A 144,179-nucleotide genomic window follows, 5' to 3' on the forward strand; every position below is an offset into this window, starting at 1 on the left:
TGATGGGACAAGGAAACGTGTGTGAGCAGAGTAGATAGGTATAATATGAGTGTCTACTCTCTCTTGCTGTCCTATTTGCATATAACATTCTGGATGTCCTATGAGCAGAGAACTCCCACAGATTCCATGATGCCTGGGAGCTCAGTAAATCTCAAGGCAAGCAACATGTACCATAATGTTCATTGCAGCACTATTTACAATAGCCAGGACATGGAAGCAACCTAAATGCCCATCAACAGATGAATGGATAAAGAAGATGTGGCTCATATATACAATGGAATACTACTCAGCCATAAAAAGGAATGAAATGGAGCTATACGTAATGAGGTGGATAGACCTAGAGTCTGTCATACCGAGTGAAGTAAGCCAGAAAGAGAAAAACAAATACTGTATGCTAATTCATACATACAGAATCGAAAAAAAAAAAAATGGTACTGATGAACCCAGTGACAGGGCAAGAATAAGGATGCAGATGCAGAGAATGGACTGGAGGATATGGGGTTGGGGGGGCGAGGGGCGAAGGGGAAGCTGGGACGAAGTGAGAGAGTAGCATAGACATACATACACTACCAACTGTAAAATAGCTAGCTAGTGGGAAGTTGCTGTATAAGAAAGGGAGATCAACTCGATGATGGGTGATGCCTTAGAGGGCCAGGACAGGGAGAGTGGGAGGGAGTCGCGGGAAGGAGGGGATATGGGGATATATGTATAAATACAGCTGATTCACTTTGGTGTACCTCAAAAGCTGGTACAAAAGTGTAAAGCAATAATATTCCAATAAAGAGCTTAAAAAAAGAAAAGACTCAAGGCAAGGACAAGTTAAGTTGCATCTATGGGGTGGGGGGGGTGGTAGGGGTTAGGTCAGGTGAGGGCAGGACGAGGCAGGGCACCCACAGCCTTGAGAGGCCCTGCTTTGTGAGCCAGAACTTGATTTAAATGCAGGAAGAAAGTAAAGGTGCTCTAAATGTAAATGTTATTTAAACGTTGACTAAAGAATCCTATTAGATCCTCTCTTATTCACATTACTTGCCTAAATTAGCCAACCACTAATGTCGAAAATAATGACATAGAAGGAAAAGGCAAGATGGCAACCCACAGTTTCTTTTCCTTTCAAGGGCTTGCTTACTCACCAGTAAACCAAAGGCAGAGTGTTGGGAGAATGTGTGTGTAGCAATACGTGAAATAAAGACAGTTGAGTTAGTTTGTCCAGCATTCCCACTGTTTTAGTCAGAACAAAATCTGTATGCATGTTTGAGCTACGAGATACAAATTGTATAATTTCACTCTTCTACATACACATTTAATGCTCTTATATTTGCATTTAAAATGGACATTGCATAATATAAAGATGAATGGTAAAATTTATGCTAATAATCTAAAACTTTCATTTTTCTTTACTTAGAATGATATTACATAGCAAATTTAAAACACCATGACAAGTCAAAAGAAAGAATGAGGCAGAGAGCATACAACTTCCTATTTTAAAAATGACTTCTTTCACCTCTAACTTGCTTCCAGCTCCACTCAGCAAACAGTCTCTCAAGGGGCTTTTCTGAAAGCGGACAAGGCTTCCTTGCCACCCCCTAGAAGCATCACAGCACATTTTGAAGGTACAGAGTTGTGTACTTGCTCCATATGGTACCATTTCCCTGTGATATTAAAAGATATGCTTATTAACCAAGCCTTTCCTGAGTGGAATAGCTGCTCAGTGCTTGAGAGATTGTTTTCTTCTCCCTACAGGCTCAAACCAAGGCTTATCCAGATCAGAACTGCCTGGCAACCATGGGTTGGACACGTGGCTTTAAAGTTTAACTTTACACAAACAGTTCATGCAGTCCAGGGCAAGGTCCGTAAAGATAGACCCCGATACCCTTCCCTTTTAGTGTCTTCATGGCTCTGGATCATCAAGACCTTTAAGCTTTGATTTCTGTAGGAGAGATTTCAGAGAGGTAGTGCTGCTCCTCTTGGCCCCATGGCTGGTAGCCAGCTGGGTAACAAAATTACTTACTCTACAGAGCTCTCCAAGCACGAAGGGGAGGGTACTAGGCAGAAGGTACATTTCACCTGGAAGGTTGCGTGATGGCTGGTGGAGAGCCTGGGACATGACATCAGAAGCTCTCTTCAACTCTGTGAACTTGGGCGAGGCTCTCTTCCTGTTTAGGCCTCAGTTTCCTCATCTTTAAAGTGGGAGCAATGATACTTGTCCTGCCTGCTTCATGAGGTCGCTGTGAAAAGTAGAATGGGATGATTTTATGGGAAAGTGCTTTTTAACAGTAAAAGCATGACCAAAGTTATAAAAGGATGAAAGGTGAAGGGTTCTAGTTACTTAACAAGTATTTATTAAGCACCCACCATTCTAGGTTCTATTTGAGGTGATGGAGATACATCAGCGAACACTTTTTGTGTAGAATTTGTAGCTTGTTATCCAAGGATAATAACTATCCCCAAAAGTAAAAGTGGAGTTGCGATTATAAATAGGGTCACGTAGCAGACTGTTACAATTATGCCCCCTGACAAATCATGCGTGCTGGGTCCACATCCCCCTGCAATGCACCCTGCTGCTCCTGACTTGCTCATCAGGGTCCCAGCCCCTGGGGAGTCTTGAAACTTCCACTCTTGCCTTTTTGAAAAACTCATGCTGTTGTGTGAGGAAGCCTGGACTAGAGTGTAAAAGAATAAGACACCCCATGAAGAGAGAGACCTTGCCTTCAGCAGCACCAAGGCTGTGTGGGTGAGGCAATTTACATGCTTTGGCCCCAGCTGAGCTGCCAGATGATTGCAGCTCTGGGTGACACTAGTGAGCCCAGCTGGCCTGCAGAACTGAGAGAAATAATAAATCAGTGTTTTTAAGAGGAGGCCAGAGAAAGCCTCTCTGAGAAGGTGATATGTAAATAAGAAAAGAAGGAAGAAGCTGTTATGGCCTGAATGTTTGTATCCTCCCAAAATTTATATGTTGAAGCCCTAACCCCCATGCGGCTGTATTTGAAGATGGGGCCTCTAAGGAAGTAACTGAGGTTAAATGAGGTCATGAGGTTGTACTGAGGAAAGGCCATGTGAGGACATAGCAAGAAGGCGGTTGTCTGCAAGCCAAGAAGAGAGTTCTCACCAGAAGCCAAATTGGTTAGAACCTTGATGTGCACTTCTATCCTCCAGAACCGTGAGAAAATAAATGTCTGTTGTTGAAGCCACCCCGTCTGTGGTATTTTGTTATGGCAGTCTGAGCTGACTAAGACAGAAGCCATGTGGATATCTGCGGGAGAGCACGGCCGCAGAAGGAACAGCTGGTGCAAAGGCCCTGAAGCGCAGGCCGGCTGGAGTATTGATGCTGAGCACAGGATATGGGGGCAAAACTGGAGGACGTGTGATCCGAGAGGTAAGGCGTGCAAATCAGCAGACCGTTTAAAGCTCTGCCTTTTACTCTCGGTTAAAAGGAAAGTCCGTGCAGTTTTGAAGGGTGGAGTGATATGTTTTTAAAGGACACTCATGTCTGTAATATTTGACTTTTATGTAATGATGAACATGTGTTACTTTTGTAATCAGAAAAAAAGACATCAGAACACTTTCAAAGACTACATAAGAATAAGCTGTGTCCTTCAATGCCAACACACGGGTACAGAGCAAAGAAGGGAGGGGGAGAGAGGAATAAAAGGGTAGGGGGCAGAGACTGCAGCTCATTAGAAGCTCACCTCTTGCTCCGCCACGGCCCCTGGGATTCTCTGAAGACCTGTCATGGTCTCCGACTGTCCTCTCACCGGTCATTGCGCCCCTGTGGAACAGTGCTTGGCAAGATATCGGGGCCAAGAGCAGAGGATGGGGCAATAAGAGAAAACAAAGCCTGGGTTGAATTTTTCTTGAGGGGAATCAAGGACATCTGCCTACCCCAGACCGTGGCATGTTGACCAGCGTATACGGGGTAGGAGCTAGGTCATTTCTTGAAGCAATGAACAGGCCCGAGCAGCCACCCTAAATTATCCGGCACCCCACTCTTCCCCCACGCTTCGTTGGCACAACTGAATCCTAAGGGGGATCTTTAAAACAAAGAGTGGGTGCTGTGGAGGGTTGATCTTTGACATAATAACATAGTATTTAAGTCCTATATCCCACATGACCGTTTCCAGGTTTTAAAATGTAATAAATTGAGCTGAACCTTCAAGTGAGGTTGAGATGTCACAGAGTCTCAGATAACCCTTTATATCAAATCCTTTATATCGGAGTGTGGATTGGGACTGGCAGCATTACACACGTGCGGAGGAAACATTGTATGAGTTCTCTTATCTTGCAAAAGCTCTGTTAACTTTTTCTCTTCTTTGGTCAGCAAAGGAATGGATGGATAACTGAAGATGTTCAGTGTAAGTCTGGATGGCAAGTCCTTTTTAAATGAGTGTTCTGATTAAAGTGTACGTGTGCTTTGCTATAACTAATGCATTTCCTAAACATTGTGTATAACCCTCTTTTTTTCTGAGAGGAGCAAACCCTGATGAACAGAAGGATTCTTTGTGTTTTTCTAGTGATCACCCCCTTCGTCATCAGGCATTAAAAACCAGGTACACACATAGATATTGAAATGAATTCTTTAAAGGAAGCAATGACCGGCTATTTGTGATCACAGAGATGACTTTTCACTCCCTTGAATAGATGAGAAAAGGCTGAATACTTTCAGCCTCAGTGACCCGTCTTAGGTACAGGTTTTAAGTTAACCAAAAAGAAATACAATATACTGGTCAGCTCAGTGAAGGGTAACAGGATATGCCATCCCCAAATATGCCACTCTGGCCTAAGGATTATTTTGAGCTAAGGGAAATTGAGAAGAAGCACAAGAAAAGCTCTCTACCCATCCCTATTTGCCTAAAAGCAAGACACACACCTGCAAAGATTTCCTGTCTCTCCTCTCTACTAGCAAAGACAGAAGTTAATCACTGGAGACAACTCTAGTCCCTTACCAGCTCAGAGGCTGCACCAGAAGATCTTGGCTGAACACTAGCCCTTGGCTAAACACAACAAACTTGGCTAAAACTAGCCCTTGTTTACCATTAGTTTCCCCATATATTTGCCTTCCCACAGTTTGCCACCCTTAGAAGCTCAAAGTCTTTTTCCTTTGTCTTGTCACCGTTCTAAAAATTTACTGTTCTTTTGTTAAAATGCTATACAAGCCCAAGTTCTAACCACTGCTTTGAGTTACTCATCTCTGGGTGTATGCGTGATGAACTTATTAATAAACTTCTGCTTGATTTTCTCCTGTTAATATCTTTTCTCAGTCTAATTTACAGGGCCCTGCCAATGAACCTCAGATAGGTAGAGGGAAAATAAATTGTTTTTCCTCCCCTCTACCAGCAACCAATTCCATAACCCCTGTACAACTACAATAGTCAACATGCCTTGTGAGGACCCAATAAATGAGCCCAAGACAGAGTTCCCTGCAGCTGTTCTTTGGACATGTGTCTTCAGGCCTTTGGCCAGATGGGTCATTGGGTCTGACCCAAGTTTAGAGAACTACTTAGAAACATTCATAACCAACCAAAGAGGATTCTTAATAATACAAAGTCTGGATCCTCTGATTTGCTAAGCAAAATAAACAGATTAATAAATGTATGAAAAGCTGCTTGTGAGACATTAAGTCCCCAGTGACTTGTCTTTGTTGGCTTTTGAAAGGAGAGAAAGGCACGATTAGTTCCTACTTGGGCAGTATCCACTTCCTGAACTCTACCATAATATTACATTCAAATAGCTTTATTTTCCAGATTTTTTTTTCTTATGAACAGATATTCCAAATATTTTAGGGACATTATTAAAGAAAACCACTAAACTATATTAAGTACTCAACATGCTAGGTGTTGTCCTAAGTGTTTCATGTGTGTTAACACATTGATTCCACACAACTATGCTATGAGGTAAATACTATCATTAACCCCATCTCACAGATGAGGAAGCAAAAGCACACCCATGTCAACTAACTTGCCTGTCAGACAGTTCCAGCAGCTTGAACCCTGGCCACCAGACTGCAGCGTCTCTGTTCCAATGACAAGGAGTAGGTAATTGAACGGTTGGCACGAGGCTCTGTTCATACACAGGAAATTAAGTCTGAGGCCACGAAAATTAACTTCATACAATTAGGAGATTTTAGCAACTAAGAACTCAGTATGAATAGGGTTAACTTACTCTGTAAGCTTCCCCAAACAACTGCAACAGGTCTGATTCACTGCAACTGAGCACACATGTTATTTACTATATCTTTAGCTCTGGCTGGTGGAAGAACGGAGGCCATACTTAGAATGTGTCATTGGGCTAATTTTATTCTGTAAATAATAGAATAACTGTTTACAATATTTTAAAACATCTCCACCTTTTCCCAGGCCCACAGACTTATTGCTCCAGCCACAGACTTCCTTGGTTACTACTGACTTGAAATTTGAATAAGATTCTTCTGCTTATATTCGTTGCCTATGAGTTGCATTAGCTCGTAAAAGCTCTACTCACTTTTTACAAGGGATCAAAGATATAAAACACACATAAATGTTTTTCAAGTGGCAGTTGATGTTTTGGTGAAAATTTCCTCCACCAAACTGAGCTCACTTCAGGTAAGCTATCAGAACAAATTGAAATGAATAAGGAAGGAGGGTAAAAAAAAGATCAAAATACAAATCTGGAGGTGGGGGGGGTATGGATACAGAGAAATCAGCGGGGGTGGGGGGGTAGATGTTAGTTTCCTCAACTTTCATTTTTTCTTTCTTCTAATCAGTTTCTTCCATGTAAAACCGGGTTCTTTCTCTCCATGGACCACAAATATCTGATTCTTGTCCTAGTCCAGATGCTGGAGGACAGTGACCGTCAACAGGAGAAGAGATCCAGTGAAAATAAAGGTCAGGATGATGCAGGCACCAGGTGCCGCTTGGGTTGGTAACAGCTTGAGAATCTGTGTCTGAAATGCCAGGCTGGAGGGCCCGACAAATGTTACCGTGTTTTTGTGCACCCATCTTTCTGGACCTGTTGAATGTCTCTCTCTACCACATTTGCTCTGCATCACATAGCCAAGACAGAGCTTTCTCATTTCTGAGTAAATGACCATGAGTAAAGACGGTCATGCTTTGAACATTTAGTAAAGGAAAATAACTCCATTACCTTGGGTGGATTGCCCTTTCACGACTGTCAGGCAGCCTAACAGAGGAAACAAGTTGTAACGCTAAGGGCAGATGCTGAGACACATCAAAAACTTTTCTCTAATATGAAAGAATGAAGGAAAATCCTAGCTTGGGGCAGGTTTATGTAACCGGACGTCAACACAGATTTCAAAACCTCTTCTGGAATTGCTGGCAGAGGCCCAGACATCTGCCGTGTAGTTTGGTGGAAGAGAAGAGCTCTGGTTTTAGGCCCATCTGAGTTTGTGAGTAGTTTCTGCTATTTATGAGGTGGGACCAGAGACAAGTTAGCCTCTCTGACTCACAGTTTCTTCATCTCTTAAATGGGGATAATTCCTTTCTCTTGGTGGTCTTGTGAGAAGTAAATGAGATCAGACATGAACACTGTCTGACCTAGCAATGTTCCTGCCACCTGCTAGCTCGGTTACCACGGGCAGATTGCCTAACTTCACAGCTTCTTCATCTCTAAAATGGGAACAATTCACACCTCCCAGGTCTGCTGTGACAAGTAAGAGTAAGTCATGTTCATCTAGCACAGAATCTGAGCTATTATTATTGCTACTTATATCGTCCAATCCACTTCCTAATGTCTTCTTCCACCTTCAGAAATGGAAACTTGAAACACATAATCCCCTGAAGAATAGCAGTTACTTAGAATTGATAAGAGGAAGGTGTAGACCTGATTATGCCTCAGCTACTTCTTAGGCAGAGATGAAAATGCTGTCTTCAACTGCATTTCCTGCCTACTGTGATGATAAATTAACAGCAAACTGCATTTAGGCACCGTTTATCTCTAGGGAGCTCTAGGCACAGTGCTGACATAATCTTCAAAACATCCTGGGGAAGAGGAGATGAGTGATTCAATCACCGTCTTCAAGAAGATGGAGGGTTATCATCTGGCTGGTAACCAGCTGTTTCCACCACAACCAAAGCCAGATAAAAGAGCCAGCAGGCGTAAGTTGCAGGAAAGATTTGAGTTAAACCCTTCGAGATACGATTTCCATTCAGGCAGTATTTCATTTCAAAGTACTGAATTATGTGGCTACTATTTACAGTTTTCCAGTGCCAAAGTGAAAAATATATTTCTTTACAGTATCTACACAGTTTGGCTTAACACCTGGGTGATTCCTTTGGGCAGGTCTTCCCCTGAAACTATTCCAGCCAATTTTCATGGCAGGCTATTTGGCAGTTTCCCAGGGACATTCGGAAAAGGCTCTGAGCAGGTTATCCCATGGTTGAGTGAGTTTCAAGCAGCTAACCCAGACCCAGTGTGAAGGTTAAACAATGGAATGGGTTTGTTTAGCTACCTGAGCTTGTGAAGGGTGTCCATGGGCTGAGCATGAGTGCGTGTGTCATTAGAACAGTTGTAGGTCCTTCCAAACCTCAGACTCCTGGGAGGATGATATATAATTATTTACAATCATAAGCAGTTGGCTATCACCCTTGCTTCCTGTGGGTGCTATGGTGAACAAATGGTAAAGTTGCCAGCAGGAGCAAATGGGGGGCATGGAAGTTGGTATAAACCAGAAGTGCCAGCAAAACCCCAACTAGAGCTCCTCCCAACTAGAGCTCCTCCCAACTAGAGCTCAGCAAGAGGCTGATGGGAGATGCAGGTCACCAGCACTATCCTCTCCCCAGCTCCTGATGAGGACCAGTTGACTTGTTCTTGATAGGTGTGTTATTTCGGATAATGCTACTCCAATTTTTATATGCCTATTAAGTCACCTGGATATTATTTTGTTAAAATACAGATTTTGATTCAATAGGTCCTTAGGTCTTGCTGCATGTATCAGAGCCCTTTATCCATAGAGGCTTAGACGAGACAGAGTTTTTTTCCTTCCTTATGTACCCCTGCTCCTTGAAGTTGCAGGGCCCAGGCTTCTTCTGCCCTGTTGCTAGGCCACGCTGGGTTTGTTGTGCTGGTCTGCACAGTCTTCATTTCTGTATCTCGTTTTAACCAGCAGGCCTGGGGAAGGGAAGGGCATGTCCATCTCCTTAAGGGCCCAACCCAGAAATTGCATGTTCCACGTTCCACCTTTTCAGCTAGAATTTAGTCACTTGGCCACACCTAGCCCCAAATAAGGTTGGGAAATATTTTATTTTATACATATTTTATTTTATGTTCCCAGGTATCCACTAAAAACTCCATGACCAAGGAAGGAGAGAATGAGTATTAGGGAAGGCTAACAGTCTCCATCACAGCTAGGGATAAAAATAATGATAGCTGAATGTTATCGCGTATTGACTCTCTGCCAGGCACAGTCCCTTAGATCATTCAATCTTCACAAAAAATGCTATTGGTGGGCATTATTCTTCTTCTCATTTACAGATAAAGAAACTGAGGCTTAGAGGGGTTAAGTCTCTTACTATGGTCATACAGCTGAGGCCGAGGCACGATTCAAATCCAGACACTCTCACTCCAGAGCCTGAGATCTTGGGAGTAAAGAAAGAGCTGATCATAGAGACAGCAGGCAGTTCAGGGTCAGTTTCTAGCAGAGGTCCTGCCGCAGTGGGAGGGTGGCGGGTCACGAGTCAGAGATGAAACCCTGCAGGACGGACCGAGAAAAAACATCTTGCTCATTTCCATCAGCAAGTTGTGGCTTACTTGGGGCAATTTATACATCGCATTTCCAGAGGCAGAAGGATAAAGACAGCACAGCTATTCTTAGGAGTTGTAAGACTGGTGAGTTAAGGGGCTCATTCCCCCGATGTTAGCAGCATGGCCCGGACTGTCCCCCCAGGCTGGGACAGACTTGAGGGGTGAGGGCTTGTGGCCTGCTGGTTTTCTGCCCCCTTCCTCACAGCAGACACCACTCTGAAACACCTGGTGCACTTGTCCCAGAAGAGCCACAGCTGGCCAGGGCCAGACAGAGCCACTTCTTTGTGTTGCAGTCACAAGTTAGAGGACATTTGAAAACTGTTTTCTGGGTTTTTTTTTTTCCCTTCTTTTCATGAAAGGCGTTTTTTGTTAGTACTGCCTTTGTTTAGGGATGATAAAGGGACCATTTTATTGGAATGAATTACTGACGCAAGTGCTGCCAGAGGTCTTAGCGAGAGGACAGCCCTCAGGCTTCACTTCAGCAGGTGAATGGAAACAAGCAGTGGGCGTTGGTCTCAAGGGCACTCTGGAGTTTGCTCCATCAGCAATTCTGAATTTAGTTGCTGGCTGAAGTCGAGTCCAGGGCAGGCAGTGAGAGAAAGTACTAGCAATAATATTGATAAAATACAAGACCTTTTCCTTTGCATATAAAAAATGTCAGACAATCAGGACTGTTGTCCAGGACTTATAGAGAATGAACTCTTTCTACCTACTATTATATTGCTAAGTCTCCACTAGGAATGTGGTCCCAGTAACAATCTCAGCTCATCTTTCTGAACCCCTGAAAGAGCCAATCCTCTCTGCTGCGCCAACTGAATGTTGGTGGGGAAAAAAAAAAAAAAGTCAAACAGCCAAAAATAAACCAGATTCTCTCAGACTCTGTGGGACTCACATAGACATGAAACATTTAAAGATACTTTAAAATAATTTTCTTCAAATGGTGCTCAAGGGACTTTAGAAAAAGATATGAAAATACTAGTAAGCCAAACTTGTACATTTTAACTTGTGTTTCCCCCATGTCTAAAGCATGTGGTGCCAACACAAATTTGTGAAGACATATGGGCTGACAGTATATTTGGGCCCATAATCTCATCTGTTGTTAGTTACTGAGACTCCAAGACCCATTTAAAGTCTGTTAGATGTATTTAAAGTCTGTTAGGTGAATCAGCATTTCTTAGGAAGCCTCTTTTAAAAGATGGCTATTTGCAAACAGTGGCAAGGAATGTGGCGTTTAAATCAATTGACCGTGAACTCTTCAGAGTTCAAGGAAATTATTAAGGGCTGATAAAGTCAATAGAAGTTTGGGTAAAAGCAAAGATACCCCTTGATATTGTTTGAAGGCATGTAATATCAATCAGTTCTAAGTGACTGAATCCCAAGTATTGATAAGGAAACAGGTGCCCAAGGGCAGCTGCCAGTGGTCAAGCTGTGGGAGGGTCAGACTGGCTCCTACAGCCCTCTCCTGTGACAAGCAAGGTGAGTTGTGGGTAGGCTGCCACTTGTGCCCCTCAAAAACAACAGGCACTTGTTTTAAGAAAGGAAGACAAGCGTCTTAGTCCATAAAGCAAGGATCGTAAGATCTGGCCTGTTTATCTCACAAGCAAGAGAGTGCGGCATCCTTCTAAAGATGCTGGTATCAGGACTTCCCTGGTGGTCCAGTGGTTAAAAATCTGCCTTCCAATGCAGGGGACACAGTTCGATTCCTGGTCAGGGAACTAAGGTCCCACATGCCGCAGGGTAACTAAGCCCGTGTGCTCTAGAGCCTGTGCTCCACAGCTAGAGAGAAGCCTGCACACCTTGATGAAGATCCCACGTGCCACAACTAAGACCCGATGCAGTCAAATAAATAAACACATAAATATTAAAAATAAATAAATAAAGATGCTGGTACCAATTTCTGGTGGTGGTGTTACTATTCAGGGAGAACAGTGCCCTACGTGGCTGGTGGGAAGGAAATGTCCAGGAGCATTTACAGGGAGAGTTTCTAAGTGCAAAGCTTCCCCAAAGCGCCTCTTTAACCAAATGTGCCCCCTCCCAGCCGTTATTCATGCACAGATTTTGCACACCTTCTGTATTACAACCCTAATCAATCATTTGTATTATTTGCCTAATCGATATGATCTCCCAGACTTTGTTTTAAACATCCACGTAGCCAGGGGCTGTGACTTATCCCAACAGTGAAGTCCCAGTTCCTTGCGAGGCACAAAGTAGGTACATAATCAATACCAGTGAGTATATCAGTGAATGCTGAGAGATATGGAAGATGCGTACCTGGGAGAGAACTTGCTTACTCCAAACATCTGCCACTGTCCTCCGATTTTCTAAACTTGGGCTTTTATAAGCTAATCTTTTATCTCAAGTCTTCTAGGAGGAGAGGAGTGGCCAGGATGCTGGAGCTGGGGTCAGTTGCTAATTCAGCCACAGGGGCTGCAGCCTTTCCTATTAGCGATAATAACTCTCACGGTACTTAGAAGCCCTACGGCAGGCAAAGATCACCACCACCTACAACAGGCCAGTAGCCCCAGAGATCAATTTTGGGGAGGAAAAGCAAGAATGTGAGTCTATCTTTTCACATTCTCTGCAAAATCCTTCAAGCCACGCTAAGGTGTGGTGAAAGACTATCCAGTATTTCATTAAGTGGGCCCAGTCTCATATGGGGAGGATACTACTTTGTCATCCAGAGTGCCAGACGGTTCTCTTCTCTTGAAAAAACACTCCTACAGAAAGGCCTATGAAATAGCTGTCAACCAATACCCAAATGGATGACAGGGAATTTTTTGATTTTCTGAGATGGATTTAGCCACTTTGTAAGTTAGATAAAGAAGGAAAAATCATCATCCAAGAAGTACATTCTGCCAGCATTTCCCTGGACATGACCCCTGCTAGCTGCAGACAAACACAGGAAGTACAGCTTGTCACTAAAATGAACAGAGATAGTCAGTTTTCCAACTCAGTGAACTACAAATCCTATTTTTCCCCCACAACGGTGGAAAGGGCAAGTAATTTAATGATACTTGCTTTGAATTTGTGTTATCTTCCAAATGGTGATATACTAGAAGGATGTTAGTCATTAAGCCATTAAAAATTTTACTTTGGTTGTAATTAAATTTATTTTAAAATAACATTTTCTGTTTATTGGCAGCTCTATAGTAGTGATAGAAAAATGTATCATATAACCAGAACTCTAGACTATGGAAAAACAGCTAGTAGTAAGGAGAGCATTCTTTTATTTTTCTTATTTATTCTTAACAAACAAACAAACAAAACTCCCTCAACAATCTACACACTTTTACTGCATTCCAGGCCTTCAAGAGTGTAAAATCTATAAAATGGAGTTCTCAGAAGCGGTAGCACCAGTTAAATATTATAAGAAGTGCTTTAAATTAAAACAAAAAAGAAATCAGTATTTTCAGCAAATCTAAATTTACAAGATTGGACCTGATGTGCCTTCAGTGGTCTAGTTAAACCAATATTGCACCAATTAAGCAAAGTAAATCAAGACACCTCAAAAAAAGGTGGTATAGTAAGAAAATGTCAATTTAATCATTTACTTTAGCAGGCAAGCAATTTGTAAACATTCAGTAGCGGCAGCATCCAAGTTACAAACAATTTAAAAAGAAACCAAGATTAGTGATTATAATTTTTCCTTCCCTTTCCCCAAAAGGAAAAAAAGAGAGAGAGAGAGAGAAAAGATTTGGAAGTGAATGACTTAAAACACTACCAACGTTGAACATTCAGTTACGTCTTCTATTGGCCTTCTATGCATCCTCTCTGTGTTGTATTTTTAAAGGTGTATCTACTCCTATAATGCATTATCTTGCAATAACTGGTACGTGAGCATCTGCAACCTAGGAAGTTGTTCCTGCACACGGATGTGCACGTATGATCTCAGTTTAAATCCCATTTGCAAAGGGAATATTTATGTCTTGATTCAACGCTTCTTTGACTTCAAGTGGCAGGGTGTCAAAAAGGTGATCTTCCACGACAAGCCCGCTCTTCTTGAGCAGGCGACACTGGCCCAGCTGGGCTGGCAGGCGGTCCAAGCAGTTCCCCTTCAGCTCCAACTGGGTGAGCTGGGAGAGCTGACCGATTTTCTCTGGGAGGGAGGTGATGCAGTTTTGCCCCAGATTCAAAGTCCTCAACTTAACGCATTTAAACAACTGTTTTGGCAGAATGTCCACTTTGTTCCCTGTGATATGCAAATGCTGCAGATTCTGAAGCAATCCTATTTCTATTGGGATCATGGAAATGTTGTTGTAGCTTACATCTAAGCATCTGAGTTTCTGTAAACTGAACACTGCCACTGGTAGGGATTCGAGCTTGTTGTTAGAGAAATAAAGTGATTCCAAGTTTTTGACATGGGTGATAGAGGGCGGAATGGTAACAATTTTATTATGCCATAATTTTAAACAAGTCAGTCGTTTTAAATGCTGGAAACTGATGATTTCTTCAATTGTGCGTATGTTATTTGACTTTAAATCTAGTTCCTGTAAATTAGAGAGGCTGAAAATAGCATGTGGAATTCTCTCTAGCTCACAGTTCTGGAGTTCAAGCTCAGCGACATTCATCATTTTCTTAAGGCTGTTCAGTACCAAGAGTTTAGTGCCGTCATTATGAATGACTAACTTCGTAAGATGTGGGGCCACATCTGTAATGTTGGAGGGGACTTTGGTCAAATTGCTCTTCACGTGGAGAATCTTAAGGTGCCGCAACTCTCGGAGAGATTCAAGTCCTATCATCTTATTGTTTTCAGAGTTCAAATTGCCTATCAAGTACAGTTCTCGAAGGTTTTTGAGCAGATACACCCAGGCGGGAATTTCCGCCACATCAGTGAACTTCACGTGAAGGCATCTCAAGTGATCGCGGAGAAAGCTAAAAGCAGTCTGTTCTACTTTTGCAGGGCAGTGGCAGAGGTGAAGCTCTTGGAGATTAGTCATCTGAGAAATCTTAGCGGGAATCTTAGCTTCTGGAATCAGCTCAAGTTTTAGCACATCCAGGTCTGTGAGGTCAAAGACAGCATCGGGCACACCTGACAGCATAAAGAGATGTAGCTCCTGCTTGTCCTGGGCATTGCGTGACACGTGCTGCCGCAGTTTTTCAAATGTCCACTCATGGTTCAAACTAATTTCCCTAAGTTTATTTTCACTGACTTCTGACAAGAACACCCCGAAACGTTTGGAATAGAGCTGGTCATACTGGTCTACCATGTGTAAGAGGAACGCAAAATCATTTTTGACATCTGGAATGTCACTGAAACTGCTCTCTTCTCTGACTTTTTCAAAAGAATATTCCTTCAAAGGTATCCTGAATAACCAGAAGAGAGTGTAGAGGCAGATAAAACCATAAACACAAATAATGGATATGTAACTGATGAGCAGCTTTTTCAGCATGTATGCCATGTTGTGGGTGCACTCGAACACCTCGTAGCCAGTCAGGTGCTCAACTTTGGGCTTGCAGACGTGTTCAAAGCTGATTGCATTGACAAAGTTTGCAGTGTAGCAGAGAATAAAAATGAACTTGGCTGTTTTGATAACTGTTTGGACCACATAGAGCTTATAGATCAAGTCACTGTCTTCTACATGAGCGCGGAACTTCCTCACTTTCTCAAACAGAGCTTTGGCCTGTTCCCCATCCTTTTTGTCCAAGATGGTCATGCTGGGGACTTCGATCACGGGCTTTTCGGCTGAAAATTTGAAGCCAGTTTTGTTGATCATTGGGGTGCTGGCGCTGGGGCTGCCTTCATCACTGCTGGTAGATACATGCTTTGGTAGAGTCTGGGCACCTGTCATTCTCTGCTTGTTTTCCTCCGAGTCTTCGCAGGCTGTCTCAGACAACGCTTTAGTAGTCCAAGGAGATTCAAAGCACTTTCCCAATATTGAAACGAAATGTTCTACTTTTGAGCATGTTTTGGGATATTTGAACCAAAAGTTGCTACTGACCATGAGAATAATAGTATGTATAAGAGCAAGGTATGGAAAGTACTTAGAATACCACGGAAGGGCCAGATGGTAACACATCTGATTAATAAACACATATTGCTGAAAATCCAAGTTTGTTTTTCGGCCTGTTGGGTCTTTCTTTTCTTTCTTTGCCTCCTGATTTGGAACCGTGGAATCTGTGTGAGGAGATGTGGTTCTGAGAGGTATGTCAGGTGTCACAGCAGATGCGCCAAAGGAAATCTCATTTGTCATCTGCCCATCTTGGTCTTGGTCTGTGGCTGATTCCATCTTCGGGATGTTGGTGGTAACGTCGGCATTTCCTGGTGCTGTGTGTGCCTTTGAATTTACAGGAGATGGCAATACTGGCAAGCAGACCACCTGATCTTTGGTAAGTTGCATGGTTCCTGCAAAGATGGCTACCATCAACATAACGACAGCCAGGTAATCCATAAACACGTCCCACCATGGTTTCAGGATTCGGTACGTTGGCTGAATGTCATTAAGTGAAGCAACTTCCGCAAGGGTAAACATTCCTAGAAAACAGGCAAACAGAAGACATTATGACACAGATGCAAGTGAAAACATTAAATGAGAAAATGCTTTCTTCTTCTAGTTTCTTCTTGCGATTTCTCCATCCATCCTCCTTTGTGTTCTGCGACTCCTATGCACTGTTTCCTCTACCTGGAATACTTCATCTGCACTTCTCTTCATGAGGCTATTAGGTTTCTGTTGCCTTTCCTGGGAAGCCCTCCCTGATCCCTAGTCTGGGTGCCTCTCTGATGTGCTCCCACAGGACTCTGTACCTCTATCCATCACAGTCCTTATCACACTAGCAGAACCAACTGTTTACTTGTCTGATCCCCCATAAGATTATAAGTTCCATGGGGACAGGGATCATGTCCATTTTCCTTATTGCTATACAGCCAATGCCTGACACATAGCTGATACTCAGTGAAACACTGTATGGGTTCTTGATGATCACCTTTGTCACCACCATCATAATCATCATCAAAATTCCTCAAGAACATTTATTCATGGTCTACAAATGGCATTGGGCAGAAAAACATTTTATTAAACTTAATTGCCACCACAAGCAACTTGGACCCACACAAGAATAAAAACTCTAAGCCAGTCCTCAACGTAAAAATAGTTAACAGACCACACAGCAAAGAAACTGTGGGATCCTTGTAACCAGTGACATTTTGCAGCTGTCAAAGCATCAATGGTAGTTTTCAAGCACATTGTACTTGGAACAGGTTTTGATCCCAGGAGAGATAAGAGGAGGCTGATTACTTTCCAAGAAATGGAAGAAAAGGTAAAAGGTGGGGGGCAGAGAACACAGCAGTAGAGTACTGTAACATCACACTGACCCTGAATGGTCACCAGCTTGGCCCCTCACATCCCTACAAGGGTGACAACACCTGAACAACTGACACCAGCATGCAACAACTCCAGCCTGAGATGGCTCTTCTCTTCCAGCATGCTGTCCACGCTGCCACTCCCCACCAGGGGTTTGATGCCCTTGCCATTTCCTCCAGCCCATTTCCTGTTTTTTCTCTCTGTTAACTCTGACTTATTCTTCAAGACCCAGCTCAAGCACTACCTCTTTCTCAAGCTCCTATCATACTATCTATTTCCAGTGTTGGTCTCTTCAACTAGCTCTTGAGCTCCTCCTGGGTAGCAACTATGTCTTATTCACCTTTGTATCTACCGTGTTCTACTCTCTCCCCTTAGGAACAGAGAAGGCACTGAGTAGTGATGAGGATGAAGATGAGGATGAGGATAAGGATGACAGCAGCTATCATTTGTCATCTTCCTTCCATATACCAAGCACCGTACCAGAAGCTTTCCATCTGATACAATCCCCTGCTTTTGAACACAGCGCACTCCTGAAAATGAATGTATTAAAGTTGAGGTTTTGGGGGCTGAGGGAATGGTTCTATTTCCAAAATGCTACACAATCTTATAAAATCCACCAGAACTCCTAAAAATTAAAAAAGATAGATAATACTGAGGATGTGAGGATGTGGCGCAATTAGAACACGTAAACACTGCTGGTGGGAGTGTGAATTCATGTAACTATGTTGGGAACTTCTGTTTTAACATCTACCAAAACTGAATACATGCATACTCTATGGCCTAGCAATACCACTGCTAAGTATATACCCAAGAGAAATACGTACACTCATCAAAAGACATGAACAAGAACATTCACAGCAGCACTCTTCGCAACAGCCCTACACCGGAAGCTATCCAAACGTGCATCAGTACTAGAACAGAAAAATGAAATGTGGTGTATTTACAAAGCGGAACATCAGGCAGCAACAAGAATGAAGGATCTGGTCACATGGGTGTGTTCAGTTCATAAAACGTGATTTGTACACTTTAGGCTATGTGCCTTTTTCGTATGCATGCTTCAACCTCAATATGGAGTTTCAAAAAGAAATGGTAAAAGAAGCTGCAGCAGAAACAGCTGCCCTTGGAATGTGCTGGGACACGAGACTGAGGCTTTGCCTCACCCTTGTCTCAAGGCACACCCAGGCTGGCTGGGATCACAGGCTGGGAGAGCCCATAACTTTCTCCGCCAGCCTCCCCTTGCTGTCCATCTTCCCGGCCCGAGAGAAAGGGCCTGCTTTCCCTGCAGTACAATCTGCCACAGAAAAGAGGGTGCAGAGGTACGAATATGCAATGTGCAAAAGCTCTGGCTGGTAACAGTTGAACGTGCATAGATAGAACACAAGTGGAACACTGCCTGAATTCCATCTAACCTTCACAACATTACTCTAAGCTGCCAAAGTGTTATTACTTTCCTTTGACAAGTAAAGAAATAGGCTCGCAGGAGTTAAGTTGTGGAAGTCAAATAATTAGTGGTAGACTCTAGATTTAAAATCTGATGTAAGGCCAAACCACCTGTTCTTTCTACCAGATTCTATTGTCTCTTTACTTCTCATGTTTGCAGTGCTTTCCAGTTTGCAAGCTATTTTTCCATAAAATATCTCAATTGATTCTCACAATAACCCAGTGAACTAGGCACTTCTATTGCCCAAGGATATGAGGAAACCTGAGGCACAAAAATCTTAAATGACCTTCCTGAGCCAATTAAGTGACAGAGTTAACAGAATCTTTCATCTTCAAACCTCCTTCTCTATCACGTTGTCATCCAATGACTGTGCTGCTGGCTGAGGCTTGGCTGTTGAAGGAAAGACATTCTCACTGTTGTCCTTGGCTTTGAGGAGACAGAAGAATGAAATTATGTAATCGTCACCTTCCCTAAAACAACCTTTCATGACATTCACTCAGCATTCAAGAAAACCAAGAGTCAGGCACCATGGAGGAGAAGATAGAAATGGTCCCTCAAGGAGCTCCTGGTATAATAGGGGATGACAAGCAAGAAGTGTGTTATTACAGCATGGTAAGAAAATTGCTCTGACCTGGTTAATACAAAGTATAGGAGAGGCACAGGATAGGGAAAACTCACAATTGCATTTGGTAAGTGGGAGGACTTCACAGAGATCTGGTTTTTCAGATGAGACTAGAAGCATGGGGCTTCCATGGGGTCATGGAGAGGGGAGGGAATATAATTTTGGCAGAAGAAATATCAAGTCAATGGCATAGACAGATGGGAGACATTATGTTATAGAAACTACAGGTAATTCTACTGTCATTCTATTATTAGTCTAGTATGCCCCTGAATAGATACACACAATGGATAAGTCAAGAGATGGAAATCAAGGCATGGATGGTTTAAATGCAGTTATAGGGAAGTGCCTGGGCCATAAGATAGGAAACCAGTACTTTCCTGTAATGTCAGCCACTAACTAACTCTTATCTTGAACACAGGGCTGCAATTAATGTATCTGTTCCTCCTATTTCACCTATCAAAAACTGGGTGCAAAATGGGGAGTGTTTCAACCATTAACTGAATTAAAGATGCAGTGGCACTTTGAAAAGTCACTTTTCATATATTGTGTATGTGTGTGTATACAAAGTATGTGAAATATATTTTCATATAATATAGTGTATTAAGTCTATTATGATCCTCAGGTGACTTTCTAATCTAAAAGTCAAGTCAATGAGAGAGGAGATTGTACCTAGATATCTTGAGGCTTGATCTCCTTGGTGACCTCAGGACTTAGGATGGCTATAAATGGTTATTAGGGTTTTTTCTTTTTTTAACCTGAGGAAGGCACATTTTCTTTTTTTAACCTGAGGAAGGCATACATGCTTTGGGTTCTCCTTTATAATATGTCTGTTGCAAAGAACTTAAAGAATTACATTATAAGGAAGTGGATGTCACATTTCAAGACTTCTCCATGGCACATATGAAAATCAGCTTGATATTCCTGTAAACAAACATTTCTCATGGAAGCTGAGGAAGCTTTCTGTACTAGAACTGCAAGGGGCAAGTTCTTGGACTTTGGCTGGACAAAGATGAATCAGAAAATAACAGAGAATGGAGCTATATTACTTTATGATATATGATTCTGTTTCTTATCTATGGCCAATAATGATGGAATAAACCAATGACCAACAGTCAGGTTCAGAAATGAGAAGTTATGATGGTTGGACAACCCTGTGAATATACTAAAAAAACGCTGAATTGTACACAATAAATGGGTGAATTGTATGGTATATGAACTATATCTCGGTAAAAGTATTAAAATCTAGAAGCTAGACCTCAATCTTTATTAATTTTGTTGCCTAAACTGACTTTCAACAGAAATAGGAAAGTGAAAGTAGATAGGATTATATCCTACTTGTAGGTACTCATGCTAGACTATGTACATTCTAATTCAAATGTTTTTAAATGACTGCTAAGTTACTATGATTGAATTGAACTGGTTCCGGAGAAGATTCTTTAGCATTTTATTTATCCTCTCTGAGCATCCAAGACTCACCTATAAAATCTTGGTATCAGCATCTCTCAGGGTGATGTGGGTCATGTATTGGAAACACCTAGTTCACGGTCTGACACAAAGTAAGCCCCCAAAGACGTTTGCTAAATCTGAATGCAGAAGAAGAATCATGAAGCAGAAAGCAAGCCCATCTTAATCAGTTTTTAACAGAAAATGATTAGGCCAATTTCTTGAATTTTGAACTAGCATGTAGCACTATGTACATAGAATTCATTCTGAAACAACTGACTGGCAAAAAAATTTTGCATTCAATTTCATTTATTCGTTCAAAAACATTTCAGTTAAAATTTTTATATTAGGAGGTGGCAAGTTATACGAGAAAGAGCACAACTTTGATGCTAGAGACCAGGATTCAAATCTTGCTCTTTGCTCCTGTTTATTAGCAGTATAAATGTGGTAGTGTTTGCTGGAAAACTTACATTAATGAGGTTATGATTAGCATACAGAAAAAGCCTAGCATTAAAACAAAAAAAAAAAGATCACCCAGTTAAAAACTTAAAAAATTTGTCCCATCTGCACTAGGTCTTCATACCCCTATTAAAAGGGAGTCAAATGGCTTTGAAAGTCATTTAATGAAAAGAGTTTAATGTACAAAGAAGCAAATAGCTTGATTAATCAACCTTATACATACACTTTCCACCTAGGTATGAGTTCCCTACCCAATCAAATACCAATACCAATAATCAACTATCAATATTTTCATTCTCTTTCTACCATGTTCTCTGAAAAAAAACAATCAGCTTTTTTGGTCAAACTGGGCAAATGGGAGAATATCCAAGAGCCTGGTGAGGATCAAATTCTCAAATCCGTCACTGAAATAAGTCAAACGAGAACAAATTAAAGTTCATATAGATGTAATAAACTACACCCTCTCTACAAAATAACCCTCCCTCAACACCCAATATGCACGAGTGCAGGGATGCACACACACTAGACCCAATTCAGATACCTAAAATTCACATGGTTAAAGAAAATAAATGCTTCAGATACAAAATGAGAACGAATGATTCAGTTTCTTCCAAAAGAGCTCTGTATTACTGATATTGTATGTGTTACCAGTTATGGATTACAATTACACAAGATACTCTACAGCTGATATGATTCTATATACAAATAAAACAATTCACTACTTACTCCCTCTTAAAGATTATAAGACATTATACTTTAAAAAATAGTTTTCTTCTAACACTACTTTGGTTTAGATACCTCAAAAATAACTGAAAAAATATTTAAAGAAAAAAATTCCAGATTTTACAAAAAACTTCTTACATAAAACCTATCAAAATCAGATTCCGTGTCGGGCAAAACCCATCCAGTTAATGCCTGAAAGTAGAGGACTAGAGAAAGTTTAGAACTTGTAAACTATAAAAATAACTTTATACACAGTATATTTTAGTACTATTGGGGGTTTTCTCTAGAGTACTGCTATTCACAGAGAAAATTTACTTCAAAGCTAAGAAATCTAACTCTAAATACATTTTAGTAGATATAAGGCAAAATATCTTAGGAAATATATAAAATGTGTTAATACACTGTTGTGAATTTTTTTGCTTTTTCTTTTAGCTTTTAATTCTGGAAGTCAAAGCCCACACTGAGAGCCAGAAATGAGATCTTACTCATGGAACAATTAAAAAAAGCCTCTAAATCAATGGCTTCCACATTTTACTCCACACACCACCAGGGCCTCTTCTACAAGTTATCACTAGCATTCCCTTAACCACAAACTCAGGCCAAGAGAATTTCAGATATGCCTCAGGACCTACAGGACTCCCTCAATGTGCTCTCTACTAGAAACTTCATTTCATTCAACAAATATTTATGAGTATACTCTGTTTGTTTGATATAGGCTCTAGAGATATAAAGGGGAATAAAAAAGAAAATAAACAAAACCCCAACAACAAAAAACAAAACAAACAAAAACCAGTAGCTCTCCTGATTGAGAAAGCAGCCTGGAGTAAACACAAACAGAAAAAGAGATAATGGGCAAATGGTCTGATTAATCTCTAAAAAGAGAGCCAGCAGCTAACAGACCTTACTAAAGGATCCAGAGAAAGCCAGCCCAGGCTCAGAACTAAGTGTTTGGTCAAATCTTTATAGTCATAACTTCATCCAGTTTACCAGGCAGCCAGTGGGATTTCTAAAGGGAGCTTTATTTGCATTTCTAAATTCCCTGCTTCTTTCCACCTGTAAGATAGAAACAGACCCAAAGTGACCATTTAGGATGAACTCCCTGAAACCCTAGCAGCTTTCCATGGTCCCAGGAAGTCTGCCACATTCTCTTCCACCTGTCTTTGGGACAGAAAGGCCCTCTGATGACAAACCGATCCAGATATCTGCTGTGCATATGGACAGCTGGGAGCCTAGCGGTTTTTATTTCTGGTTCAGTAAAGATTGCTAGGAAGCATTTGAGTACCTTGCCCTGGTGCTCTTACTAACTCTCAAAATTCTCGGAGTTAGGAAAAGAAACTCAGATATTGATACAGTATACCTTGGATAGGTAGCTTATTTAGTTAAAAAAGGCCACTTGGCATTTTATTAGGCGACCTTAGCCATTAGTACTAAAAACGTATGCAGAGTTAGACACTGGCTGCTCATGACCCTTCTGAACTGTGAGCTCCATCCGTCTGGCCAGTTCCCTTTCTTCCTCCACCCGGGTTTGAATCCCTAACCTAAAGGGAGGAGAGTTTCTTTTATCTGCATGTCCCCAGGCCATGGCACAGGACAGGCACTTAATAAAGGTCTGTAACTGAATGAATCACGCAGCCCTACACAGCATTCTAGGAGAGGGCTCAGAAGGCACTGAACTTGGGAGTCAAATGCTGTCACTGTTAATTAAAGTGACATATAAGGTCACTATTAATTATGCCAAAGCCAACATGATCAGCTCTGACAGGCATTTTTCAATATCCAGATGGACGGCACTACACAATTCTTTGGAACAGGTTATTCTGAAGGTAACTCATTCTGATAGACCATCTGCATGCAGTTCAGCTCCTAATTAAACATTTTACAGGAAAACAAAAAGAGAAAGATAAGTTTGGGCACACCTTGACCAGGACAGAAGACTGAGATCTGATTCCTGGTGGAGAGCAGGTGGTAAGCCAGTGTGAACATCAGGGCAGAGGCAAGTGAACACCAGTTAAACACACAGCCAGGTGATATAAAAGGCCAGGGAGGAAGGCGCGCCAGAGAGGCAGACTCCCTGAGACAGTGAAGCTGCCACAGCCTCAGGTCTTCCTTCTCCTGTCCACACGGGGTTTGCTGCCCTTCCCCATGGGCAATGGATGCAGAAGTTCTGGCTGTATCTAACTGTGTGTGCACAGTTTTCTGGAGTCAACAAACACTTAAATCTGAAAACCACGTCAAAGCATTGAGCAAGTGCCCAGAACACGGTAAGGGCTTAATAAAATTAGCCACTGTGTTATTCACGTGTTGAATAAGGTGTTTTACAGAAAGAATCCTACAAAAATACATCTTTACCACTAAGTGCAAAGAGAAGTTTGTCTTTCATGATTACTGATATAAAGAGCTGTGGAATCCAGATGCTCGCCACTTAGCTTTGGTGTCCAAGAAATTCAGCTAAATTTTATATATGCCTTATAAACATTAACTCTTAGCCCGAGTCTTCATTTAATTATTCACTTACTCATCCCTTCATCCATGAAATATATACTGTATACTCAAGTGTTAACAAGATGCACATTCCTGGAGAAATTTTGGTGAGCAAACTCAGACCTATTTCCTTTCTCACAGAGAGAAATGTTCTTGTAACTGGATACAGAAAATGGTCAATTGAGAAGAGCTACCAAGAAGAGGAACAGGCAGAGGCAGACTTGCTGTGCAGTGAGAACTCAAGCTTCAGGACGCCTTGCTTTCATAAGCCCCTTTCAAGGCTCTGCACCTACTTTTATATCTCTAACTTTCTGCTCTTTTTCTTAAAGAGGGCTCTTCCCCCAGTTACACATTCCAGAAAACCCAGACCTTCCCTGCTTGCCGGGTATTATGAAGGCAGACAACACGGGATTTCCCTCCAGCTGGCAAGACTGACGAGGAAGTTGGGATTGAATTGAAGGGTGAAGAAACGGTGCAGGGTGGGCTGGACCAGAACGTCCAAAGGCCCTGTGGAGAGAAAGAGAGAGCAGACAACACTGAGGAATTGAAGGAAGGTCATTAGCCTGGAGCTTCGGAAGTGAGAGGAGCATGTGGTGTGAGATGAGGCCGTGCGAGCGTTTCTGATGGCATCAACCAAAGGCCAGTGGGAAGCCACTGATGTGTTTTTAGCTGGCGATGGGAAATAGGTGAAGTCAGATCTGTGACTCTTAGAAGATCGCTGTAGGCCTAGTGTACAGGTTAGTGAGGGAAGATGTGAGATGAGGAAGGCAGCAAATGTATTGCTCTGGGCAAAGGAGGGAGGGAAAGATTCGGCTGTGACTGATGGAGAACTAAGTAAGTCAAACGGGTGGATTTATGAGCTAACAGGCCAAAGAAGTAACAACAGGGCTCAATGGATTCAATGGGGAGGATGAAGGAGAGAAAGGTGTCAAGGTTGACTCCCAGATTTCTTTTAATTCTCCACTTCATTGTTCCATACCCTTCTTCTTTTACATCCATTTACATGGTTTTATTGTAACTGAATCTTTTTTCATAAGCCCTTCAAATCCTGTTTTTTCCCCTCATACATCTTCCAGAATCCTTTATTCTTTTCTTTTTCTTTTCAAGTCCTTTAAAAAAAAGTAGGTAGGTTGTATATAATAAATGAAAAGAAATATAAGCCCTCACGTGCTTGGCCATGAAACCTATAAGCTTAGATAGTTTGAAAAACATTACTTTAGTGTTATCAACATACGGATGATTGATAGCTATCTTTTTATAATACTTCTGGGGTGAAGCACAATTTAAAAACCCCGAACAGTCTGTCTTCATCTATATCTGGAGAACACATGCATACAATGTATTGCATTGAATATTATGTGCAACATAATCAAAAGGGAGCCAGCATATAATACCACAAGAATCCTACCTGTGATCAAAGCCTGTGATTATTCATGCTAATAAGATCTGGTGTCTGGGATAAACTAAAATACAGAACAGTAAAAAAACAAAAAGAAAAATCCTTCATTATACCTTGTAAGGGAGACAGGGTACCGCAGCATAGTTTCATTCTTCACTCTGCTTTCTTTAGGTCAATATTAGAGTCAGTTTACATTTTATAAGTATACAATAGGCAAACAGTAGTACAGCAATAAAGGTGGGGCAAAGATATAAGGGGTAATAGTAGGAGAACAAAACCAAATACTTGAAACCTGCACAAAGATAATCAAGAAATGGTATAATTTATGCACAAATAATCTAGAGTTTTCTTTTTCTGAGCTAATAATTTAAAATAGAATTCAATTCTTAACAAGTTGGTAGCATAATGGATAAGAACGTGGCTGAAGGAGCTAGCCTGCCTGAGATTTCATCCCATCTCCACCTCTTACCAATTCATCTGTAAAACAGGAACACAAATAATGTCTCACATCACTTGCTGTGTAAACTTGGGCCTCTGTTCTCCTTATCAATGAAATGGGGATAAAATACCACTGTGACAAGATACACAAATCACCCAGCATAACGTTAAGCACATAGTAGGCATGCTCACTGGATGCTGCCACACGAAGTACTCTCCAAAACTGGTCCTAGATGTCCAAAAAACTGGAGAGGGTGGGAGCCCTTGAGGAAAAATCCAGGATTGAAATGTGTTGGCAACAGGGAGAAAAAAGGATCATGAAGGCTTTGACGGTGAAAAAAAAGTTAATGAAAAAAGAGAAAAGAAAATCAAGAAAACTAAGATGAGGCGTTGATTTCAAGAGAATAAAGGTATAAATCAGTCAAATACTGCAGAGATAAAGGACAATCAAAACTCTTAAAAAATCATTAATGACTTCTGATCGCATAATCTCTATTATAGGGGAATTCATTATCAACATGAGAACCCATCTTATTTAGAGGTGACTAAAAATTACCCCAGAGGGTTAGCCTTTTAAGAGGAATGCAAACAAAGCCTTATTTTAGAACTAGTCATGATAAATTGGTAAACTTGGCAGAATATCACTTTTGTTCTATTTCAAAGGAATGTTTTATTCATACTCAATTTGCTTAATCTAGTTTCTAAGGACTTAGCATCTATCTGCGTAGCTGCTGTGAAAATTACAAATGATCTTTAGAAAAGCAGGTCTTAGGACTTTTAACTGCAAGCCTTTCACTAGCTAAGATGTGCATGGAATTCATGCTCTTCTGCTTTTCCCCAAATTATAACAAACAAGTGGAGTTTTAACAGAGAGCCACAGTCATGATGTTATAATTTATAACACTTCCCCCAGTCATAAAGAATTCGTGGAGCTGTAAAACAGAATCACAATTGAACAGTCCACAGTTTGTAAAAATCCCTAAACCTTTTGAATTGGGAAGGTACATAATTACTTATACATAATCACCTTAATTATAAAAAAAACAATTTCTAATTCAGTATGCTGTAAGCTATTTCAGATGAGTTGCTTCTTTGAACATTACATGAAGATCTTTGGCTTTGGAGATTTTGGGATATTTACTTTCCGCTAAAGCATGACATCTATTTAACTCTGAGAAAATGGCCCAAGATAACAGTTTTTTAAAAAAATGTGTTCCATGCTTGAGTGCCAATGGTGCCAATGTATCTATTTAAGTATCTGCTATTCTAATTGTAGAGATCATTAACGGCGCTTCCCAGCCCAGTTCACGTCGTGGCCCACAGAGGACAGGACATTTTTACATGCCTTTGGGTAAACTGAAGAGGGTGAACACAATCAGGCCCAAGGCTTTCGGCTGATGAATGAACTCATATTCCAGCCATCTGGTACCTAGATGGGTTCTACTCCTAGAACACCCACTGGGAATTCCAGACTAAAGTATCAGATACTGGATGTAAACTAAAGTCTAAACCTTCTAAATGATAGAATTTATTCCTCTGAGGTAAGGTCATTTTTGGAGCAGTTAAATGTCTTCTTCCTTTCTTTCTCATGAGAGCCAAAGCAGTAAAAACAGACCACTACAACCAAGAAACAACTGGCTCATTTGTGTAATTTTACATGCAACACATCAGAACTATAATCACACTGCCTCCTGTCTTGATGGACAAATATCACTAGGCAGAGGCTGCCAATGTTACGATTGAGAGTGGCTGTTCAATCGTTCATCCATTCACTCTCAAACACTATCCATTGTGTTAAGTATTAGGGATTCGTAGCTGGAGATAACTCATCTTGCCCATCAGAGACTTCAGGAAACCTTTGTTGTCATGAAGCCATCAAGTTCATACCATTTACATCTTCAACAAATATTTGGTTGAGGTGCTGTGATAGGTACTGAGAATATACACATAATGGAACAAGATAGACACAGTCCTTGTGTTCCCAGAGCTTAAAGATCTGCCCATGCCCACCTTAAGTATTCTGGAAAAGGTGAAGCATGAATCACTACACCATTCTGCCCAGAATTATTTAGGGTAGACAGTCCTAAAAATGACATCAAACTAAGTATATGACTGTCAAGAAAACTGCAATAGCTATTTTAACCTAAGGCCAGCTATATGCAAAAAAAGTAAACACACAGCTCCCCTTCTGAACTGGAAAACTCTTGATAGTGACAAATACTAAACAAGGTGAGATGCCAGGATAAGGTATAACTGGGACCCTCCGAGGAAAACCAGGAGTTGTCGTCACCCTAAGTATGGGCCACATGGGCTAGAAATAACCTGATGCCGTTATGTACGGCTGATGTATAAACAACAGCCATGGTGTATTTTAGATAAATAATCTGTAGGTATTTGATCCTATCTTTGATATTTCACATTACAGTCAATTCAAAGCAGTTGATGTCTCATCACAGTCTTTACTACTTTATGAATGGAGACTGACCTTTTATCATGGCAGCATGGTTACATATTACAATTATTTTCTAGTAAGAAATCTAGAATAGAAAAAAGGGAGAAGAAATAGACACAAACCATCTAAAGAGCATTTTTTACACTTTTCCCCACCAGGATATAGGTAGAAAATAATAATATCTGTACTGTACAAAGCGGGAAAATACTGAAGTTGTTCCCAGCTGGAGTGCCCTTCATCGTGGGCTAAGAGGATTTACATTTCGGCAAACAGGCACTTATGCTGTTACCTGTGTGCCCAGCTACACCAGCTGAGACATTGATCCAATTTTGCAACACACTGATAAGTCATGTTTATTTACACATCTGAGAGTGAAGAATACAAGATGGCAGGATGAATAACTCCACTGAGAGAAAGAATATGTCAACATTACCTTTCAGAAAATGTTTTGAAGATGGTGATAAAATGCTATCAAAAGTTGTACCAAATGTGAGAATATAAATGGTGAGTATAGAGGGAAATTCCACACTATGAGCATTACACTGTATATATGCTCATGTATCGAGGTGCCACCAATTTTCACCACAAACGCATTAGTTGAGGATAAGAGCTACAAACTGCCCTTTATGTTCAAATATTCTTAACTCTGAATAACACACTATTTTTGGAAGGGGAAGGAAAGTGTAAAAGGTGATGAATGAATCCTATAACACATACTGCAACTGCGGAAACTTTCCAGAGTAGATCCAGGTGAATTTTTCAAAAAAATTACTCATTTTCTGCCACTTTGAATTCTTAATCAACACAGCTCTTTGTTCCTGTGATTAAAGACAACTAAGTATCTTCCAGAAACCATTCTCCCTTTCTACTTTTTGGTAACAAGACACTCAGTTTAGCTGGTGCACTGCTGCTAACTAGAGATAACATTTCTGACCCTCATTTGCAACCAGCCATGGCCATGTGACTAAGCTGGGCAAATAGGCTGTGAGAAGTGACTGTTCACTTCCTGATAACCTCCACAGAGACAAGGCCACTGGACTTGGCCTTCCATTTCCCCTTTTCCTGCTGGCTAGCAAATAGGGATGCAGGCACAACCTTAGAAACCATGTGTTCATGGCAGAGCTGTTCTGCCAGCCCTTGGCTGCTCACACCTGGGCTGTGGTATGAGAAGGAAGTATCTGTCTTATTTAAATCATGCTACTAAGGGTCTCTGTTACAGCAATTTAGCTGGTACCATAATTTAAAAATTTCAAACTACTAAAAATGCCTCAAATAAAAGCACCTAGAAATATTTGGATAGACTCATTTGTGAGTACTCCTTTGTGGTTTCCCAGAACACAAAAGGGTGGCAGATTCTGTAGGAGTAGGGCTCAGGGAAACAGCAACCCTGTCAGATCCAAATTAGAAAGGGACAATAAGGAACCCCTGAAGGGCCTGAATGAGGCAGGCAATGAGATCAGCACTCCAATTTAGGAAGCATTCTATCCAGAGTATGCAAGGGGGACTGGAGGGAGGGAAGACTGGAGGAAGGGAAATGAATGAGAAAGTTTTACTAGTCAAGACGATTTCCAGGTAAATGCAATTTTTCAGCTTGAAGAACTAGAATTGGTATCATAAATTTTAGAGACGTCTAGTAGACAGTAGACCTGCATCTCAAGAGAATGGGACGGAATCATATTTTATGACTAATCAGTATATGGAAAATGAGACTACCCCAGGAGAGTCCATATAGAGCAAGAAGTCAAAGAATCCTGGAGATTACTAACATTTAGGGAACAGGTAGAAGATAAGCATTCAGCAAAGGAGAGGGAATAGAAAGGATCAGAGAAGGAGGAAGAGAACTCTGTCCTGGAAGCCAAACGAGGCAAACACTTCACTTTCCAAGAAGAGACTGGAAAGCAGTATCACTTATCACAAGCCAGTCAAGGAAGTTAAGGAGTAAAGAAAGAGTGACTGCTAGATCTGGCAGTTGACCGTCCCCTGAGAATTCGGCCCAAGCTCTCTCTGTGAAGAAGTCTGGCCTACCGTGGGCAAGCAGCAAGTGGGAAAGGGAACATTTGCTTCTTGAACGTTGGCTGGGGAGAAAAACAAAAGGCTGGGAAAACAGCTAGAAGGGGAGGCAGGTTGATGGAAGGGTATATTTTTTAGGATGAAAAGGAGCAGGGAGTTAGAAGTCAAAAATAACAGAGTGAGAAAGTACAGAGATGTTTTCATATGTCTGTTTCTTATTTTGAGCATAAAGTTAAATCATGTATGGTAAACACATTTCTACTGGGAGCTCTCACCCAAGTAGGTAGCATGCTGTTATGACTACATAAAGGTATCAAAATTAAAGAATCCATAATTCTATAGAGATTCTTAAATAGAGTTTGGATATATATTGTTTGCTTTTCCCTTCAGCGAGCTGGTAAACATTAACCTTGCTAAACCACCATATTACTTATCCGGTCGTAAAACTTTAAAAGGTTCTTTTTGAGGAAGGTGTAAAGGAAAAAGAAAAAGGTGCCACACAAAAATAATTCCACAACTCATATAACTTTGAAAAGAAAACACAGCCCATGGACATATGACTGAGTAGCTCTGTATACATTCAAGGATTCCAAACAGTGTCAAGCTTTCTCACCCACTGAGACTCCCTCTGAAGGTCAAGCATTAAAAGAACTCAAGTCAGATTATACTGAAAGGAAGAAGGTGGGAAAAGAAATATTTATTATTCCTAAGGGGAGTGTCAGTGACCTAAAGCAGCCTCATTTTCTTCTCCTTTCTCGGGCCGCAGTATGGAGGGGAAAAGATGAGGTGAGGAGATCATCTGTGGGTGGCAACCTCAGGCTGAATCTCATCATGCAACACTGAGACTTCTGCAAATATACAGGAGGAGAAAAGAACACCATCCCTACTGAGTGACCAAGCACCCACACACTTGAGCTCATTAAACTGTCACACCCTCCCCGGCAGTAGTATTACTGTTCTAGTTTTACTGAGAGAAACCTGAGGTTTAGAAAGTTTCAGTTTGACCAAGAACCTGCAGCTAAAATATTGTCGGCCAGGATTCAGACCTGGGATCTGACTGACTCTACCAAGCCCATACCTGCCCTCTCCAGCTTGTTTTAAATTCGAGATTAGCTCAAATTAAATTAAATCCCATTGCCCACCAGTTTACAACTTATTAGAAGGAACTGTTAAGTGAAGGAGACAAAACTCCTGGTGTTCAAAGGCTGCCTCATGACAAAAGGAGCAAAGTCTAAAACATGAAATTACAATTTACAACCCGAGTGCCATTTAATAAGAGTATTACCTAATGCCTTTATCATCACCTCAGTTTTTTTAAAATTAATTTTATTTATTTATTTATTTATTGGCTGTGTTGGGTCTTCATTGCTGCACATGGGCTTTGTCTAGTTGCAGTGAGTGGCAGCTACTCTTTGTTGCAGTACAGTGGCTTCTATTGTTGCAGAGCATAGGCTCTAGGTGCGTGGGGTTTAGTAGTTGTGGCACGTGGGCTCAGCAGTTGTGGCTCGCAGGCTCTAGAGTGCAAGGCTCAGTAGTTCCGGCGCACGGGCTTAGTTGCTCCGTGGCATGTGGGATCTTTCTGGACCAAGGATCAAACCCATGTCCCCTGCATTGGCAGGCAGATTCTTAACCACTGGTCCACCAGGGAAGTTCCATCTCCTCAATTTTTAAAAGCACTTGCATGGACTTCAACTAATCTGATCCTTACAAACTACTGAGAGACAAAGAAGTGTGTCAACTTCATTTTTTTGACCAAGAAATCATTACAACAAGGAAATGACATAGCTGAGATTAAAACTGGAAAGTTCCATATCAAGTATACTAGAATGGGCCTCTAATACGTCTTACAGCCTCACAGTTTTACTTATCTTCAGCAGAAGATGTTAACAAAGTCAGATCAAATATCCAGTATAAGCTCGTCTTTAAACTTGTCATGAAGATTTCCTTTTTATTTTTAATTCATTTAATATAAACTGGAACTGGAACTATAAAAGTGTAAAGAAGTCACCTGGCCAGCCACTTCCTAAATGCAATATGTACTAATTACCCACCGTGAATGGAGTACTGCCATAGCTGTGATTTCAGGACTATTAAAGGAGGGGGCTAAGGGCTTAAATCAGAGGTAATATTCTTACTTAGTAAGGGAACTGGCTATATTCCCTATATTCTTACCATTCTACTTCGCTGAGTAAATTTCCTTTAGTGCTTCTGAAAAGATGCACCATTGGCACTCCTAGACACATTCTCTTTCTCTTAAGTTAGGCAATAAAAAAATTGACAGAGAAAATATTTCTACCTATTACTTTTAGTTATGGAGTCATTGGTTACACAATCAAATCCACCAAGTTGCCGCCTGGTAATCTATACCTAATGGTGACTTTCCATAAATTATGGCACGTGAGGAGGCAGTATATTTCTTAAATGACTCGGGTCTTCATTCACTAATAATAAAACCATAAGCAGAAGAAAAACCAGGCCTGAATTGCACAAGCATGACTGAGAGATAGTAATACCACCGATATAAATTACAGGCCTCCTCTAAATCAGACTGTCATCAATCTCACATAGAGCTTTCTACCCAGTAAAATCTGCCTTAATTGGTTTTCTTTCTGTTGTTGAAAAACAGAGTGAGCCAGCCCAGGCAGCATCATGGGAATTACACACACACACACACACACACACACACACACACACACACACACACACACACACACACACACACACACACACACCCTTTAAAGCCCAAATGAGTGCATCTAGTTTTGAAGGAAATACTAACAAGGAACAGGTTGAGGGTATTTTCCACTGGTTTAAAAATAAAGCATTCTACCCTTTAAAAACAATAAATCTCAGCATTATAGACACAGGAAGCAGCAGCTGGATTTATCATCCTTCGTTTCCTGAGAGTGGTAGTAAAGAACTCCCCCCCGAGACAGAAGCCACGGTGGGGTGAGCCTCCGCCTGCTGGACCCACACGGCCCCCAGGCCACAGCCGCTTGCTCCAGCGCTGGCTGGCCACTTCAAAATCACCCTCCTCGTCATACCTTATAAAAAGCTTTCTGTGCCCAGGGCCTACATCTTGAGAAAACAAAAAATCTGACTGGAATTTAAACACACATAGATAACTGTCCTGAACCTAGAAAAACCCAGCTTTCATCTCTCCTGGGCTCACCTCCCAAGGCTTCGGGGGGACACCACCACACCCTGAGGGATTCTGGGCCTCGTGCTGGCGGCTCTGTTGGGAAGAGCAAGAGGGCTATAGGTTCGGGCTTCCTCCAGCCACCTGTGATTGTAGCTGAAGGACTTCATCTTCCTCAGCCTCGTTCTCTCACGTGTGAAATGGCAATGAGACACCACCTATTTCACAGGGGCAGGATGAACAGTAAAGGAGACTACGAGTGTAAAAACACTTTGTAAATCACACACATAATAACGACTAGAGGAATGGTGATATATGTCCTTGCAGGAGGGGTTTTACCAGTTCCAAAGCTTTCACAAATACTATCGTTTTGTTTCATCCTCAAAATGATACACGAGGATACAGGCAGCAGTGGAAGCGTTCTCATCAACACTATCATTATTGTTTTATAAATGAGCTAGTCTAGAGAAACATAATAGGAAAATTGTGCCCTAGCTCTGTAAGCAAGCATCCAAATCATCTGAAAACATTTCTGGCATCATGTGAGTGATAAGTATTAGACGAGGAGTCACGAAAGCCATTCACATTTCAGGTCAGCTACTCTGGGCAAGTCCCTTAACCTCTCCAGGCAACATGATTCATCCATTTGTCACCAGGCTGGTGGGAGACGAAAACAAATTAGACTTGGTTCCAGCAATTGAAGAACTCACTTGGAGGCAAGGGTGGGGGATGGAAAGAAGTGACATATAAACAGATTAATTACAAAATAGTATTTACTTAAAATATAGAGTATGAACAAAGTGCCTCAGCATCACAAAGCAGGAAGTGACTAACTTTGTCTGAGGGACTCATGGCAGAATTCCTCTCATTTATAAACTGGGAAAAGAAGGAAATCAGATGACATGTTTATCAATGTCTCTTTTGTAGCTAAAACTCTGAGAAAACTAGACCTAGAGACACTGTCGGCAACATTAATATAGAGCACAACTCCCCTTACACATTCACTCAGAGCCAACACATCAGTGAAAATAATTTAGATAGTTTAAGTGCTAGATAACTGTATTCTAGAAAATGCTGAAAAATAAGATTCTTCAGAATATTACCCAAATACAAATCATACTTATAAAGTCTGTGGAAGCTTGTGGGACCTGACTCTATAGTTAGCCTGGTGTGTAGTAATTATGAAACTAGATCCTAGAGCCAGACTGCCTGGGTTAAACTCTTGACCTTACTAGTTAGTAGCTGTGCTACTAGGCAAGTTACTTGATTTCTCTGTGCTTCAGTTTTCTTACCTATGAAATAGTAGTGGTGGTAGGAGTAGTGTGCTGGGAGGAGGAGGAAAAAGGAGAATAAAAATAATGATGATGGTGATGATGATGGTGGTGATGATGATGGTGATGGTGGTGATGATGGTGGTTATGATGGTGATGATGGTGATGGTGGTGGTGATTATGGTGGTGGTGATGATGGGGATGGTGGTGATGATGGTGGTGGTGGTGGTGATGATGGTGGTGATGGTGGTGGTGGTGATGGTGGTGGTGGTGATGGTGGTTATGATGATGGTGATGATGCCACCACGTTCCTCACTGTTGTGAGGATTAAATGATCTAATATACACAAGTACTTAGAACAGTTCTTGGCACAAAATAAGGGCTGAGTTAGCTGCTCTTGTGATTTGCAAAAGTATAATAGCTAGCATTGTTGAATTGCTCCTCTAAAAATACTCTCTTAAGCCCGAAAGTTTCGAATTTGATCTCAATCCACAATTTTCATTTTCTTTAGAACTGTATGGAAAATTCAATGAATCAATGATGAAACTGTAAGTTGTCTGCTTCAGAAATACACTTAAGCAGAATTTTGGAGAATGCAACATACCAACTACGATTTTGAATGCTATTTTGGAAATTACAGAAAAGCAGAAATAAAGGAGGAGGGAAGCCCATATTTCCACAAAAATTTTTTCTTCTGTTGTTTGAGTTTTATATTTAAAATATAATTTATAGTACTTTAAAATTCTCAGCAATCAAGGTAACATTAAAGATGCAAACTTAGTCACCCAGTGAAAAAAATACAAGCATTTAAATAACAAAGTTATTTTTATTTTTCTCAGTGAATTCCCACAGAATTTTAGGAAATTATTTGGGTTGTTAGCAGTATTTTAGAATTATTATATAGTAACTGTCAGGTGAAATGGATTTTATCCAGATAAAATTAAACTTCTGTAAATCAAACTGGATGTTTTAATTGGCAGCATTAGCAACACTCACCAAACCAAAAGATTCTGCCTTTAATATTTAATATATTAAACATCATTCATCTATTGGCTCTCAACCAACATCAATACTTACTGACTCTTGTGGCCTGTGGTTTTTATCTTAGTCACTAATGCTTCAGTTCAGGCCTTAAAATTAATCATTAAAACCGGCTGCTGTAAAAAATGTTCACTAGAACCCCAAAAGAATAAAGAGGTGTAGGATATTTATCATATTCTTATTATGTTCTGAAAAGAATAGGATAGTTTTTCTCAATACAAAACAGGTTTGCTCTGCTATAGCATATTCATAGGAAATGAAGCAAAGTAATCCAAGCTATATAGTTTACTGAGATTCAAGTATGTCCCCGGCACATTTCATTTACTACAACTCCTTGAGGCAAATTATTTCCCTAATTTTATAGACTAAAAAAAAAAGATTAGAAATATTAGGTAATATCCTCATAAAGTTCATAAAGTCACAGTTAGAAAGGACAGACCAGGAGGCAAAACTAAACACATCCACACTGTTTTGTAGGTTGTCCAGGTAATCATTTTAGAGAAATATAAGGCAGGCAGGCATTTAAATGATTCTTGATGAGGGTATTAAATTAGTCTATTTAATTCTACTAATCAGGAATGCAAATGATATGAAAAATAAACTTATAAGTGCTTTGTGGACATACAGTCAAAAATTTAGAAATAAACTCTACAGGAACAGAAATTTAAGGCACCCCTGAAAGTCAAAAGGCCACTCTAACTCACATCTAACCAATGCTTATAATCCTAGAATTAATTAAAAACAAAAAAGAAGTACAGTGATATTTTAATAATTTTATAGAAATGGTTTATTTAAGATAGGACTCAACATTCAAATAATTCGTGCCATTTATTAAGTTTCTGGTATATTTGGTGCAATGATTTATAGCTCCTAGATTACCTGGGAGCCACGAACTATTCCAATTAGCAAGTTTCCAGACTGCCCTGCCTTTTACTATTTTTGTAATAAAATATTAAAATAATGCAGATAGTCTGTGTACTAGGAGAGCTGTTACTATAGACTCATACAAACAGTTAATCAATCCTTCTAAGACAGCTTTATGATAAATGTGACTCTAAAAACAACAGGTTGTTCCAGGAGAAATTATACTCAAAGTCGATCCCGTTTTCCCAAAACAATTATTTCTTTGGGTACCTCAAGTTCTATTTCTAGAAGAAATAGTAAAGTTCTGGCGGAATGCTAGTCTGACATTGACTAGCTATGTATCCTAGCAATGGCAATTAAAATCTCTAGGTCTCCAGTGCCTTATCGGTAAAATGAGAAGCCTGTACTAGATTGTCTCTTCTTTCCTGATGTAAACTTCCAAGATTCAGTTCACACTTAAAATCCAAACTCAATCACATCCTTCAGTGAAAGCCATTTGCCTCCCATCCACACCCCAAGGCTGAGTAAGCTACTCAGAGTAACTGAGTCCCAGTGCTACTTTATTTGCAGTTGTTAGAGTAATCATTAGGATATAATCATTTGTTTATCCAACAGACTGTAAGTTATTCCAGAGGAGACACTGTGTCTTATTGATCTTTCTATATCTGTTATCCAACAGTTAGATCCTAATTGCCTGGCATACAAGATACGCAACAAATGCTTTTAGAATAAATTCTTCGAACCACCATATCAAGCAGTCATTGGGTACTTTGTTTATACCTAGACCACATTCTGAAGATATACCAAAGTTCCCTCCCATAAAGCTTTTGCAATTTAGAAACAGGGCAATCGCATGTGATGATGGCCAACAATACAAGTTTAGTGCATTTTAACTCATAAGTTTGAGCTCTACAGGAAAAAACATTCTCTTGGAGTTTAAGATCTCTAAGACCTCTGATGCTTTAACATTTTGTGACTGCCTTGCAGGGCTTTACCATTTTTCCTCCTTCATGTTAGGGGCATGAATCTGTATCATACTTATTTTTTAATGGTTCAACTATTTGGGGGGAAAAGTGATCTCAAAAGAGGAAAAACTGATTCAGAGGTGGAAAAGACTAAAATACTTGAAGATAAGCAAAAGAAAAAAGTTTAGGAAAGGTTAACCAAATTTTTTCATGGGGTAAGTTAAGAGTGAGGTTACATCAGGCCGGGGCAGGGAAAAGAAAAGAAGTAAAGATAAATATTTTTTGGCCTGAGAGTGTTTAGCTTTCAAGCTCCAAGACAAAATTTCATGTAGTACATGTCTGTTCTTTGGTATTTATTTTTCTTGTTCATGCACATCCCTGGCGATTAGGACAAAGGGGAGTGAAGGCTGCTGGCACTTGTGTATAAAGGAAGACAGGAAGTCCAGCACCTGAATGGTGGCCAAGAAGCCCTTTGGGATCCTTTGTGTTCTGAATGTGACCAATCACAGTAGCCTCTCTGCATGAGTAAATGCTGACAGGTTTGCATGGAGGAGCTGGAGTCACCCACTCTTTTGTGTTTCTTCTAGAGTAACACCTGAATCAAGATAAGCTGGAGCATATATTATAAATTCAGATTCCTTCTGCTCTACCTGGACCTACCCTTTCCACAGGAGCCCCCACTGATCTGCAAAAGAGTCCTTGGCAGGCTGGAATGCAACGAGCAGTAAAGCAAACCAATGCAGCTGTGGAGCCCTTGCCAGCCAGGCTGAGCTGAGATGACTCAGCAGGTTAGAGCTGTGACCCTTGCCTTCTGGAGTCATTATTCTGGTTCTTATCCAGTGGCTACTACAAATGCACACGCACGGGTCGGTTTTACTCCAGAGCCCGTTGCGGGGTGGCTACCACAGCTGGGCACGATCCATGGGCAGGTTTTTCTGCAGAAAGCCAGCCGCAGGTCCTGGCTGACAACCAGGTTTGGCTGAGAACACGAACAAAAAAATCCTAGTCTACCTTAAATTCTGTAAAACTCTGTTCTTTAAAAAGGGCACAGAAATTGGGGAAAGGAGAAAAGAAAAGGTGGATGTGATTGTGGGGTTCTGTTCAGTTCACTACTGTAAATTCAGTTTCAAAGCTAGGAAATGAATCCTAATGACAATAACAATAATGAATTCCCTTCAGTGATGAGAGTGACTTCTCTCTCCTGCTCTTCAGCAGCTGCAGCGCACTTGCTTCTGTTTGAGCCCAACGTCACCATGCAATGCACTCTGTATCCTGCTTATATTTGGGAAAATTCACCTTTGGGCTAAGTTATATACACCTCCAGATGTTTGGAAGGCAGTACTGTTTGGCATTTTACGAAGAGGAACTGTTCCTCTCATCATTTTTTAGTCCAATAAGGATTAACTTTTTTTAAAGCCTGAAGTGGCGCTTGAAAGAAGCCTCAGACGTTGGAAGAGGGTCAGTTGAAATGCCAGGGAAAAATGTGGCAGCCACATAAAATGTGCTCCTACTCCACATTTAAAGCTTTAGCAAAAACCGTGAAGAAAGGCAAAGCAGAGCGATCTCGGGTTCAACCACAGCTGGAGAGATGCCATATCTCCCTTCCTTACTGAATGTCTCTGGAGAGACAGGCCAGGACCAATCTACCTTGGAAGACCCCACTGCAGGTGTTACGAGAACACTTTTATTCATGCTCCCCGACCTATCACCTGCAGAGAATTTCCCTCAATAACAGACCTGGCCTCTCTCTCCACCTCCTCCTTCCTCTTTTTCGGATCTGCCTGCCTGCAGAAATGGTGAATTCTGGACTTTTCTCCTATTGGGTGGTAGGAGGTTTTCTGTACTGGTTGCCAATTTCCGTTGTCCTGCTGTGCCAGGGAAAGAGTGGATAAATCTATCTAATTCAAGGATGAAATTTCAGGAGGCCTGCTTGGCTGCAGACCCAAAGCCACATTCTCCAAAAAGCATTTTCAGTAATAAAGATGTTATTTTGCTGTCCATCTGCCTGACTCCTTTATCTTTCTCAAGTGCTTTGTAATTCAGGCTTGGAAGAGAGGTTATCTATGGGTCTTCTCAAATCTCAAAAGTGGCTGGATCTCCTTGTCTTGTGTATCTTACAGTTTTTGGCAACTATTTATTGAAGCCATACGTGCAAAAATGTGGTGAGAAGGACACTAAATAATCTGTTTGGTCTTATTTGTTCATGGGTGGGTACATGACCATACCCCAACCCACCAAATGCTGGGGAAGGTAGTCTAAAACATGGTATCCAATTTCTGGGTGAATTCATAGAGGGAAACAATCTAAAATACATTCAAAGGGGAAACTATCCCATCCAAAATATTACTGATGACTTAGCACATGGAAATAGGTTTCTGACCTATGAGAAGAATTAACCACTTGGAAAGTTTCTTCCAAATGTTTTGGAAGTCAAATGACACAGGTGAAAACTTAACCCTTAGGATGACTTCTTTGCATGTGCTGAAACAAACCTGAAGAGCACCGTGAAATGTCTTCACAAGTTCTTCCCCATTTTTACAGCTATCACACTATCAATCCTTTACAAAAGGGCTATTTAAAACCTTCAAAATGAAGCGTTTCCATGTAAAAATTCACGTAGCTAGCCATCTGCCTGCATCTGAAAAAGCCAGCTAGGGGTAGGAAACATAACAGCAAGGATACTGGACAGCTAACAAAGTGACTTAAACATGTGTCATCATTTTAATTCATCCTGAGGCTACCCTGTGAAATAAGTGTTATCATCAACCTCAAACAGGGGAGAAAGCTATGTTCAAGAGGTTCAACTCCTTGTCCAAGATTACTCGGCCAATTAACAGTGGTGGCACTGGGACTCAAACCCAGGTTTTGTGATGAAAGAATATAAGTGCTTTCCATGCAGCCTTGATTAGAACTGGGATGGGCACTGCAGGAGCAGTAAACAGAGCTCCAGGTAGAGCACGGCAGCAAAAACAAAATAAGTAACCAGGAACAGACAGAAGAGCAAGCTAGCTCACTGAATTCAAATTCCCCTTTTGTATTCCTGCAGAGTCCTTTTAAGGAAGAAAAGTGAGTGAACTCACTTTATTTTCTTTCCTTCCTTCCCCTGGGCCTGACCCACAAAGACACAGCCCAGGAAGCAGCCCAGTGGGCAGCTGACATCTCTAAAAACAGTTGCACATCTGTTAAACTATAGATGCTCCATTAACTCCAAAGAGAACCTGAAGGTTCAAGTTTCTTGAATTCCCAAGTGCTTAGATGGTCATTTACAGCCGCAATGCACAGCTGAGGCTGGGGACTCTTGAGGGAGCCAAGCTAAGGGTGAAAGGCCTTTGGCTTTAATGGAAGTATGGGGGTGGGGGAGTAGAGAGATCTTTCCAGAGTGCCCAGAAAGATACCTCTACTATTACGCTTTCATCTCACCTCCTCACTTGAATTCTTTAGACACTGCCTTCTCTGGTTTGTCCTTGGAGTAACAGCAACAGTCCTGAGTCCTGAGTAGGGGGAAGTTGGGTGGTTCAGGCTAAACTGGGAATTCCGTAATGATTATTATTCTTAGGGGTGAAAACAATGAGTAACTGGATGCCCCCAAGCCACTAGAACTATTAAATAAAGTGACAAATGGGTGTTAGATACCAGAATTATTAGGAGAATCTTAAAAGTATACGTACTTATGTTTTGTAAGAAGTCAATTCGAAGCTAAATATAAACTTTCTGGGCTCAACTCGAAGCATCAAATTAGTCTTAGGAATGCCATTCAAGGGAAGTAGCTGACTGAAATGTTCATAAAATAAACAACACCTTTTTATGAACCACGGTTATAACCACATTTAGGAACATCAGCAAACACTCCCCAAAATCAATGTGATAAAGAAGCAGAGGAAATAATGTTTAACTTTCTGAAGGAAACCCTCCTTCTTAAAACAAACCAATCAGCAACGCCAGAATCCTGAAAAGACACATCTCAATGTACATAACTGTGCTAGCTTGTTCAGTGAAAGAGATAAGACACCTAACAGCACCCTTTCTGGCTAACGATGCCATTTCTCTCAGTGGTGAGAAAAGTGTCACTTGAGTGGAAATTACACTTGGCAGTGCAATACTGTGTACCTCATTGAAAAAAAGGCATCCGTATCAGACTACTTTTATTTTGATCAAATACTGAGTAAAAAAAAAAAAAAGTGATGAGAAGAATTAAAAAGATGGCATTACAGATACAAGATATCATCTAATATATTTAAGAGGAAGCACTTAGTGGCATTTCCTCTTGTTTAACAATTCAAACAACTTTCATTTTCATGGAAAGAAACTCAGGATAAGTTCTTCCTACCTTGATTACCCTGTTCCTAGCCCACCACACCGCCCAGCTCCTCTTCCTCTGAACACATAGTACAATGAAATGGTTTAGAGCAGGGCTCGGGAATCACACTGCTAGAGTAAGAATCCTGGCTCTGCCATCGGCTATATGGCCTTCAGGGGCATTACTTAACATTTCTTCCTTTCCATAACAGTAAGACAAAAAAAAAGAGCACTCATCTCAGAGGCTGTAATGAGGATTTAATGAATCCACACATGTACTGCATTGAACACAGTGCCTGGCACACAATCACTTAATACATTTAACTTGATAATGACAATGATGATGACATGGGCTTAACTGGACTGTGGTGAAAATAAGGGACTGGTTGTCACTCAGGGTCTGTGCAAAAGCCAACTGTTCTCTTAAACAACCACAGAGCCTACTAGGAAAAAGGCCCCTCATCCTGTGGGGCCAGAGGACTCAGCTTGGCTATTCTTCTCAGTGGCTACAGCAGCTTATCTGAAGGGACAGGCTCAAAGGACCAAAGGCAGACAGGAGAGATATGGAGGGACAGGGAGCCTGAGTCTGGGAGAAACTAGCTTGGGGGCAGTTCTGAGAATGGGTAGCAGCCAACAGTCCACAATCATGGGATTCAGAATCTAGAAATAAAGTAACGAGATATTCAGATAGGCATATTTTGTTATTATGGTAAAACTCTCCACTACTCTTCCTTCAAGGTCCCTCTGGCAGGGAGCATCTTCCAAAAACTGCTCTGCCTCTGAATTTCCGGAGGACTCTTTCACATATTTACGGGCACTTGCGGCATTTAATTGTTCTGGAGAATAAGTTACATCTCAATTTGATGGAAAACTTTGGAGGGGGGTGAGTGTATCTTATAGTCAGATGTCTCTCTTCCTGGCCTATCTCTGTCCCAGAGCCCAACACCCACCATGGAAATGTTCAACCAGAAAGTACACAGGAAAATGGAAGGCTTTGAGTTAGCAGGGGCTATAGAAATACATGCCACTGTGCTAAGACAAGCACACGTGGCTAGTACAGGGATGAGGGCACAAAGCAAAGCAACATGCTTGCCCCTACCTCTATGAGGCTTTCGTGGAAAGGCTGAGTCCAAGAAGTTTGGAGATAAGAGGATGAAGTCTTTGGCAGTCCTGAGTACTGAATAGATTACAGTGTTCCTCCAAATAGAAATAAAATTAAAATAAACCATAAAATAAGAATAAGGACGTCCAGTAAAAGTCTGCCTTTTTTTCACATGATGATTGCTTTGATAGTTTTTAAAGTAGTGAGTATCAAATTCTCTTGAAACCATTTTCTCGTGGTACCTTTGCTTTGCAGGTGCCCTAAACACACCTTTGGTCTGTCTATCTGGTAATCTAGCCCTACTTGGGCACCAAAGGATTCCCTCCAGGTACAGAGAGGCTGGCACGAAAGAATGGAGTCAGGCAGGGGCAGGTAGGTAGCGAGGGAAGAGTGAAGCGGGCAGTGGGAACCAAAGGAGAGGGGCAAAGATGGGGGGAGTCGGAGACCAGGCAGTGACGCAGTTAGAGTAAGGTTAGCGCCTTTGATTCCTGCCAGCTTAAATCTAGAGAGAACTTCAGAGATGATCTAAACCCAATCTTCTCCCTTTGCAGGGGAGAAATTATACCCCATGAATGACGACTCCCTCAAGGCCAAATCTGCTGATTGGAGGCCAGGACTGAAATCTGGGTCTCATGGCTGCCTGCTTAGAGCTCTTTCTACTCAGCACGCCTCTGCTTTACACTCCCAGGGCACAGGGGATCAGGGTTCAGGCAAGCAGTTCGAAACTCAAGCAGCTATGAAAAAAGCCCTTGCAGTCTCCCCTACCTCAACACCACATGTTGACAGAGTCAACAGAAAAGGCAGGAGAGATTAGGCCTCTGGTTATCACATTGCTTTTGATGAAGCCATTTGGCCTTCTGATAGGATTCACTGGACTAGAAATGTACGAGGACAGTCTGTCTCCCTGCCAGGGGGAAGTCTGGCTGGATCAGGCTCCGGCTTGACAATTTGTGCTATGAAAGCCTACAGCGCAAGAATTATGCACCCCTTACATTCCCTGCCCGCCTCCTGCCTCCACTGGCTGTTGTACACGAAAGGAAATCACCACCGGGTAGCTGGCTTTCTTGATTTCTGCGGTTTCTTGATCCTGAAGAGAGCACAACTGCAGAGAATATACAGGGTGGGGATGAGACACGTAACTAACTGAGGCAGCCACTTTAAGAACACTCTTGAAGGGATGCCGCTGCAGTCTTACTGGCTGTAAAATCGGGGCAGACACAGGAAATTACTGTGAGGCTCAACAGAAGCTCTGCTCAGTGCTCTGCGTGGTTTGGGGACCATCTCTGGGTTTCATTACAATTCAGACCTCCTGAGCTATAAGGCCTTTCTTTATAAAAGAAAGTCCTCTGCGTAAGGAAGCATAGTAAGTACCACTATGCTTCAACACTTACCTCAAGTGTTAAACATATACTATACCTGACCTGGACAAAGTGTTCTTTTTAATCATGGGGTTTTCGTGACGTACATAAATCACTCAACCTCATTCCTGTCCCATATCCCAAATGCCTACACAACATCAGGCAAATGAAGAGGAAAACAGATGATGACCGTTTTAACCTGTATCTCTTGCCTTTTCTCCTTTGAATCCTCTCCAATGCACCCTAGTCAATAACAAGTCACTTCTCCCAAGGGGAAGCAAGCGAGCACTGAATAAAGCACCTATCAGCATTAGCATCACAACATCCCTCTTCTGTGTCCTCACCTACAAGCCTTTGCTCACTCTGTTCCCTCTTTCCCTGATTCACCTTGTTAACCTCCACTTTGCCCTCTGTTAGCACTGGTGGGAAGCCTTTCCTGAAATTCCTGTATCAATAACTCGGTCCTCCTAATCCTTCCTTGATCTGAGAGTATTCTGTGCATTTCTGCCCCTCCACACTCTTTTAACGGTCACCTGGTTTTGAGCCTATCTCCTTCACTAAGCTGTAAGGTTCTCCGGGGTAGAAATCAAAACTTACTCATGTCGGCTTCCCTGGGGACTTGTACGGCACCTGGCACACAGCAGGAGCACAACAAATAATAAGTTGTAAGGCAAGATTGCACACATTTTTCAACTGGATTTTTCTTTTCATCTTTATTGGAGTATAATTGCTTTACCGTATTGTGTTAGTTTCTACTGTACAACAAAGTGAATCAGCTATACGTATACATATATGCCTATACCCATTCCCTCTTGAGCTTCCCTCCCATCCTCCCTATCCCACCCCTTTTGGTCTTCACAAAGCAGCAAGCGCATTTTTAAAGGGACACTTAGGCAGGAACCATCACTCTCATTTTACAGACAAGGAGACTCAGAGAGGTTTTAAGGCTCCCCAAGGCCACCGGTTTTTGGCTCTCAGGCTAGATTTTCACACAACCACATTATACTCAGTTAACTACACAAGCTCCATATAAGAGATAAAATAGAAAGCACTGATGTTCTGATGTGGGCATATATGTAGCTACCTGCATGACAGGTCACAAAAACTTTCAAATATGGGTAAAATCACTGTTCTGAAAGCTGGACCCCTGATCAGATTTGGAGATGGAGTTTACACTAATTCTTTTCACAAGGACCTTCCCGATCTAAAGCTCTGCAATGTCTGGTGGACGTGATTAGATACAAAGAAAGGTTCTGCTGGTTAAGAGATCATGAAACAAACTGTCTCTGGTTAAACTGCCAACACTGTCTTGGACGTCTTGAAAGAGCTGGACGTGAGACACTGGCAGCTGCCACCAGACTAGAAGTGACTCGGATGTGGCTGATTCATCATCAGGGAACAGAAAAGCAACAACAGGCAGCATGGGGTTGTTTTGGGTCTTTGACCCTTCATGACCCTGTGGGAGCTCTTGAGCCTTTCTGCTGAGGAAAGCAGCTTTCAGCACAGCTGCCTCTAACAGGTATCCAATACTTGGCCCCACCCCGGAGGTGCTGACTTAGCTGGCCCTGAGGTGTGGCCCTCATATCTGCAACTGGACTGTTTAAAACCTCCCTTTCAATTCGAGCATGCAGCCAAAGTTACGGGGACCAACACAACTGGAACATCTTCTGGACTGCCATGTAACCATCAAAGTTTAAAACACTTAAGTAAAAGGCTGCTCAGTACTCTGGGGGTAGTGAAACCACTTTTAAGTTACATACAATGAACTTCTCTAGAGATGGAAGCAGGACTTTCCTCTGACTATATCCTTGACTGAGAGATTTTCCAGCCTCCTCTACTCAGGCAGTTCCAATGACAGGAAACTTGCTACCTTAAAAGGCACTTTGAAATTGTATACTTAGAATACGTGAATGTTGTAGTTTATAAATTATATCTCAGTAAAGCTGTTGTGTGTGTGTGTGTGTGTGTGTGTGTGTGTGTGTTTTAAGGCACTTTATTTTATTTTGGGAAGGAATAGTGCTTGTTACAAGAAAGTGCTTTTGGATTAACCTGTGAAAATAATAATCTCACTTTATGGTACAATATATACCTACTGGTTCTAGCTTTGCTACAGGAGCCATTCAGATTTAGTCTAACTCCTCTTTCACTTGACTTTGGATTCAGGGACCACAGTGCTTGAATTCATTTACTAGCTAAGTGACCCACAGCAAACGATTTCTCTGTAAGCTTCAATTTCCTGATCCATAGGAAAAGGGAGTATTTCCTTTGTGGGACTGGTGAGGAGCAGAAAGCATCTAATATCTGGATCCCTGTAAGATGCTCAATGAAGAATTCTTTCTTTACCTTCCCCATAAAAGTAAAGTGCAGGTCTTCCCCCAAAGTTCTCCTTTTTTAGGCTAAACATCCATGAGGTTTAGCAATCCACAGATATTTAGTGATTCCTCACCAGGGTGTGGTTTTTCCATTCTTCACCGTCCCAGCTCTCCTCCTCTGAACTCTTTAAGATCTGACAATGTTTGTGATGGCCTCCATTCCATAGCACCAGCGGATTCTGGTACAGTGAATGTGGTATACTAGCAACTGCTTACTGGCTCGTGTTAACTGTTTTACAAGTTTTAGCAGCCCAAGATTTTCCCTCCCAATTAACAACTGCCTGTGGGCACTAAACCATATACAGAGGTTCAGACACATTTCAGAGGCAATGAGTCACCTTGACTCAGCTCCTCAGGGGTAAGTAAGAGAATTATGTGGGAACTCCTTCTGTTATCCGCTGTGCCAGGAGAGGTGACCTCCATTTATTATACCAGAACCATGCTGCTCCTCTGCTGGAAGCCTCCAGGACTGGGCACATACCACGCTGCACCTGACCCCATCTCTGACCTCTGTCACCTATGCCCTACCCTGCTCTATCTGCGATTCTGGCTTGGCAGCATCCAACTGCAGAAATCAAAGAGATCCGCCTAAGGCAGACAGGTGCAAATCACGGTGTTCTCTCTCTGAGACAAGCTATGTGACCTTAGGCATGTCATTTAACTCTGAATATCAGCACTCTCCTCTGTGAAAACGGGAACACAGCACCTTTCTACAGGGGTTACTATGAAAATTAAATAATATGTTACAATAAAATGCACAGCCCAATGCCTAGTATATAATAGATATCCAAAAAGCAGAAGAGTCATTACTATCACCACTACTGTGCTATGGCAATTTCCCATTCTTAGACTGGACTCTGTCCTGAATGCTAATCTGTTTGGTGAGGGTCCTGACCTCTCTGATTAGTTCCTGCCATTTCTGGCCTCCAGGAGAGGTAAAACCTGATTCTCAGACAGGAACCTTCTTCACCCCTGCTCTTCGTCACAGCCTCTCTCTCTAAGCCCCAGGGTACAGACTTCCTATCAGCTCCTGCATAAACAATCGGGGAATCAGGAGACCTGGATTTCAGATCCTGCTCAGCCACGAGCCATGTGACCTTGGTCTGGCCACATAGACCTTTTGGATCTCTGTTTCCCCTTTTAATGATGGCATTATACAACATGATCTAAAATTACATAGTTCATACCTGTTCACATCAAAGTAAAATAAAAGATAAAAACTAAAGATAAATCAAAGAAAGAATGAAGAAATATATCTTTATGTAAAATTTTCAAATCAACATATATGCTACTTAGAACATACATGTACTATATAAAAATGTCTATAAAGCAGATATTTGGGATAAAATTACCTAGCTGTGAATTTTTCTAAGCTGTTTGCTTATAACGATAGCTTGAAGAAAATATACCAAGTCTGTCAAGTGGGTAAATACACAGAGATTTAAAACTGTTGTCAAATAAGAAAAACAAATAAATGTAAATGCCATCTAACAGACTTCATAATTCATTCTATGAATATAGTAGGCTTATCTTTTTGGAGTAGTAATATAAAAGATCTACATATAATCCCAGTGTATTTGGTTATATTTTTAGGTGTATGTAATAATCTGGTCTCTCAACATTTTTACTATCTTATCACACATGTAATTATTAATTATCCAGCATGCCTATCTGTTCTCAGACAAGCAAGTACAGGAGTCAGTTAATGCTGTTTACTGAAATACCAGCCTGCATGCTCACTGAGGACAGGTGGGCAGCCGGGAGGACTCATTCGGGTCCTGGGCTGACAGTGAAAGAACATGAGCCTGTAGCAGGGAGTATGGTTGCTGCTTTTGTCAACTGCATGGTTTTTTCTGAGCTCGATGGAATCTTCCCTAACATGTAACCCAAGAGCTTTCTCAGCTATAATATAATACATGGAACACCTTGTGTCCTGGGGAAAGGTAAGAGACAAATATTTAAGTGATTACTTGTGATTGCCTTTATGAAAATACACTTAAGTCACTCACATTCAAATAATGACTGAGTATAAATTATTTTTCTATAATTTAGCTTACTCAATATTGAACCAATGATGTACAGGAACTTTTTCTTCTTGGTTTACCCTGTTCTCAATTCACTATCAGCCCATTTATGCCACCATGCTTAATTATACTATCTCTGAACCCCAAAGAATATGACTCCAATTTACTGAAAGCATTTAACTTACATCTCTAAATTTCTATCTAAAAGAATGTTCAAGATAAGGGGCCATTTGAGTTTCCTATGTTCTGAAAGTTAACACTCAGAGATAAACAAGACTACACGCTCTGCCCATCTTCTGAGCATTTCCTTTTCTACTCTTGTGCCATTGGTGCTGAGAATGCTATACACTTGGCCCACTCTGAGACAAAGAGCAGAAAAGTGAGAGATGACATGGAGATACGGAGCCCTCTGCTCCCAGCATATACTGCTCCGATGAGAGTTATGAGGGGAGGATTTTAATCTTAAGTCCATTTGGAAAGAATCCATCAAAAACTAATTATTTGCAAAATATCAAAACACAATGATCCAAACTAAGAAATTACTCCAGATATACATCCAACAAAATTTTTATTTTCCATTATGCTCTACTGAAAAGACAAAAAAAAACAACTTATATCATCTGATTTATACCAAGTCTGCAATCATCAAAAGATCTTCAGTCTAAAAACCAAGTGCAAGACTTCCCTGGTAGCGCAGTGGTTAAGAATCCACCTGCCAATGCAGGGGACACAGGTTCAATCCCTGGTGCAGGAAGATCCCACATGCCGTGGAGCAACCACCGCTGTGCACCACAACTACTGAGCCTGCACTCTAGAGCCGCGAGCCACAACTACCAAGCCCAGGCCCTGCAGCTACCGAAGCCCGTGTGCCTAGAGCCCATGCTCTGCAACAAGAGAAGCCCCGCAATGAGAAGTCTGTGCACCGCAATGAAGAGTAGCCTCTGCTCACCACCACTTGAGAAAACCTGCACGCAGCAACAAAGGCCCAGTGCAGTCAAAATAAAAAACAAAACAAAACAAAATAAAATAAAAACCAAGTGCATGTTTCCAGGCAGTATTTTACACTAGGTATTAATGCATCCGAAACAATAACCTACTACAGTACAATGGGTTTTCTATTTAGGAAATATCATTGTAGGGAGAAATGTACACTTGGAAAAACAGGAGCATTCTTATCAACTCTCGAGCATCCACAATTTCCAACACTCTGTTGTGTTTTTGTTTTCTGATAATACTTTGTTCCTGGGGAAATGTGCTAATTCTCTTCTCGCAATTCTGTTCTTTTTTCCTAGCTTTCTGAGCAAACAAGATCACGTTTTAAGAATAAAATTAGATGATTTCTAGAAAAAAAATAGTGTTTCTGTCAAGTAACTGTAAGTTATAACCCTGTTCCAGTTAACTGACTGCCCTTCTGTTGAGTATGCCAAAGTCACACATGCCTCAGGACCTTTGCACTTGCTCTTCCTGCTGCAAGACTATTCTTCCCCTAGATCTTCTCATGGCTCCTTTCTTCTTATCATTTAGACACTAGCTCAACTATCAGCTCTTCACAGAGGCCTTTCCTGATTAGTTCCCACTTTACCATCTTCATAGCTTTTATTACTATTTGAAATATGTTCTTATTTACGTTTTTATTTGCCTTTTTATCCATAAACCAGGAACTCATATACTTTGTTCATACTACAGTCTTAGAGTTAGAACAGTGTCTGTCATAGAGATGTTCGATAAGTGTATGTTTAATGAATGAATGAATATAAGAGAAAATTAAACAGATGTAATGGACAGATCATAAAGAACATGTATTTTTAAATCAACTTTGTCTCATTGCATCTTATCTTTCTGTGCTGTAGTAAGGAACACCAGAGGCAGTCTACCTTATTTTCAGAAAAGTTTTCCACTGCACCTAAAGAGTACTAAAGAATGTCAGGTGATATCTCTGTGTACCTGGTCCTATCTTATCTTACCTTGTTATCAATCATTTGGAAGGAGAAAAATGCTTAGATTGCACAAAGCTGAAAAAATAGCAAATGGGCTGGAGGATAGAATTAAGTATCAGAAAGATCTCCATTGTTTAAAGACAGGCTAAACAAACAAGATGATATTTAACAGGGATCAGCCCAAAGCCTTGAACTTAATCTAAAAATTTAGGAGTAGAGAGATGGAGTTCAGGACACCTGGCTTAACAGCAGTAGCACCTGTGAAAAAGGACCAGTTTTTAATCATTGACTGGGGCAAAAACATGGCTTGGCTACCAAAGAGCCACAACAAGGATGTGAAACAGAACAATGACCAGAGAGGATGAACCACGGTTATAAAGGCCCTAAAACCAAATTATTTCATTCAAGTTTCTGAGCACTTATGATGTGACTGGCATTACACACAGAACTGGGGATGTAGGGATAAGAGACCAAAGGTCTAGTGCAGGAGAGAAAAAGCCCAGAATTAGCACAGAAGGTGGGAAGGATGACGGCAGAAGGGCAAACTGTAAGTTACAGGAACAAAGAGAGTTATTCAGTCCACACAGACAGGCTGGAGAAGGTTCTACTTGGGGGCAAACTAATTCAGAGAGTACTGTGAAAAGTAAGTAAAATCAGGAGCTCAGCACAGCGCTAGGCACGTAGCAACTCATAACAATAATGCTGGCCACAATGTAACCCATGTAATAATTGTTGCAGGTGAGAATCACTGATGCTAAGGTATGCAAAAGTGTGATGAGAAACAGGATATCTGCATGGTCTCAAAGTATCTATAAGATGCTCATCACAAAAGGAAAAGTAAATAGTAACTTAATAGTAGAGAAACCTGGCAGATACCACCATGACCAAGAGATGAAGTTAACATCCACGGTGATGAGACATGTCAACATCACATACTCCCTGGTATGGGCTGGGAAGTACACACCCCTTCTGTGATACTCTGGCCAACAATGCACAACCCCAATCCAATGATGAGAAAATAGCCGAAAAGCCAACTGAAGGCCAGCGTACAAAATAACTAGCCAATATGCTTTGAAGTATTCAGGTCATGAAAGAAAAAGAAAAACTGAGAAGCTATCACAGAACGGGGGTGAGGAGTGCATGTGGGATCTGGGGTTAGATCCCGAAACAGAAAAGGAACATTAATAGAAAAACTGGCAACATTCAAATAAGGTCTGCAGATTCATCGTATTGTATGAGTGGTAATTTCCTGGCTTTTACAATTGTTCTATGTTCTGTAAGACACCGACATTAAGGGAAGCTGGGTGTAGGGTATTTGAGAACTTTCTGTATTATTTTTGTGACTTTTTCTTAAGTCTGAAAATATTTCAAAATAAAATGTAAAGAAAAAGTGAATTTACGTGAGGGAACCAGAGATTCTGCCAGGAGGTAAAAGAAGTAAAGAGAGGCTGAATTTTGAATATTGGGACTCCTAGGCCAAACTATGTCACAGGAAGACTGAATGGGATGATATGGTGTATACAGAGCCTGGGGCTAGAAATACCAAAAAGTTGGCTCTGATCAGGAAAATGTAGCGTGAACCACTCTGGGTTAAAGTGGTAAGTGGGGAATAGCTGAACCTGTGCTTGGTGACTCAGCTCCGACATAACTTCTCATCAGTCAACACACAGTCTGTAACAGGGAGGCCCCAAGGCTCCTGTGGTGTGGTATGTAAGAACTCTTGCAATGCTTTTGCAGTCCTGGTACCTTTTGCTTTCCTTGAGTAAACTATTTTAAAATAGTTTTAGGTTTACAGAAAAGTTGTGAGGCTACTAACAAGAGTTAGACTATACCGCACACTTAGTTTCCCCTATTATTAATATCTTACATTAGTATTACATTTGTCATAACTAATGAACTAGCATTAATATGCTGCTATTCATTAAACGTTATGCTTTTTGCAGATTTCCTGCTTTTTACGTAATGTCCTTCTTCTGTTCCAGGATACCACATTACATTTAGTAGTCCCGTCTCCTTAGGCTCCTCTTGGTTGTAACTGTTGCTCAGACTTTCCTTGTTTTGATAACCTTGACAGTTTTGAGGTGTACTGGCCAGAGATTTGTAGAATATCCCTTAATTGGGATTTGCCTCGTATTTTTCTCACAATTAGACTGGAATTATGGGTTTGGGGGAGGAACACCCCAGAGGTAAAGTGCCGTTTTCATCGTGTCACATCAAGGAGAAATACTACCATGGCTTGTCACTGTGTTGTTCTCAGCTGTGACCAGCTAGCCGAGGAGGTGTTTATCAGTTTTTCCTGGCTTTCCATACTATACGCTTTGGCGGAAGTCACTATGCAAACCCCACACTCAGGGAGTGACATGTATGACCCACCTCCCTGATGGTGGAGTATCTGTGTAAATCATTTGTAAATTTTCTGCACAGATTTCTCTGTTCTCCCTCATTTATTTATTTATTCAATCATTTACTTATATCAGTATGGATTCATGAGTATTTATTTATAATTTGGGTTATAATTCATTACAACTTCATTTTGTTGCTCAAATTGTTTCAGCTTTGGCCACTGGAGCTACTGAAGTTAATACCTGTGTACCTTTGACAAAGCGCGATCATCGTGGGGTTTTGTAAGCAACTTCCTTACTCTGCAGCACAATAAAATGCTCCAGGTTCATTTTGTTGACTCCCTGCCCCAGCCCTAGAATCAGCCCTTCTGTAAGGGGTTCTGGCTCCTTTCATTAGAGAGAGAGGTTAGAAACCAAGACGTGGGTGCTAGGTGTGCTCACCGCTACTGGGGTGTTGTTGCCTCCAAGCCCTCTCAGCCGAAAAACGTGTGTTTACTAACCACTGTATACATACTTATCTATAAATATTCCCAAATATTCTCATATACACATTTACGTGTATGTTTAGCTTAACAATATATTACATGAATCCATACTGATGTCTCCAGCTGTAATCCATTTCCACATGGATCATTCCTTCCCTTCCTCATCTGGAACCTCCCATTCCACAGTGAGAACCTGGCTCCTACCACCCACCATCCATTTACTTAATTATTTAATTCCAGTGTATATATATACACACACATAGTGGCTTCAGATCCATTAACCTGTACCCTTACCCTCTTGGGAAATGTTCTTCAACTAGAGTTGATAAAGTGCTCACAAGCAGCTCCTTTGCCTTTTGTCTTACAGTCTGAACTTATTTCTAAAGTGATGTAGGTCAGTACTCTTTTTGTCTACTCCGTTCAGTGACTTCATTCCATACATTTGTAACACAGTTGGATTCTTTTGTCATAGTCTGAATTCCATCCTGAGATCCTCCAACCCCGTAATGTCATGTATCCCTGGGCTTCATGTTTCTGTCTCCTCCTGAGGCATCAGGCCATTATCTCAGGCTATGGTCAGTCCACTCATCTCTAAGAATTCTGTCTCCCTCTTCACTTATGGCTCCTAGTCTGTCATTAGCCAAAAAAATAAACATGTGAGTTTTGTTAACATTAGAAATAAGAACAAGCCAGTAGTGAATGAGAGCCTGAGATGTTCATCTCGGCCAACCTACAGGAAAGCCTTGAATGACAGTGTACAGGGCTCTCTGTCCTATTCCTGTCCTGTCCCACATTCTAAATCAATGATATTGTTGCAGAAAAAGTTTTGACTGCACAAAACTGAAGAGGATAGCAAATGGGACAGAAAGAGAATTGGCAATAAACACATACCAACAGCCTGAAAGCTAAGCCAAAACAAAACAGGTTAGATTTAGCAGGGATCGAGTTAAATAATTTAATTCCAAAAAATTCAACAGCATGGATCAGAGTAAGAGAACTGGCTTAACAGCTACTGCATCTATGATGAAGACTTTGATGTTTTCATAGATAGGGGCTCAATGTGAGCTAAGACGAGAGCTGGCCACCAAACAAACACTACCAGCAGGACAATGATCAGGACAGGGGAGCGGATGGTCCCACTCATCTTTGCACTTTTCAGATCACGTCTGCCATTCTGTGTTCTGACAAACTGACACAACTATTCGATGAACCAGGGTTGTGAGGGTCTGGAAAAATTAATCCAACAAGCATTTAGTGAACACTATGATTTATTCAAGGTGTTGTAAAAATGTGCTAGTATCCAGGGGTGACAGTGATGAAAATAATAATAATGAAAGTAACCAGCTTATCCCATCCCAGGCACTGTTCTAAGCACGTCTTATATATCAAGTAATTTACCCAGATGTCTGACTTTGCTTCTAGGTAACTTGTCCAGGTATCTGAGGCTTCCAGATTTCTGCCCACACGAACAATCTCTATATTCAACAGGTTGTATTTAATCCCTTATTCTCCCACATTTTACTCCATGTTCGACCCCCCATTTTTCTTCTTTAAAAACCTTTACATAATTAAACACCAAATTGGTACACAGCTGTCATTATTTGGCATACCCTTTTAAAAGTGACTTTTTTGATTATAAAGTTAATAACATTCAGCAAAGAGAAACGGGAGATTATAGACACAGAGAGAGGGAAGTAAAAGAAATGAAACACATCAGGTAATTTTCAGACCATTGTATACATGTGTGGTGTTCCCCTCCACATTTGCTGTGAATGTGTGGTTTCCACTTCGCATTGAAGTCATCATACTGCATATGCATATTTGTATTTGACCTGGTTAACCTGATAAGCATTTCCCCTTTCACTAAATGAGCTGTGTAACTGTCAATTTATGGGCTGTGAATATACCATATGTTCTGAGATAAAAATCAAGGAAAATGTTTCCTCCTCTGCCCCGTTTTAAGTCACTTATTACCAAGAGATTGCTTTAAGGTTTCTAAAAAGATGTCCTTCTCCTTGTAAACGAATGCAGCTTCTTAATTGTTACTATGATTTAAGGAGCATTTACGTTATTGGATAAGGAGAAATTTTACTGAGTGAGCTAGACTACGAGAGCTACCAGATCCTTCCCCCACTACTTATATCTATAAGAAGAAACTTGGACAAAAAAGGAAACCCTAACTGTAACTGCTATCTCTTAGGCAGTTACAAATTACCACCTGGTCTGTACCTCCTGAGAAGGGTGCTTCCTGTCTTAAGGTATGTCTCTCACTCTTCACAGATTAAATGAATTGGCAAAAAGAGAAAATCTCTGGATACTTAAGTTCCTACCACCTGCCATGGATGAGGCACTAGACTCCAGAGAAGATGGAAAAGAGAATTTCAAAGATTAATGAAATTCACCATGGATGAGGTGTGCCATGGGACAGACTCTCCCATTAATATCCCTCTCAGCCTCTCCTTACAGAGATAAAGTCAGTGAGGTAAAATATCTCAACAAACCAGAATAATCTCAGTTGTGAAGATCAAGCAAAATAGCATTTGTCTATATGTCCAAGAAACATCTGGTTATGCCTAAAGAAAAATGATGGAAAGCAACCTGGGGAGTGAACTTAAATGCCTCTTTGCCTATTCTGCCTCCACAGAAGCTATGGCTTGAGTTGCTGAGGGTCCCGGCAGAGACAGACAGTGCCCTGCACCAGGCTTTGCACATGAGGTCTTCACGGATGCCTAAGCCAGATGTGTTGATCCCCTCTAAGTAAAGAGTTAGAGATAGTAAATACCTGCAACAGCAAAATACAGATTCTCTGAGAAGTTTAGAAAAATGTTTCTTAGTGCACATAAACCAGAAATGTACTGCCTTCTTGCCCTTTCCAAATCCCCTAACTCAAAAACATCTTCCTCCGCAGCTCTATACTCACGATCCATCCTTACTAGGATGTAGCGATGCCATCATGAAGGCATTGTATCCCAACACTGTCAGAAAATTAATTATCAAGGCAGAAATAGAAAGCTGAGGGATGTGTGTCAAGATATGAAGTTCCTCATCATCTTTTAGCTGAAAGACGTGTCTCTTGGCCCTCACGTTTCTTTCATGACTCATGATACGTACATGCATATTTTAAAATGCAGACAATGCTGTATGTAGCTTTTCAGGCAGGAGGAACGGCCTGAGCGAAGGCACAGTCGTTGGTCTGAGCTCACTGTGTGTCTAAGGTTAAGCTGCCCCGATGTGACTGTAGCAAAGAATTCACGCTGCACAGTCATACAAAATAAAGTCAAAGGTTAAGGTTTAGCTAGATTTTCGAGGACACTGAATTCCAGAGAGAGTCTGGTTCTATTTAGTAAGCGACAGAAAGACAGTACAAATTCACAGTAATATGAAACAGAGCTTTAGAAAGCATAGTCACACCGTGACAGATGAGACACATGGGGAAGACATCGCGGTTGGGGGTGGGGTAGAACGACAGGCACTAGAGACTGGCTGGGAGGTTGCTGCCATCATAGGTGGAGACGGGGGTCAAGCATGGTATCAACAGGACGGAGGCAGAAAGAACACACGGAATGTCTTGAAAGGAGACATGCAGGTGGGAACCATGACACTCTGAAGAGAGAGAACAGAGGTGAGGGACATTCAGGGACACCAAGCTCTGACAGCATATGATCTAAGTAAACGATCACTGGTATTAATGAGGAGTCTTTGCACCTCTCTGGTTCCGGCTGTTTCTGCAAGTTTTATAAACCTAATTTCTTTCCATTGTCATACCAGCTCTGAGAGGAATGATCATTCTGGTTTGCCATGAGGAAGCTGGGATTTAGAGACATTCAGCAGCACGCTGAAGGTCATCCAGCTGAAAGAGTTGAGATTCGAACGCATGTTTGTCTAACTCCATGACTCTTATCCACACTACTGCTTCCCTTGGCAAGGCTTGGAAAAAACAGAAGCAGCCTGCCCTTCACCACAAATTCTTATCTAAATTAACACAGTCCCCTATATATCCAATACCTACCCTTGCTTTCTTTGGCTTCCAGTAGAACATCACGTATATGATTTCTGATATTTGGATGTGAATATACACAGCACTCGGGAGCTCTAAAGTGCTGAACAGATGTTAGGTATTATTTTTATTATTATGTGGGCGTTTTCCTTCAGTGACTAATGTCAGGAAATAGAAATGGCTACATTACACAAAGTCTACCTCGTCTACAGCCCACTCTAAAGATGAGCTTATTATGGCTTACTGTGACATCATTTTCCTTTATAGCAAGATATATAGAACAGACAAGAGTCTGTATTCACGCATTTGGGTTTCTTGCAGAAAGACCCACCTGCAATTTTAGGTACAGCCTGTAGCATGACCGGCTGCTGTTTAGACAGCATGTCCTACTTTCTTCAACGATGACAAGGGGAAAAAGGTTAGCATGAAACACACTCTAAACTAGCTGGTGTGTTTTCCTATAAACTTTACCTACAAAGTATTAGTAATACTGAGTAAGCACGCAATGGATCAAGTAGCCACACCCTGCCACGCCCGGATTCCCTTCATGAGCCGGATGCTGGCAGGAGGTGGCTGGCTGGGCTTTCAGAAAGCACCCAGGTTTTCTAAAGTCCCTTATGTCTCCATTGACAGATTCAGAGACTGCTAGTGCTAAACAGGATCCAGTGGGTTATTTGACAAAGGAGGTAATTAAGGCCCCAAGAGATGAATGCTCAGTGTTCCACATTTTCTGCCCAATTGTCAGTATTCCAATTACACCACTGGTGCAACAAGTTAGATGTTGTGGAACATACAGGAGGGTAGCATGAGCTCTTCTGGTTTTCCTCTCCTGTCCTCCTGCCCAGCTGAAACCCCCATGGTGAGCCATTTTACCAGTGGCCTCAAAGGCCCAGAATCCGCAGCCTCGGCCAACTCCTCCAGGGGTACCTCTCTCCAGCAGGGGCTTTGCTGAGGGTATCCTGCACCTGCACTGACTAGGTTCCCCAAAGGCATACTGTCCATCATCTCCCCATCTCAGAGTGACCTTGCACCTCAGAAAACCTTCCCCTTCTCCTACTGGTCCCCTTCCCTGAAACTCCAGTCATGCTTGGGTCTCCCCCGCCTTTAAAAAAATAAAACTCGTATCTCAGTGAAACTAGAAAAAACAATCCCTATTTTGATCCTATAACCCCTCCAATCTACCCATGACACTCCCGTCAAAGGTAATTTTGGAAAGTACCCTCTGGAACAACCCTTTAAGAACTCTGTTGCTTATTAACTAATGTCTAAACTCACCTAACTGGCGGTCAAAGCCCCTCCACCCTTTCTCACGTCTCCTCCACATTTTCCCACACGCCCCATGCTCATCACCAAACAGAACTCCCTGTGGTCTCTACGGCTTAATGAGTGGCTCAAGCCATTTTTGGTGCTTGGAATGCCTCGGGCCACCTCCTCTCTTCTCACGTGGAACTGCCACCTATTGTCCCAGATCTGGTGCAAGTGTCACTTTTTCTAAAAGAACTGCTCTCTACTATAGCAACAAGTTAACTTCTGTCTTGCAAGACACACTTCGCTGTTCATTAATTCAACCAACATTTATTCAGCACTTGGGCACCAGATACTCTGCTGGGAATACAAAGACACCTGGAGTCTGAGATACAAATGATCAAATAGAGGAAAATTTGAATAGCGATATGTGCTTCTGGAAGAACAGCACTGTGGCTCCTCTTCTCCTGAGTAGACTGTACGCTGCCCAAGGGCAGAGGATGCGCCCTTTTCTTGAGGATCTTCCTCACCACTGAGTAACACGTGCGGATGCACAGAACTCTCAAGCTGTCTCAATTACAGGACAAATGTATGGTCATCTGTCTGCTTACCCTGGAGCAGACTGAGAATTTTTTTACATTCCCAGCAGCCAGTCCAGTGCCTGGCACGCAGCAGTCACTCAGTAAGTCTGAGGGATGGATGAATGAAGGGAAAGAAGGAAGCAAGAAGCAAACCACCACGACAGCAGGGATATCTGCCTTGTTCACCTTTGTGTCCCTGGAGCTCAGTACCGAGCTTGGCGCATCTTGGGAACATAACAAACATTGAGCAAATAGCCACAGCCATGGTCCTTGAAGAACCTGTCTTTCACCAACTGTCAAGTTTCTAGTATCTCCCAGCGCACAGCTGGAGGAAATGCTGTGGGCACGCTTAGGACAAGAAACAAAAGTCCTGGTTCCAACTCGGATAGGAGTGAGGCCTCAGCCTTGGTCTCACTTCATCCTCCCTTGCAGCTGCTCTACTAGGCAGAACTTAAGCACCCGACCCTCCCAAGACACCACTCCACCATTTAGGCAGGGCGTGGACTGAGACTTGTGAACAGTTCATAGAGAGGCTTAAAGTGACCAGGGCCAATGCCATCTTTTAGCTCAAGGCCAGGGGTACCCTCTGCATGGCCTTGCTGCTCTGGGTCAAGGCTCATTGGGCCAATGACCACCTTGCTCAGTTATCAATTTGGAAATGAAAAACAAAAGCTAAAAATAAAGTTCAGTGAAACTGTTCAAGGTTAATGGGATAGAAACTACAAAGAATTCGTGCCTGAGGGCAAGGCCCCTGGCTCTGGGAGATAGCACACAATCAGCAGGAGGCTGGCCAGCCCGCTGTACCCTCTTCTGGCCCCTTCTCAGAACTGCTCTACTGTCAGGGGCCTGCAGGACATGACTCAGTTCTTCATTTTGCCTCTGCCCCTGTGGCTTCAAATTCTTTCTTGAATATGGTGAGGTACAGATGCAGTTTCATGTATATAAATTTTATTTCCCTGACAAGAATATCTTCAAGGGAAAAAGTGGTGGTCTGGAGGTTTAAATACAATTTGCCACCGTGTTTAGTTAACAACATAACCAAAAACAGAAGTCAGCATTTTAAATTGGGAGATTGCAGAGCAAAATCCCGACTCCTTTTTTTTTTTTTTTTAAAAACTGAAAGGTCTAGCAGCCTGGGATCCACACACCCAGGGTAATAACAACTAGAGCTGAGCTGCCCCCTTTTCAGAAGGACCATGTGCCTGCCCGTTTCCCACTCCTTACTTTTTGATATTTTTACCTGCCTGGCCCTGTGAACACCTGAGCTTGGAAACCATATTTATCGAGTCAACCCAAGCTAAGCCCTGAGCATCATCCCTGACTTCACTCTTTCCCTCACTCCTCACATCAAATCAATCAGAAAGTTCTACTTATCTTTTAAACATTCCTGAAACTCTGAATTTTCCAAAACGATTCCCTCTGGTATTCACTCGCAGCATGTGTTAATCTCGCTGGGACTAAATTCCGTGGGTCCTCCACTCTGCCCGTCACTTAGCCCCTCATGTCCTCTCTCCACACACCTACTGTCATAAACCCTTCCTTCCTTCCCTCTTCCACCCCGCCCCCCTCACCCCGCTCTTTCTTCATCCTGCTTATCTGACAAACCACAGCTCTTGTTATAAATCTTAATCTCTGCTCATTCTGCACCTGTACCCGGGCTCCTGAATGTGGCTGGAGAAAAACACACTCACGGAGACCAAAACGACCAATTTTAAATTCACGACCCCTGATCTCAGGTGGGTCCTTAGGTTAGCCTTGGCAATCCTACTATATTTCCCTAGTCCATCATTCTTTCCCTGTCCTAGATGACTATTCCATATGTTGCCCTCTCTTTAGAAATCTCCTCACCACCAGTAGCTGCAAAACCATGCACTTTGTATTTCACCGAGAAAACAGAAGCGACAGAAGAATTTCCACACACTCCCACTTTCCTCAACCTTCCTGCATTTATGCCCACACTCTCTGCCCTTCTGTTTCTGTAGAGGAACTATCTACCCTTATTTACAGCAACTCCTACAGTTATCCTAGATCCCACCTTCTCTAACTTCCGCACCATCATTCCTCCAGTAGCTGTCTCTTCCTCTCCTTCATCACCTAACTTCCCCTCGCCACTAGGTCCTAACTGTCAGCAAACTGCATGCTAGGATTTCCCCATCTTTGAAAAAAACCCTCCTTCACCCCACCATCCTCCTCTGGGTTCTAATTTACTCCTCTGCTCCTCTTTGTAGGAAAACTCCCCAAAAGAGATGTCTGCAACTCATACCTACTCTCTGTAAAACCCATCTCACCAGGCTTTCATCCCTTCCACTCCATCAGAAACGCCAGGCCAGCTCCCTGGCCCCGCAGGCCAGTCCTCACGCACCAAGCATTCTTCTGCCTTGGAGCCTCAGCCCAGGCTAGCCTTCTGCTTGGCACACTTCTGCCCCAGCTGCAGATACCGGCTTCTGGCATCACTTCTTCCAGGCTTCCCTGGCCGCCGCCCTCTCACACACACATCTTGACACCACTTAGCCCCCTTCCTGGGCTTTATTTTTCCCCATAGCCCTTCCTGCCACATGGCATATTCTAAATTGGTTCAGCTGTTACCCACCTCTCTCTCCTCTCATTGGCTTTCTCATTAAGTTTTGAATATGACAGTGTGTGCAGGCTTTTATTCTAAATGACCTGTGGATATTCTGAGATCACAGAATACTCCTTGAGTTACCCAGAGCCTGCTAATTCGAAGTACACAACATGCCCTCTTTAGCAGTCTCCTCTCTGCAGGGAAACGTGTCTGCAGCTCTCAGATGGGTGCCTGGGAAGGCTGCTAGGAAGCACCTGAGGTGTGCCATCTCAGCACAGTAAACAGCTGTAACTCACTGCAGATCTTCAGACATCCTGATGGGATGGGTTACGCATAAACGTGCCACTTACTAAATCACATACAAGTATGTGCTGAGTGTAAAACTCTATTCAATCAGATGCTTGTCAACAATGTCTTCAAGATTATTTCATAATCCTTCAGAGGCTATAGTTACTTGGCATAAAATTTTTATAGGCATAAAATTTCTTTTGTCCAAATCACTCAAACTAATGTTTGGTTAAAAAGATGCCATTGTTTCTTCATCAACTGTCCAGGGAGGGGATAAGTAAAACAAGTACCTAGTGTACTCTGAAAAACTATTCCATCAAATGGTTCCCCTGTTATTTTTACATTAGAAAGACAAGAAGAGCCACTTTGGAAATCTCACCTAAGGAAATATGCCAAAACGCAGGAAAAACTATAGGCACATGATAATCAGCATTACATATTACAGCGTTTTGCATTACAGTAAAGCATTGCAAAGAACCTGATTTTCTAACCACAGTGATACAGAGTCATAAAACAGCAATGGCTCTACATTCATATGAAAAAAGGTGTCTCAAATGCTCTGTATACCACAACTTTACATTTTTAGAAACACTGAAAGGAAAGACACGGAGATGTTAAGAGTGATTGTGTGAAGGTATTTTTTTCTCTTTTCCCTAGTTCCCCAAATTTATCATTTTGCTTCTTTAATTTAAATGTGCTACTAAATTTCAAAATTAAGAAAATATAGACAATCTTGACACGTGTATTAACATGAAAAAGCTCGACTGCACTTGTCATTTTGCGGACGACTGGGTCTTGAGACTGGAGTCCACATCCTGTTCCAAGTCCCCACTCATTTCTAACTTTCTCATTCAATAGCTTCAGACAATCTTCTCTACTTGACAGTGCTGATTTAATTTCCAAGTAGTTTAGATTTCTACATAAGTTACAGCTTAAAAATATACAACAGAAAAATATATACAGAAGGTAACAGACACCTTAAAATGTTGCCTCTTTCAACAGACTGAATTATATACAAATACCTATCAATATCACCTTTTTATGCAACAGCTATTTCCTTTATTGCCCATCATGTTTTTAATTATAAAGGAATGATACACGCATTTTATAAATGCAAAGACTGAGAGACAAAGTGAGCAGTTATTGTCTCACTAAAAATGCCCCAGTGTAATGAATAACAAGAAAAAAAATCAAATTGTGCACTTTAAATACATGCTATTTATTGTATGTCAACTGTATCTCAATAAAAGTTCTTAAAATTCCACAGTGTATCTAGAATTTTATACAAAAAGTTGCAATAATTTTGTCAAACTAACATTAATTCAGCCATTTATACAACAAATATTTAGATGTCTCAAATGTAAGGTGCTTAGTGCTTTATAGAAATGTATAAATATACAGTTTTAGTCCTCAGGGAGCTTATGGTCTGGAAACAGTGATACGCACACCTGGCAACATCACCAGGTGACTAAAATTGGAACGTAACACCATTTTATTTACCCATGTGTTCTTACCACCTGGCAAAGTGTGTCACCATTCTCAGGTGCTCGATAAATGCTGGCTGAATAGACGATTAAATGAAAAATGTCACAAGAGATTATAAAAAGCAATAAAGGAAGAAGAAATCCACTTGGACCAGCAGGACTAGGGACAGAAATGGAGGCAGAATTGAGAAGAGGCTTAAGACAGGCAGGTGAGATTAACATTGGAACAGCTGGAGCCAGTAGTAAGAACCTGCTTTTCATTCTGTGAGACACAGAGTGCCACTGAATATCTTTAAACCGGAAAGTAACATGATATATATTACACTGGAAAAAATTAACCTTACCTTCTACATTTAGGATAGCAAGTGTGGAACTTGGTTCAGAGGCTACTGCAATAGTTCGGGTAAGAAGAAATAAGGTACTAAAACCCAGGAGGCTCAGGAGGATAGAAAGGAAATAGACTTACGGTATGTGCCTAACTGGGCAAGAGCTGCTGTTTTAAATACCATTTCCTATTTAGATTCAACTGATATTAAGTTCTTCCTATTACATATGACACCCAGACTGGAAATGTCACCTACTCAAGGGGCAGTACTTTTGCCCCCCATGTTATAGATGAAGGGACTATGTATCCACAGGACACTCAGCAAGTAAGTGGTGGGAAAAACAAATCAAACCCAGGTCTCTTAACTACAGTGTTCTTCCTGGTTTATGACAAATGTTCATCCTAATGAGATTTCTGTGTATGACAATCTAGAACTAGAATCTAAAGCTTGTCACTCCAATGCCAATATCATTTGCCTAGAACACTTTGCCTCTGATGGTCCTAGACGTGACTCTGGAGAGTCCACGTTTTCATTTGGATTAGATAATTTGACTCAATATACCTTTCCCATCTCTTACCCAGTTCCCTGTCCCCACATACTCTACATTCAGCTATTCAACATCTCCTCCTTCACAGATCCTGAATAAATTCTCTCCTTATCCCAAAGCCATTTCCTCATCTGTACAAGGAGGGTAACAGTACCAAGTCATATAGAGACATGCAAAGCACATAGAATAATGTCTCACATAAAGCAGATGCCAAATAAATGTTAATTAATTACACCTGCCTCCTCCAACCTTATTTGTCTTTTAAAGTTCAGTTCACATCAACTCCCTGGATTGCTCCGGAAAGAATTAATGGCTCCCTCTTCAATTGTTGTGATTTAAATATTTTTCATAGTCTCATTTATGAAATTTATATCCTGGCTAAAGTACACACGCCTATTCCTCCAATTCGAACGCAAAGGTAATGTTTCATTTATATTTTTATCCTCGATGAGGATAATGTGATGGGTATAGTTGGTCCCAAATAAATAACTGCTGAATTCATTCAGGTATACTCTCATTAGTCAATCACTAATTAATTTTAAAATAAATTTGCAGGGAAGATGATTATACAACACACATGATTAGAACAAATATATCTATAAGTGCCACACTCAGTAAGTTAGTCTCACTCACCTACGACATAGGAAAAAAGAAAAAATTCCTTGAACATAACACTATAAATAAAGCAACATCATGGGTTTAATGAAGAAATTTGCTTTTGTTATATCTTCGAAGTACACAACCTCACAGCATAAGATACCATCTCATCCAGTTTCCTATCCATGTCCAAATCCTAACAGAATCACCTAGATTGAGCATGTCCAAAGTCTGTTAGAAGCAGACTGCAGGCCAGTTCTAGTGTTTAACAAATATTTCCTTATATTGAGCTTAAGTCAGTCTTCTTATAACGTCTACTCATTAATTCTAGCTCTGCAATTTATATTAATAAGGTTTCTACCCCAAGGAAATCTATAATTGGAACCACAGTCTTCTAAATTGCAAGCTGCATTCTCTCTCTACAGTTCAAACAAAAGAAGAGGAAAAACTATTGAACTTATAGCAGGAGAAAAGTTTTTAATGCTTATTTTCTTTTAGCTCAAGTGATGAGAATGGGTGTCAATGGACTAGAGATAAATGTGCTAGAAGAGCAGTAGACAAAGTCTAGCAGCCAAGTGCAATGGTCAGATACAGAGCAGCGAGGTACACAGAAGTGCACATAAAAACAGCGCCTGCAGTCAGACAGCTGTGCTTATTGGACAACCTAACGCTTCATGGGCTACATCCCATCAGACTTCAATACTTCCACATCCTCCCACCCTACGATGACCACAGTTTCAGGCTGTATATGGTTTCAAACTAGAGGATATTAATAGCTGAGTATGTTCTCATTCTTTCTGCTCTCTGTCCAATGAGCCCATGAAGACTCTCAGCAGGTTCAATGCATCTCAGATACATTCAAACACAACCTAGAATTTGAAAATAAAAAACAAACAGAATACTATGGTCTAAAGGATGGGATCACTACTTGCATAATGAAACAGCCCCTGTCATCTGGGCTTAGCTTTCTTCTTATATTATTTGCTTATCAAGGGGTGTTACAACATGGCCTTACAGATCAGAAAGGCAGCCTTGGAGAGCAACTGTTGACCACATAAAATCTGCTGAACACCCTTTGTCCCATCCTTGGAAAACAGATCTGAGGATTTAAAAAGGATTGTTAGTTACATCATTACTGTCTCAGAAAACCTAAAAGTAGATTTTTCAAGAGGCCACATTCATTGGCTTCTGAGAATTTTTACAGAGTGATTTTGTTTAGTCATGGCAAGTATACAGCACTGGATTATCAGTAGATAATATTGAAGATGAGAAAGTTAAATGATCATGCAATTTATTTATAGTGTTATCATTCTGAATACTTTTTTTCACTTTTGGATTTCTGCTACTGTTATCATTTACACAAAAGCAACTCCTACTTCCCAATGTGCTCCTGTCAGCCCTGCTCACGCTTCTATAAAAGGGAAGACATCAAGCTTACTCATGTTAGGAGACTCTGACATGCCTCAAGATAAAGCAGAAACATACTTCCTTTCAACTATTACTAGGATTTCTTCAGCTTAGGAACAAGCACCAACACTATGAAATGTCCTGCTTCTAATTAAATATACCCAGTTTACTGGTGAAGAGTTTTTGCAAAATAATGTGGCCATCTATCAATGTTTGCAGTGACCATCAGTAAAACTCAGACAATACCACGTCACATATATCACATGTTGGACCCATTAGGGTCAATTGTAGTGAAAGACTACACTAGCCAGTTTAATGTCATGTTATCCTGGAATTCAAAATCCACTTTCCTTTAAAAAAAACAAAAAAACAAAAAACAAAACTGGAGAGGGGGTAAATAATAAGAATTACTTTCCTAGACTAAGCTATAAAAAATTTATGAAATAATAAGAGCAGTAAACACCATTCCATTTACAAATGAGGAAACTGAGGCAAAGAGAAGCTAAGTAACTTGACCAAGGTCAAAAAGCTGGTAAGTGGCACAGGGGAATCCTAACACAGGTAATGCTTAAAAATCACAATGGAAAAAAAATGAAAATTTCTTCTAAAATGCACTCTTTCTGTGTGTTCCTTTTTCCAGGCTCCCTCTTCCCACAGGCCTGAAGTAAACACTTGTCAGTATCTAAGACACCCCCCAACCAACTCCAATCTGAAACCTCTGCGCTCCTGCACAATCTGTTACAGCAGCCATTAACCAAACATGGCTACTTAAATTTAATTTTTTAAATTAAATTAAAACTAAACAAAATGAAAATTTCCATTACTTGATCATAGGACGCACTCTTCAAGTTCCAGTGGTGACCCTATTGGAGAGCAGATAAAATACTTCTACCTTTCCAGGAAGTTCTACTGGGTATTCAGCTGCCTGACAAACTTTTTCCGTAAAAGGTCAAATAGTAAATATTTTAGGCTTTGCAGGCTGTATGGTCTTTGTGGCAATTACTCAACTCCACCAGTGTACTGCAGGGCAGTTATAGACAAAACATAAACAAATAAACATGGCTATGTTTCCAAAAAGTAGGCAGCTGTCCCACGGGCCACAGATTACCAACCCTTATTTTAGATGAGTCGAGTTTCCATGTATATTTCCCTCTAGTTTTGGACCTGCAACTTCTCTTCTTTAACCAGTGGAAAAAAGAATTGTAATAGGATTACAGACTCTTTCTGTGCTCTCTGTGGAGAGAAACATGCATCACATAACTTCCTCATTTCATCTGAAAATCAGATTTGGAATCTGCAAAGGCTGCTTTAGTAGGTCTAAGGTGGAGTCCAGAAACCCGCATGTTAAATGAGCCCCCAAGGTGCTTTTAATCCTGGTGGTCTGTGGACCACAGTATGGAAAACACTGCTAGCCTTTCAAACACTAGGCGGGAGAAGGGATGAAGAGTTAGCTGATAAATTCCCCTCTAGTGGGTGTAATCCCAAACCATAGAGAGAGAGCCATCACTTAACCCCAGCAGTTCCAGGAGTGTCCAAGAGTCACTTGAGCAGATTAGAGGGCAAAGGAGGTCTCAAAATGGCTCCAGCAGAAAAGAGCTCAGGGCAGAAGGAGGCCTGGGGAAGGCAGGTGTCTGCCTGGCTTGGAAGGCAGGGGACAAAGAAGCTTTTCAAAAGGATCTCAGGAGCCAACATGCTCGACGCCACCACGCTCCCAGCCGGTGAAGACCCACCCTATTTAGTGCTCCTGGAGCCCAGAAGCAGCACAAGGAATCTTCAAGGGCCTATCTTTATTTTTTCTTCCTTCATTAATGGATTCCTTCATGATTAGCTGTGACCATGTGCAAGTTCCTCAACATCTTGGTGCCTCAGTTTCCTTATAAAATGAAACAAAGCCTACAAAGGTTCCTGTGAAAATCAAATGAATTAGCATTTGTGAGGCACTCAGAATACTGCTTGGCACAGAGTAAGTGCTTTATAAGTGTTAAAGAAATAAAAATGCCATTTAAGATTTAATAATCCCCACCTATCCTTCTCAAAGTCTTCCAAAAAACTGCAGAGGAAGGAACACTCCCAAAACTCATTTTATGAAGCCACCATCATCCTGATACTAAAACCAGACAAAGATACTACAAAAAAAGAAAACTACAGACCAATATCACTGACGAATTTAGATGCAAAAATCCTCAACAAAATACTAGCCAACAGAATCCAACAGCACATTAAAAGGATCATACACCATGATCAAGTGGGGTTTATCCCTGGAATGCAAGGATTCTTCAATATATGCAAATCAATCAATGTGATACACATATTAACAAACTGAAGGACAAAAACCACATGATCATCTCAATAGATGAAGAAAAAGCTTTTGACAAAACTCAACACCGATTTATGACAAAAACTCTCCAGAAGGTGGGCATAGAGGGAACCTACCTCAACATAATAAAGGCCATACATGACAAACCCACAGCAAATATCATTCTCAATGGTGAAAAACTGAAAGTATTCCCTCTAAGATCAGGAACAAGACAAGGATGTCCACTCTCTCCACTACTATTCAACATAGTTTTGGAAGTCCTTGCCACAGCAATCAGAGAAGAAAAAGAAATAAAAGGAATCCAAATTGGAAAAGAAGAAGTAAAACTGTCACTGTTTGCAGATGACATGATACTATACAAAGAAAACCCTAAAGATGCCACCAGAAAACCACTTGAGCTAATCAATGAATTTGGTAAAGTTGCAGGATACAAAATTAACACACAGAAATCTCTTGCATTTCTATACATTAACAATGAAAGATGAGAAAGAGAAATTAAGGAAACAATCCCATTCACGATTGCAACAAAAAGAATAAAATACCTAGGAATAAACCTAACTAAGGAGGTAAAAGACCTGTACTCAGAAAACTATAAGACACTCATGAAAGAAATCAAAGATGACATGAACAGATGGAGAGATATACTATGTTCTTGGACTAGAAGAATCAACATTGTGAAAATGATTATACTACCCAAAGCAATTTACAGATTCAGTGCAATCCCTAGCAAATTACCAATGGCATCTTTCACAGAACTAGAACAAGAAATTTTACAATTTGTATGGAAACACAAAAGACCCCAAATAGCCAAAGCAACCTTGAGAAGGAAAGACGGAGTTGGAATCAGGCTTCCTGACTTCAAACTATGCTACAAGGCTACAGTGATCAAGACAGTATGGTACTGGCACAAAAACAGAAATACAGATCAGTGGAACAGGATAGAAAGCCCAGAGATAACCTATGGTCAACTAATCTATGACAAAGGAGGCAACGATATACAGTGGAGAAAAGACAGCGTCTTCAATAAATGGTGCTGGGAAAATTGGACAGCTACATGTACAAGAATGAAATTAGAATACTCCCTAACGCTATACACAAAAAGAAACTCAAAATGGATTAAAGACCTAAACGTAAGTCCAGACACTATAAAACTCCTAGAGGAAAACATAGGAAGAACACTCTTCCATGTAAATCACAGAGAGATCTTTTTTGACCCGCCCCCTAGAGTAATGGCAGTAAAAACAAAAATAAATAAGTGGGACCTAATGAAACTTCAAAGCTTCTGCACAGCAAAAGAAACTATAAGCAAGACAAAAAGACAACCCTCAGAATGGGAGAAAATATTTGCAAATGAAGCAACCAACAAAAGATTAATCTCCAAAATATATAAACAGTTCATGCAGCTCAATATCAAAAAAACAAACAACCCAATCAAAAAATGGCCAGAAGACCTAAATAGGCATTTCTCCAAAGAAGACATACGGATGGCCAAGAGGCACATGAAAAGCTGCTCAACATCACTAGTTATTAGAGAAATGCAAATCAAAACTACAATGAGGTATCACCTCACATCGGTGAGAATGGGCATCATCAGAAAATCTACAAACAGTAAATGCTGGAGAGGGTGTGGAGAAAAGGGAATGCTCTTGCACTGCTGGTGGGAATGTAAACTGATACAGCTACTATGGAGAACAGTATGGAGATTCCTTGCAAAACTAAAAATAGAGTTAGCATATGACCCAGCAATCCCACTCCTGGGCATATACCCAGAGAACACCATAATTCAAAAAGACACATGCACCCGAATGCTCACTGCAGCACTATTTACAACAGACAGGACATGGAAGCAATTTAAATGTCCATCAACAGATGAATGGATAAAGAAAATGTGGTACATATATACAATGGAATATTACTCAGCTGTAAAAAGCAATGAAACTGGGACATTTGTAGAGACATGGATGGACCTAGAGACTGTCATACAGAGTGAAGTGAGTCAGAAAGAGAAAAACAAATATTGTATATTAACACATATATGCGGAATATAGAAAAATGGTACAAATCAACCGGTTTGCAAGGCAGAAACAGAGACACAGATGTAGAGAACAAACATATGGACACCAAGTGGGGAAAGCAGGGAGGGTTGCGGGGGAATGGATTGGGAGATTGGGATTGCCATATATACATTACTAATAAGAAAAAAAAACCAAATTGTATACTCTAAATATATGCAGTTTACTGTACGTTAACTGTATCTCAATAAAAGTTCTTAAAAAAAAAAAGATTTAATTATCCCCTCCTATGTGTCAGGTATAGTATTAGATGTAAAGATACAAAAATAAAGAGCACCTTGGAGGAGATAGAAGTGAAAATGTTGTCCAATGCCGTATTTATAAAGCACAGGGTGCTGTGGCGACTCAAAAGAGAAAGTTCTAGAGCACTGCTGCACTGTTGTACATACAGTGCGTATTACTGCACTGTATACTCAGTTAAGACGGCAAATTCACGTTATGTGCTTTTTACCACAATAGTAAAAACATCACAAATGAAAATAAAGAAGAGGATGTGAAGAGACGAGACAGGAAGTTGACAGGTAGTTTCAGGCTGGACAGAAGCAGGAGGGATGCACTGGGGATGTGATGGAAGTCTCAGTTTCTAAGTGGACAACTGCATTCCACGCACTGGGGACGAAGCCCAGAGACGCGACTAGGAGTTGGGCCAGTGACCTGAGATGGTGTTTACTGTGCATTATTAAACCTCTAGCGATTGTGGAAAAAACAAAACATCAACCCCCTCCCTGGAAATTAATATTATTTATCATATTATATATATAAAACTATAACTATAGTTAATATTTAATAATACACTACTGTATATTTGAAACTTGCTGAGAGAAGGTGTTAAAAGTTCTCATCACAAGAAAATAGACTGTAACTGTGTGGTGATGCTAACTAGACTTATTGAGGTGACCATTTTGAATATATACAAATCTCAAATCATTATGTTTTATACCTGAAACTAATATAATGTTACATGTCAATTACACCTCAATATAAAAAATATCAATCAGAAAATTGGAGCCTTTTTTTCTTAAAAGAAAATTGGGTGTTTAGCCCTCCCATTTTTCTTCCAGGATAAAACAGTTTCAGAAACACTCTTTAGTAATGACTTTCGCTGCAGATTTATGTGGTTGGTATGTTTTGTGACATGTGATAGTATCTTCCTAGAAATGAAAATTTCTCATCTTATTGAAAAATAAAAGTCTTATTACTATTCTAACAAACAAACAACAACAACAAAAACCTAAATGTCGAGAGTATGCCCAGTGGCCCAGGAGGCCTCAGGCCACCTGGCCACTGGCCTGCATCCTCCTCTGAACTATGTCTTCTCTTTGCCCCTTCTCCCTGCCCCCACCTCGGCTCAGCTAGGGTGCCCTTCTCCAAACACACAGCTGCTGTGCGGCATCTACACCTGTGTTTCCTCTAACCAGAATGTTCCTGATATCCCACCTGGCTTGTACCTTCACTTTCGCCAGGTCTCTGCTCAAGTGTCACCTAATCAGAAAGGCCCTCCGTGACTCCCAGCACCCCTTCTCCCACTGCTCTGTCTCCTTTTCATGCCTGATTTCTCTTATTAGCACTTACTACAGGTGAGCTAACAGATTCGCACAGAACGTCTACTTACTAGCCCCATTCTCTCTCCGGTCTCTGGGAGGATCAGGACTTTGTTATACTCACTACTTTTCTCCAGCTCCCAAAACAGGGTGTGGTGTTCAGCAAACGATCAAAAACTATTTATGACATGAAATAATAACATGAAGAACACTTAATGGACCCTTATTATATTATGGTATTTTTGTAAAAGCCAGGTAGTCAAATGTTATACAGCCTCTCACTTTTAATCAAAAGCATATTTTAAAACTTATAATCTAGTAAACTCCTCCCGTATTAAAAAAATCAGATAGCAATATCTAACTGTCAAGAGGACATCTGAATTTTGAATCAAGTCAAAAAATTCTACCTGGTTACTTAACATATAAAGTAACACTGGTTTACAGAAGTTGTCTTGTTACACACACCCAGATCAGCAACACAGCTGGAAACAGAGACACCTTTTCCTTCTCACAGACTCTACTGAGTCTTCAGGACCAAATGATTCAAATTCCACTTATGAGATAACCCTATCATGGAAACTACTGAAATGACAGTCATAGCAAAATCTTACTAGAACCAAGACTTAAACTGATATATTATATAAATAAACTCTCATTATTCAATTCAGCCAGCCTCCTCTTCTACCAACCTCTTAATATCTTCAGCCTGTTTCTTAAGGCATTATCCTTATGTTTATCTATGAACATCACAGATACTCTTTAAATGCCACCTTTTGGTTATAAGTCAAATTAAACATCTACATTCAGATTTTTGTATACTTTATCACTACTAGATGATACTGACATCCCATGTCAGTACATACTGAATGGAGAGGGAGGCAGGATCCACGTGGCCCTAATCCTGAGCAAGGATTTTTTTTTCCCAGTGATAAAGTCATTGCAGTATAACAATAATCCTCATTGCTCTTGATATAATGAGGCACATCCAAGTACAGCACCTCTGCTCAATAAACAACAGAAAAAGTTTCGTAATTATGAAGGAACAATGAAGGGAAATAGATTTATCACTTAGGGGGCATATGGTCCAATTCTATCTTGTTACAGATGAGGAAACTGAAACCCAAATAAGTTAAAAGATTTGTCTAAAGCCATACAGCTAGTTTTTGAAAGAGCCACAGCTAAAACCCTAGCCTCCTGCCTCCCAATCCAGAGTTCTACATTTACAAGCTTGATAATCCACACAAATTGGGCTTTTTCCTCCGAGTTTTTCCCTTTAATGATCTTTTAGGTTTTGTGTAGAGGAAAATTAGTCATAAGACAAAGTGCCCCCAGACTTTCTGATCATTAAGTGCCCCATAAATATTTGAGCGAACTGAACCAAATCTGGATACGACTTATCCCCATAAGATGCAGAATGCTTAATACTTAAGGCTATCCCATTTGTGATTTTTGGTTCCCGTGGTGATAGATAACATTTACTGCTACATGTGACCTGGCTTACATCCATGAACAAGCATTTCCTGACGAATGGCAACTCCCACAAGACATAATTTCCCAGATATTTTAAACTGCTGATGAAGGAAAAACATTCCCCATAGAAAAGATTAATAACTGATTAGATCATTCAGCATTGAAAGGTGCTCTGAGTTTGCTATGATATAGCTGATATTGTGCCCTTATAAACTGGTTTTAGGAACATAAGGGTAAACATCTGGGCTTTATTAGCAAACTTAACAGACAGGATTATAAAATTTAAAATTGTAAGGACCACACCATAAATTTGATTCAATAGTTTTCAATTCTACACAATGACAAAGATGTATTTCATATTTTAATTTTTCAACCATGACTTTTAGCTTTACAGAGGGTCCTGTTTTATATGATAGTGACACCCCCCTTCTACTATATCCAGCATATTTGGAACACAACAATGCTGTTAGTCCACAGTGGATGTAAACATGGACTGATGCACAAAGGAGAAGCAATGGAAAAGAGCCATGAGCTTCAATGGCCACCTAGTCCTTCACTGTCTTCAGCTGCTTTTTACAAGGAGTAGTTCTATAAGAACTAGACTTACCAAAAATGTTCCAGGTATTAGGTCATTAAAAATATAAGAGGAACCTAAAAAGGGTTTATATGTAATTATACTTTCAGAAATATGTTTGTTCTCCTAGCATCATCTTCCCAGAAGGCTGTAATATAGAAACTGATTTTAATTTCCTATTTTGCAACTTTGTGTTGACAGCTTCAAGGGGTTGTTGAGCTAGAGGGAAGGGGTCAAATATTTTCCAGAGAAGACAGGTTGCATCAGTATCTTGATGTTCCCTGGATCTCTATGATCGCTCCCCTGTGTGATTACAGGAGCCCGTACACACTGTTTCTAAGAACATTTCAACAAAATTGCCTTTGGTGAGAACAAGACAACTGTTCACAGTCTGGACAGAATAAGTAAATCTTCTGCACTAGAAGCCTGGTTTTAATATGGCTTTAAAAACCATTTTATTCATCTCAGGTCACAAACCATTTCCACCTAAGACTTCCAAGATTCTATCCCAATTTCAACCCTACACTCTCCCAACTTGTGGAAATTAAGCAAAATACTACTAATTAAGAGTTAAACCACTTGAAGTTTTCACTCATGCAAGCTTTGAATGAACATTGTAAGTACTTATTATATACCTGGCGCAGTGCAGGAGGTAGAGTGGCGGGCGCCCTTAGCCATGCACATTCACGTGAGAGGAGAGGGACACAGTTGGGGAAGGTAACGAAACACACCAGTATTCACTTCAGGGAAACCCAGGTGTATTAAGCAAGCAGAGAGAATCCAGATGAAAGTTAAATAGCTAAACACAGATACTGTTCAGTTTCTTCAAAGGACAGCACAGAGGTCCTTAAACATCAACTGGATCTATTTCTCGCCATATGGCCATCCTTATGGAAATTCTCTTGGAAGTGTGGAATGAAGAAACCAAAGAAGAACAGACTGCTAAGGTGTTTGGTACAGAATACAATTGGGTTGATTCATGTCTTGCCTCTTCTGTAACAAACAAGTGAACAAAGTTCTGGTCATTACAGTACAAGGACCCCCATAAAGATTAGAGATAGGTGACTAATTGCCTCTGGGCTGTTTCAGACCTCATGTTTTAGCAATGAGTGATTTGGCCCGGAAGGAACACGCAACATCTCTGAAAGCAGCTAACAGAATACTCTCTGTGTTCTGCTTCTAGATAATAAGCCATCTATCGTGCACCCAGGGTAACTCCATTCAACCAGCTCTTACCATGAAAGTACCATTAGCACCATACTGTTTGCTGTCTGTGGTTACATTTCAACCAGAGTACTTGGGGCTAAACAACTTTCATTTAAATTGGAGACAATATATTTTCAGGAAAGTATTATGTATAGACCTAAGCCATATTCTAATTTATAAAAGATAAATTTGAAATTCTACAAGAGACTGCCAAGTACTAAGGAAGAGATCATTCAAGGAATTGAGCTATACTAGGTAAACAGAGGTATAATGGCCCCAACGCCAAAAGAAGGCAAAAGCTATAGATGCCCAAAAGCAAAACTCGAGAAATATGAGACAGCATCTGAAAGCGATAACAACAAAAAAAGACAAAAGCATAAAAAAAAAAAAAACCAACCCTCAAAATAGTTTTCAATGGAGTTTTACTACAGAAAAGAGCCATTGAAGTTACTGAAATAAATCTGTCTACCATCTGACCAAACCACAGATAACCAGATATTATGGGTCATCGACATGTTCCAACTGCAAATCACCAGAAAGTTTTAAAATGAAGTCAACTGACATACATCATTAACTCTCAAGATGATAGTTAAGGCTGTCTTGTTAATATCCCTGAAAGTAGCAGAAACAAGAGTGTTAATGAGAAACAAACTCCAATGCTATCAGACCTAAAGATAATTATACTTTATATAAATTAATGTAAATGCAAATAGTCTAAAAACTCTAAGCTTTGAATTCTATTCAAAACTATCTGAAGTCTAAGCGTAAATATATTTTTTTAGGAGAGGTAAGAGGATCTCTCCTGAATATCTTAGCCCCCAAACACCATTATCTATAGGCACTTAGAAGAAAAGTGTGTTTCCATGTGTTTTTAATTAATCATTAATAAGGCTCTAAACACCAATTAAACCTTAGGTAATCATCTACTAACTTTTTAACAAAGTAGAAACTTTGTTACATTGTATCACCCATGAAACTGTGACATTTAACCCTAGATATATATAAGATAATTTGACTCTGTAAACGTAAGACAGCTGCAAGAGAAGACTGAAGATATTCATCATACCAAATGCTTGGGGTCTGTACCTTCTGGCAGGAGCAAATTAACTTTTCTTCACTGGCATTTTATCTGTAAACAACTTACATAACTTTGCAACCTTGAGGCACTAAACGCAGGAAACAACTTCATCATCTATCACTACAATGCAACATTACTAAGTATCTCAACTCAGAAATAGATTTTGAAGTAGAATAAAGTTCAATTCTATGCCTAAATTGAAGGTAGGAGTCTAAATGTAATTGTTCCACTAATAAAATGTTGCGACTACTACTGGTTCACTTAAAAATGATCAAACTGAACAAATATCCATAAGGCTGAATTTGGAGGGGTACCTAGTTCCACCCTGTTATTGCTCCCTACAGGGTCTGTTTCCTTTAAACTAAAACTTTATCTTGAGGAATCTTGTAGCTAAGGATGGGATGGAAGTTGGAATATACAATCGGGAAAACATCTGCATTATCAGGTGCAGGCAGGCACATGCATGACAATGATAAAGGTCAATTTAAGACACTTACTGATCATTGAGTAAGACTTTGACTTCACAACACCATGGAATGACAGGTAGCGGAGTATTAATTGCTACATGCTAATAAGGAAAGCACAGAGGCAGACTGGATATGTAATCAATGGAGTCACACCAAATGAAGGTCAAATGACATTAAGGCATTCATAATAATGTCTTCATAATGGCATGAAAGTATTATAGAACAAAGGTTTTGTTTCAGTGGTTCAAAAATGTACAGAGAGGCGACAATGATAAGAAAAGGATTTATGTACAAGCTGTTTTCAAAACAGTGTAAATGAGTCATTTATACTATCTACTGACTTCCTTCAGCAGTCTGACAGTTGGCTGTATGCTGAAACTGTAAACATTTTCCACATCTGCAGAAACTAAAATTCACAAACATTATATTCCTGTTCCTGATTCCAGCAATTGCTGAATTAGATGCATATTGGATGTTGATTTCAGTAACTCTGGAATGCTAGCCTTATCTTTGAACGTGGATCACACTAGCAAGAAAATTGGAAATCATTAAAATCATTAAAATTGTAATTCAAGGACTGCTCGCTGGCAGAACTGTGGTCTCATGGTCCTGAGACAGCAAGCCTTCAAAGTCCATAATGTGCTTCTGAATAACGTATTTATTGCCAACAGGTATTTTTTGCATTACTAGTATCAAAATCAAGACTCTTGTGCATTAAGTATATATGAGGACCCAAGGCAACAACTTTATATTATTTTTAAAAAATCAACAGAGGTGATTTAGTCTCAGCAAAAAAGCATTCACCGTGTTTAACTTGAATTTTAATGGCTTAAAATATTGTTTGCATGTACTGGTGATTTTTAAAAATGTTTTAATAGCTGTATAAAAGTTATAAGCACAAGGAGTATATATTTTATTTCATGTTTGTACATATTTAGTACAATTAAGCAAAGCTACTTTAAGTTAACAAAAGGAGTTGGCTGAAATGCATGTGTGGGCTGTTTGACAAACCCTACTATAAGCAATAATATGGAGGTGATTTGGAATATATTCATTCATTCAAAAAACATTCAAGATCCTACTGTGTGCAAGGTACTAGGATACCGTGTGGAACAAGACAGACATGTCTATGCCTTTAAGGGGCTTACAATCTATTACAAAAGGCACACCAATGTAACAAGTGAAATGCCAGAGAGGTAGAAGGTACCACAGAAACAAATGGCAAGGGGACTTTAGTTTAGGGGGTGAAGAGGACTACCTGAAGGATATGACATTTAAGTTAAGAAAAAAGGAAGAAACAGGAGTTAGCTAGACAAAAGTGAAGCAGCAGAGGGGGAAAGAGCGTTCTCAGCATCAGACATACTCTGAAGGCTTGTCATGAAAGCACAGTAGATTAGAGGAACAGAAAGAAGTTCTGTGAGGCTGTAAGTGGAGTGTGAGTCTGGAGTATGCTAGGGGGTGAGGCAGGGCAAGAGCTGTAGATTCCAGATAGAGGCAGGGACTTCCTCTTGCAAGGTCTTGAAGACTTCTTGTGGGGTCTGGCTTTTAACTCCTTAGGCAGGAGTTCTGAGGACGATGAGAAGTCACTGGAGGGTTTTACATAGGTCACTGAGTTCTGTTTTGTAAAAACCCCTCAGACTTCAGCATGTACAGAGCACTGGAGGTCAAGGTCACGGAGGGCAGCTGGAAGCAGCTGCAGCAGGCCAGGCAAGACAGGACTGTGGCCCCAGGGGAGTTCTGCACTGCAGCAGCATACTGGAGAGTTTTAAGAGATAAAATTTAAGAATTTAAATGTAAGAATTTAAGTTTAAGACAGAATTGAGACAACCTGGTAACTCATTGCTGGTGGGAGTTAAATGAGTTAAATATTATGGAAAATAGCCAAGTGGTAACTAACGGGTGGATGGTGTCTTTCACCAGATGGAAGAAGAACTGCAAATTCTTGTAAGTTGAGGACCACCTGCATTCAAAGCCTGCTTTGTACAGTTGTTTGAAAAAGTATTTTTGTTTTTCTTGCAATTTCATACCTCTGCATCTATTATAAACAGTTTAAAAAAATACTACTGACTTGCATAATCACTCACACCCAGAGGCGGCAATATTCAAAACAAGCCTGTGTTCTTTTTGGAAAGTCTTGGTTCAAAGACAAAAATCTGAGAAGACAAATCTTTTGATCCTTCCTACTGACTCGGTGCTTCAATGCAAACCCCAGCACTATGGAAGACCTTTCTTTCATGGGACAATGGGCAACAGCTCAACACAGGCACTTAGGTTTAAGAGGCTCCCACTTCACACTTCATGCCTTAGAATCATGGATTTAAATATCAAAAGCACTGGGAATTCAAGTTCAAGTGACCAATGCACCTGGCAGAATTTAACCCAGCATTAAAACTCTCCACGCAAATTCACAATTTGCTAAGAACAGACAACTCTGGGAAAAGTTTTCCCATGACCCACTCCCTCACAAACGTTTTTAATATTTCAAAAATGCTTAGAAACCGGAACAAAGCAATTAAAAAATCTCAAAGGGTCAGAGCAACTGGAATTAGCTTAAGAATGCATTGTACATGAAAGACACCAAGGCTCTATAAACAGGGCATCTTCTTCACACCAAAGCACAAGAAGACAAAGGGAGAACTAAACTAACACAGACCACAGAAAATATCACATGAAAGGAAATTCATGTCTGGCCTAGCCTACAAGAGAAAAATCTCAAATACACAGGCTTGGTTTCTGTGGGCTCCCTAAAAAGCAAGGAGTAAAAAGAGGAGAATCAGTTTTAGTATCATGAGAGACAGACCTTTATTAATGTGCCAGTTTATTAGGGTTACTAAGGAAGCAAATAGAAGCACAGGGTCCAGGCCACACTCCCGTGCCTCTGTCTCCACACAGCTCGGCCCAGTATCCATTCACCTCACTGCACAACCTACATTCCAGGTCTGCCTCTACTTCCTTCCCCAAGGGCCACAGATGGGAAGACTACTGACATGGGTGACCAATGATTTAATCAACACTTGTGTCATATTTATTATGTGTCAGACACTATACTAAATGCCTCACACATAAGAACCCACTTAATCATAACTACTGCACAAGGTAGGCACTATGACTATTCTTGTTTTACACACAGGGAGCTGAGGCATGGGAATTTTGGCTATAAAATTTGCCCAAAGTCAAAAAGCGTTATTAAGTGATACAGCTGAGATTGGAACCCACTTTTAATCATCTGAGCTATGAAGAGCTATAAAGGATATTTTAATTTTCTCCTTCATTTTCATATTTTTTGCAATGAGGATTTACTACTTTTAAAATAATGAAAAAACTAAAAGACCACTTTTACTTTGAAATACCAAACCAAAAATAAATAAATAAAAACGAGGCCTCAAATGCCTCATGTATGAAATCATACCTTGTTTGTCGTAAGCCAAAAGGCCAGGCCAGATGATCCTTTTTGGATCATTTGCCACGAGATCTTCAATTCCATGCCCTGTTCCCCATTACACAGGCAGTAAGGGGAGCATAAAATTAGACAAGGCAGAGATTATGAACATATGATCCAAAAAACTGTCCTGGGATCTAGTTCCAGCTTACAAACCGTAGAATCTGGAACAAATGCTGAAGCCCTGTAAGCTTCAGTTTTTTGATCTGACAAGTGGGTATAGATAATTATACCTGTCTCCTAGAGTTAACTCATGTAAAATACTTAAAAACATAAATGTGCCTGGCATGGAGTAAGAGATCAAAAAACTTTCAAACACGGGAAAACTAAACTGTCCAAATATTTGCCTATGTAGATTATTCCTAGGCCAGAGCAGTCAAATAAACCAAAGATTTCATAAAATCATCAAACACAAACAAAAGAAAGAATCTTGAGTAAGAACACAGGAAGTTTCTCATCACTGTCTTACTTAGCAATCATGGCTAACAGGGTAGAGACCATCATTGAGCCACAGAGAAATGACTCCAGATCCAGAAGCAGGAGTCATGGTACTGCAGTGGAAGGTAAGAAAATAACTACAGTGATAGAGGCCATGTCTCCCTGATGTGCCTTTTTTTTAATATAAAGAGTTATGTTTCAAGGAACAAGATACTTCATGCCTCTGATTCTCCATTTCACTATTTGTAAAAGAAAATCATTGAATTGTGTGGCCCCAAGGATGCCTTCCAGGTCTAATAACCTGTACGTCTTTAATGGTATAAGCAGATCTCTTTTAGTCAAGGTATACTGAGTTTCCATCATATTTCTAAGGGATATCACTCTGTCAAGCAAGTGGGTCTTCAAATAGCATGTGATAAATAAATTTTTTATGTTGCCCCTTTAGTACCCACAGCAATTCCCAAAAGTTATGCTAAGCATTCCTGTAAAAGGAATGCTTCTGGCCCTGTGGTCCTGATATTCTTCTTCTTTCTCAAATATAATATCCAGTTAGGAGCCTGACCCCAAAACAGAGATTTAAGTAGAGGAAAAATTAAATGCTACTGACATAGATTTTACTTTCATAAAAAATTTTTCTCTATCTACATCCAACTCCATTTAGTGCTTGAATGACCATCAACGGTGAAGCTGAAAGTGCCGCAGTAAAAGCACATAGGAAAGCTAATGCAGCAATGTAACTTGGCTTTATGAAGGTCTTTGGTGCTGTCTCTTGTGCCAAATCCAAAGGACACAGAGGATCACCAGCTGTTCACTGACTCACCCAGGAACCAGACACTGATGGTAAAGGTACAGAAGGAGCGCAGGGCATCCCTGGCACCATGGGCAGGCCCTAGGGCACAGGCAGAGAAGAGAAGAGAAAATAAAGACTGTAAAAGAATGAATGTGAAGGCAGAAAAAGAACAGAAAAGGGGCTGAGAATGAAAAGCTACAGAATCAGAAGGAGTAACTACACCAAGTGCTTTACATCCATTCAGTTCACATGATAAGCCTCACATCGTTTTATCCTCGTTTTAAGGGTGAGCAAACCGAGGCTTGGAGAATCTAGATTACTTCCCTAGGGTCACACAGCTGGTACATAGCAGAGTTGGTATCTGAACAAAGTTTTTCCAGCACAAAGCTTGCAATTGAACATGCACTTTGTGACCTCGGAGGGCATCTCTGGCCCCACCTTCCATGGGAGGTTTCAGGTCTCTTTTCACCCTTGGCCAAGGATGGACAGTCTCTCCAAGGTGCCCTCAATGCTGGGCCCTGGACAGTGCCAGGCAGTTGAGTCCAGCTCTGCATGGCTTTAAAGGCGAACGTTTAAATCCCCATATTAAGCTGTTCCCCATATTAAGGTGAAGTCTGTCTCCCAGCAACTTCCACCTGCCTCTATCCCAGGAGATCACCAATCTGCAGCAAATGAGGTTTCCTGTCAAAGCCCCTATCAATGACTAAAACGGGGGAATGGAAAATGTTAGAAAATTTTCAAGGAAAATCTCAAAAAAGTCCTATAAAATTTTTTTTTCAATCTCAAAAAATCCTATAAAAATTTTTTTAATAGCACTTGTAAGGTAAGGGTAACAAGCTTTAAGATCAGTAAACTTACTACAGAGAAGGCTGAAGGTGGGCCTGTCTTTGGCTAGTTATCTTACAGAGGATGATGTACATCCATTTCTATTAAGAAAGAAATTAGTTGCCTTAAGTTTTAGCATAAGATATTTAGTTTAAAATATGATTAGTTTGAAAGGGATAGAGTACAGAGGTTATTTCTTTTAGAAAAGTTGAAAATGTACATTCCCTTAATCTTGGAATGGTTCAGATAAAGGCCTGCCTTAAGTAGGAGATTTGTAAGCTTTCTTCCCCAACTCTGATGAAAGCTTACTTAGGAATGAATAGCTTAGCTCATCTAATGTGTGACCTTCTACTTACACTTACTGCTTGGCTTTTAGGTTCCATCCATAACGTGGGAATACTACTTGGTAACTATTTTAAAATTGTAAAAATGTTGCTTTTCGGTCTTAGTGTTACTGTGACCTAAAATATAAGAATTACACATCTAGAATTAAACATTAAAAAAGGCAGGGACCTAGACTTCCTAGGTGGCGCAGTGGTTAAAAATGTGCCTGCCAACACAGGTGACATGGGTTTGAGCTCTGCTCTGGGAAGATTCCACATGCCAAGGAGCAATTAAGCCTGTGTGCCACAACTACTGAGCCCATGTGCCACAACTACTGAAGCCCATGTGTCTAGAGCCTGTGCTCCACAACAAGAGAAGCCACTACAGTCAGGAGCCCATGCACCACAACAAAGAGTAGTATCCACTCACATCAACTAGAGAAAGCCCATGTGCAGCAATGAAGACCCAATGCAGCCAATAAAATAAATTTAAAAAAAAAGGCAGGGAACTTTATTTTAGCAAATACATAAAATATTTCATATATTATATTTTATTCATCTTATATATTTATAAAATGTATCAGTTTGGGAATTATGTAAGGATTACTTTAATGCTCAGTATTTTTATAAGTTACTGCCAAAATCATTTTTTCAATCTTTAAATTTCACTTCACTGTTTACAACCACCTCCTGAAAGCACAAAACGGGAGTTGGCCTCTTTGTCAACGCACTGCTCTAATAACTAGATCTCATACTGGGTATTTGTGGCAGGACTGATCACAAGCTCATACTTCTTTCAAAGAGCAAATGATTTAGGAAACACATAGAGGAATCAAAAAATAAAACGATGAAAAGGTAGCTCAAAATTAGTGCCTCTTGACTTTTTCCTAAGAGCAGTTATTAAAGCATTATGGTTTACATTTACAAAAGCAAAGATGACCTATTATACTATCAGTTCTTTTGGGGTGAAAGCTCAAGGTTGAGGATAATCCTCTTTCCCTGTATTTAAATAATGAGAGGATTATTTCTCTCCTCCATTTGCAATTCTTACCCCCAAACCATCTCTCACTTAACTAATTTTCACAGCTGAACCTGAGAAACAAAAAGGCAGAGAGAATGTTACAGTGTAGACTTTGACAAGTTAAAAGCAGAGTGAAGGGAGGAGCAGCAGCAGGTCTAAGGCACCAAGCCAACACAGGTAATGTTTAGATAAGCAGGCTAACACAGTAACAAGCCCTGGACTTTTCATCATTGCTTCTCCACTAATACTTCCATGTATCAAGTCTCTCATTCAGAAATGAGTTTAAAAAAGAATCAAATTACTTACCCTACTCCCCACATCTACTAATGCAGTTTATATTGCAAATATAAAAATTCAATAAGTTTTCCAACTTATCCTAGTAAGCATCCCAGAAACTTGATTTCTGACTTCTCTACTTCTTGTAAAATATCTAACATCAGAATATTATAAAGCAAGTTTGTTAAATTTTACTAATTCCTTAAATAGCAATATTTATATTTTTGCATTCCCTTCAAAATTTACATATATTTTAACATAGTTGCAATAATAAATGTATTGTGAATGAATTCTTTTTTACATTTCATAACTTTTCTAATTTCTTATATGTATCAGAATGTATAATTCTATGAGCTTTAAACAGAGTACAACCGCTATTTCATTTCTAACCTTAAATAAAATTTCCTGACTCTAATAATAAGATATATTAAAATGGAGAACTATATTTTTTCACTTGGAAGTAGGGAAAAATGTTTGCGTTTTTTAGACTCTCTTCTTTCAGAAGACATAAAAAGCTTCCCTTGTCTTTTGTTTACTTGAATGCAGCAGTTAAGCAGCAAAAGATAGTCCCAATTATACAGGCTAACAAACCGCAGTATTTACAAAATTTATGACTTTCTTGAAAACACCCGGCAGGTGACTTGGTACTAAGAACCATTTTTAAAAAAATCTACATTTCATCTGTTTGCACTGAGCCATGCAACTTTCCTAAACCTTAATTGGGTTTGGTTTACATGTACAAGTAAATTCAGAGGGCACAATTAACATTGCAAGAACAGTAATGCTAATTTTCTCTAAAACTTCACAAGGGGGATTGAGTTCCCCCAAATCCAGACAGAACAACAGCCTCACATTAGTTACAATATCTTCACCTATTACCGTAGATACCAGCCCTAACACTCCCCTCCCCACCCTGCCCCCAAAGAGAGCAAGTTTCATAGCAGCAAACCAAGGAACTATTACAAGTTTTACATGGAAAGCTATACTTTAAACTAGTTTTCAAGTGTTCTTATACTGCTCATTATTTTTTGAAAGACAGTCAAGAGGCCTAAAGACATTCCATCATGTAGAAGAATACTTAATTATGTAGAAATAGAGGGTTTTGGTTTACTCTGTATTATATGGAAAATTTTTTATGTCAAACCACAGGGTGAACTCATGCTAAGTCATTCAGAGGGTTCATTCTCATATAGGCACAGAAGGTAAGGACAAGAATTGACAACCTTCCCAGGGCAAGGTGAGAGGCAGCCGAGATTTGCTACCCGTGGAGTGCTGGTGTTGTGGCACCGTGTATTTACCTCAAGCTGGAAGCAGAGAAAGGGTGTAAATTTCAGAACTATGGGAGATCTTCAGCTTGTTTTGCTCTGATTTCCCTTTTCCTTTTCTTCAAAATGAAAAGAGCCTTGTTAAAAAATCAGATAACACATTGAACTATAAAAAAGAAAGTAAAAATCATCTATAATTCTAGCACTCAGAGATAACTACTCTTAATGTCTTGGTATATATCCTTCCAATTTTTTTTCTACGCATACATACACAAATGTTTTGTTTTCTGGTTTGTTTGTACTGCTGTTGTTGTTTTTTAAGAAAGTGAGATCAATTGTAAGCTCCAGGGCCAGGACTAAAAAATTTTGTAAAGGAAATACAGGCTAAAAGAGGAGATAAAATGGAACCATATATAAAGCATTCACTTAAAACCACAGAGGCAGAAAAATAAGGGGAAAAAGGAAACAAAGAACAAATGCAAAGAACAGAAAACAGTTGGACAAACTTGGTAGATATTAATTCAACTATATCAATAATCACACATGAATCATCTAAATACACCAATTAAAGGACACAGACGGTCAGAGAAGATTTTAAAAAGACCCCATATTTGTTATTCACAAGAGACCCACTGTAAATATAAAAACTTTGGTTAAAAGTAAAGAGACTGAGAAAGAAACTGAGATTATGGGCTGTCTGCTTACTTTGAGATCTGTTTTTCTACCTTTTCTTGAAAGACAAAGAAAAAAACTAGTCTATTGAGAAAGTCTATAAAGTTCTCAATGTAGACATAATTTCCCCAACACTTATAAAAAATATAAAAACTGTTCAATATTTTAAAATGTTGACCTATTTTTTACTATTTAAGAAATGTAAAATTGTATATTCTTTGAGCCTACAAATTAATGATAGATGAATACTTAACACTTGCTTACAGCACTGAAACAAAAATCTGGCAACCATAACACAACTGATTTACTTTCTTTAAAATAAGCTCCCACTCCTTGTTTCTGGAAGTCGAGAAATATTAACAAATGTCCCTATTCCTGCCTGAGAATTCATATTATTATTATCATAGTAGATTCCTTTTTCAATGTAGTTCCATGGTCAACATGAGCTGCTAAACTTTTCTTACTAGCTAAGCTATGAAATAATTCACTGACCAACAAGTTCAAGTTTAGATGCAGAAATTCGTTTGGTTTTTCTCTAGTCTAAGTTTAATGCTGAAGGACACTTTCCATTGTTGCATGTCTGACATGCCCATACTGATCAAATACATCTTGGAAATAGATGCTCCTAGACACATTAGATGGTCACTTTAGGTTACAATTTCACATATGCCAAAGGTATGTTTCTAATTGCATGTGCACATCCTGGCTCCCTGTATTTAAAAAAAAAAAAAAAAGTATTAGACTTGACTTTCTGAGGTTAGAAAAAATGACTGAAAATTTCCCATTGTGTGATGGTGCTGGAATCTTTGATCTCTACTACTGTGAGTTCAGAGTCAGGCTACTTAGTTTATTTTGAGAAAGCAAATCCTTCCTGTTGTTTCTCAGGAAATGAAAGAACACATTTATAGACTATGTCTTAATTTCGTGTTTAAATGGTTTTAATTTTTAAACTATGCCTCACTTTGAAGAATATTTAACTTGTGGAGATATTAACACTTTCAGAAAGAAACTAGAGCAGGGGGGTGGAGAGAAGAATATTTTCAGACTTAAGCTAAAAGGGTGAATTTTCAAAAACTGTCTCACACAAACTGTTACACCCTGTTTCTTCCTGTGAAGAATTTTCCAAGCATTAAGTTGTGCAATAGTTTAATGAAGAAAAAACGAAATGCCCAAGTTTCTCTCAAATATGTAATAGCATAGAGAAATATCAGAGGCTTAATTTTAAATTTAAAAAAGAGTGTCCTATCACCTGCTTAGGCTTGTTAAAACACTACAATAATCTCTGAGTCACTCACCTCATCTGGGTTCACCTTTTAATGCTAGCCACACCCTCCTGGGCTTTAAGATGCCACCCCTGCTGTTAATAGGGGGCAGAAACAGTTAATGGCTTTGGAGAATAAACCTTCTAGGGAAAGAACCCAGCTAACTAAGAAGAGTGATGAACCACTTCAAACTGTTTCTGATTTCTCTACCGACAAAGGAAAGCAAGGTGTGATGAAGGGGATGGAAGGAGAAAGGACAGTTAAGGTAAGATGCTCCAAATAATGCTTAACCTTTCTCAACTGCTGAATTCTCTCCTACATGGCACACTTTTAACTAAGAAGGAGAAATAAACCCAGTGAAAATGAAATGCAATCATAAAGGGAAAGAGACACTGTAGATGATGAATGCAAAGACTATGACCACCCTTACAAAACGACCTGTGATGTCTCAGGGGGGCCGTGGCACACCGCAAACCCACCCTGCCCACCCCCTGCCCAACTCCCATCACAGCCCTATGCTCTGTTCCCCCTTTCCTGACTTGCTACCTCTCTCCCATTGCCAGGTGCAGTCCAGTCGCAGAGACCTGGGCACGGTCACCTGACAGCTATCCTGGTCTCATGCTGTCGATACTCCAAAGGCCCTGGCATTAGAGCTGTAATCAGAAGGACTCACAAATGATACATGACAGGAATCTAACTACTCTCATTCTTTTGTCCACTCATTTTTGTCCAATGATGTACAAGTCTCACAGAAGTCCTGAGAGTTACAAGAGACTTGGGGGATATGAACAGTAACTTCCTCCAGTGAAATATGAGGAAAGTGAGTCTCAGAGAGATTAGCTGACTTCCCTAAGCCCATTCTCTGTTACTGGAAGAACTAGGACTAGAACACAAGTTCCCTAAGCTCAATTTTTGTTCCCTCTGTCTTATTTCTCCTTCCCCTGCAACATCCTTAAGCTTCCCTAAATCACCATCTAACCTTAACATTTCAGGCAAGGGCTGTGTGTTTTATTTTAAAAGGTCATTCACAGTATTCATCTTACTCTATCAATCAGAAAAAAAAAAACAAAAATAAAAACAAAAAACCACCACCAGCATGTAACCCCACTGACAAAACCCCAAATGGGCCCTCAATGACACAGGACTATTACTTGTCCTAAATCAGTGAGCTCCTTTTTCCAAGTTAACTGTTAGGAACTTTTAACTGTCTTCTCAAGGTCCCCTCGCTCTGAGCAGATTTCATTTGCTCCTACCTCACTGAGAAAACCCAAGCCATCAGGAAGGAACTTTCTCAACTTCCTCCCCGCCTCCACACACACACTCATCCACAGTCACACGTATCTTTCCCTCCCCTCCTCTCCTGTCTCAAAGGAATGAAAGTCCCTATTCCCTCTGGAGACAAGCTTGCACTCCAGACCCCAGCACCCTATCTTGTCTAGACACGTCCTCTGTTAGTAATTCTCTCTTCTACCTTCAATCACTTCCTCTCCACTCGTCTCAACTAAAATATGAGCTCTGGTTACCAAGCTACACAAAAAATATTCCTCCATGGACCAATGTGTACACACACACACACACACACACTCCACTCAGTGCCCCCACTTCTTAACTCCTATTCTCTCCTCACCCACAACAATCCAGATTTAGACTTTAGAACTCTATGCCAATTAAATACCTAATCACCAAATGCATCTTCCATTTTCAATCTTTACCTGATCTTCCTGTGGCCTTGGACACACCTGACACTTTTCCCTACTTCATACTTAGGCGATTTGGCAAGTTGCTTACCTCAGCTTTAGACAGTTTATTTGTAAAGGACAGTAACAATATTTATTTCCGGGGGGTACTGTAAGGAGTCTCTGACATAATATATGGAAACAACAAAAAGCCCTGGTGCATAATATTACTGTCATCCGTATTTGTGGATTTTCCTGGTCCTCCTTCTCTCTCCTCTTCTTTCATCTGTTAAGTCCTTGGTCCCTGGGCCACCCCCGGGGGCCTCAACTGTGTGCATGGCGGAACCATCCGTTCCAATCGCTCCCCAATCCACGACTCCAGCCCTTCCTTCTCTACTGGGGTCTAGGCCTCTCCACGTCAGCTGAATGCCCCACAGGCACCCCAACGTTACTTCAAACTGAACTCGCTACTCTCTCTCCAAATCTGCTCCTCTTCCGTTCTCCCTCCTGGTGAATGACACCGTTAGACAATGAATCTTCCCGAAAAACACTGAGTCATCTTTCTTCTTCTTCCCTTACTCCCCTCCCACTTGCCATCAACTCAGCAACCAATTCTTCCTCCTAAATGAGTCTCAGATCCACCCCTTCCTTCCCTTTCCCACCATCACCACCATAGTTCCGGTCCTCATTATTTCTACCTGGATTATTTCAACAGCCACGGGACTTCTCCCTGCTTTCTTTTCACATACCTTAAGATGGTGATTTAAGCATTTATGTCACCTTTGATGATTCCACAATGCTGCCAGGAAAAAGTCCACACTTCCAGAAATAGCAATGGATGACCCAAGACAGGGCTGGACCAAGAATCTGAAACAAGATGCACCTCCTGCTCTCCTCCCCTCTGCACCACGACCCCTCTGCTCCAGTCCCACATACGTGGAGTTCCTCACACGAAGCTCTTCCAGGCTCTGAGCCTGGGCTGGTTCTTCGTTTTTGTTTTTGGTTTTTTGTTTTTTTTTTTCCTGTTCAGCCTGGTAAATAATCCTATCCCTCCAATATTTAGTACCGAAATCACCTCCTGCATGAATTCTTTCCTCACAAACAAGAAAGAACAAATCACTCCCTCCTTTGTGCCCCATTCTCTGTTATTATTTATCACAATGTATTGCTATAAATAAGTTCCATTTAATGATTTGTGTGTCTATCTTCTAAGGTCAGGCACTGTGTCATACTCACATTGTATCTTCAGAATTTAGCACTGTGACTGGTGTACAGCAGATAGGAGAAGGAGAGATAAGGGAACTAAGATTTAATAGTTTGGAACTCAGCGAATGTCTGTTGAATGAATGAAGTAGTGTACCTGTCCATTACATCAGAATAATTGAATAAGAGAGGAGGCTGGTAAGATAGGTGGACCTGACAGCTGCTAAGGTGAGCACAGAGGAACCTGGAATGAGAAATGGAAACTGTCCTCACTGATGAAGTCCTCTCCTGAGGATGTAACATCAGTCAGGTCAGTGGCAGGGGCTGTTATCATCAAACTCAGGTGAGTAGCTCCCTGTTTAATGCGCAATAGGAGAATAATTCCAACAGCCCAAGGCCATTGGTCTTATAAGCAAGTTTTGGATTCTAGATCATTCTACATTATCATTTTATCAGGCTTTGTGCAAGCTTAGTGCATTTCAGTAGTTAGACTGCATCCCTCTCCTATATATCCAGAAAGCACCTTAAGAACGGCAGACAAAAGAAAAATAAAATATAGCCTATCACCCATATAATACTACCACTGAGGACCTCGACAAACCATGTAATAGACTATTTTAAGACCACAATTTGTTCCCTACAATAATTTCAAATTTTTATATATAGTAAGCCATGTTATGCACAACACAGTTTTATTCCACATACACTAAGGAAAAGGTACACTGTATTCTGCATAGGCGTGTAAATGTCTGCTTATGAAATAAAGCAACCGAGCATGTAGTGTGGCATACACTGGAGACTGGAGGAGGAACGAAATCCCCATGAACTGGGAATAGAGCGAAGCAGAGTAAACTTGGAGAAAAACCAAGCTGAAACTGGCAGCGTTTTCCCAATAACAAACGAACATCTATAACTAACAGGCTTTCAAGAGTATTCAGCCATATATTATGACATCACACCTCATAAAACATTCATTGAAAAGCCATAACAGGAATGCACATCCCAGCTCTATGAGCATGTGCATATCACTGAAGAAGAAAGAGAGGACTTTGAAGGGAGACACCCACTGCCCTACATAGATGACCAAGAATGAAAGGGGGCCATCACTGCTAAAAAAAAAAAAAAAAAGTAATAATAATAAAATTGAGAAGAAAATGTAATGTCAGGAATGTTAGGATTAAACTGAATTATGTTACTAAATAAATAATGTTCCCAAAGGAGTAAATACATATATAGGAAATACGTTTGCAAATGTAAAAGGTTAACACACATACAAATAAGGCCAAGAAAGATACCTAAAATAATCTCAAATACCTTTGAACTTTTCAATTTCTATCAATCACGCTGAGAAGATCAAGTCTTATAAAAGTACATGTAACAAGATAAGGCATATTTAAAGCCCTAGTGATTTAAAAAGTGAATCAGTGACCCAGGAATGCACAAATAAGCCATCTGAACAAAACAGAGATCTCAGAAGGAGATCTGTATAAATGTACACTTATATGCTACAGGTGGCACCAAAAATCTGTAGAGAAAGAGTGGATTATTTGGTACATGGCATTGAAGAAACTGGCTCACACTATAAACAGTTTTTTAAAAATAAAAACAAATTTATAACTCATATCTTAAATTCTACATCATTAAAAAACCCAAGAGTAAACCCATAACGCTAAAAAAGTGAAGAGAGCCTATAATATGAGCCTAGAATAGGGAAGGTTTCTTAAATGTCTCAAAACGCACAGACCACAATAACGTTAAAAATTTCAACTACATTAAAATTAAAGATTTTGTTGTTATTAATGAAAGGCACCACAAAGTTATCAGACAAGTGACATACTGGGAGAAAGTACTCAATATCCACAGCGAACAAGGGATTAATTTCTAGAATACTCAAGGAACACCACAAGAATTCTTTCAAGGAACTTCTTGCAAGAAAAAGGCAAGGGACCCAATTCACAGAAAAGGGAAATTAAATTAAGTAGGTGAAGAGATGCTCAATCTCACTCATGATCAAAACAAGGCAAAATTCAACCATGAGCCACAACCATCTAATGGATAGCAAAAACAGGAAATCTGTTAATAAAAAAAGAAATCATCATATAGAATTGGTGAAGATAAAAAACAGACAACAATCTGTGCGGTTCCTAGTAAAATTAGTAATGCTTATGTCCTAAGATCCAGCACTACTGCTTGTGGACAGTACTGCCTCAAGAAACTCTCATCATAAGTTTCAATATACTGATGTTCCTTGAGGGGAAAAAAGAGCATGCATACTGCCTGGAAGCCTAGAATATTTATAAAAATGTTGACCCTTTCATGTCTCTATTCCTAAAGTCTGCGTATTCTGTATGATTTTAACTGAATCTTTGCTGAAAAGGTAGGTAAGACTAAACAAAATGTTCTCATTTCTCTTCACAGGTGAGGTTAAGGACAGAGAAGGAAGCAGATGTAATGATAGGGATGTTTTAGCCTGGGGACTGACAAACCTGGATCCGAGGCCAGGCCTTAACTTGTCCATGTGACCTGGATAAGTTACAATGTCCACTTGCCTCAGTTTCTTTACCTATAAAACAGGGATGTTACCCACCCTGCACAACACCAGGGAGATTAGAGATAACCCATGGAAAGAGCTCCATAAATAGAAAGCAATTTTTTTTTTAACCAGAAGAAAGAGCATCATGCACTAACCCTGACAGGTTTTGATGCCCTGCCTAATCTGGCTTAAACAGAGCACCAAAACCTCAGCAGCAGGCGTGGAAACCAGAAAGACAGATTCAACATAAACTATATGTCAGCTTTTTCCACTACAGAACAGGGTACATAACCTCTCTCCTTCCATATACTTACTGAAAACTGTAAAGGTTAAGACTGGGAAGCCTCTTTTAGCTTCTGGGAAATGAATATAAGGCTGCTGCTGGTGGCAATTGTGACAGTGGTGACCCTGGGACTGGCGTCAGAGTCCTGACTCCACAAACATAAGGAAGCACTGTAGGGAGAATGTCAGGAGAATGCTCTTAGAAGAACTCCAGTTATCCGTGACTGAGTAACTGCAGGACCTCAAAGCTGACCATGAAAACAATTAACCCAGAAACAAGATCAGATCTAAAGTCAGGACTTTACACATCACCTATTTAATGCACAACAAAGAGGAAAAATTCCATTTGGGAATCTTTATAACCCGATGGCTAACATACTGGACATCACCATTTCTGCACTTTCAGCCTGGAGCAGTTGTTTTACTTCAGTCCTGAGTCCCAACCTGTGGACTTGGGGATCATGGCAGAGGGATGTAGACTGAACCACTGTCTCACTAATACATGTACTACTATTTTACACATACGGGAAGATGCTGTGGTCATTCTTTATAATATACATCCATTTAAGTAATATTAAATAGTAACTGTCACTAAATATTAGCAATCATCAGAAATGAGAAGTAAAACTCTAAACAAGTCCAAAATCTGAAATCTTTTAGTATTAAATAAAAGTTTCCCAATTTTTATAAGGGTTGAGAACCACTGCTTTAAAGTCCACAATTTCCAACTGAAGACAGTTTTTATTTTACAATAGACATGAAGGAAAAAGAGACAGGGTTTTGAAAAAATGAAACTCCTAATGCATGTTTATCTCCACTCCTAGGCCTCTCTTGGCCATAAACTTTTCCTTGGCATTTAACATCAAAGCTAGTTACCCTTTCGTTTTTAGTTTACAAGCCATTACAACTGCTCAGAACAGACAGAAATGGCTGTGCATTGTGTATTAAGAAAATATACACATACCATTCCATTCCTCACTTAGAAAAGATCACTCAGTTTATCTCTTTCCTCCCCCTCCCCGCACACCTTCACTCCCTTCTTCTGATGCTTTGACACAATGCTACAAGGGCAAAGTTACAGATCACTACAGATATTCCAATTGTTGAAGAGAAAATAAATATTTTATCCCGCATTTCCCAGTGAAAATGTATTCTAAATTTTAATTTATATTTTTCTCGGAGTGACATAAAAATCCTAGCTGAAAAGAGCCTCAACATTAAACGTTGCAAAAATAAGAAAAATAAACTTATTTCCATCTGGGGACTACTACAAAAATATTTAATACATAAAGTATATATGGATTTGCCTACGTCTTTCTATAATATAAGCTTTTCAGTAAGTTATCCTGAACTAGGGTGGGGAAGCTGGGGGGCTATGTACAGTGGTCACACAGTATATAGGGTAGCAGGGTGTGGAGAGAGTCCTATACATCATTTATTAATTTATTATTTTTTTCCTGGGATGTAAACTGTGTCCTAGGGGTAAACCAGAAGTGTTGTTTTTTTATTCTAAGACGTTAAAATATGCTAATCTGACCTTTCAAAAAGACTGTTCACTAAGACAGGACATAAGATATCTGTAAATTAAAATATACCATTAGAATTTTGGCAGCAGAAAACAAATCACAGTGATGCAAACACTGCTAAATCCAGTCACTAACACAGAGGAAGTGTAAATTTCAAAAATGGGAGAAAAAAAACCAAAAGCAAAACACCAATAAAACCCTCCAAGTTCTGGGTAGAGAGGAATGGGAAAAGATCTGGAGATTGAGGTAAAGTTAATCTTGAGTCACTGTTTGTCAGCTCTCTTTTAGAAAGGCAAAAGACCATCTGAATCAGCATTGCCATCTCTTCCTTAAGCAGCAACTTTCCAGATTACAAGAGAGCCAAGCACTATAAATCCCAAGACTCTTGTTCAAGTCTCAGTATGTCCACTTACTGGTATGACCAGTACTTTGGTGACTAGTCACATTTTATCAGCCTCAGTTTCCTCTCTCCATCAAATAGAATACATAAATCCTATTTCAGATTGTTAAAAGGAGTAATAAATTATAAACGAGATGTAGAAAATGCGTTCTGTAAACAGAAAATGAGGATCTAAAGGCCACATTATTATTCCTGGGTTATTATTTAATTATTATCAAATTCTGCTATGGTGGGAGCATATCCTGTTCCTAAATAGGGGACAAGTTTGGGAGGCCACAAAGGCTTTTCTATTTTATCTCGAAACAGAGTGACAGATGCTGAGGAAAGTCCTCAGGTAAATTAGTGAATCAGAGGGCCAGGAATACACCTGCGTACAAAAAGAGAGGCAAAATACAGTGGTTGTACAGGTCTTCCAAGTCTCTCTTAATGACTTGTTTTTACTTTTAATCTCATGATGCATTTGGCAAGAAGAGGTATAAACACAGACATCTCACAATTAGATTCAAATTTAAGAAGTCCACATCTATCTAGAAAAAGATGAAATTAATTGCTCAGCGCTCATAGTGTATCTTGGCTTCTTAATGCTAACACAACTATGCCAATTACTGATAATATCACAATGCTCAAAGCAGCTGCATTTTAAAAGAGATTAAAGTTCTGAAGGACTATTGGAATAATGGGATCTTAATAATTCAAATTACCTCCATGCTACTAATAAGAGAAAGAAGGGGGGGAGGGAGGGAGTACAAACGTACCAGGCTGAGTAATTACAAAAGATTTTCCTTTCAAAGCAAGATGAATTATGCAGTAAATATATTTTACTTTCAAAAAATCAGCATTAGAGTGGTATAGTCAGCATAGGACATCATGACTTTAAATTGTACAACCAATCCTGCTTCCCGAGGAAGCTAGACCACCCAATAAGGTGAAGAGGCTAAGTGCACATAGTGCTGTGCTTGTGCACTTTACCTCCCTGCTACAGAGAGAGATCCTTCTTTGCAGAATCTCACTTTCCTCCCCTCTAGTCATTTGCTTGGATCCCTTCTTCCAAAAGAAAGAGAAAGAAGATGCTACTGGCTTTAACATCGTTCAAACATTTAATTTGAGGCTACAATCTTCCCATCAAACTGACTCTCCTCAACCATCACACCTCCCTTAGTGTACCTCCGCAAGCCTGGAGTTCAACCAGGTAGACAAATAAAGGCGGGGAAACAAGGCCAGGCTTTCACTGGGGGAGAAGTCCATCTGATTTAGTCGAGGGAGAGAGGAGCTGCCAGGGAAATGAAGAAGCAAAAAGTCTGTGCATAAAACCAACCTTTCCTCTAGCATTTTGTTCTCCATCTATACACACTTCTGAGATGGAGCAAGCCAAGCATGTGAAATTATAATCTACCTAGTGAAAGTGAGAAAAGGCGTTCTCAATTTTACTCTGATGAAAAAATGGCATTTAATAAATAAAGATGTCAGGCTCCTACCTTTAAAAGTACCTCTGTCTCAGCAACGGAGCCTGGCTAAGAAACCACACGTGGAGCTAACAAGCCAGACACCAGACTAAACATCTCAGAACTAGCTGCCCCTCATTCCTGGTCACTACCTTTCCGGTGTGTGTCTGCATCACTAATTCCCTCAGTTCCTGATGGCCTGGCTCTCCCAAAAGGGAAAGCAAAGAGCCTGGACTCCTCTGTTTCACTGGCTGAAGAGCTGGTGGGATTTCTGAGCCCGGACACCAAGACTCCTGCTCCCCTTTCCACCTTACACATCACCCTCAATCCATCCTCTTTCTCCCCCAGGTCTCCAACCCTCCCGCTCACACTACTCTTAATAACACCCAAGCCACCCACTTCTGTAGGTATCCCCTGGCCGGGGGAACAAAGTGAAGAACAAAGAGCCGCCGCTTCAGACGGCAGGAGGAGGAGAGGCGAGGGTGGAGAGGGCAGCTGAGGACTCGGGAAGCCTCCCAGGCACAAGCAGCCCAGCCTGGAACGCTCCCGCCTAGGGTTGGGTGAGGAAGCGGGGCAGGTCCCGCGGGCGCCGCGTGCTGCCACGCGCCTCACCGCCCGTGTCCAACGCACCGGGGTAGCACAGCCACAGAGTTTGGAGAGACCCTCCCGAAGAGAAAGCAGCCTGGGGGACGCAGCCTCGAAAACGCACGCGAGCGAGGCAGCAGCGCGGGAGCTGCAGATCGGCTGGGTGACAGCCCGGCGCCCGGCCCGCGGGCTCGCGACCCAGCCCCGCACCTGGACCAGGCGGCCACCCTGCTCCCTCAGGGCGCTCTCCTCTCCGGGGACTGGCTTCCGGCGGGCTCTGCGAGCTGGAACCGGCGCGACGCCGAGACTTCACTCCTCCATCCTGGGACCCGGCGGCACGTTACAGACAGCCGTGCACTTCCTGTTTGAAACACACAAGGGAGAGAAAGAACTAGAGAGATCCGAGCGCCGGCCAAGCGGAGGGAGGGCCGCAGGCCGGCGGGGAGGGCGACCCAGGGGGCTGCGGGTTGCATAACCACGGCCGCCCGCCTCGCACGGTCCGCGGCACCCGGCACTCTCCCCGCGGGCGACCCGCCACCGCGCGGCGGCCCGCGAGGTGGATGCCCGCGGCCCGGCCTCCCCCTGCCGGCGGTCTCGCCCTCGCCCCCGGCGCACTGGCAGCCCTTCCGCTTCCAGCCCCCGCCTGGGTTCCCCTCCCCGCGCCTACCTAAGTCAACTACACGCTGTCTGCCTTCCTCCGAGTTCCTCCTTTCCTCTCCTCTCCTCCCCAAGCCCGGAAAAAAAAAAAAAAAAAAATCGGCCGGGGGGTAAAGGTATAAAAGCAAGATGAGTCTTTCCAGGGGAGAGGAAGCTGGATTTGTGCACAATTTTAAAGTTAGCCACATCCCAGTATATCCACTACAGCTCAGCTGCCCAAGAGCCTCAGGATGGGAAATTACTTGTCTTGCGCCTGGCTGACTCAAAGGGAAGCGTGCACACAAGCAGCCACAAACTGCCAAAAAAAAAAAAAAAAAAAGTATTCAAGGTTCCTAGGCTAGCTCTCTACCAGGATCCTTACTCACACAGTGCCCTAATATTTACATATGCCAGTTCCACACAAGAGATCATCCTATAGTGCATTCTTCCCGAAAACAACTGTTTCTCTGGACGAACGAATCCCAGAGCAGTTCCAAAGTTCTGGGTTTATGTCCACCCTCTGACTTGGGTGAACTTCAGGGTAATGTTTAAAAGTAAACAGATGGTTTAAGAATCTGCCATATGCAGAGTGTACCAGCTCCAGGAGTTCGCTTATGCGTTCAGTGCCCAGTTTCTGGGCTTCCAGGTGTGGACAGCCTCACCTGTACCCTGCCTGCCCTTGCACACAAATCTATCAGGTTACAAGGCACTTACAGCACTGTCTCACAAACGGCTCCTTTTATCATCAAGGTGATGGCTTAAATAAAAGTTATTCCTGTTTTAAAACTCAACATGGAGTATAGAATATAAAGGATGATTATTCTACATAAAAAGTTAAATTTTGACAGAAGTAGAAAGAAACTGATGGACAGTAAGCTCCTGCTCAGTGTTAGCCTCTCATTTTAATCTCCCTTTAGTCTTAATATTTCCCAAAAGATCTGCAAAAGTCCTATTCTCATATTCCCAATTGAGGAAACAGGGTCAGAGAAGTTAAGTAACTGTCCCGATGTCTTAGCTAGAAAGTGGTCAAATGGAGAATTGAATAAGAGGTCTTTCCTAAGTATAAAATCTGGGCCATTTCCTCTACACTCTGCTAATTTTCCAAATAGTGAATTCTCAGAGAAAAATCAAGTCCATCGACCATCTGTGATGCATTCCTTCATCTCCCAATGAGCCTGCAATTCCATGCGATCACTCTGTTGAACTAGCTAGGCTCCTTAACCACCTGAATAATATGTACCTCGATTACTCGAGCAGAGGACACCGTGCTCTTTCCCGTTATCTACCACGGGCTCTGTCAGCCTTTTCACAATTACTCAGTGGCAAAAGTTCAAAAGGGTCTAGGATAGCCATTCATATGCCAAGGTACAAAGTCTATCCAGTTCAGAACCTAATCTGCTAATATTTGCTCCCTGAATTCTCTTCCTCTAACTGGGCCCTTTTAAGAAGGCAAACAAACAAACCCACCACACCCACACAAAACAAACAAACAAAACACACACGGACTCCACTCTTAGTGAAACCTGAAATTCTCTCACTTTCCATTCCCTTCTGCTTTAGCACTTAGTTCACACTCACCTGTCAACAGCATGCTGCTATTTCCTGACAGGCCAAGAACAGCATGCACGGAAAGGTGGTTACGGATCCTGGCAATGGGGAGACCCCAGACACTTGAGGGGAGAGTGAAGGGGAAAGGGAGTGCTTTTCTCTTATCTCCTGATGAACTGCGTCTCTTTCACCCTGCCCCACCACCTCACTCAACAGCACAGACTCTGCAGCTGTAGAGCGTGCAGGTGAAAGGCAAGGGCAGTTCACGTGTGCCAGCAGGGGCTGGGCAGGAGCAGACGCACTCCCATCCTTCAGGCTCACACAGCGGCCTGAGGGCTTATGACGACAAACCTCCCGAGGAGTCTGAGCATGCTTTTAGGGGGCCAGCTCTGCCTCCGCTGCCATCGTTGTCTTTCTCTCCGTCCCTTGCTTACCCTGGACTGTCCACTCTTCATTTCTTTTCACAAACTTAAAGCTTCATCCCAAAGCACGGCCATTTCTTTCCCACAAAGTACCTGGTGGGAGGAAGGTAGGAAGGAGGGTGTTTCACTCAAAACGTCTCTCAATTCTCTCTCATTAAACAAACAAACAAACAAACAAACAAAAAACACGTCAAGAATCTCCATGTTTTGGATACAATTCTATTTTAAAATACCTTTTGGTCTCCCTGCCTTCATTTCTGTGACTCATAAATCCAAGAGCCTAGAAGGAAAACCTCTAAATTAGCAAAGTGAAATTCTTGAGACAAAGCAAAGCAAACATGCTTAAATTAAGTCGTATGGATACCAAAGTTCATAGTTCGGAGAATACAATACCCTGAGACTGCATCCACTCCTGACATGTCTGTATTCTAACGAACACAAGGCCTAAGCATCATGTCGTACTTTCCAATGTCTCAGCTATTCTCCTGCCCCTTCCGTATTTCAGGAAAAGTGTTTATTCCTCGCCACTGTTAAGCACAAAAAAATATTAAAATAACACTCTCATAAAAAGAAAAAAAAAAAAAAAAAAACAAATGACGCCACAAAAAATAAAACTGATTTTGGAAGAATATTGGAGGTTAATTTTGCAAGTCTCCACTCCCTAAGTACCATAGTCCATGGACTAAGACAGCAACAGCGTGAAAGCCATTTTAGAGGCTCCAAATTAAGAGACAAGAGATAGCTTTCCTGAGGACTAATGGGTGTGGAGGAGGAGATGATAGACTCATATCCAAAAAACGATGCTCCTCATCTTTCTTCATCTTAATAGAGAAAGACCTTACTTTGGTGGTTAAAAATGTCTGCCACATGATTTCTCTGTGTGAGGATTCTTGGCCATTATTACAGCTGGATTTTCTGCAAACAAAAAAAAGAAAAATGACAAGCCATCTGGTTACCTAAGAGATTGCCTCTATACTAGCAGCCTTCACAGCGGCGTCCCTGTCTCTGTCCTTACTTTCAGGGTAGAACATGCAACAGGCTTTCCTGTGAAGGAGGTCTCTGGCACTCACATTCATCTCCCAGCCTCTGCAAAACCTGGGCCATGGCTTTCAAGGAAGATGTCTTCAGAGCCAACTGGCTGGCTTGACTGGCATTTACCCATGGAGGGTTATTTGCCATTTTCAAGGAGCCAGAGTGTCATTTCCCATGGCAAAAACGTAGCAAGGGGATGCAAATCACCTTTTTAAAAAAGTCTGCCTGCAAGATGGTTTAGGCTCCCTCCTGGGCACAGAGTTTCCTGGTTTTAAGCAAGTTGAGAAGGTAAGCACTACTTAGAACACCCACAACATGACTGGGAAGACCGAGCTACATGTCAGAAACAAGGCCTGAGCTGGTATGTCCGTCAGCTCAGTGTTCAAAACACACACATCTTGAGCAGAATGAAAAACATTTACATAGGACCCACACATGCTCTGTCTCACTGGATTCTCAGAACTGCCTTTGCAAGGAGGACTCATTACCACTGTGTTAGAAATGGAGCTCATAGGTGTTGTCATTTTCTCAAAGCAGTGGGAAATGGAGCTAAAATTCACCCTGGGTCTGCTCTTCTTCTTAATTGAGAAGAAAAAAGTAGGTGCATTTTGGCTGTGGATTTCTTATTCTGTGCTACACATTCTTTTACTCAGAAGATCTCACTTATAAAACACAAATTGTAATGTTCTCTCGCAACTACATCTCTCAACTTCATCACCTTGCCAAGTTGTTTGAAAGTATAAAATATAAACATGTATTTTGCAACGGACCAACTGATTTTTTAGCACTATGTCAATATAAATTAGGTTAAACATGATCTTAGGTTGCAGCTGAAAAGTATTTAATAAAATAATAAATAACACAGATCCACTGGTCCATCAAACTGTGATGGACAAAAATCTTAACACATTTTTTTCCAAGTTTCCCCTCTCATCCTTCAGTTAGTATGCAAATATGTATGTAAAAAGGGGGCCATAATGACTGATGTACTGCGATTTTAGTGAGCATTCATATGAAAGATTAGCAAGAAACCATAAAGGCTTGACTAAATGCAAATACTTGTACATAAGTCAAGAGTATTCAGACTGTTCCTGGCACATGAACAGCCTTAGGTTATTTACTGACTGTTGATCACAATGTGTATTGTGTAGACTAAACACTGTCCTATAAGACATTTTTCTTTGGAAGGCATGTTTTGTCTATTCACTCTCTGTAGTGGGTATTTCTGCCTCTTTATTAAAAATAATAATAATTTAAAATTTTTCTTTGGGCAGCCAATCCAATGATTTAAAATAATTTGTCTTAGGTCAAATAAATATAATGTTTATTAGTAAGAAAATAATGTTCTTAAAAAGATTTTTAAAATATATAAATATCTGTACAATTACACATTAGGAAGTAGCAAAAAATATGACTTGATAGGGAATAAGTCATACAAATCACTGTCTACCAAGTATACCAATTCTCAACGAGCTATTATAATAGAATCAAAGAAGAAAAGCAATTTATAAATAATTTAAGGTGGCAAAGCTGGAAAGTTTGATTTTCATTTCTCTCCTTTGCCTGCAGTGGGGTAGCTAAGGCAAACTGCATGAAAGAGAAACAAACTGCCTGCAAAATCCAGAAACGTTATTATAAACTTTTGAAAGATTATTCGTCAATTTTTAAACTAAACCTAGCTAAACAAATTCCAACCACTTTACATATATTGACTCAATTATCCCTGACAACTCTAGGAGGCAAGAACTACCATTACCTCCATATTACAGACCAGGAAACAGACAGAGCTATTAAGTAATTTGCCTCAAGTAATACTACTAGCAAATACCAGGACTTAGGCAGCCTGGCTGGCCAGAATCTACTTTTAACCAACACATTTTACTACCAATGGGGCATAATTGGCTTGGGCTTGCTTTCTCCAGCAGGAAAGTTCATGGGGAATGGTCCCATGATAAGGCAGAAGGAGAGAAGTGAAAGGCTCAGAGGTTTTCCTTTCTACAGCAAGAATGTAACCACTGGTTGTACAGGGTCAGGGATGCAGTGCCTGCTACATGTTGCTCAATAAATGAATATTGAAAAGAAAGGAAAAGATATCTGCAGAAGAGTAAACTAGGGAAGAAGGGCTGCTTCCTTACCTTGACCAGAACCCTGGATTGCAAGGCTCCAGGACTGCCTGCCTCCAGCACAACTGAATGAGCAAGGGAAGGGAATGCAGTGAACTCCATGTGCTTTGATCTTGATGAAGCATTTGATACAATGTCCCATACAATCAGGATCCCCAAATCAACTGAAACTTATGTGGCTACAAGAACCACACAGGAGTTAAGCAGGCTGGAAAGAAAAACACTGGATACATCTACCAGTGTGATGAAGAAAAGAACCACAAGGAACAGGATTCAATCTGTATTCAAAAGTAACTTAGAAATTATTCAGTTACAATCAAATTTGCGCATAACATTAATTTGGGAGGTGTGAGAAGGGCAAATGAGGGCAAGCCAACTGACTTAGCTAAATTAACAGAGAGGTGAAGAAAAACAAGAAGTCTGGTTTCATTTTTGTGCTCCCTTTAATTTTCAGGGAGGGGCTGAGGATGCCCATTGGGTAGTAACGGCCGCTAGACCTGAAATGCCAGGACCGAACTAAGTAAAGTAAGCAATAGCAAATTGGATATGTTTAAGATTATAGGACCTTCGGTCTGAACTTCAAAAAGCATGATCCTATTATTCCACACACCATCAGTAAAGTTCCATGGGAAATAATATTCCTTTCAACAAAAAGACTTTGTTAGCAAAACTCAAAAAAATGAAGGGGCTCAAAGGCTGAATTTAGAGGTCAGATGAAAAAGTCAGTGGTGTATGTATAATCTGGCCCCACTACAAATATGCCGCTCAGGCAGAAGGTCATGAGAATGGTTTGCACACACACGGCAGGATAAAGAACACAGAAGGAAGAGAGCAAAAACTTGGACTAACATTATTTTTTTAAGCATAAATTACAATTTCTAATTTTTTTAATGTTGAGAAATTGCTTCTCCCTTGGTAGAGCTGTTTGCCTTCCCAGCAAAATTTATACTTTAAAAGTCAGCACTTGATTTAGAACTCAAGAAACGGAAGCAGAGGTCTGCAACATTTGAAAAAAAAAACACGCCTAACTTCACTCTAGGTCCCAGGAAATGTGCAAGCGAGCATCATCTCATTCAACTCCTCAGAGACTGAAGAACTGAACTATTAGCTCTGTAGCCACCGTGCCCCAGGCAGTGGACTCCACAGCTCAGGAGAGATTGTTGATGAAGGGACAGTCACCAAGGAAATGCTACATGTTCTGTTTCCTTCAAAATAAACCTAAAAAAAGCAGGCTGGGGTCGGGGACTTAGCACATAGGCATAAAGATTAGAGCCATACTGCCTTCTAGTGTAGATATGAATAGGAAATTTATGTGAAAATGATGATGCTCTGAGATTACTTATATCTATACAGAATATACAGAATACATATACAGAATAATAAGCAAACGATAAAACCTAAATAGACAGATCTTCCCCAAGGTTTGATCACTGGCCCCTCCTACGGTTTGAAAATCATCAACACAATGACAAACTCACAATTAGCCTCAGCAAGTCTACAGGCCCTGCTCCCTTATCTGACTGCGCTCAGAATCCCCTGCAGGCTTTTAAACAGAAAGGCTGAGGGGAGCAGGTTGCTAGTGGGCATGGGATGTTCCCAGAATCTGTACCTTTAAGAACTCCCAGGTGACCCTATGTTGCACGCTGGTTGAGGAACCTTTGCTGCAGACATTCTACTCCTTTCTAGACTCTGCCACCATAATCAGTCACATCAGAGACTAGAGTAAATGATTTCCCTTCTCAGGAACCTTTAATGGAATAACCTTCAAAGGCAATGGAATGAAGTCCAAATTCCTTAGCAGGACACTCGAGGCCCTCTGTGATCTGTCCCAAACTACTTTTCTGCCCTCCTTTCCTCCCACATCCCTCAGTCTGTCACAGCACCATTCCCCAAACACATCACATGCTTCTTTTATGTCTTCAGCACTTGCTGCCCCAACATTCCCTCAGCTCTCCCACCCTTCTCTGCCAGTCACCATCTTCCTCATCCTTCAGGGCCGGGCTGCTCAACTTATTTTTCTCTGTGAAACCTTTTCTGATCTTTCCAGCCAAAATCACTCTCCTTCCTCTGAGCAAATGTCCAAAAAAATTAGCTCATACAGGAAATACAGCATATACTCCAAGCCGAGCTGAATTACACCAAACTGCTTACATGCTGGTCTCCCCCTGAAAGCAGGGGCATATATATCTCACTCATTTTTCATACTGTGGAGGAGAGACAGACCTAGGTTCAAAGTTTAGCTATTTCAGTTACTTACTAGTGCCGTAACACTCGATAGGTTATTGAAACACTATAAACCTCAATTTTATAATCTCTGAAATGGGACACACAAAAAATCATCTCTACCTTCATGACTGATAAAGATAAAACAGGAAAAGTGTTTGGCCCAATGAAGACCACCTAAAATGCACCAAAATGATAGCGGTTGTTATTATTTATCAATTTTTGTTTCCTATCCTACATTGCAGACATAGTAAGAGCTCCAAAAGCATTTGCCTTTACTCAAAAAAGAAAAAAAAAAGCATTCGCTTTCAAAGTAATAAGCAGTGACTTCTTAAAGCCCTTTCTCTTTGCCCAATTTTGTTCTGTTATGAAGGGCATTTCATAATATTTCTATTGAGAAGTCATCTCTTAATCCCCTTTCTTTCCTTCAAAAATCAATGTACAAAATTCTAACAAACAAACCCTGTCTGTCCCTCCTACTCCAGCTTGGCTTTCTGCTTTGAACTACAGTAACTGCCTGCAGCCACAGTGCCGCTGCCCAGAGAATTGCCTGCTTCACCCTCACAACAAACAGCACTTTGTAGGCAAACTGGAGGCGAGCCCAAAGTAGGAGGGGGAAAAAAACCAAGGAAAAGGAGTTCAGGCCAGAAACTGACTCGACACCACATTATCGTCCACACTGCAACACAGGTAAGGAGAGAAAGGGAAAGGAAAGAAGCTCAGGTCAATGCAAACCTTCCCAACAACTCCCAAGCATCTAGCTCACCACTCACCCACAGGAGAGACTCCCGAGACTCACATAGGACACGCTGGTCCCCAACTGCCTAACACACATGGCCATCATGGTTAAGAAAATATCGTCATTTATAATAGCTTCTTAACCTCACCAAACCAATCCTATTGCCATTATCACCCCCTCCATCAATTACAGGGGATGAAACCCAAGTCTCGAGAAGTCCAAGGCCACACAGTCAGTATGGAGGCGTGCCAGGACCAGAACACAAGTCCTCTAAGCTCCGAATCCTTGGCCCTTCCCACTGTCCTTTATGAAGTGCGAAAAGTAATTTTTAAAACGTTCTCAGAGGCTCACCAAACCCACTAGCTGTAAAGGTAAAATAGCTTCTGTCCTCTTAAAAACAATTCTGGTGCCGAGAGTGAGGGCTGTCACAGCAACAAGCCCCACCTGCAGCCCTTGGAATGATCCGTTCGGGATCTTAGGACAGGGTCCCAGGAAGACCCTTAGGTTTCTGCTCCTACATGGAAACTGTCTGCTGACAATTCTGTTTGCGCATCTGGTCTGGGGAGGAGGTATTAGGGAAGGAGCATAATTTTCTTTTTTTCTTTTTTTTAAATCAAACCCTGATCCTGAGTTTAAAGCTGAGGTGATGTGGAAAGCAAAAGAAGTGTCTAAAGCCTATTTGTGATCCTTGTCGTGAGAAGAGTACAAGAGGCCCTAATGCAGTCCTCAAAACACAGATTCTGAAGCCGTGACTGCCTATGTTCCGATCACAGCTCTGCCGCTTCCAGCTCTGCGGCCTTGAGTCCCCCGGCTGCTCACGGAGACAGGGAAGTGCAGCCAGAAGGGGAACGGCCTTGCTGTCCTTTGCTACAGAATGGGCTGTTGTGAGGAACACATGAGCTAATATATATAAAGTGCTCCAAGCAGTGCCAGGCACGTGTAAGTACTACCCAAGTGTTTCCTATTATTATTTCCAGAACAGCTTAGTCTCTACAATTGTGTTCTTTTTCAAGTGTATTTTAGAAGAAGGTTAAAGAAGATTTCTTGTACAATTTGTTAATCCATAATGCCCCAAACCAGCACAAAGATTATTTACAAGTTTCACTTCCTGATAGGATCTTCCAGGATTTCCATCTGTGGACTAGAATCCCTGGAAGAACAAACAGTGGAATTTGAAGAATTCTCCTTCCCAGCAACAGTGCAAGTAAATCTGCACCCATTCTCTCAATACTACAAAGGGGCTTCTGCACTGAGAAAACAAAAAACAAAAAAAAAACAAAGAACTTACAGCATTAAACCAACTAACATAGGGGAACATTATAAAAATTCGCTTTATATTCTGAAAGCAACCAAAGTGTTAAACATTTAAAGTTATACCAGCTGAGAAAGACACGGTTCAGATCACACAGGGATGACAATCCGAAGGACTGGGATAAAACCTGCTGATGAATCAAAAGGTTTCTTTCCCAGAAAAGGCTGGAATTCCAGGAACATTGTGCTATCCTTGGAATGATTAAGAGAAAAATGGTTTTAAAAATCCCCTCTCAGGCTAAAAGTCTAGACTCAGCTAGTAATAGAGCTCTGCTAGAATATCACCTCTCTTCTCTTTCAGAGAGGGCCTATGTAAAACAGATTAGACTTAAACAATGGGAGGATTTTCCCTAGAACAGCAGATAAAACTAAAGACAGGAGCACTCGAAGGAAGGGTCACAACACAGGTCTGGGGTCATGCCCTGCCCAGGGGCACCCGGCCAGGAAGAGGGGCTAAAACGTGGCCTGCACAGATCTCCAAGCAGCATGCCTGGCAGGGCAGATACCACTCATGTCACGGGAAGGGCCTGTGAGGGCTGCGCCAAGTGGCGCTGCGCACACCAGCGCCCCACAAGCCAAACGAGCTGGTGTCCAGAGCCCCCTGGGCCTGGGGGCTACCGAGCACACCCCCTCGAACCATGCTGTGCTTTGGGGCTGGGGGAAGAGTGTTGGCTGGTACCATGGAAACATTTTCAGCTTTCTTGGTTTACTTTGTGATGCCAGCTGTTCTGCAGGCGCCTCTTCCTTTCCTCACTCTATATTCTCCTGACATAAATCCCTTCTTTTCCTTTTCACTCCAACTCTCCTTTTGCAGAAGCCACAACACAAGTTAATGTGCACACTAGGAATGGCAAAACAATAGCCCTCGGCCCACCTAGAGATTCTGTGCTATTTCTAAATATTTATCAGGTCACAATTTTCCCTTCTCTTGTAAGGATTCTTTTTTTTCTCCCTCTCCTCCCTATTACCCCCAAATCCATTTTAAGATATAAAGAAGTCTTCCTCTTCTCTTGTCTTCTGGGGTAGATGATCTTTCTTCACACCCAAGTGGCTCTTAGCCTTTGTTCTCTACCTCTGGGCCACCTGCCTCCCACACCTGTATCTTCTCCCACCTGCTTCATTCCCATACTCCACATATTTCTCCCTGAATCTATTACTCCTTAGGCAGGACAACCCCTTCAATGCATCCACTCTGGACAGAATAAACCAAATTTAAAGGGCAGAAATTGTTACCATTACAAGTATGGGGATTTTGTTTTGTTTTGCTTTCTGTGTGTGTGTCCGGGGGGGCAGGGATGGTACACAAAACAATGACATCAAGTTTTGCTTTGTTTCAACTTTTTAAAAGTGTACTATGCTTTTATTTGAATCCTATGCTTCCATGTACCTGGCCAGTAAAGGGCTATCTATCTCTAAGGGCCTAAACTCACAGGCTGTATCCAGCCCACAAAGCTATTTTGTTTGGTCTGCAGGAAGTTCTTTTTAAAATGTTGAGTTAGCTGATCTTTTAAAATTAGGAGATTTTTAAGTAATCCAGATTTCTGGCTAACAGTAAAAAAATCAGATCTGTCAAGACTGGCCCACATTCCCATAAGGTAACAGTTGGCTGCTGAATAGATCTGCTCAGCAGGCCCCCTGAAGACAGGACCTGCATTTTCTGGTTCAGCCCAGGTCCACCGCCCGCACTCCCTGCTGATCACCCTACCCTGAGGCTGAGTACCAGCTGCCATAAGTCATCTCACACGAGGCCCACTTCAGGCAGTGTTTGGGATATGCATGAGACCACAGCTAGTATCTAAGTCTCTCTCTGATTAGTGCAGAAATTACAGATGTAATTATAAGTTTCTCCTTAGTACAGAATTTTCCAGGTACAAATAATTCATAAGGAAAAGAACCTAGGACTAAGCAAAAAGGAAAATGTCCCACAATAGAGAAATACTTGAAACGAACTAAGTTACAGAGAACGGCTGTGTGTGTGTGTGTGTGTGTGTGTGTGTAGGAAGAGGATTTATTTGTGCAAGCTGTGTAACACTGCAGACCATTTCCCAATTTGTACTTTATTATTGGCTAAATGTTAATATGAACAATAAAACCATTAAAGTAGAAACTCTAACAGTGAATTCACTCCACTAAAATGATTATATTTGAGCATAAGTCTATAAATAAAACAGACTATATATCACACAGATACATGGATGTCCATATATATCACACAGATATATGGATATTTATCAATTCATTGTTAACTCAGATCATATGGATAATGATTATGTGTCTTTAATTGCATATATTTGTGACAGCATTTATTCAGCAAACATTTGGACCAAACATCTTAACAAATACTACTACATCTTTATGTATTTTTGTACAGTAGTGTTGTAGGGTCAGATCTAATTAGGAGGAGGGTGCTTAGTGTGTGCTATTACAAGTGGCGCTCTATCACCAATACTGATGATAAAAGAGAACAGGGCTAGAGAAAGCACCAAAACAAGTGACTCATTTCTAGTATCAACTTTCAGTCAAGTGTTTTTACTGACAAGTTGATATTTTCTAAAACCACTGTGCACTGATGAGAACTCTGGCCTGGAAGCCTGCAGAGCTGGGTGTCCCTACAACTCTCTTCAGCCGTGTACCCACGCTTCAGATCTGGTCCATAAATGAGGAGCATGAACTAGACAAGCTGTAAGGTCTCTTTACACCTCAAAATTGGATTCTCATTTTTGAAATGAAATACAAATAGTATTATAAAATGAATACAAAGAAATCTAAGAGAAATGAGAGGAGTACAGTATGTAAGAGAATGAGTTCTGAAATAAAGAAAACTAGTTTCAAACTCTACCTCCACCAATTCCTTATCTTTTTTTTTTTTTTTTTTTTTTTTGGAAAATCACATAACCTCTCAAGCTTCAGTTACCTCATCTCTAAAGTAGGAATAAGCCCACCTTCCACTCGGGATTGTTTTGCAGATTAAAGGAGAATGCATATAAATTCAGGGCACAGGTTTGGACAATCAGTAAATGACTAATAAATAATTATTGCTAGCTATGGGGATTCCATAAATTGCCCAATCACTTCTTGACCAGTTAAGTTTAAAAAAAAAAAAGCTAGTTATATCTGATAATAAACTGATTTTAAAAGCTTATTCAGTAGGATGCCACTGCGAGAATCACAGGGACCATTTTCCAAAGAGTTTCAAAATTCAAACATTTCTTAGAACTGGATTGGGAACAATCAGTGAAGAGAATCTGACTGATGGCACTTCATGCCTAATGTGATGGGCATGAAATCTGTCCTGTCTCCATTGAGTGAGCTTTGCAGAAGCAGTTTCCTGGTGGTTGACACCCTTCAGAGAGAACGCTGTCTTGCACTTCCTTCCTTCTCCCTGCTTTGTAGAATTCACTGCAGTGTTGGTGATCTATTGATGCTGAGATTTAGTGATGGGATTTATGGGCTGCTGGGGAAGTGAAGCCTTCTCTGGCAAAGTTTCTAACTATAATCAGCAAGCAGAGAAGGAAAGTAAAAAGTTTTTTTAGGAAAATAAATGTTCATAATAAAATCTAAAATCTTCCCCACTAGCAGGTATCAAGAGGAGGATATGGACATCTTGAACACCTCAGGGAAGTGGTAATTCCCAGACTTTTGATATCACAGACTAGTAAAATTTCAAAAGAAGACTGTCATAAAATTGCCAGGTTTTAGGTGACCAAGAAATGATACCAAAAGCAATCACTATCCTTTTATAAGAGGAAAACAAAAATTAACCCCTCAAAGTAAGATATCCCAAGATTTTTAAAAAATCCTTTCAATTGAATAAACTTAGCACTAAAATTAAAACTGAGAAGCCTGCTGCATTGTTTGTATCCTCACTTTTTCCACAGGCTGGTGTAACTGTCACTGTGGATCCACTCTGGAAACCGCTGCTCAAGAATGGACTGCACGTTGATCCCTTCATGCCATCCAATCCAGGACATAGTATCTCATGGAAGCACCAAGAGCCACACAGTGGACCATGTGCTGTCTTTGTCATCATCTTCCAAGGACAGAGATGTATCCTTAAAGCTCCTTGTTTGTCTTAACTCCCAATTGTGGGCCTGTCAACCACAAATGTTTCAGAACTTTTCTGAAGGTGTCTCCAGTCAATACCCAGCCTTTCTACACAACTCTGCAAGATGGTGGGTCTCAGTCTTGGCTGCGCACCAGAATCACCTGGGGGTGAAGAGGGCTCTTTTCAAATGGAAACTCCACTCCCAGAGACTCTGACTCAATAGGTATGGGGAAAGATCTAGCCTCAAGTAACCTTAAAACATTCCCCAGGCTGATTCTGATGCCAGCCAGCTAAGGACTAAAAAAAACTGGTACCCTACTGTTTTACATTTATCCTGAACTTATATCTTATGAAGATTTAAGGAATGAACCTCTTCATACATTCCTTCAGGTGTCAAATACCAATGCAGGGCCTGCCATGTGTGGGGCACTAGGAAATCAGTGGAGCACAAGACAGATACATCCCTGCCTTCACCACACTGACAGTACTGGAGCAGACAGACAAGGAAGCAGGCGACTGAAACAGCACATGCAGGTTTGCTGAGATTAGGGGAACAATCCAGGTTTCCTCCATTCCTCTCCTAGTGGTTTCATGGGCTTCAGAGTCATCTCCTCTCAGCTGTCTTCTTCCAGATACTAGAAAGTCTAATATTTATATCAGAAAAGCAGATGGGCAAGGCTCTGTCCTCATGGAGCTTCCATTCTGGCAGGGCTGTCTACCCTTTATAGGTACCATTACATGGGTCACTCCAGCTCTGGTGTCTTGCCTAAAGTCAGGTGCCCATGCTTTGAACAAAGCACAGTAGAAACTCAATTAAGGCTGTGTTTTCTGTTTTGTTGCCAAAATCTTTTTGATGAAGCTTAGCATTTCCTGTCCTTTTTAATCTGCAACAAGTTGGGACAACACTGTGAAAGTATTTTCGAAGCCCTTTCAGGGATTTTCCCACCAAAACAGCATCCTATGACAGCTCCATAATTCCCCCCTTAATATCTGACCTCATATTTGCCCACAAAGAAACTCACCTGCAAATCTTCTGATGACAAACATAACCTAGTACAGTTTCCCTGGAGTAAATCCCCATTGGTTAGCTATTTCACAATTCAGAAGAGCTTATTGTCATCTGTAAACCTAGAAATTCCACTGTGTACTCCTTCTTCTGGATCAATTATGTAAATAAGACCTAAGGGACCCCACTGTTTACACACCTCCAAGCAGAGAAATCTTTAGCCTTAGACTTAGCCTTAATTTGTGGTCTTTAAGGCAGGTGGTCTAATGCCTGCTCCGTCATTATATCACCTCCCTGGGCCTCAATTTCCTCATCTATCTAATTCAAGTGTTGATTACTCCCATCTATAAAATCCTCTCCTTCTATTCAAAAATGATACACTGCATCTTTAATTCCAAGGTGACTTCAACTTTCACACAGCCTTTGAAAATGTAAAAGGGCAGTCTCTAAGGGTTTTCAAATATTTCCCCCCTCAAGAAATCTCACAAATTCACAAAACATCCCTTCTTCTCATAGGAATATCCTTCATCTCCAGAGGATACAGACAGGTTTCCCATGTGGGCCAGCACAGAACTGAGAGCAAGCAGACTGCACCATCTGGACAGGTAACACACCCACAACAGACTGGGGCACAATGGACACTCATAACAAAGAGGTTACACACGTTGGCTATGAGATCTGGAATTTTGTTCTAGCACTCTCTACACTGCTGGATGGCGACCACCTGAACCAAGTAATTTATTTAAATCTAGTTTGCTGGATAGATCTAGAACATTTGGAGAACTTGGCACTAAGTTACCTAGGATTTCTGACCCGTCTGCTTCAAAAGACATCTGAGAATGGTAATTTCCTAATGTCTTCTCGGTGAAGACATGCGAGATCTGATGAGTACGATATTACACCCACGACAAGCTAAAGCTTAGTTCTGGGAGAAAGGCCTGTCTCTAAGCCCCAAACCCCTCTCCTTCCCCAAATGTAAAGCTGTCACTAAGTAAGTATTTCAGGCATACTAGTGGGGTTGGGGGGGGAGGGGGGAGAGGAAAAAGCCTGAATGGGAACCAACTTCATCCATGGTTTTTGTCAATACCAGTTGTTACCCTGTTTACCTCTTCATGAATTTCAAAAGCAACTCTGATTTGGCAAGCTTCGGATTTGCACAGAACATTAGCAATACTCCTCCAGATGTCTAAACAGAATTACAAAGACCCCAGAGGATGGAGTACAGATTTCAGAACCTTGCAACAGACTCAAATAATTTCGAAAGGGCACCTCAGGTGCAAACATTAGCAAGAGCCAAACTCAGTGTAGCTTGGCTATGAACACAATTTCTCAGACGGCCCTAAACTCGGGGCTAATCAACCCTTGGAATTCACCTCCATCACCCAGCACTCCCAGCTCTCAAATAGGACCAGCAGTGCCAAACAAAGTATTAGGTTTCATGAAGTATTAATATAAGTGACTACAAAGCTTTTGACAAAGTCACCCTCCACTCCTCTCTCATGTGATTAGAAGGCAGAATTAAGATTTTAAAGTCTCAAAAGGCCTAAAGACTGGACCAAAATAAATAGGATAGAACTGAACAGGTATAAAGACCAAAAAACATCCACTCAACTTCTATCTCTCACTCACACACACACACACACACACACACACACACACACACACGCACTCTGCATAATGAACACAGGATGCAGCAGCTCATACAACAAATATCTGGGAGTTTTGACTGTCCAGAATCCTATACAGGAGTCTGTGCTGGGCAGTTCTGTAAGCTTAAGCTGCAGTAAGCAGATGCTTGTGCTTTAGTCTCAGGAACCAGGTATGCTACTGTACCCTTTGTGGACCAGATCAGGTCTCAATTACCATATTCAATTCCAGTCATCATAACTCTCCAGGAGAGATGCTGACAAACTGAGAAGACAGAAACCATGTCCCATGCAGGACTGTGAAAAGAACTGGGACTATTATGCTTTGAGAACAGTTAATCGGCTAGAGGGCCAGGAGGGGGACATCATTGTCTCTGCGTGTTCAAAGGGCTGTCCTGGGGAAGTAGGTAGTACCAGAGGAACAGAATCAACAGAGCAAAGTTTCAGAGAGGCAGTCTTCAGCTCAAATAATAATCATACACACAGTCCAAAGATATGATGACATGTCTTCATAAGTACAGAGGTCCCTGTTCCTGGGGATGTTTAAACAGAGGCTGCCTCAGAAGTGTAAGAATTTACTACAGTAAAGAAGTTAGACCAAGACTTCTCTAAAATACCAATTCTAATTCTATGACTCTCCACTTACCCAAGATTATACTGCCCTGCTAGCTCTTCTGCCACGATCTCTCAAAAGTGCCTTCTTCTCTGATTAGAATTTGCCCAGATCCTAATCACTTTAGCTCTGAGCATAGCAGACCTCTCCTAGACTGGCTTCCCAACCTCCATGTCCTTCCTCACATGTCAAAACCACTTCCTTCGAGGCTCATTCCAAGAGTTCACTTCACTTCACAGCAGCCTTTACCTCCCCTGTCTAGGCAGGGTTTCTCAACCTTGGCACTACCGACATTTTGGATGGGATAATTCTTTGTCGTGAGGGATATCCTGCACGTTGCAGGACGTTTAGCAGGATCCGTGGCCTCTACTCACCAGACATAAGCAGCACCTGCCTCCCAGCTAGGACAAGCAAAAATAAAACTGTGTCCAGACATTCCCAAATGTTTGCTGGGAGGCAAAGTCCCCCGCTTGTTGAGAACTACTCTTCTTGAGGCAAATGATTAACAGCACTGACTTGTGGTTCAAGTTTTCCACTAACTAGATCCCCTCAACCTCCCTTCATCAGTCATGTTCTCTGCTCCAGCCAGGCCAACCTATTTTTGACCCATGACACACCTCAAAGCTTCCCCTAATACATGCTCCTTCCCTCTTCCCCAACACACATAACACTCCCAGCTGGCTCCAAACACCCTTTCCATCTCAGTAGTCCTTGGCCTCCTAGACAAATGCAATCTCCTGCTTCTGGTGGTGTCCTCACATGGACCATTTTACTTGCACTCTTAGTTCAAGAACCCTCTCCTTCCTCGTTAAGGCACCTACAAGCACCCACTACTGTGGTTCTCTGCTTTCTGCTAGTACTCAATAAATACTTGCTGGTGTTTCTCAGAATGTCAACATCAGCTCCAATGATACATGAAAAATCCCTGAAATCCCTTACCAATTGCCATTTCAAGAACATACATAATCATGAGCACACACTTTTGACAAAACTTTGACTTTTTCATACTTAGTGCCAACTTACCTACAGCACTGAGATTGAACTAAGTTTGATTTCCAAAATACAGCTACCAAAATAATGTAGCTATTGGGACATGACAAACACAGCAAACTTTAAAAAAATTATTCAAAAAAGCTCTGTACAATATAAAAATTAAGAAAAAAAAAGGTCAAGTTTTGATCAAGTTTTTAAAATTCTGTAAACCTTGGCAGAAAGAAAAAGATACAAATATGGCTCAATACTTTAACTGTTGCATCATACACCACTCCACACGCTCACGGAGAGACTAGGGGACTGGGTCATGTAAGGACAGTTTCCTCTCCACTTTCTAATGTGTTCGGTTTTAATCAACAAAGTACACACTCACACACCCTCAATAAAAAAGAGACAAATCTAAGATAAAATGTTCAAATACATACACCATGCCAACTCAAGACTTTGGATTGCTTTCCCCCCCAGCTCCATGGATTACCTAATCATTTCATGGATTACCTTACTAACCTCCAGACTTTGCCAGGACCTTATTTTACCTAATTTTCACCTCAGGATCTTTCCTATCTTGTTCTTGTATTTTAACAGGGTTTTAGTCAGTTGATGTAGAAGGCAGGAAAAGAGACAACTTGCACCCTGCCCCAGCTGATGGGAGGTGTCTAGAGGTCAGTATTAATGGGCTATAGAGCTGCCTTAAGACCCCATTTACTGGGTATGGGGCAGGGTTCTTCCCACAGCCCCAGAAGCTCTGGCGGGGAAGGTCTGAATCACTGTCATTCTTGGCACTTGGGAGAGCCCTCTGGTTGTTTATGAGGTAAACAGCCCTCACCAGTACTGCAGCCGGGAATTCCCTGTCTGCTCAGACTCTTCCAGCCTCTGGCACAGAACACATAATAAGTGCTCAATAAACGCGGCCTGACTAGCATTTTCTTACCAAAGCTGATAAAGTTTGCAGAAGTCGGCTCTCTCTTTACTCCTGAATCTGTTTCAAAATATGTCCTCAAAGTTTTCCCTCTCCAACAAGAAATATTTTTTCAAAGTCAAGGAGAAGGAAAGGAGGAAATCTGAGAAACAGAAGGAGCCATATGAACCCAAGGGGCTCAAGCTGGGCCCCACAGTCGGCTAGGATTCCCCAATTCCTATTCCCCATGTTCTGCGCACCTCCTGAGTGCTCCCACACTCTCACCTTTGCACTTTTTCTTTCCTGAAACCCTACCTCCCCACCTTCTGCCACATACACCCCCAACTGCGTATCCAAATGGGACCGCATACCCCACCTCTCCCTCTCCAGCAGGGACCTACCTCTCCTCCCCTCGACCTGTGACAGCTCTTCTTTATTGCGGCTGGCTTTTTAAGAAACCAAAAAGACTCATCTCTTTATCCGTAAGGGCTACCCCAAATAAAGGGGGAGAGAAAGAGGAAGGCACCTATCAACCCTCCAGTAACCAGAGGTGATGATCCTCTGAGCAACCACCCCCAGTCCCGCTCCTTTCCAAGCCCCCGGACAGGATTCGAGCAGAAGTCCGGCTCCCAAGTGCCCACGCTTCCAAACAAGCTAGAAGCGGATTATACCGGTACCAAACCCGGAGATGTCCCGCGGCGGCCTGGGTGCACCTGCGGGCCCCCGGCTCCCTCCTTCTCGCGCTGGGGGCGGGGCGGGCCCTCACTTCCCCGCCCAGCCCACCCGGCGCGGGAAGGAGGCGGAGGGGAGGCGTTTCTAGAGAAGTTGAAGGGCTCACCTTCTGGGCAGCGGGCCAGCGAGGCCGGGCACCAAACACCCACCTCCGGGAAGAATCAGCGGAGCCGTAACCGGGTCTCCCCGCCCTTCCGATGGGGCGGAGGGAGGCGAGGGAAGCGAGCACGCGTGGGGGGAGCCAGAGGGAGGCGGTCGCAGGCACCGTCCTCTCGCGGGGCCCGCTCGGCGGCAGCGGCGCTCGCCGCTCCAATAGCCGAAAGCGGAACGATCTTCGGGCCCCGGCGGGCCGAGGCGGGCGCCTGGCCCGGCCCTGCTCGCCTCCCGCGCGCCCCGGCCCCCGCCCCCCCCCCCCACCCACGGCAGCGAGGTCCCAGCCGCAGCCTTCCGCTCGGGCCGCGGCGCCGCGGGGCAGGTCGCCGGCGCCGGGGTGGCGCGCGTGGGCTCCGGCGCGGCTCCCACCGGCACAGCCCCCGGCCCCTGCCCCGGAGAGGCGCGCACCAACCTTGGGGGGCAGCCCGGGCAGCCTGGCCGCCTGGCCCCGGCTTAGGCGGAGGCGGGAGGCGGTGGCATCACCTGCGCTGTGCGGCGGCTGCTCCCGGACGCGCCGGGGCGGCGGAGGCGCGCGGCGCCCTGGACCCTGCTCCCGCGGCCCCGCCCGCGGCTGCCACCTCGAAGCGCGGCGGAGGAGCCGGGGCACCACGGGCGGCGGCAGCGGCGGCGACGGGAGCAGCAGCACATGACTCTGTAACGGGGGGAATCAGACAAAGCGTAACATGGACTCCGGGCCCGTGCAGGCGCTGCAGCTCCGGGACCAACCGCAGCCGGCGAGCGCCGCGACTGGCTCGGCCGCAGCCAATGGGGCGGGCCCGGGCCTCCATGTGATGGCGAGCTCTCTGCCCCGCCGGCTCTCCCGCGTCTGCCGGGGGTCGGGGCGCTTCCGCCGCCGGGCGTGCTGGCCGGTGGGGCGGGGTGGCGAGTTCGGTGGCCCGGGGTCGGGCACTGGCGGCTGGAGGCCGCTGGACTGCGCGCAGGTGCACCCGGCGGGGAGGGGCGGCTGCCGGAGCTCGCCGGCGCCCCAGCGCTCATCAGTACAACGCCCACCCGGGTAGGGCGCGGGGCCCGGCGGCCAGTGTCGCCAGGCGGGCAAGAGGCCACTCAGGAACCTTCATCCTCCTTGGTGCTATGCTGTCAACTAAAACTGATAGTAAGACGGGGGGGTGGGGGGTGAGAGGATGCAATGAAATGGTAAGGGGAAATTTGGGTAAAAGTCATTTTAGCGGCTTCCAACCCTAAGGGGAACGTACTTTCCTGGGATTTGGGGCACACACAACTTTATCTTGGCACGAATAGCTTCCCGGACTCATCTGTTCTGTCTCTGCTTAAAGATACACAAGAGAGTCAGTTCTTGTTTTAATCTGTCTACTCTTCCCCCCTCCCCTCCTGCCCAATTCTTTTTTTTTTTTTTTGCCAAAAATGTCTTGTATCCGAAGCAGGCAGATGAAAGGTTGTCCTTCGCTAAGCAGTGTTTCCCAACCTGATGGCTTTCTCTCTTGTTACTGTTGTAAGATCAAAGTATATTTGCAGCCTTTTTCGTGGGTGGGGAGAATCAGGGGTCAAGAAATAACGCCAGGAGGGCTGTTTGGAATTGTTGGTTTTTAACATGACAGATGGTTCCAGCGCAGTACATCAATAGCTCCTTTTATCTGAATCCACCCGTTTCTGTGAACAATGGGAAATCTCCTCTCTCTTCTTCCAAGGTCTCTCCATGTCAGTGAATGTTCAGTCAACATATACTAAGCATCTAAATGTTCTTCATTAGTATGCTGCACAGAAGTTACAGATACTCAGGAAGGTGTGAGTTCAGATATACTGAGGCAGTAAAGAGAGTGGTTTTCTAGGGTTTCGGGAAAGACTTCAGAGAGAAGGGGGCAGAACCGACCCTTGGAGAGTGAGCACTTGTTCCTCAGGCACTGGAAGTAAAGTAGAGCAGCGCTGAGGAAGAGGAGTATCCAGAACACACTCAAGGGACAGTCCTAGACTACTTACAAGATGACACTAGATTTTGAGCCCTTCTGACCTCCTCTTGCTTTCTCACTTTGCCTGCCCTGTCCCTCGTGCCAGCGGCCTCTCCTATTCCACACACCCAGCCAAGAAGAAGGTGTGTAGGCAGGAGCTGTGTGGCAGGTGATCTAATTACAGTACCAGATTCGCTGATCTGAGAGGTTAGAGCTCTTTTAAAACTGCTAACATCTACTGGTGTGATATTTTGATTGAAAACATCTCACTATTAATAATTAATTTAGAATGTTTTGCTGTTTGTAAAAACACTTCCACGTTTTGATCTTCCCTGAGTTTTACACTATGATTCTAGATTTGAGAGAAATGTGACTTCGAGAGTGGGATAAATTAAGAAAAGAAAAAAGTAATACTCGGAAAACAGTCAAATGTAGAGAAACAGGTACATAGTCTCATAAATGTGAGTGCAAATTGGGTAAATCCCTTTGGAGGATAATTTAGCAATCTGGGATGAAATTAAATGTGAGGGTTTTTTGACCAGGCAATTCCACATCTAGGAATTTATACTTTGGACATATATGTGCAAAAATTATGTATTTCAGAAATATTTACACACATGTAGAAAAATATGTGTACAGGTATGTTTATTATAGCATTGTTTATAACAGAGGAAACATATAATGGTGTATAAGTCTAATAACAAAATCCCAGCAGGGAACTGGTTAAGCAAATTTAACTTGTTTTATAAAAATAAGAGACCTAGTTGTACTAACATGAAAGAATGTCCAAAATCTATAAGTGAGAAAAGCAAGTTGCAGAACAACATAAATAGTATAATCCCATTTTATTTGCATATTTTGTCAAAAATATACGTTATAAAATATATGCTTAGAGGAAATCTGGAAGCATATATAACAAGCAGTTAACAGTGGTTATCTCTGGATGTGGGATTACTAGGGTCGTTCACTTTCTCTTACAAATTTCTGTATGTTTGAATTGTTTTTATGTGGAGCACCTATTACTTTGATAATAAGGAAAGTAGTAAACAAAAAATTTTAAGATAAAATTGCTAAGAGCTGTACCAATGACAAATAATGAAGATCGCTCTGAGGGTCTAGGAAGCAAAAAAAAAGTCAGCTTCCCCTATTCCCCATGGAAAACAAACAGGTAGGAGGCAGCAAAGAACAATAACTGATTTGACATTGGATTCAAAATGAAGAAATATGATAGAAGGGGCATCTGAGGCTACTCTAGGCCTGTCTACAGGGATCAGGTGGGAAAAACACAATAAGACTTCCAGGATGTTCTAGTCAACAGACTTAACAACGCTTACTGTCCTTTGTTGAGTTATGGTCACAAGTCAACAACTATTCTAGCACTTAAGTCTGTACCACACTAATAATGACAACAGCTAACACAGTGCCTGTGATGGGCCAGGCACTGCTCTAAGTACTGTACGTTTGTCCACTTGTAGTCCTTGCAGCAACCCTATGAGAGAAATACTATTACTATCCTCATTTTTTAGAGAGGCCTGGAGAGGTTATAGAAGCATTGCAAGATCACATAGCCTTTAAGTGCCAGAGCTAGACTTTTAAGCCCGGCAGCCTGGCTCTAGAAGTCCAAACACTCATGATACAGAGGGCCATGTGAGATAAATGCTTTTATACATGCATCTCTTTCTACCAAGTATTGTAATTCTAAGTTGATTTGTGTTTACCTAAACTGTAGTACTTGGCATGCCCTAAGGCACTCAATAATATTTATTGAGTGAGTGAATGAATAATTGACTTTCCTACTAGAGAAGAATCAGAGCTCCTTGGAGGAGTGATTTTGCATCGTCCCTGTGTTTGTCACCTAGTAGCATGCCCAACATGTGGTAAGCGATGTGAATTTCAGTAATCTGTAAACATCTTTTTGAAAAGTTGTGAAGAAATCAAGCTTTATAAGTGGATCTAAAATACACCAGCGTAGCTTATGAATAATATTGTGATGAATTCCTCATAGAGTGAAGAATAGCCTGGGAGGGACGGAGCTAAATCTGGTTGCACCTGTATAACCATACACAAATAAATGTGGAATATATTTGCTTGGAAAGTGGCAGTAACACCGATGAGCTGGAAAGCTGCAGGATTTCAAATTACATGAGCCTCTCTTTCTCTCACCTCTCTTGGTTTCTGAAATGGAGATAATAGCACCTATCTCCAGATATTGTGAGACCAAGGATTCAATCACATATGGAAAGGGCTCACCCAAGTGCCAAGAATATACGTATTGTTCAGTGAATGTTACCTACTATAAGTGTGTCCACATATTTTAAGTGTGACCAAATTTCTTAGTCTATGGTGATTCTGTAAATACTACAGCTTACATAACATATAACACCAGGGGCTCACATGTGTATAAGACTTAGAAATTACATAGTCTACAACCTAAGTACCTGGTAAGCAGTAGTCTCATCTTTCTTCTTTGCTACCTCTCACTGTTCTATCTCTTTATGTGGGTTAAAACCATTTCACTTCTTGGAGCTATTTAAACTCTCAGCCTTGGAGGTAGGAAGCAAATTGTCTCCTTTCTTCCCAGCTAAAGAAATTGAAATGCTGGAGACCGGACTAGAAATGAGCAGGTGGAGGGTGGAGAACAGTGTGGAGGAAATGGAACTGGGCGGGTGTGTGGAGTAACTCACCATGAGTCCTGATGTAACATAAGGTCCAAAGGGGAAAGGGAATTGCCAGACTGCTATAGTTAGAAATAATGTGGCGAAATTGAAACTAGAAAAACTAAGGGTAAACATTTTAATCAACCACCCTGAAAAGAAATGGACCTGTACCTTCTAAAATGGACTCATAGGGAGATGGAAACAGAGTTGCCTATCTGGTAAGCCAGAGCTTCTTAACTGGTAGCCTTGGACTAAGTATTCTCTTCACTGGGGGAATTTTTTTTTTTAAAGCATAAAGAAACACCAAGGTCAACCACCAGAAAGTCTGTACCCATATCCTCTGCCTTCTTGCCTGCTACTACTAAGGATGAGCTTATCCATGTTCTTATCAAAAGCTAGTCCCTTCACTTTTGCATCAGATCTCATTCAATCTCAAATGATAACTCCAGCAATTGACTCCTGTCTCTCATAGCATTGACTTTCACCTCTCTACTGGATGACTGCTATCACCATCTTCTTAAAAATGTTATTATTTCTCCCATCATTAGGAATAAAATTTCTCTTGACCCTGCTTTCCCCACTCCACTTCTCTCTTCCTTGCATCTCAAAAGAATTGTTTGTACTTATTATCTCCAATTCAGTTCTTTCTATTTTATCTTCAACAATCTAATCAGGATTTTACTCCCATTGCAGCACCAAAATTGATCTTGAGAAGGACCCTGACAATTCTCATTTTGCTAAATAGTGATCAATTCTACTTCCTTAATTGACCTCTCAGTGGCATTGGACACCATCAACTACACCCTCCTCTTTGGTGAGCTGCCTTCTCCTTCCTTCCAAGACACCGCACTCCCTCCCTCCAAGCAGCTGATGCAGTCTTAGAGCTTTGGATTCCCTCTCTATGGCAACAACTCCACATTTACATCTCCAGCATAGTTCTCTCTTCTGAGCACCAAACTGCATTTCTAACTGCTTACCTGATTTTCCCAATTAGATCTCTTATAGATACCTCAAAATTGAACTCAAAACCAAAATCCAATTTCCCCCCAAACCTGTGGAACCCACACAGGTTTCCCGCTCTTAGTAAATGGCAAGGCCATCTTTCCACTTGCTTGGGCTAAAAGCCTTGGAGTCAAGGATGACTCCATCATAACTGTAGGAAATCCTATTGGCTCTGCCTTCTAAACACACAGCCTCCAATGCTACACCTTGGTTCCATCTACCATCATCTCTCTCCTGGGCTAACTCACTAGCTACTCCACTAGTCTATGTGCTTCCATTTCACTCTTTTGTCCCATCACTCCCTTACAGCCTATTCGCAACAGCAGCCAAAGTAATCCTTTTAACACGTAAGTCATCTCATTCGTTGGCCCACGCCATGTGATGGCTCCCCATTTTACTTAGAGTAAAGCCCAAATCCTTACAGTGGTCTGCAAGGTTCTTACCTGATCTGCATCCCCTGAACACAACCATATCTAAAATTGAAACTCCTTTCCTACTCCCATTCCTCTTACCTTGCTTTGTTATTTTCCTCTGAGCACTCATCATTTACTTATTTTATAGATATAGATGTAGATAGTTTAATATCTATCTCTCCCTGCTAGAATATAAGCCCTATCTTAAATAATAGACTTTTATTTTATTTTACTTTATCTTATTTTTATTTGGCTGTGCCTCATGGCATGCGGGATCTTAGTTCCCTCAGGAGGGATTGAACCCATGCGCCCTGCAGTGGAAGTGCAGAGTCCTAACCACTGGACAGCCAGGAAATTCCCTAGAATATAAGCCCTTTAAAGACAGGAAATTTTATCTGTCTTGCTCATTGATGTATCCCAGCTATTTAGAATAGTGTCTGACACATAGTAGACACTTAATAAATGAATGAATTTATTACAAATTTTTAATCAATATAAATACAGAAAAATTTTTCCTAGGAAGAGATTTTTTTCATATCATGCTCTATTTGTTAATTAGAAAAGGCTTTCATATTCAGAGTCTCCAAATCCAGATCTTTTACTAAAACAGTACCTAGTAGTTTGTGTGGCAAAAGAAGAAACTTAGTAGAAAATATTAGGTAGTAGAACTACCTTTTTGTTAGTTCTCTTGCAGATGGGAAAAGGAAAACAAGCTGATCTGAGTTAACCCAAAAATTGCAAAATAGATGCAGAAAATAGACTGGAGGACACAGGGTTGGGGGGGGTGGGGGGTGAAGGGGAAGCTGGGACGAAGTGAGAGAGTAGCATAGACATATATACACTACCAACTGTAAAATAGATAGCCAGTGGGAAGTTGCTGTATAACAAAGGGAGATCAACTTGATGATGGGTGATGCCTTAGAGGGCCAGGACAGGGAGGGTGGGAGGGAGTCGGGGGAAGGAGGGGATACGGGGATATATGTATAAATACAGCTGATTCACTCTGGTGTATCTCAAAAGCTGGTACAAAAGTGTAAAGCAATTATATTCCAATAAAGAGCTTAAAAATGAATAACATATAATCCCTTAAGGTGCACAAAGTCTAGTCTATAACTTTTCTGTAAATATAAAATTATTCCAGAATAACATGTCTAAAATAAAACAAACCAAAAAGGAAAAAAAATTGCCAAATAATAATTCCAAAGTCCTAAGTTATATTGTTACTAAGGAAAATATTTAAGCAAAGTAACACACTAGTGAAAAGAATAAGCTAGAGAAGATTAAACATTCACTTCCTTGTAACATATTACTTAATTTAAAACTGTCATGTGTAGTAAAGTTGCTACGTATTCTAATCTGGCTAAAAGAAAAGTTTTAAGTGAAATAAAAGAACAGAGATATGACATAAAATAGCAAGTGGGGACCTTAATTACAGTTTTGGCAGTTGAAAGTTGAAATGACACAAAAATCCTGAGGAAAAGCACCATAAAAAGGAGTCAGGCAAGACTTAAAACAAAACAGAACCAGCTCCCAGAGCAAACATTTATACGGTCATTTGAAAAGAGGAAGGAAGAGTGATTGCCGTTTCTAAATGGTAAGTTGAATGTTTAAAAATCCACACGGAACCGTCCCCACCCCCCCACCACCCTGTCCCCATTTGAGACATCTCCTTAGAGCTCTGTCTGTGGGAAGAGAAGATGAACACAGCCAGACACCTGACTTGTCAAGATGAGGCTGAGCAGGGCTTGGGCTGGAAGAGAGGAATGTGAGCACAGGAAGAGAGAAGGCAGCCCCGGGAGTGTTTCTTACTCAAGGGTAAAATGCTAGCATTCTGGGTTTGAGAGATTATGATGTCTGATTACTGTCTGAAACTTCATCTGACAGCTCTTCCAAACAGTGTGGGCTGTGGGATTCCCTCGTGGCCCAGTGCTTAGGACTCCAAGCTTTCACTGCTGCGGGCTGGGGTTCAATCCCTGGTCAGGGAACTAAGATCCCACAGGACGCATGGCGCCGCCAAAACAAACAAACAATAACCCGGAAATGACTGGAAAATAAAGTTGAGGACGGAGAGGTAGTCATGGAACGAAGAGTCCCCTTTGTCCTAGGGTGAGCAGCAGTCTGACAGTACGGGTATATGGGAGGAGGCAACCGTCCTGACTCCTGTTCCTGATCGCTCTCCGAGTCCGGGCAGCGCACCTGAGCCAAAGGGGAGCAAAGTCTAACTCTAAATCTAAATCTGAAGGCTTGAGACTAGGTGACCAGGGACCTCCCATTGCCTGATGTCCTCTGGCCATTTATCTCCAGCGTGCTAATAGCTCGTTCCTCCTGCCACCTCCCTCCCTGATTTTTGCCTCATCGCCTGAAATCTCTACTCTTTTCTCTCTTTCTCATGCAGTAAAAATTCTGTAACTGTCCGCCTTCTCTTTTTGTGATACCTGGGTGACAACCTGTGGACCCACAGCCCACAGATGTGTTTTAACCTCAGAGTGTTTTCTAGAACATTTTTTTTCAATTAGTTGCCAATATTTTGTGACAGGAAGTGTCACAAAAATATCCAGATCTCCAGCACTTTTAACGGCCAGCACATCTGGCAAAACCTGGAGTAATTCCCGCACAACAAGCTCATGCTGGGGCTGAGCCGCTGCTGCCCTCTTTCAACTGCTTCTCACCCTGCAGTTCACAAGTACCCGGGCCCCTCCTGATGGTCTGGGGGGGTGTGTGCGGAAGGGGCGGGGATCTGTTGCCCTTTATTATTTTGTGCATGTTGTTTTATCTGTAACAGAGGGAAAGTTCTTTCTACCACGTCTTTTTTTTTTTTAATAAATTTATTTATTTATGTATTGGCTGCGTTGGGTCTTCCTCTCTGCACATGGGCTTTCTCTAGTTGTGGTAAGTGGGGGCTACTCTTTGTTGTGGTGCGAGGACTTATTGAGGTGGCTTCTCTTATTGTGGAGCGTGGGCTGTAGGTGCGCAGGCTTCAGTTGTTGCAGTGCATGTGCTCAGTAGTTGTGGCACACGGGCTTAGTTGCTCCACGGCATGTGGGATCTTCCCGGACCAATGGTCAAACCCGTGTCCCCTGCAGGCAAATTCTTAACCACTGTGCCACCAGGGAAGTCCCTGTACCATGTTTTAAACGTTTCCTCCAACAGTGCTTCACATACACCCGACCTACATTTAAACTACCTATCTGGCTACTCTAGTCTCTTGAGACTGCAGTCCATAGTTTATATTATCTGGCTGTACGCCCAGGTTTTCAACAAGGAAACCTCTAAATAGAATTCAAGAATGAGGTGGTGGCATGCGTTAAGCCCCAAACAATCCAAGACAGTATATAATCAGGTGGCTAGACTGAGGACACACTTCCAGCCAGGGCTCTGCTATTCATGCCTTATAAATCACTATAAAGAATCTTCACAGGAACGTGGTCCTCAAGAAATTCTGTGAGGTATGGATCACTGTCTCCCTTTTCACAAATGCAAAAACCGAGCCGCAGAAACATAAAGGGATTTTCCCATAACCACTCAGCTCACAAACGCTGGACCCGGAACCCAGCCCAGATTTTTGATGCCAAGTTCAGTCTCTTTATAGCTGCTGCATCGTAGCTGCTGCACACCACCCGTGAAATTCAACGTGCTGTGATTCTGAGAAATCTTCAGAATGCTCCTTACCATCAACGCAATAACGTGTTTCAATACCTTGCAGCCCAGCCAGTGAGGAGAAATCTTGGAATCATCTTTGACCCCCTCTCCAGCTCCCATATCTATCCAGGTAAATGGTCCTGTCTATTTTGCTTTTAAAATAACTATTCTACCCAAATGTTTCTCTGCATGACCCCCAACCAAAATCCATGGACTCATTCTCGAATTAATGTTCATGGTCTTCAGCTGAGGCCCTTACACAGCACTCTCTGCTCGACCCCTCCCCCCACCCCAATCTGTATTTACAAGCAAAGGAGATGGCTTTGTAATACAGCTTTCTGGTGCCATTGCTTGCCTCAGAAACTTACAGTGGTTTTCTATACATTAGCTGTAAATCACTGGGTCTGATGTTCAAGGTCCTTCCTTGTGGCAGCTGTGATATTGTTTCCAATACCTACTGTTCTCTGTGCAAGAGTTATACTTTCCCAACCAGCAACCTCAGTCTTGGCCACGTAACTTGCTTTGCCAATGAAATGTAAGTGAAAGTGACACAGATAATTTCTGAGGAAGACCTTTAAGAGCAGCTGTGGCTTCTCACCATCTCTCTTTTCCCTCCTCCTGGAGAATATTAATGTGCCAGATTAGAGCTGCTCCTTCAGCCTGGAACTTGGACTAAAGGAAATGTGGTACAGAGTTACAGCCAGCATGAGGGCTGAGCCTACAGCAATGCAGTGCAGACCTATAGGGCGACTCCTGTTTATATAACATGTTCACATAATATGAGCAAGAAATCAACCTCTGCTTTTGTAGCCTCTGAGAGTATGAAGTTGTTTATCATAGGGTAGCCAGAAAAAGAATATGGTACGGCCTCCTTAAGCAGCCTGTTTCCTTGACTCCACACACCGTACTCCTTTCCCAGGGCTCTTACTGGGGTATCTGTTGTCCATAGGTTTTCTAGTCCTTACTGAATTAGAGCCACTTAATTTGAACCTATCATTTTCTGTGGTATCAATATCAACTTAGTCCCAAAAGATGTGCTTAAGATAGAGATTGCTGGCTTTGCCCAACTTCTCAAGAGTAGGGCATTAGGAAATCAGAACCTTGTAGATATTCTGTTAGTATGCACAATAAAATGATCATACCATCTGACCCTGAATACCAAATGGCTGGTGCACTAATCAAACAGAGCTCTTAAATGTTCAGCTATTCAAGATGACACATGAGGTTGCAAGCTTCAGAATCCACAACTTCTTTCTTGGAGATATATAAATAGAGTGATCAATGATTTGCTCAAAGTTAGGTGGTTTCTGTGATTTCTTGAACTCCAGCGGCTGCCTTGGTGGCTGTTTTCTGCACACTATGGTGTTCTTAATTTGGATAGCAGCATTGGCAGTGGCTTCCCTGAAATATGACCCAGTTCCAGGATGAAATTGTCAGAAGACTGAGCCAAAGGTCCCCACATCATGAAGAACTGCTTTTCTTCAGACCCATTTGTCGTTATTCTCACCACCTGCCAACTTTCTTATTCACTCTTCTGAATCAGACCGAGTCATGCCTTCCTCATGAAGCCTCTCACTTTTCAGGATACCTGGATAGATGTTGGGAAAATGTCCAGGGGAGACATAATATAGCAATGTGGTGCCAGGGGACTGGTTAATACCTCAGGCAATTGTCTCAGGAGTGCTCTAGCACCAGGCTGCACCAAGGAGGCAAGGGGATGTTCAGAAGTTTCCAGAGGAAAATTAGGATCAGAAGCCAAGGACATGGAATTGGGCCTCAGAAAGCCAACATTGACATTAGGCTATAGACAGCAAGCAGAATCATTGGCCAGAAAAGGATAAAAGAAAGGTGAGAGCAAGTATGAAGTGAAGATTAGCAATTGAGACACCAAGGCTGCAAATACTGGGTTTGAGGCAGAACCTTTCTTTGTGTGGAGCCTAGAGGGTGTGGCAGGGTGAAGTAGCTCCTCCTTCAAGGATCTTCCATAACCACTATGGGCCTCATAGAAAACCCTCTAGTGCAAAGAAAAGGGTGAACACTAGCCACTGGGCCAAACCCCCCAGGTCTGCCCTGGCTCATGAGTGAGGTCCTCCCAGGAAGGACAACTGTGGGTATCAGTTTGAGCCAGGGCAGCCAGGAAGGAGGAAAGAAGTCACAGGCTGGGACTTCCCTTGTGGTGCAGTGGTTAAGAATCTGCGTGCCAATGCAGGGGACGTGGGTTCGATCCCTGGCCTGGGAAGATCCCATATGCCACAGAGCAACTAAGCCTGTGTGCCACAACTACTGAGCCCACGTGACACAACTATTGAAGCCTGCGTGCCTAGAGCCCATGCTCCGCAACAAGAGAAGCCACCACAATGAGAAGCCCACGCACCACAACAAAGAGTAGTACCCGCTCATTGTAACTAGAGAAAAGCCTGCATACAACAAGAAAGACCCAACGCAGCCAATAAATAAATAAATTAATTAATTAAAAAAAAGAAGTCACAGGCTAGGAGTGGGTGAGGGGGGTTGGGGTTGGATTTGCAGAGAATTCAAGGGCAAAAACAGAAAGTGGGATTGAGGCTAGGGAGATGAGAAAGGGGCTAGACTGTTCAAAAAGTAAGCAAAGTAGAACAAGGTCTGAGTGCAAAGTGGGATTAGGCACAACCAAGGAAAGGGATTCTGACAGCTATTTCACTTTTAGACATTGGTTTGGGGTAATTCTCTTGGGTGGGGACTTAAATATCAAGAACTCAAATATCAAGCTCTGACACCCCCCTCCTACTGCTTTGAACCACTGACTGTAAGATGTAATCATAGATTGTTTCCTGTTTCCCCTGCTGTTCCACGTGTGTTTCTTTGACTCTCCCAACCAGGAACTAGACTGTCTTCTGTTTCTTCAGCCTCTCCCCTAGTCTTGCACAATGGTTATTAATTTATGAATTAATGCCAACCATCTATCCACATAATAAATATGTGTTTTTCTTGCCATTGCCAGACATGCATTCATTCCACAAGAATTTATTTTTATACATTATAGATAATAACAACATTTATTGAGTACTCATTAGCTGTGAGTCAAACATTGCGCTCACACACATACATCAATGAAACATTTTCCGGATCCCTGAAGAGCTCACAGTCTGGTAAGGTAGAGACAGAAATGCAAATAGAAAGATTTTACTCTGCCTAGTGTCTCAAGGGAGACTTCATAGTTGAGGTGATCATTTTGCTGGGTCTCGAAGGATGGATAAGAGTTCTCCTGGTAGACAGGGCAGGGAGACAGACACAGAGGTTGATTTTTCATCTCCACTCTCTCATGTAGCCATGGAAAAAGGGATAAGGCCTCTTCTACACCTAAATTCAAGTCCTTGAATAAGACAAACACAATTTCTTTTTATACTATGCCTGAGAGGAATACTGTGGCTTTAGTCTTTGGCCTCACTAGCAAACAGTCAAGTAAAGTCCTAAGCCAATTGCTTTTTTGATGGGGCTGTTGAGTTTTTAAAATTGCTCATCAAGAGTCTAAACACGAGATTCTTTGCCTTTTTCATTATGAGCACTAGACTTGAGTGGCAACTCAAAAGAACTCTTCTTATCGTGTCTGCTTTTGATTAATTAATTGATGTTGTATATAGCATGAATAAATACTCCACATTCATTTTAACCACAAAAAAAATTCTTTTTTGCAATAATAAATTTGAAAGTGGTTCCTGTTATCTGCAAATTGCTCCTTTATTTCTCAGCATCCTAAACATCTTTTCATGTAGCTAACACAGTCCAACAATACTTTATCCAGCTCTGAGTGAACACTTTTATCTTCTGAGATATCATGGAATGCTTGAAATAACATGGATTCTGCTGCTACATTGTAACCCTAACACAGCTCAGAGAGAGTGGACTATTTATCCAAAGAGGAAGTTTTTTCTCTGCTGAAGTCAGGTGTCTCCCTCTCTTATCCCCAGGCTTTCAACATACCAGTAGCAGTTACAGACTCAATTTACGTACCTCTAACAGCGTGCAGAAACTTCTAGCCAGGGAGCATTTGTAGTGAGTCCACTAGGAAAAGCCACGGCTGGGCCCCAATTAAGAATGCAAGTGCCGTGACTGGGAAGGTCATCCATGGACGTTGGAACAACCACGTGTGTAGGTGTGAGCATCCATGAGAGAGGGGCTGTCCTTTCATGCCTGGAAAGTCCAGAGAGCAAATGGCCATGCCCTGACTACTTTGACCCTGGGGGCAGTACTGTAATTTGTAATTTATAATTTGTAATCTTGCCCTGCAGAACAGCTGAGAACCTTTTCCTGGAATCAACTTTGACCCAGATGAACTCTTGGGTTTGGGTGGATGGACAGCTAAGATTGCCATAGTATCTTATGCTTTGCAAGAATACTTGAGCTCTTTTTTTCTTTTTGTGTTGTTTTAGTTGGTGGTGGTAGTGGTGAAGGGGAGGGTGTGTGTATGTGTGTGTGTGTGTGTTTCACACGTTAATAAACAGAGATCTGAAATCTCACTGTGTTTCCTATCCTTCGTACTGCTGGCCTGTTAGAAGCACAGTCACACAGGCAAGAGGTGCTCAAAGCAGCTTTAGGCAGAAGGACTTCCATCCCTCAGGAAGTCTGCCCTCCTTCCCCCAGCTTCCCCTCTGTAGCCCTGAGTTCTTTTCCTGAACCTCTCACCTAAATCTCCACCTTCTTTTAAGTTCACAATGAACCTTGTGTGGCATGATTGTGATGTCGTGTGGAGGCTGCTGTCCAACAATAAACTCTTGTATTGAGGAGAGGAGAGGCTGGTTTGAAGAGACATGCCAGCCAGCACTATGTTCAAAAGTTCTTATTGGTTAATGTCTGCAAATTTTCTTTTTCAACAAAAAGCTAAATGGGGCTCATTAAGCTCCTCTTGGTATAATTTTTTTTTTTTAAAAGAAAGGACAAGTTAAAAATAGCCTAAGAACAAGTCTTAGAGGTAATGAAAGCTTTGGTTGTTAGGAAGAACTGCTGATGCAGTCCAGGGAGGGTTTTCACACTTGAACTTCAAATCTCTTGCAGGGCTGTAGGACCGCCACAGGAGGGGAAGGCTGGAGGGCTGAGTGAGAGGGGCCTTGTGGGCAGAGTACTGGTTCCAAGAATAGACTCACACTCAGATTCAACTCAGTTTTGCTTTTTCAAGGGCCTATTAACATATAAGCTACGAAACGGTAATAATAAAATTTCCTGACTCACATCTGCCTAGGAGGTCAGGATCCTGATACAGTTTCATGAGAGAGTTGGGATTGGAAAATCTGAAGGCCTGTCCCATTTCGAGGCACCTGCTCCTTGAAGAAGACAGCTGTCCTGACTCATCAAGGGCTGACAAGGCCTGGCCTGGCATGTGAATATAGCTGAAAGTGAGGTTTCAGTCACCGCCCCTCACTGATAAGCTGATAGCTCAGTGAGGAGGCTTCGGGGGCAGCACATTCTATTCTGACACCTCCCTCCGCAGGTTTTACTGTTGGTGAAAGGAAAGGCAAGGAGAGCTTTGGAGATGAAAATTAGTCATCAGCGAGCCCTCTATAGCCCAAGAGCTTTAACAAGGGCCTGTATGTGCGGCTTCTGGACCCAGCGCTTTCAGGGTTGTGCATCCCTGGCCTTCTGAGCACCTGAGCCTGAGCCGTTCTCCTCTGACCACGCCTCCCAGCTCTGCTGTGGTACGTTACCTGGTTTCTTAGCACTGAGGACCTCTCTAGCCTGTACCAATTTTTTTAAGTAATATTTTTTATTGAAGTATAGTTGATTTTCAATGTTGTGTTGACTTCTGCTGTATACCAAAGTGATCCAATTGTATATATATATATATATACTCTTTTTTATATTCTTTTCCATTACGGCTTATCACAGGAGTTTGAATGTAGTTCCCTGTGCTGTACGGTAGGACCTTGTTGTTGACCCGTACCAGTGTTAATCTGGATTCATGAGTACACGAGCCTCTCCTGCTTCTCCTGGAGGGACAAGGAGGGAAGTGGGGGGATGGCAAAGAATGACTCATTCTGCAGGAGGGAGGAGAGAGCTCTAGCCTCTCTTAAGGTTATGTCACTACTAGGCAGGCCACAGGTGGAACACATGGGATTGACTTAGAAGTGTTGACTTGAAAGTGTTGTCCAGTGATGACTTCTGGGGCTTGGGCTCTGTGTCCTGTCGTTGGTGCCGGACAGCAATGGAAAGATGGCATTCAGAAGGTGGGTAAGGCTGAGACAGAGATGGAAGCAGAGCAGCCACTTGGCAGGTGCAGGGTAGGGGAGGCATGCACCAGAGAGGGATCCCGACTGGGTGACCTGGGAGGCCTCTGTAACCCCAAGATGCTGTGGCTCCTAGCCATGGGAATGGGGGTGGGGGATGGCTCCTGAGTCTGGAGTTGCAGCAGCCCTGGTGGCCAATTGGCTCCTTTCCTGCCTCCGGTTTGTGCCGTGGACCAGGAACCAGGTCCTCCTCGCTATCTGCTGAACCGTCCACGTAGTAACTCACCCCAGAGGCAATAATTTCGTGGGCCCAGACTTCTTGAGTGTAATAAAAATATTGGAAGCCTTTGATCGAAGTCCCATCATCTCTCAGGAACCACACCAGGCTTGTACCTGCATTATCTCATTTATTCATCAGCCAGTCTCAGGTTCAAATCCTGGCTATGCCATTTTTTTTTTTTTAATTTATTTATTTATTTATTTTTTGGGGGGGTACACCAGGTTCAATCATCTATGCCATTTTTTATTTAGGCACATTGCTTAAATAAGTTAATGCATGAAAAGAGCTTTGCAGAGTGCTTGGCACAGTGCTCAGTAGTCTTAACCATTGCTATTATATGCCAGGAGTGTCATTATTATTATTATTATTTTTAATACGTATTTTTTAAAAATCTGGTTTTGGTGTTTTTTGTTTTGTTTTTTGATTTTTTGACAGTCCATTACTAGTCCACACCTGTCAGCATTAGGCCACTTCCTTATTTTATTGTGTAGTTATTTATTATTTTTTATTTATTTATTTTTCTGGCTGCACTGGGACTTCATTGCTGTGCGCAGGCTTTCTCTAGTTGTGGCATGGGGGCTACTCTTTGTTGCAGCTTGTAGCTTCTCAGTGTGGTGGCTTCTCTTGCTGCGGAGCACAGGCTCTAGGTGCATGGGCTTCAGTAGCCGTGGCACGCAGGCTCCATAGTTGTGGCTCCAGGCTTAGTTGCTCTGTGGCATGTGGGATCTTCCTGGCCCAAGGCTCAAACCCATGTCCCCTGCATTGGCAGGCGGATCCTTTACCACTGTGCCACCAGGGAAGTCCCGGGAGTGCCATTATCAGACCCATTTTATACATGCAGCCAAGGCTCTCCAACCTGGGTTCACAGGACTTTAAAGCTTGGTTTTTTTCCCATTATGCCTCATTGCTTTTTAAGACTTCTCTTAAATAATGTGGCAATTATAAGACTCAGAGTCCTTTGAACTCTCCCGAGGGTGGAATAGTGCCATTTCTGGTTTCCTATTAATAGTTAGACACACTGACATATAGATCACAAGATGATTTCACTTTAAATATCACACCCAAAGGTTCAGGGGCTGTGTCTCACACATTTCTGTTTCCCCAGTGTCTAGCAGAGTGCCTGTCACATCAAAGACACCTATTACGTATGTATTGAGTTGAACTGACTTGGATCCCGAGGCAAAATGAAGCTGTTGAAGTGATTAGGGATTCACAGCTCCCCTCGGCCATTACCTGGTGCCCCATTTGGCCCCAGAGGTCATCGTGTCCATACTTCCCAGCCTATCGTGAATTAAGGTGTTTTGTTTTTTTTAAAGTTTCTTCTCCTATGTTTCTTTCTTCTTACTCATTCTCAGTTTATTCATTCACTTATCCTATAAGTAATCCTTGAGTACCTAGTACGTATCAGGCTCTGCGCTTGGTGCTGAGATATAATAGTGAGTAAGGAAACGGAAGTTCCCGCCTCACAAAGGGATCCAGCAAGTACTCAGTAGGTTAAGCTGGAATAAAGTCAGTGAGAAAACACAGAACGACGTGTCCATGAGACAGAAAGATGTGTCCCGTGTCCCATGCTCTGGTGGGAGAGGTATGGGCTACCATGGAAACGTGTGTGTCCCATGTGCTGTGCTCTGGTGGGAAAGCTGTGGGCTCCCATGGGAATGTGTGGCAGGAGCACCCCACCTGGACTCATGCGATCAATTCTCGAGGAGCAGTAGGAACTGAGTCCTGAAGGGGAGTGGGTGCTACACAGGTAAGGGAAACAAGGGGAAGTTGTGTTTTTGGCAGAGAGAAGTGCTGGTAAACTGCTACCCCAATAGGGACCTAGTGGGTATGAAAGGGTGGAATAGAGCTTTTACTCTTGAGAAACAAAATCTATAGAAATGAGGCAACCTGGGAAAATATTTAAAGCAATAGCAACGAATGGCAAATCACACCAGATGGTGAATATATGAACATGAATTCATACAGAAGAATGCAGTAGTAGGTATTTTGTCAAAGTGAAATTCACAGACTACCTGCTTCAGAGTTACCTGGGATGCTTGTTAGCTGTGCAAGGACATTATCTCAGACCTCAGGAATCACAGTGTCTGAGGTAGGGGCTGGGTCTCTGCAAGTCCAACAAGCACCATGGTGCCTATTAAGGTTTGAGAATGACTGTGAGCACCTCCCAGGCCTCAACAAGCCCCAACACTCAGGAACAGAGAGGAGTGGTCTAAGGCCCAGAGGGGATGGCCTCAAGACACTGGGGCATGAAGTCACGGTGGTCTCAGAGGCGGATAAAGGAAAGGGAGGATGTTTCCAGTAGATGCGGTTCAAATAAAGTCACGAGGGAGTCCAAAAAGATGTGTGCATGGGACAGCAAAAATATTGGACTGGCTGGAGTGGAAGGGGAAGATAGTAGAATAACAAAGATTTAGCTAAACGATTTCTAAGGAACTCTGCAAATGAAAGACACTTAGTTAGACAATAGGACATAATTAAATGTTCCTCAGCGGGAAACACCCCACTGTGGTGGAAATGCTACTGCAAGGACGGTTAGTGGTAAAATACTTTTGCATTTATGACTTTGGACAGCTCACGTACTTTCACTGAACCTCGATTTCTTCATCTATAAAGTGGAGATAATAATACCTGTTTTTCAGGGTTGTGAGGATTGAATGGTACGTATGTGAAAAGTCAATCCTATTCCTGACCAAGGCTATATTGAGACAATAAAAACTAAAACCAAACACACACAACTTTTATTCATCCACTGTTGTCGCTTATGATGTCTGCCCCCATGATAATTACCGTACTTCTTCACTGTTTGTTTCCCCTCTTCTTGCCTGCTGTATGCTTGTCTCTAGCTGCTCAGGGCTTCCTGGGAGTCTGTATAGCCAGCCTTCTCATGGTGCGCCCTCTAGTGCCGGATTCTGTAATGACTGATCCAGTCTTGGAGCTGAGGATAAAGTTTTCTAATCTTACGAGAAACTGTCCTTTAAAGCTAATATAACCTACATAAAAGTACATCCTTAGTAGGATGCTGCACACTGACACCAAAGAAAAATTACTATGTAATTTTATAGCTATAATATCAATGACTGATTAAGGATTTTCTGCTCAAAACAAAATCTCTTAGCAAATACTGTGGAGTTAAAGATAGAACCAAAGATACAAAGTTTCTCCATCCTGAGGCTTCCCCTTCATGCTTCCAAAGCAACTGAAAAATGTTTCCTTTAAATAAGTCTTTTATTGATTATTTTACTTAAGAGGTTTCCTTTTTGGAAAGAGTGGAGATATCACTAAATTGGGAACATTAGGAGTCTGACTTCTCATTCTGCTGTTGGCTAATTGGGTGACCTTGGCTTAGCAACTCTCCTTCTCTGAATCGTAGTTTCTGTACATGTAAAATGAGAGATGTGGACTCCACGATCCCTCAGGGCTCTCCCTAGCACGTGGTTCTTTGCCTAAATAAAGAGGCTGTGCAGGGAACAGGTGTCACGCAGGGTAGGAGTCAGAGTCCTACATTCTTATCCCTATTCCAGGATATACCAGCTCTGAGACCTGGACCAACCATTAACCTGTCTGGACCTCTTTATCCTACTGGACCATGGTGCTCCCAGAGCTGGCACCACTTCACCCAGCACTTAAAGGCAAAATGTTAGGACTAGTGGCAGGACGGATACTATTTATCATGGGGTCCTTGGCCCAAACTCTAGTCACCGTATTGTATTCCTTAAAAAAAAATAAAAACAAAGATAAAACTGGAATCCCAGTGAAAGACTATAAGCACACCAACAGAACAAAAGCTGTGGACTCTGGCAGGAACTTCTGGGGCCCAGTGATGATGCTTTAAATAGGCTTGTTCTCTGATTTCCGCAGCCATCTTGGGTAGAGAAGGTTTATGTAAACAACCTAGGAAAATGCCACGTGGGAGCTGGCTGGCCTTATTTGTCAATAGTATTCAGAGGGCTGAAGGGAGAGGCACCTTCCACATCAATGAGGCAGCTTCACATCAGCGTTATTTCCCTGGATTTTGAAAAAACAACTTGTGTTTTCAGGCTGTGTGACTGAAAGGGAGAGGCCAGGTTGCAAAACCATGCTGATAAAAGAGGCTTGGTGCCTCCCTCCACTTCCTTTGGAGCCCAACCTCCCTGACTACGGAGGAGTCCAAGGAGGGCAGTGGGGAGCCGTGGGCGGACAGGTGCGGAGGGTCTGGGGGTGCTGAGGGAGCTGGCTTATTCCTCCCACATCACTCTTGTTTTAAAAATTGAGACTCCTGCCAGCAATATATACGGCATGATGTGCACTCATCTTGGAATCAGTGAGCAGATGGTGATGTTTTAGAGCCACGCAGCTGTAAAGCTGACACCCTGTGGGGTGAAGAAGCAGGAAAGCCATGGCTAGGCTCTCCCCCAGAGCCCTCCCTCCACAAAGGAAATCAGGGCTTCTTTGCACACTGCCCCAGATAAGTCAATCGAAGTGGACACGTCTGCTTTCTGCAGCGCTCCTTGCTTTGTTTGCAATATCCCAGGAGATGGGTTGGAGAGAATGGGGAAAGGAGATTGTCACTGAAAGGGCCCTAGTTCTGCATTTCTAAGTCCCTTGCTTATACAATTAGGAAATTGAACACTTTATAACAATCCAGGGCCTGCCAAAGTCTTATGTTTAAGAAATAAGAAAGAAGCCCCTTCATTAAAGAGTCCATCTTTTCTGCAGAGACAGACTGAAATCAGAAAACCTAGATTAAATCCTAACTCAGTCACTTATTAGCTGTGCAAGTTAGGGCAAATCCTCAAGGGCTGTAAATAAAGAAAATATATCCTCTCTTCCCTATTGAGCTCAGACAGTGATTATGAGAATGAGAATTAAAACGTGATAGAGTTTACGCAGAGTCTCTGGCAACTGAAAGGGATAATTAGACTTGCCTACCTCGCCCCTGGTTCATACCCATCAAATATCTGCGCAATTGGCTGCTGGAGGGAGATCCGTGGGGTGCCAGGCATGAAGCAGGCAAAACTGATAGGGAGATATTTGGGGCTTTGTCTTGGCGTATTCCTTTCAATTATTTATTTAGTCTGTCCATACATGGAAATGGCTTCAATTCCCTTCAGCCACACTCTTCAATTCCCCACCAATCAGCCAACCACAGAGGGTACACAGTGGACCTGATTCTCCAATTCCATCACAGCAGCCTGGGCCCATCCACATATGACTGACCATGTGCTCAATGGCTCATTTGTAACGCCACCAACATCTGTTTTCACATACTAGGAGGCCAGTGCAACAGCCTCCTATAGACCTAAAGGAAAACAACACCCAGAGGCATATAATCACCTCACTGGGTGCCTTCCAGGTCACAGCTGCACTACGTTGATTGAACTCAAGAGTGGAGCTGCTCAAAATTTAATGTGAATGGAACCACCTGGGGAGCTTGTCAATCGTGCATCTGATCCGGAGGGTCTGGAGTGGGAACTGCCGTCCGGCTCTCAGGGGGTGCTGATGCTGGCGGTCCTCAGAGCAGACTTGGGCTGGCGAGGCTGTAGAAGATTACTGAGGACAGAGTCATCTCTGCCTCACAGCTCTGTCTGCTGTGGTTGACCCGTGGTTGTAAGCCACCCTGTGATTTCAGCCCCGACAAAACATGGTGCTCCCTCTCCTCCAGCCCAGTGGTCGGTGCTCTCTGCCAGGCGCAGGTGTTCAAAGTGGACTCTTTCTCACATGGGCTGCTCTGAGGCTCTTTGGAGACCCAGTTCCTCTGCTTCCTGAATTCCATGATATACTCACAGACTGGCTGCTTGAAACTCCCCTTTTAGCCTCTGTTCCTGGGAGTTGAACTCTCTCTGCTGGAATTCCTTTGGGAATGGCCCTTTGGGGCAAAGTCTCTTTAAGAAGGTTCTAGGTTGCTTCTATGTCTTGGCTATTGTGAATAGTGCTGCAGTGAACATTGGGGTGCATGTATCTTTTCGAATTATGGTTTTCTCAGATATATGCCCATGAGTAGGATTGCTGGATCATATGGTAGCTCTATTTTCAGTTTTTTAAGGAACCTCCAGACTGCTCTCCGTAGTGGCTGCACCAATTTACTTTCCCACCAACAGTGTAGGAGGGCTCCCTTTTCTCCATACCCTTTCCAGCATTTATTATTTGTAGACTTTTTGATGATGGCCACTCTGGTGTGATGGCCATTCTGACAGGTGTGAGGTGATACCTCATTGTAGTTTTGATTTGCATTTCTCTAATAATTTGTGAGGTTAAGCATCTTTTCATGTGTCTTTTGGCCATCTGTGTGTGTCTTTGGAGAAGTGTCTATTTAGATCTTCTGCCCATTATTTTGAGTAGGTTTTCTCTTTTTTTGGATATTGAGCTATAATCTGAAACTAACACAATATTGTAAATCAACTTCACTGCAATTTAAAAAAAAAAGAGAGAGATGGTTATTTCAGGTCAGCTCACAATTCACCCTCCCGAACTACACTTCTGTTTCACGGTAAACATCCACTGCTGTCAGCGGAGTGAACCTACTTCCCAAATGGCGCCCTCTGCGCTGTTGCCATAGGCAGCTTCAGTCAGACTCCTGACCTTCAGGTTTCTCAGGCCTGGGGCAGATACCAGTCCACGCCCCACCTCCAGTGACACATTTCAGTTGCTTCAGAAGGTCTCCCTGAAGCCGGCTGCCACTTCTGCATTGTGGGGATTTGGGGTGAACCACATGCCATCCACTGACCAAATCCTCCTCCTACACTTCCCAGCCTCGCTCTCAGACCCCCCCAGCCTCTCTCAGGCTGGGGCTGGGTAGTTGGCTAAGGTCTCAAACCAGTTCTTAGCTCCTCCTTTGTGGGTCCTGCACAGTCGAGCTAGCAGCCCACTCTGGAAAAGGGGAGCACTTGCTACCTACTGTCCTGTGTCCTTAAAGGCCAGCCCAGGACTCTCTGCAACTGTAGCCTTAGATACTGTAACAGTCCGGGAAAGAGGATTTGGGACCACAAAGCGTTTTTGACACAGAATAAAATGCAGGCTTTGTTCCCTAAGCTCCTTGGGTGTTTGAAAAAATATCTGTTCAAGTTCTCCAGCTGTTCGACATAGCAGAGGGTGGCAGGCCCTGTCACCAGCTCCCCAGCGAGCCTAGCATCCTGACCACTCCTCCCTGCCCTCCAACAGTGCACAAGAGCTCCAGTCCAGGGGGTGAAGGAAAGGACAGGCTGGGTCAGTACCCTCACTTCCCAGCTTGGGAGGAGCTGAGGGAGCCCTGGGGGGAGGGAGCAGCAGCTCTGACAGTTAGACTGTAAGAACCCCAAGGGCAGGGACTGGGCTTCTCCCTTTCCTGGTGCCTAGTGCCCTGCCTGGCACATATGGACACTCATGGGGTATCTGGGGAATGAATGACTGGTCACTAGGAATGCTGGTGGCCAGGTCAGCCCGTTTCTCTGTGATGATGATCCTTCCTGGGTCCTGGATTTTTTTTAGAACAATTCCTAATTAAAATATAACCAAAATCGGGATTTGGAAATTATGGTGACTATTTCAGGAAGGGACATGCTCAGCTCAGATGCTCTTTGAGCCCACATATGAAAGTGCCACCCCACCCCCTGGAAAGCCATGTGGCAGGAAAGCCTGGGCCTCAGACAGCAGGAGGGGCTCTGGGGACATTCAGAAGTTGGTCTCTACTGGACACAGCAGCTGACTGGGTGTTGAGTGAGGGAGAGAGTGGAGTCCATGACTAGTATAATCATTTTGTAAATGTACCAGGTATTAGTCCTAATGCACTAGATGACTGTTTAAATGATTAATGGAAGAATTGCCTTCTACATTTATAAATTTATTTTACAAAAATATCAGGAAAAATCTAAATGTAAATCAACTGTACAACTTGATGCCAATTTGCCTCTTTTGTCTGCGGTCTGGGGTAATGTTTGGTGAGATTACCTATTTCCTCCCTCACCCCCAGAAATCCCACATCGAAATTCATTAAGAACATATGTGTGTTATATACAACAGAATATTACTCAGCCATAAAAAGGAATGAAATTGAGTTATTTGTAGTGAGGTGGATGGACCTAGAGTCTGTCATACAGAGCAAAGTAAGTCAGAAAGAGAAAAACAAATACCATATGCTAACTCATATATATGGAATCTAAAAAAATGGTACTGATGAACCCAGTGACAGGGCAAGAATAAAGATGCAGATGTAGCGAATGGTGGTGAAGGGGAAGACAGGACAAGTGAGAGAGTAGCGTTGACATATATACACTACCAAATGTAAACTAGATAGCTAGTGGGAAGCTGCTGCATAACACAGGGAGATCAACTCAATGATGGGTGACGACTTAGAGGGCTGGGATAGGGAGGGTGGGAAGGAGTCGTGGGAGAGAGGGTATATGGGGATATATGTATAAATACAGCTGATTCACTTTACTGTACAGCAAAAACTGGCACAACAGTGTAAAGCAATTATATTCCAATAAAGAGCTTAAAGAAAAAAGTTTTGGGAAGATGGAATTATGAAGTTGCCTGAAAAATGGCAGAAGGTAGTGGAACAAAAGGGTGAATACATTGTTCAATGAAGTTCTTGGTGAAAATGAAAGAAAAAAGAACATATGTGTTTATAGGCATCATCAACTCTAATCCTACAGAAAACTAGGAAGCATTAACTAATTTTCATGGAATTAACCTACTCACTAGGGGAGATGGGCTGACTATTCCAGCATGCTGTAATACCTACCAAGCCCTGTATAAGGTAACATACCCAATGTATCCAATGAGTGTATCAGTTATCTGTGCTGCAAACCCAAAATTTAGTGCCTCAAAAGGATGAGCATTTATTATCTCAGTTTCCATAGGTCGGGAACTGGGAGTGATGTCTTCCAGGGCTGCAGTTACCTGGAGGTGTAATTAAAGCTGGAGGATTTACTTGCAGGCTCACCTCAGTTGCTAGCTGGCTGCTGGCTGGAGGCCCACTGTAATGATTAAAATGTAATATTTACAGTTTTATTATGTTTGTACTTAATTTTATCCCACTAGGTACTTTTCTTCCCTAAAGTCTAGAATTATTGTCATATGGGAGACTGTGACATTTTTTAACATTAAAAAAATTTTTTGTACTTGAGTTCCCAGCACATGATAGACATTCGGTAAATATTTGTTTGACTGGATTAAATCAAATGTAGGGCACCACTGAATAAGATGATCACGTTGGCCTCTGCCCACTCTAAAATCTTATGAATTCTTTAACTCTTAGGCAATTTTCTAGTTTGAGTTTCACTGTAACCAATCACTTCTACATAATTAAAACCAGCTCTGGTCCACTGCATCAGTTCCTAAACACTGGGAGACTTTCTGTCTCACATACATATAATGGTACTGTTCTCTTCGTATTCACATCTTCAAAATCCCTTCCCGGAAATAATCTTCCCCTTTTGTATAAATCAAGTAGGTGGAACTTACACTCCACCCTTTGAAGCTTCTGCATCATAAATTCATTCAGGAACATGGATCATGTCTGCTTGTGAGGGTAAAATTGGGAGACAATACGGCACATCCCCAGTGCGGGGGGGGGGGGGGGTGGGGGTGGGGAGGGGGGTGATTTCCAAGGCTCTTCACAAACCCCCAACGTTTATTATTTTATGGTGTATAAGGTTCACAAGTTCTAAAATGTTTAACCAAATATATGACACAAAATATGTTGGCTTGTAGGGTAAAGAAGCTCCTGGTGCTCGCCTCATCCGAGATCAGTCCCAGGGGGAGGGCTGTTTCTACAGATTGGTCACGTTCCAATACAATGCTCAGAGATATTCTTGGGCCACGCCTCCTAAGCCGAGAGGCATGGGAGGCGGACCTTGAATAAGACTTCCGCCTTTGGGGATGATTTTCTTTCAGAGGGGGAAGGAAGAAGGAGGTGTGCTGGTTACTTCACATGATTTTCTCCCGTTTCTTCCCTCTCCCTCTTTCCCATCTGTCTGAGTAAGCCAGAAGGGCAGGGCTGAGTTCCTCTGAGGGCTGGGGCTGGCTGCCCAAACTGGCTCTATCCTGGGCATTGGTACACACGCCGGCTCACCACTCTTCTCTTCTTGGCCCTCGTTCCTGATTGTCGTTGGCTTGGCTTTGCCCTACGGTCCAGTGCTGGGATGAGGGGGCTGAGACTCGGAGGTGCTTAGACTAGGAGGGTCAAATAGGCTGTGGGACCAGTTTTATTTCTAGGCTCTGGGCCACTTTACCTAGCTGAGCCTCACCTACTAGTGGAGTACAAGCGCATTTGAGGCCAAAGCCCAAGTTTCAAAGTTTCCCTTGGCACAGCGTAGTCTTCCATATACATGTCGGCCTCCAGAATTTCTCACAGGGTTAGGAACAAGTGGAGCATGAGATCTAAGGGTTCTGATCATCTATCCAGGCCATCTATTTTTGTTTGCAACAATATGTCATAAGTTATTTAAGACGAGGATTTTTTTTTGACTTTCGAATTATTTTTTATTATGTAATCATAATTTCATAATAGCTGTTCGGGTATACAAATGTGTATATACAATTTTCTAAACATGAAATAAAAGGCAGTAGTTTA

The 144,179-nt window shown here is 41.8% G+C and overlaps 1 protein-coding gene across 10 annotated transcripts; it reads right to left on the reverse strand.

Annotated features, from left to right (window-relative positions):
- Window positions 1–13,519: 13,519 nt before the first annotated feature.
- Window positions 13,520–118,220, reverse strand: LRRC8D (leucine rich repeat containing 8 VRAC subunit D). Of its 10 annotated transcripts, none has more exons than XM_057713528.1 (4): window positions 117,945–118,220; window positions 100,031–100,111; window positions 97,623–97,773; window positions 13,520–16,204 (listed from the first exon to the last, which is right to left on the reverse strand). In XM_057713528.1, the coding sequence occupies exon 4, from the start codon at window positions 16,200–16,202 to the stop codon at window positions 13,626–13,628; it is 2,577 nt and encodes an 858-aa protein (XP_057569511.1). In that variant the 5' UTR covers window positions 16,203–16,204; window positions 97,623–97,773; window positions 100,031–100,111; window positions 117,945–118,220; the 3' UTR covers window positions 13,520–13,625. The 10 variants fall into 10 exon arrangements, 9 of the variants coding, with proteins under 9 accessions (XP_057569511.1, XP_057569482.1, XP_057569473.1 ...); XM_057713499.1 differs by lacking the exon at window positions 117,945–118,220 and adding an exon at window positions 117,486–117,766; XM_057713490.1 differs by lacking the exon at window positions 117,945–118,220 and adding an exon at window positions 100,252–100,648.
- Window positions 118,221–144,179: the final 25,959 nt, after the last annotated feature.

This window comes from Hippopotamus amphibius, chromosome 1 (genome assembly GCF_030028045.1).
Source record: "Hippopotamus amphibius kiboko isolate mHipAmp2 chromosome 1, mHipAmp2.hap2, whole genome shotgun sequence".
Classification (NCBI taxonomy): Eukaryota; Metazoa; Chordata; class Mammalia; order Artiodactyla; family Hippopotamidae; genus Hippopotamus; species Hippopotamus amphibius.

What these genes read in the sequence shown, in the direction of transcription:
- LRRC8D (XM_057713519.1), bottom strand. Translation starts at nt 16,202, where the DNA reads ATGTTTACCCTTGCGGAAGTTGCTTCACTTAATGACATTCAGCCAACG.